The sequence below is a fragment of the Paramormyrops kingsleyae genome, chromosome 17 (genome assembly GCF_048594095.1).
Source record: "Paramormyrops kingsleyae isolate MSU_618 chromosome 17, PKINGS_0.4, whole genome shotgun sequence".
In the NCBI taxonomy this organism is placed as follows: Eukaryota; Metazoa; Chordata; class Actinopteri; order Osteoglossiformes; family Mormyridae; genus Paramormyrops; species Paramormyrops kingsleyae.
In genome coordinates this window covers 8,732,976-8,877,154 of record NC_132813.1, presented here as the reverse complement: position 1 = coordinate 8,877,154, position 144,179 = coordinate 8,732,976, and the positions used below count along the sequence as shown (strand labels likewise).

General features: G+C 43.0%; 7 protein-coding genes, 1 long non-coding RNA gene and 1 other non-coding gene across 17 annotated transcripts; 3 read left to right on the top strand and 6 right to left on the bottom strand.

Annotated features, from left to right (window-relative positions):
• Nucleotides 1-18,923: 18,923 nt before the first annotated feature.
• On the bottom strand, nucleotides 18,924-51,554 carry ppp1r37 (protein phosphatase 1, regulatory subunit 37). The gene is made up of 13 exons (XM_072701094.1): nucleotides 49,377-51,554; nucleotides 34,041-34,138; nucleotides 28,676-28,721; nucleotides 27,993-28,093; nucleotides 27,216-27,335; nucleotides 26,128-26,278; nucleotides 25,616-25,771; nucleotides 25,418-25,530; nucleotides 22,653-22,794; nucleotides 22,360-22,526; nucleotides 20,879-21,857; nucleotides 20,288-20,395; nucleotides 18,924-18,962 (listed from the first exon to the last, which is right to left on the bottom strand). Exons 1-12 carry the CDS (start codon nucleotides 50,044-50,046, stop codon nucleotides 20,307-20,309), a joined length of 2,832 nt encoding a protein of 943 aa, XP_072557195.1. The 5' UTR covers nucleotides 50,047-51,554; the 3' UTR covers nucleotides 18,924-18,962; nucleotides 20,288-20,306.
• A 14,801-nt stretch (nucleotides 51,555-66,355) lies between these two features.
• bmp16 (bone morphogenetic protein 16) lies at nucleotides 66,356-73,609 on the bottom strand. The gene is made up of 3 exons (XM_023813817.2): nucleotides 73,326-73,609; nucleotides 69,716-70,047; nucleotides 66,356-69,245 (listed from the first exon to the last, which is right to left on the bottom strand). Exons 2-3 carry the CDS (start codon nucleotides 70,038-70,040, stop codon nucleotides 68,281-68,283), a joined length of 1,290 nt encoding a protein of 429 aa, XP_023669585.1. The 5' UTR covers nucleotides 70,041-70,047; nucleotides 73,326-73,609; the 3' UTR covers nucleotides 66,356-68,280.
• An 18,057-nt stretch (nucleotides 73,610-91,666) lies between these two features.
• gemin7 (gem (nuclear organelle) associated protein 7) lies at nucleotides 91,667-94,940 on the bottom strand. 4 transcript variants are annotated; one of them, XM_023813814.2, is made up of 2 exons: nucleotides 94,678-94,940; nucleotides 91,667-93,229 (listed from the first exon to the last, which is right to left on the bottom strand). In XM_023813814.2, exon 2 carries the CDS (start codon nucleotides 93,183-93,185, stop codon nucleotides 92,799-92,801), a length of 387 nt encoding a protein of 128 aa, XP_023669582.1. In that variant the 5' UTR covers nucleotides 93,186-93,229; nucleotides 94,678-94,940; the 3' UTR covers nucleotides 91,667-92,798. The 4 variants fall into 4 exon arrangements, with proteins under 4 accessions (XP_023669582.1, XP_023669579.1, XP_023669580.1 ...); XM_023813811.1 differs by lacking the exon at nucleotides 94,678-94,940 and adding an exon at nucleotides 93,436-93,543 and having other exon boundaries at nucleotides 91,667-93,223; XM_023813812.2 differs by lacking the exon at nucleotides 94,678-94,940 and adding an exon at nucleotides 93,436-93,536.
• trnastop-uca (transfer RNA opal suppressor (anticodon UCA)) lies at nucleotides 94,689-94,775 on the top strand. Its single transcript has one exon. It is a non-coding gene; the product is annotated as a tRNA-Sec (tRNA).
• Nucleotides 94,941-95,023: 83 nt separating the features above from the next.
• Nucleotides 95,024-97,755, top strand: mrpl28 (mitochondrial ribosomal protein L28). Its single transcript, XM_023813810.1, has 6 exons — nucleotides 95,024-95,135; nucleotides 95,331-95,641; nucleotides 95,758-95,910; nucleotides 96,255-96,389; nucleotides 97,112-97,198; nucleotides 97,310-97,755. The coding sequence occupies exons 2-6, from the start codon at nucleotides 95,354-95,356 to the stop codon at nucleotides 97,400-97,402; spliced, it is 756 nt and encodes a 251-aa protein (XP_023669578.1). The 5' UTR covers nucleotides 95,024-95,135; nucleotides 95,331-95,353; the 3' UTR covers nucleotides 97,403-97,755.
• A 10,825-nt stretch (nucleotides 97,756-108,580) lies between these two features.
• On the bottom strand, nucleotides 108,581-120,716 carry relb (v-rel avian reticuloendotheliosis viral oncogene homolog B). Of its 6 annotated transcripts, none has more exons than XM_023813719.2 (10): nucleotides 120,696-120,716; nucleotides 118,483-118,640; nucleotides 116,260-116,544; nucleotides 115,339-115,499; nucleotides 115,066-115,157; nucleotides 113,177-113,308; nucleotides 112,527-112,631; nucleotides 112,100-112,315; nucleotides 111,251-111,322; nucleotides 108,581-109,962 (listed from the first exon to the last, which is right to left on the bottom strand). In XM_023813719.2, exons 2-10 carry the CDS (start codon nucleotides 118,606-118,608, stop codon nucleotides 109,394-109,396), a joined length of 1,758 nt encoding a protein of 585 aa, XP_023669487.1. In that variant the 5' UTR covers nucleotides 118,609-118,640; nucleotides 120,696-120,716; the 3' UTR covers nucleotides 108,581-109,393. The 6 variants fall into 6 exon arrangements, with proteins under 6 accessions (XP_023669487.1, XP_023669483.1, XP_023669485.1 ...); XM_023813715.2 differs by lacking the exon at nucleotides 120,696-120,716 and adding an exon at nucleotides 119,786-120,134; XM_023813717.2 differs by lacking the exon at nucleotides 120,696-120,716 and adding an exon at nucleotides 119,889-120,133.
• A 7,027-nt stretch (nucleotides 120,717-127,743) lies between these two features.
• Nucleotides 127,744-130,102, top strand: LOC140578915 (uncharacterized). Its single transcript, XR_011983185.1, has 2 exons — nucleotides 127,744-128,177; nucleotides 128,914-130,102. It is a non-coding gene; the product is annotated as an uncharacterized lncRNA (long non-coding RNA).
• A 3,496-nt stretch (nucleotides 130,103-133,598) lies between these two features.
• LOC111844873 (endonuclease domain-containing 1 protein-like) lies at nucleotides 133,599-136,496 on the bottom strand. Its single transcript, XM_072701000.1, has 4 exons — nucleotides 136,401-136,496; nucleotides 135,920-135,950; nucleotides 134,683-135,009; nucleotides 133,599-134,415 (listed from the first exon to the last, which is right to left on the bottom strand). The coding sequence occupies exons 3-4, from the start codon at nucleotides 134,995-134,997 to the stop codon at nucleotides 133,885-133,887; spliced, it is 846 nt and encodes a 281-aa protein (XP_072557101.1). The 5' UTR covers nucleotides 134,998-135,009; nucleotides 135,920-135,950; nucleotides 136,401-136,496; the 3' UTR covers nucleotides 133,599-133,884.
• Nucleotides 136,497-140,176: 3,680 nt separating this feature from the next.
• On the bottom strand, nucleotides 140,177-143,966 carry LOC140578914 (endonuclease domain-containing 1 protein-like). Its single transcript, XM_072700999.1, has 3 exons — nucleotides 143,843-143,966; nucleotides 141,757-142,083; nucleotides 140,177-140,995 (listed from the first exon to the last, which is right to left on the bottom strand). Exons 2-3 carry the CDS (start codon nucleotides 142,069-142,071, stop codon nucleotides 140,468-140,470), a joined length of 843 nt encoding a protein of 280 aa, XP_072557100.1. The 5' UTR covers nucleotides 142,072-142,083; nucleotides 143,843-143,966; the 3' UTR covers nucleotides 140,177-140,467.
• Between the last annotated feature and the right edge of the window lie 213 nt (nucleotides 143,967-144,179).

Genomic DNA, 144,179 nt, shown 5'->3' with positions numbered 1-144,179 from the left:
CTTTTCCTGTCGCCTATGGCTTACTCACTGGGGGCTTTGGGTGGGGATGCTGTAAAGCGCTTTGGGACAATGTAATGTTGTGATAATGCGCTATACAAAAATAAATTTGTTGTTTGTTGTTGTTGTTGTGAAACGGCAGGACCAACCTGAATCCAATAGTGATTCAGAGTTCTGCAAAAATTTTTGCATAACCGTGGAGCTTTCTTATTCCAGATAAACTCAGAAACCAAGGTGTCAATTTTATAAAAGAAAGACTTGGGAATTCAAGTAGGGATACATTGTATAAGATAAAGAAGTTTGGGAAGGATGTTCATTTTAATTGAGTTTATTCGGCCGGCTATAGATATAGGTAAAAGAGACCAACGTTGAAGATCTTCTCTAATTCTTGTGCAGAGTAAGTCAAAATTGTATTTAAACAGTTTATTAAATTTATCACTGACAGTCACCCCCAGATATTTAAAACCACTGTAAGTCACTTTAAATGGCAGTGAAGACAACGGATTTACTGGGAAGGCTTCACTCTTATTCTTACACCTAGACATTTCCTCAAACTTTCCCAGTATTGTAAGAATGTGTGGGAGGCCGATGTAGTGACACAGGGGTGAGCAAGGTTACCTCACAGCAAGAAGGTCCTCATTGCCTGTGAGGTTTAGAATTGAGTTTAAAATGTTGTTGATTGTTTTTAAAGCACTGAAGGAGTTGGCACCCGAATATCTCACCGAACTGCTACACTTTAATACTCCGGCCAAAGCACTTAGGTCATCTCAACAGCTTCTGCTAAAAGTTCCTAAGACCAGGCTGAAGACCAGAGGCGACCAAGCCTTTGAGGTGGCTGCCCCTAGACTTTGGAATAGCCTACCTTGGCATGTTAGATCTGCCTTGACTCTGGAAGCTTTTAAATCTTCTCTTAAGACAAAGATAAGATCTTTTCTCGATGGCATTTAATTTAGGATGAGTTGGCATAAAATGCTCGGGCTCTGAGAGGATAATTCTCACTTCACCATCAACAGAAATAATAATAAATTGTCTTATTCAGTTTATATAAGGAATAACAAACCAAGCTTATTGTACTGTACAGCCACCTTTCTTCTGAATGACCATCGTGAGCCTGTGTGCTATTGAACCAGTCAAGTTTTTGCTTTGATCCTGTCTTATATTAGATATGTTAGCTATGGTCGCCTAGGTGCGTATCATGGGAAGGGCCACCGTCCTGCATGCGTATCATGGGAAGGGGCACCGTCCTGCACTGTCCACAATGCACTTCTTCCTGTGCCAGTGTTTGAAGAAGGTATCTTCTAGAAATTGGCAGTAGATCTTGTGGTTAATTTTTATACCATCTGGCCAGAGGGATTTTGAGCCATTCCTGCTGTGGCCAGGTCACTGCGTGATGCTGGTGGAGGAAAACGTTTCCTGACGCACTCCTCTAAAATACCCTAAAGTAGCTCAATAAAATTCAGATATGGTTACTGTGTAGGCCATGGGAGATTGTATTAGATTGCCTATTCGTCTGGTTGCTGTGGGTTTGCAAGATTTTGAGTATAAATCCTGGCTTTTTATTCTTTTGTGATTTAATAAATTAGTTACAATTTCATGTTCTGTGGTTTTGGGGTTTTAGTACCTGCCTATAGTGAGGGGGATTCAGTTAGTCCCTTGACATAATTTCCTCATCTTTGTGCAAATCTGCCCAAAATCTAAGACAATGCAAGGGAGCCACAGTTTGCCAGGGGCTGTCAGGAGAAGGGTGAGCAGGCCATGTGCGAGTAGAGGCAACAGCAGCTGAGTAAATGGAGAAGGAGCCCAGTGGCCTGTACTACGAAGTGGGGTCGGATTTAAGGTACCACAGTTTAAATGGACTTCATATTCGTCCACTTACATTTTGCCCAGACCACCTTAAATCCGACAAGTTACCCCGATAAGCCAGTAACCCCGCTTTGTAATACAGGCCCCTGATTGGTCAGCTGAGAAAGTGACAGATGCAGGACGACGAAAAGCATGTGGTGAGGGAGTCGCAGAGGCGACCAGCTGCGATCTGGCACAGCGGGGTTAGTGCCTAGGAAGGCATTCCTAGGACGGGCACAGAGAGCAGACTCCTGAGCCATCATTGGTGTAGTAAGGTCCGATCACTCAGGACCTGACTTGGAGTGTCCAAAGGGTGTGGGGGGGTGGGGGTAGTGATGAAGAGCTACTCAGTACACAAAAAAGTTTAAAGATGCACACATTCAGCTCAAAAGCTCCTGTTTTAAAAACCAGTCTAATACGTCAAGAAGAAAACTCAAGGTACTGTAGATCACTGAATGTGGGTATTGCACTACGTATAAAATTATTAAGATGCCCAAAAACTGCTCTGAATGTCAATCATCTGGGATTTTGGATATTGTAATGTTATAACGTAGCTTAGATTTTCTGCCTTCATGGTCCTAAAGGCGAGATATGTGAGAATTTTTTTTTTACTATTTAATAGTCTGTGGCTAAATGCCTCAGTTTCCTTGGAAATTATATGGGTGATGACGGGGGTGGGAAATAGTGGGCAGGAAGAACTGGTCTGGAATATCAGGAGGGGAAAGCAGCTCCTGGTTCCTACTGATTACAGTGGGGAGGGGGTGCTGTTGACCACCCCTTCCTTCCAAAAAAGAATAAAATAAAATGAAGTATATCTCATTGTATATATTTTTTTATTCATGCAAATGATAAAATCCTCCAACAATGACAACGCTGTCAGGGAATTTCTGGGTATGATCAGATTGTCAAACCAACGTGCAATGTACTTCATTCCTGCAGAATTCCTGTCTCTCTCACATTTCCCGTCATTCCCAACACATTAACATCTTAACGTGTTAGATCATGGACTTCAGGAAGAGAGACATAAGCTCAATCTTTGTCATCACAAATGAAGTGTTGTCTTGCAGGGCTACACCTGGTAGGCTTAAAGATAATGATGCACACCATCTTAAAATGCTAGATAAGCTGCATAGTTATGCGATCACTGTTCATATCAGTGTTTCTGTCATGAAACAGATAAAGCAGATAAGATGAATCAAGAGCGTGTTCCTTATCTTTCCTTATGAATCTGGGCGTTTCTGAAGCCAATTTGCTGTGCATGCAGAGTACGAGGACAAATCTTAAAATATATAATGAAGATTGTAAATCTTTCTTCCATACCATTCTTTCACAATGTGACTATTGCATGTGTGCCTATTGAAATGTTGCGATAAGCATTCCCTCCCTCCCCCCAATATCAAATTCTATCCAGCACCCTGTAATTCTGTGTGTGCCCTGCGGTGTGTTGGCAACTGCCCAGGGTTGGTTCCTGCCTGCGCCCATTGTTCCCAGGTTGGGCAGTTACGTAAGCAGTTACGGTGATGGATGGATGGACTGGATTTAAACAAATCAACAATCTTCAAATATATCCACTAACTAGCTTTGAAAAACAAAGACAATGCTTTCCTCAACAACGGTTTAGGACCAGATGTAAGCCATGCTGACAGTGCACTGGGTAAACCCCTATTATTCAAATCACGGTCCTCGAGGTCCGAGCACTACTGGTTTTCCAGCCTTCCTTTACCTGTCAGTCAGGTGTGAAGCCTCTGGCCAATCAGAATCAGTAATTATTAAACTAACTACCTGGGAGAACTGAAAACAAGGCCTGGATTTGGAATCGAGGTCCAGATTTGAAGAGCCCTGGGATAAATTGTGTGAATATGAGAGGCTCTTATTCACCTGAGGAAACTCCAACATACTGGTACCATACCAGACGCATGTAAGTAGATCCACCCCTTTCCGGTGCTTCTTACCATCTCCAGAGTGGAAAAGTCCATCACAAGCAGGGTCGGTGCTATTGCTGTGTTTGTAAGAATGCAGATTAAATCAACTATTTTGTACTTTTTCACCACCAGGGCAACAGCCAAGAGGGGACAGAGACTGAAATAAATTTTAGAGAAAATGGTAGCAGTGCACACATCAATTGCAAAGATATGTATCTTATGTTCTCTTGGTTTATCATTTGTATATATTCCAGATACAGTCTCTTGTGTTTGCTCTCTGCTCCCTGGTTGTATTATGTTCAGTTTTCCTTGTTTTAGTTTCTTTTGGTGTTTGAACTCGCTGTATCTGTTAATTGATCTCACCTGCTCCTCGTTGTCCCTAGTTCATTATAGCTTAAACCTGCCCCTTGTTAGTCCTTGTTATCAGTGTATTTTTTCTGCTGCTGAGAGCCTGTTTGTTTGGCTAGTTATCTTTTGTTGCGGTCTCTCTCTCTCTGGACTTTAATTCTATGTAAATAAAAACCCTAGATTATTGAACCAGCTTGTTTGGGTCTTTTATGTTGTGGTTTGATTTGGCCGTAACAGTGACTTAATGGTAATGAGTGTTGGGAAATATAATTTCCTGTTCGGGAAACCCTCCACTGATCTGAAACTTTTTCCCACTGCAGCGCTGGGCCCTATCCCACAAGGCTGGTCACAAGGCTACAGTGCTCTGGTTATTTTGAAGACACATCAGATCTCAATGGGGGAAAAAAATCATGCTGGATATCTATACTGATATGGACTGGGTAATATGTTAGGAAGGGAAGGATGCCACATCGTTTGATGGAAATGAAAATTATCAACCTACATAGGGCTGAATTCAAAGACACCCTGAAAATCAAAGTGCAAATTTCATCAAACCATTTAAATAACTCTATGAGTTTTTGTAAAATAAACATTTAAAAAACACCCCCAGAAACCTTGGACGATCTATATTTTTACAGCTTCGTGATACAAGAGTTACTGACTTAAGAGTCTGCGTCTTGAAGCAGCTCTGACCAGCCGCCCACTTGCAAATTGCTGTCATGGATCCAGGTGGGTTTGGAGCGGGGACGACCCACTTGCAGCTCACAAGCAAAAACAGGGTTCATTAAATGAACTGAAAACACTAACAAATAGTGATGGCAAAATCGAAACGTGTTCCGGTACGCACTGAAACCTATGCGGAACATCTGATTCGAAGCATTGTTCCGGGCTCTGTCCCAAGCGCAGGAGGTCACGTGACTGTTCCATATCGGGTTCCATTACGTCACCGACTGTTTTGAATTATCGCGGGCGATTCGCACGGACTGCTTCCCGAATTGAAATGCAGTGAAACGCAACTGAATATGCGGTGGTGGTGTTATCTGTATTCCTAAATGTGTTAATAAACAAAATAGTGTAGTAATTTCAAAATATAAATAAAATTAAAATTAAAAATACAAATGCATTTTTTAATTCATATCTAAATCTTAATCCCCGTGTCTTCACCTGATTGGTGGCTAATTAACCACTGACATCCGTGAAACATTTAAAAGCTCCTCTAAACTGCAGTTTATTTGCGAAGTCTTGCCTCATTTACCTGAGTGTACTGTACCGAGCGTTACGTTGAGCATCATTGAAATGGAAAGCGTCCCAGGTCAGCTGTCTGGGAACACTTTGAGCTTCTTGAAACAAAAAGGGTTAAATGCATGCACTGCATGCAACTACTTGCTTTTTGCAACAATACCACAACAATGTGGAGACATCTAAGGACCAAACAGCCTGATACCTGCATCAGTCCCAGCACAGGACCCCCCAGTGCTGAATCCAGCCAGCCTTCTGTTCATGGTATGTAAAGTAAAGTTATACTTTATTCAGAATCAGAAATCTTGAACTCATGCTATTTTACAACATATGTGAGTGTCTACTATTTATGTGTTTTATAATAATTTTATATATATATATATATATATATATATATATATATATAAAGCAGAAGCTCTCAGACATTCAGGAGCGAATGGGGAAACCTGTAATGAAACTCCTACAGAAGGTGGAAACCAGATGGAACAGCACCTATTTAATGTTTCAGCGTCTGCTGGAGCAACGTGAGGCTGTGGCAGCAGCCTTGGCCTCTCTCAACACAACCTTCACTCATTTCAGCAGTGTTGACCAAGACACAATCAGTGAGTGTCTTCAGCTTCTAGCTGTCTTCAATGAAGCGACTGTTGAACTGTCATCGGAGAAGAGAGTCTCTGCCTCAAAAATAATTCGTCGTCGGGTTGATTTTATCACAAAGCCCATGAAAAAGGTGAGAGGTTGATAAGTTCAACTGCTTCTCATTTACATAGGAACCTACAGAAGAACTTGAGGGAAAGATGTGGAGTAGAGCCTGTGAGGATACTTGCAGTTGCAACTCTACTAGATCCTCGATTTAAAGTTCTGGCTTTTGGATGTTCCAAAAATGCAGCCAAAGCTGTGAAGGCTTTAACATCTGAGTGCTGAGCTGTCATTCGTGCAACTTCACATGCACAAACAAGTGCTTGTGCACCAACATCATCAGCCACTACAGCACCACAGGGCAGTGAACATAATGAAGAGTGTCTCTGGGATGTATTTGACAGCAAAGTAGTTGAAACCAATAGAGGACAGAGTGTCACTGCAGATGCCACTGTTGAGGTTCAATGCTATCTCTCTGCCCCATATCTACCTAGAGCAGAGGACCCTCTACATTACTGGACCCAACATGCCATCATATCTCCTCATCTGTTCTAGCTGGCCAAGACATATCTCTCCATTCCAGCAACATCAGTACCATGTGAGAGAATATTTTCCAAAGCTGGAGAGATACTGAGCAAGAGTAGAAACCGTCTCAGCCCGAGCAGCATTGAACAGATTGTTTTTCTTAATAAAAATACTTAAATGTACAGAAGCACCTCCTTCTGATTCATGCCTATTTGTACAGAAGCACCACATACACATGCTGATAAAAATCAATTCAATTCAGGTTTATTTATATAGCGCCAATACACAACAAATGTCTTTTATGAAAAATACTATGGATTAACACAAATAGTGTGAGGCCACAGAAACGCACAGGAAGACATTGCAGTTTATTGAGTGTGATGTTGTAGGATAAAATTTATTTAGCCACCAGATGTCACTGTTTTAAGTTCTGAACGTTCCAAATGATCGATTCATTTTCTGGAACAATTGTTCCAAATGATTCGATCTCGCAAACGTTCCATTTTTGCCATCACTACTAACAGAACAAAGGACCACGAGGAGTCATAAACAAAAGGGGATAAACAAAGACTAAATTTACAAAGGGGTCAGGCAGGCTACTAACAGAATATCCAAAACTACACTAATAACTAAAACAGGGAAACTAAGAACGAAGCAAGAAACAGGGAAACAGAATGTAACACTGGGGAATTACAGACAGGTAAAAAGCAGGGGCACAAGGAACAAAACCAAATACAAAATCAGACACAAGAACTAGAACAACTCAAATGAAACACTTAGGGAGCAAAATACCAAAACAGAGAAGGCAGGATTCGAACACGGGACAAGGAACACAAACAGCTGCATGCTCAGTACGTTAAGCCATGTGACCAAACAAATAATAGGAGAAAACAAAGACTGGCAACACCTGCTGGCCAAACGGGGAAGGGACAGAGTGGAACAGGAGCTGATCCTGACAATCGCACTATTCACATGATAATAACATGATAATCTGACAGTTGGTATTGGGTAAAGAAATATGTGAATAGGTCCATTGTAGCCATTGTGACTCAAATAAACAAGAGCATGTCTGGGTAGTGTTTACACTGATCGGCTACAACATGGCACACGCATACATCTCTGCCGCTGAAGCTTTGCGCCAGTGTTGCCACTTTCAGCAGCGAATCTCATGCCTGTGTTCATGTCAGTGCTGTTCATTCGCATGCGAATGCGGTTTGAATACGCGGTAATACTTCCGACAATGGACGTTTTGAAAAGAAGACAGATTACGGATTTAGTCAGTGTTTTTTCATGATTCTACAGAAAGATTTCAGCGAGATATAAACTGAAATACACGAGAAAGATACGTGGTCGACGATGCCCTCGTCACCAGAGGGTTAATTACAAGTGAATTATTTTATTTCCGTTAACTCTGCATAGAGTAAGTCTGCATGTTGTTACTTTTCTTGCGTTTCAAACTGCCTTCAAAGTGATGGGTGTGGGGTCAGTGATATTCCAGACTGATGGGCCATTGACAGTATACAAATTACCGTACTACAGGTGTGGGGACATCTATCTCATCAGTATTCATTGTGCAGGCCACTGACTTTGGGGAAAAAAAAAAGAGTCTCACTCCAAAATTCTAACACTTTAGTAATCAAACCACATAAAATTTCAGAATGTCTCACTCACCTATGTGTAGCCAATTCCTGTGTCTATAAGCTTCAGAGCTCAAAAGTCTTGGCTAGAAATGTTTATAATGTGTTTGTTTTGTTTTTTTTTTTGTTTTTTACAATTTCACAGCATGTCTGAAAATAGGTTTTTGAAAAGTATATGTTTAAAGTTGATTTTAAGAAAAAATAGAATAACATTCTAAGTGGTCTCATTATTGGTGCTGAGTTTGTGCTGAATAAAAGCACATGTAACACTTTGGGATAAATGTTTTTTAGATAGGTGAAATATTTTATAATTTCAAGGCATGTCAGACTACCTCAAAAGTGGCTGAGAGACCTCAGACTCCAGAGGGTTAAGGACCTTCTACGGCCCTCTCCAGCTCTCCCTGAGTAACTGTCTGTCTCCTGGAATCTCCTCCATGCCCTGGAGACTGTGCAGGGAGACACAGCAAACCTTCTGGCAATGACACATATTGATGCACCATCCTGGAGGAGTCAGACTACCTGTGCAACCTCTGTAGGGTGTGACACTGACTGTAGCCAAATGCAAAACTAGTGAAGAAACTGTCAGAAAAGATGAGGGGGGGAAATGTCATTGGCCCCCACCTGTTAAAGCATTCCTGTTTTGGGGGTCGTCTCATTATTGCCCCTCTAGTGCACCTGTTGTTAATTTCATTAACACCAAAGCAGCTGAAACTGATTAACAACCCCCTCTGCTACTTAACTGACCAGATCAAAATCCCAGAGGTTTAACTGACTTGATGCTATACTCTGATTAAAAAGTGTTCCTTTAATTTTTTGAGCAGTGTATTTACAGCCATGTTTATAATGATTTATGAATGCATTATTTGTTATGAATATGTTTATAAATGACTAAAAACATGACCTCAAGTAAAGCGTTACCAGAATTACTATAATAGATGGTAAGACAACATTTGGCATTCATTGTCGACGTATTGAATGCAGAAGAGATGAGCAGGGGCACAGACCCAAGTGACTCTGGTAAGGGCCAAATCGTTATGGCCGGAAGACAGGGTCAGAGCGTCTCTGAAATTGCAAGGCCTGTGGGGTTCTCACACTTAGTTGAGTACCTCCTGAGACTAGTACATTGACAATAAAACTACAATCCACCACCAGGGTGTTGGGTAGCCAAGACTCATCGATGCAAAATGTGAATCTTATCTGGTACCAACCAACAAAAGGGCAGCTGTGGCAGAAACCACAAACAAATTTTTAATGACTGTCACGGGAGTGATGTGTCACAACAAGCAGGGCATCAGTCCCTGCAACATATTGGGCTATGTAGATGTAACCCAGTCAAAATGCCCACACAACTGTTCTCTGTTAATAATGCCTACAATGGGCACGCGAGCATTGTAAATGGGCCTTGGACCAACGGGTCCAATGCATCCCATTTTCTGTTACATCATGATGACTGTTATGTTGTCACCAAACGGGTAAGTATAGGGTAATTATGACTCAAAAGAAATAGATGGAGAGCAGAGTCACATTCACATGCTTTACTGCAGAACCAAACAGGAAACCAGCCCCTGTGTGTTCCCTCCTAATGGGTCCCCACTGCAACCTCAATATAACACAATTATATTCTTTACAGAACAATGACTGCTGAGAACATGTTGAGTATCTGTGAGAGACCTAACTTTGGAAAAATGATCTTTGTATCCTGCACCTGGAAACACAATGACAACAACAGTTATGCATATTCCTTGAAAGACGTCTAACGAAAGATGTGATAGCTTATCCTTAGCCTTATTTTTTTTATCGGAAATAATCTATTTTGCTGTGAAAACAGAGTGGAGAAAAATACGGGTGCAACGATACCTGGATGTAGCCTCAAACATCCATGAGTTCCTAGGAACAAAACAACATTTCATTTGGAATGTTGAGCCAAATTAGATCATCAGTAAACATCATGAATGGGCTTGTTTGAGATTTTTGACGATCCAATTAGTTTTGGACTCTTACTGTAAGTTCACCTTTTTCCGATAAAAGCAATCGGTGGCTGGCAGCCGGCCTAAGGGGAAGGGAAATTGAAATACCATTGTTTGGCAAAATATAGCTCTAGCTGTATGCCAATATCCGTTACTTTTTTAATGTTAGATGAGCATCCGGGAAAACACAGCTCTACCTGTGGATATCCTTTTCCTTTTTAACCATTGTTGAACCTTTAGGATTAAATGTGGCCGCAGCATTAATGAAGACCGATGCAGATACTGGGGTGTTGATATCTGGGGTGATTCTAGGATTTGACCTTTTGGGGGGGGGGGGGGGGGGCAAATCTCTAAATGGGGTGAGATGAAACACAGGGTGGCTGAAGCCTGACTCCTACTCCCCCCTCCCCTGATTCAGCCCTGTCTATGGCCGATATTGTTCTCATTCTTACAAGTTAGATTAATTCCTGATATAAGCCAATAATTATAAGCAATCTCCAGGTACACTGAACAAGAGGTTCCAAAAAAAAAAAACAGTAAAACGTACATGACATGATGCTCATCCACGCCGTTGCTTACCCAACGCAAGATTACACAGTCACAAGGACAGCTAACACGTGAGTGAGACAGAGATGCGCGCGTGCGGCACGCGTGAGTGAGACAGTTCTTAGCAGTTCACTCCATGAAAACTCGAGGCATTTTTTCCACAAGGGACATTAAATACTGCTCTGTTTCATGGGATGAAACTGTCAACTAGTGCATTTAAAGTTAAAGGACAGCCTAGAATTTGACTCTGCCATCACCACACAACCAGTTAATAGGATGTCAGACATGCAGTGTTACATACTCTTTCCATGTTATAAAGGAAACTTGTTTTATTTGACTTATATTCTCATTTATAGAGAACTTTCCGATTTTTAACAAGAATAAAAAATCTGCAGGTTATAAAATAAGTGGTAAAAACCTGCGGTGTGCAAAAACGTTTCACTGGTAGTGCCTGTTTTTTAAAGCACACAAATAAAACAAATATGCAAAAGAATCAAGTTTGTTGTTTAGCTGGGCTTTTTGTCTGACTAGCAAACAATGTTTATTCAGATATTTAACAAGATTCCACAAAATGTACACACAAATATTTGTGGTTAAATGAATGCTAGTTCATTTTTAATTAGGGTTGAATGACAAACATTCTTCAACCCCAGTATTCTTAAGGCCATCAAAAGACTCATAGGTATACAGAATACTTGGCTGAAACTTCTATCTAAACACTAAACTATGATTCAAGAAATATTCCAAATTCTTGTTGCCTAAGAATGTGCAAATTGGACTCAGCTGAACATTAGACATAAACAAGGAAAATGCTAACATTCCACCCACCCAATTTCCATGAACCTCATGTGCAGCCTTGTGGGGCTCGTTTTCAAGATTTTCCAAAAAGAAAAACTGCACAAAGAACAACTGCTTGCAATTGTTGTACAATGACAAATTCTGACAACACATTATTAACTGTCAGGATCAATCCATGTCCTGCTCTGGTCGATGTGTCATTTCCCTGTTTAGCCAGCAGGTGTCGTTGGTCATCCCATCGCCTGTTATTTCCCAGGGCTTAACCCTCTGGAGTCAGGTCTCTCAGCCACTTCTGAGGTAGTCTGACACGCTTTGACATTTTAATGGGCTGAGCATGCAGCTCTGAGAGAGGAATCTCTCGACTCATTAATAGCTTATAACTACAGTTATTATAGTTATAACTACTATAACTATAATAGACTCATTAATAGACTTTGCCATGCCCTGCCAAAACAATTAAAACTTCAAAAAAAAAAAAAAAAAAAACAATAATAATTACTTAAATAAACCACCGATTCTTGAAATTTAGGCAAAAACTAAGAAAACTGCTCAATCTGTTGGAAATTTATGACATTTTCACGAATAGAAAGAACCAAGGTTATAATTAGGGGGTCCTTTGCACATATGTAAGGTTTTATTTATAGGCTTATTTTTTATTTTTATTAATTTAACGATTATATGCTGGCCCATTGCCTACAAAATCAGTTGTCCTCAGATAGGAGATAATCATTTCAACTTGATTAAAAAACAAAAAAGTAATAATTGAATTAAATAATATCTTTACCACATGAAAAAGCACATTGCAATATGTATTAAAATTATAAACTGAGTTTTGAAAAATATTTACTATTAAATATTTAATATTTACTATTACTTTGTGGTTGCTCAAAATGTGTCCCACATATTCCTGTAAAATATTAGATTAGATGACACGAATGTATACTTTTTACAAAGAGGTCTGAAGTAGCTAGCAACAGAGGGGAAACAAAATGGCTAATGTGAACAACTCATGCATATCATGTGAAAGAGTAGGTTTTTGTCACCACTGTCAGACGTCACCCACTGTCAGGTTTTCTGTCTGACAGTGGTGACAAAAACCTTCAAATGGTCCTCAATGGAGGCTAGAATATAATTGTTGATCACAATAAACGCCAATATGACCTGCAATGTTTCATTAACCTCGTTTGTATTTTTGATTGATGTAATTCCCCCTATATTTCTTCCATATTGTCCAACCCTAGGGGGTGAGGTGTGCCGTCCCTCTCTCTCTCAGTTCACTATTATGAACAAAAGTGAATATTCAACATTTAATAGCATATATGTGTACTAAGGATGCCAGATAATGATTTTAAAACTCTAAATACATATTAGACCAAATAAATAAAAAAAAAATTTGCTTTTATTGTGTCTGATGGAGTTGACAAAAACAAAGTAATAACTGAAAAAAACCTATTTTATGGGGAAAAAAATACAAAATGAGGAGGTTGCACCGGTACATTGCTGAACAGCCAAGACCTTGGTCTATAATGATATACCTTCAGATTTTGTCATTTAAGTAACTTTTTTTCAGAATTAAAACCTGTTTTATCCAAATTCCCACGAATCAGTGAAACCAATAAAAAAACACAACACCCCCCCAACCCGAGACATTTACCATAAGCTTTTCACTTACATGTCAATGAAATCTTCATTGCAAAAGAAGAACTCAAAGAATTAGAGCCATCATCAATAATCATCATCACCATGTTAGATGAACAATGAGTAAAGACTGATTGAAAGATATTCTAATAATATTAAAAGTCCTGGTGCATACCTGGGCCTGGTTAAGAACTTTGACCTTCTGGTGGGTCAAAATGCTCAACTCCATCAATGATTTCTGTTTCCATTAATAGAGCATCAATGTGGGATAAACATTACTCTGTCTACAGTTTCTGCTAGTTTAGCAAGAACACAGCACAATTCATGACATCATCTATACATAAACACAAAGTAATGTGCCAAAGTAGAATTTTGAATGCTGAGCAAAATATATACACACAAAAATCATACTCTTCCATTCACACACACAATTGGGGCCTCCTCAGTTGGTTAGCAGTTCACCAGGAGGTCTGGAACACATGCACCCCATCCACCTCATGTTCACTTTTCCTTAACACTGAAATATTGCATCCCTGGGAATTTAAATTAGATTAATATAACATTACCTCTGTATCTTGTTTATGCTGGTTATATTATCCAAAGGACATACTTAAGGTCACAGCTGTACAAATTCTTGTGCACACAGCTGCAAGGCACGTACAGTATAGACAAACAGGGAGTAAAAAAAAAAAAAAGCTCTTCATTCAGAAATCGATTCATAAAATCCCAAGATCGATTTTTATTATATGCCTTCTACAGTTTATGGCCTTTTCTTGTGGATGTGAGAAGCTTCAACTCTCGCATTGCCAGCTTCTCGCAACGAGATCTGGCAACAAAAAGAGATCAATTCGGTGGGAGCTGCTCCACTTAAGGTTCCGTCAAGCCTAAAGGCCGATATTTGGATGTATTTCAGATTTCAGATATATGTAGACAGTGAAGAGCCGGACAAAAAGCAAAGCAGTATGTAAAATGTGGAAAATGGAGGCAAAATGCTGTATAAACACCACAGATCTCCAAAACCATTTAATGAGACATCACTCCGATGTGCAACCTGCAAAAACGTATGATACGAAACTTATTGGTCATGTCAAATAAAGTTTATTAATGCAGCTGCTTTGGAGCCAATTCATAATGCACATATTAATATTTTTAATAATGAACCAGTGCATTAGTTCTCAAAATCTCTTTCCTGTCCAAGCAAAATTGGTATCGTAACTGAAATATCACTAATCAAACTGAATATGCAATTAAATCAAATGGGGACCTATTGAATTAGAATTGAATAGACTCAGGAAAGTTGTGGAGATACCCAGCCCTACAGATGAACATACATCTTTATCAAATAACATTCATCGGCCAAGAAAAAATAAACAAATAATAGCTATTACACTACCCTGGCAAAATCCTCTGCAGCAGGTCATTAATTTATCTGTCAGCATCTGAGGTGAGGGACAAGAGCCAGAGACAGAAAGGATCCAAAAGAATAAATGATTAGGCCCTGGATTGTTAGACTGCCTCTTTTACCTCCATGCATGACATGGTGCCAATAGAGCTATTTACCGACACGCATCATCTCAAAATGAACTTTCCCATAACATAACACTGTACTGCAGACAGCCGTTGTGGCGTTTCCTCTTGTGGGCAGGCCAATGTAAACCCACAAATCCGAGACACCCACGTCACTATGCAAAAATGCCAGAAGCCTGGAACAGGGAGACAGAGGCACTCCCGTTAAATTCTCAACATTCCCATCTCAGGAGGGACAGGGAAAAAGCCGGGTGCACGTCCCGCATCTCCTGCCAAGGGTGGCTTCAGGCCGGAAAGGTTGTTTCCAGCAGCAGGAATGTAGAGAGTTCGTCAAACCCACGCCAGAAGCAGCAGAAGCCAGGCCAATAAAAGTTGTATTACTGTTCTACCGCCCTGTCCATATGTTCCCTGCATTACGTCCAGTTTCAGGCCCAGTGTACTGTACCAGATAAGAAGATGGAAGGTGGATGAACCACTGCCGCTAACTGTTCCCCTGAGCTCTCGCATTTTAATGCAGCATAAGCTTGAATACTGCTAAATTATGCAATCAAAACAATTGGTCATACTGCCCCCAAAAAAAGCATGGCTGCATAAGAGATACAAATATTATAAATGAAACCACAAAGAGTGAAACCCCCAAGAAATTAGGAAACCCTTTATTTAAACCAAGATTATACAGTAAATGCATAAATGCAGTAAACACACCTCTTAAATTGTATTTTTTTAATATAATGTCAAGAAACTGCCACCAACCTGGGTAAAGCCAGTTTTCTAATAAACAGTGAAATATATTAAAACGTCTCTCTCGGTGGCTTCTAAAACTTTGTCATTGTTCCCACAGTTGAACTATCCCAAAGAAAACAAGGCAGAGTATTGTCACCCAAAAGACAAAAATCATAAATAAGAGACACATAATGAACATTGGATTAGACATAAAGAAGGCAGTAGTGCTCGACTTTACACGCATGACACAGACTTACAAAGGCACCTTCTAAGACACTCAGACATCAGTTTTAATGGTGCCTTTTGGTGGAAAGTTAACCAGTTCCCATAATGACATGGCCAAATTGCTTCCCATATGATTACGAGTCAGACAAGGGCTAGCTATAACAAATACCAGCAGAAATCATTGCCATAAAATCAAATGAAAAGACTTCCAGGAACAGTTGACCTATTGTGAATAAAAATACAAATTTCTGAAATACCAGTTTGTTCTAAAATTTGCCATCACGTTACATTTTCCATGCACTTAAAGTTCAACTTAAATCCCAATGAATTCTTTTTAACTTGTTTCTCATCTGGAACAGACTTGCATAGCAACAAGTTCAAAGTTTAGTTTCATGGCAGAATCCATTGCTCTTTATATGAAGTTCCTGCAGATACGGGGTAGGAAGTGCAGCAAAGGTCACAAATGGCTATTTTTGTGCCAAATCAGATTCTTTGTCGTCTTGCATCCGTTCAGTTGACTGCCACCCACACAGCCGTGTGATGGGACATTCTCCGGAAGGGTGCCAGGAAAAACCAATCAACAGTGAGCAAATTTCAGCAGGGAAAGAAAACCACAAGTCATAATCCAGTTTCCAGGAAGACCATTGGACATCTGTTCCGTTTCCCATGACTGTTTTGGAGGCTATGCACAGGTACAGCAGGATATGCAGCATATGGCAGGTCAAAGCCAGGCCAGCTTGTCACGTTGGACTGGATTACACGTAGCAATGAGACGGGACAGAAGGTCAGGAAGCCAGAGTTCACTCGCTGCATTGCTTCTCTGTCCATCCTCCTCAGAACAAATGACTGCAAACTCACAGCAGAAGCAGGGGGGCACCAGATGACACTGGTATAAAGCCAAAATGACTCCATTCAGCAATCTCAGATTTGCCTAATCACAAAGTCCACTCATTTATGTATCAAATAGGTCACCCACACCTTCCTGACATCATTGCCTTAAGGTCAGATTCCATACTGCAGATTTCCCTTCACTGTACTGACGGCTTTAGTGCAACTTTGCTGTAATAGAGACAACAGATGCTTTGTGTGCTTTCCAACTTTTTTTTTTTCCCCCAGCAATCAGCACTTAAATCTTAGTTTTTATCTTTCACCGAGCATGAGTATCTCATTTCCACTCCAGCTCTGAACAGAACTTGACACAGGTTTTCAGTAAGTGCCATGTGTGTTAAATATGTGGGCCACAACGGTGCCCTCTTGTGGAAATGGGCTTCAGTACGATTTGCAGATTAACGCCAGCCTTTGACCCTGGAATTCTTCCAGTGCCAGTTCTGCATCTGAAATTGGAAGCTACCCAACAGGCTAGTGACATGAACGCTTTAGTCCAGGAACACAGGAAACCACTGGAAAGCACAGGACAAGTGCCAGCGATGAAAAATGGAATTACATTTTTCTAAGATATCCAGTACTTTGAGCTTGTTTCCTAAGTTTTCTGCTAGAAACGCAGAACCAAACATACAGTCAGCACCAGAGGTGCACATAAAACTATTACTAGGATTTTCTTTGGTTTGGGGGGGGGGGGGGGTTCTGCCTAACGAAGGAGAGGTAAAATCCAACCCTGAATACAGGTATGACCAAGGGCAGCCAATACAAGTGTAGCCACGGCAACCAGATAATCCTGATTAGCAAATGAACAGTGTAAAGAAACAGGGAAAAATGTTATGGGAAATTCAAACTCATGCTGCCCCCTAATGTTCAGTCCTTGTCTCAGCTGGGCCATATGCAGGCTAATAATGCCACATCTTGTAAGACCTGTACCCCCAGCCTACAGAAACTTCTGCCAGGCCAGAACTGATTGTCGGAGTGCCATCTTTGCCAAACATCCTCATCACAAGATCAGACGCCACAGTCGTCCAGCATCGGTTACAGTGGAAGGGGCCTCGCCGACTTTTCCATGAAACCAACCTAACGCGACTCATCTGGGATCTCACAGCAAAATCATGTGATCAACAATGATCAGCTGACACAGATGGCATCTGCTTCGCAATGGTGAGGCAAGAGACACATAGCCCATTGCTGCCGGGAGACCAGCAAAGTCTACAGCCGGCAGGTCAGCTCACAGCACCCGTGAATCCGTGAATGTCACGCACACACACACCTGTAAGGACGGTGCAGAGAGTTACTTGAAACATACCCGATTTGTTTTCTTTATTCTCTTTACAAGCATTTATTGGAGACAGTCTGCCATACATATATTTGCAATTACCAATACATTTGATTAATTTAACATTTAAAAAAAAAAAAAAAAGACATCCAAAACACCTCACAGACAGTGGGCCAACACAGTGCTGTTGATCAGATCAGACAATTGTCAGCACATGATGACCTTGTGACCTCTTGGAGAGCGCTGCCAAAATTTCAATCACAGACTTAAGGCATCGTGGGGTACCATGTGCTGCCAGGGTAGTCATCTTGTCTCAAAACACATTAGTTACATTGCCTGGCTACCAGAGCGAAAAGACGATAGATGAGAAAGACTGGACTCTTACCTGTCTTCTGAACACAAACTTAGTGCAGATGGTGCCCTCAGCTTCTGCTGATGGCAACCGACCACTTCCTGCACGGCACGAATACACGTCATGCAAGGGACAGTCTAATCAAGTCCAGCCTGTATCGTCTTTTCTCTTTCTTCCCTGAAATGTGCTCGCCTCCTCAAAGACGGAAGAAAACCCACCACTGCAGGCAGTCCACAGCACAAAATGTAGTGTCGATCGGTGGACGCTGTCGGCATTTTGCCATGTCCCCTTTGCTACTGTCATGTGACCGATCATGTGATCACATGAACACATGCGACTACCCCACCCACCCTCCCACCAACCAAAAAAACCCAATTTATAATCTCCACATTTCCAGGCAGACGACCCCCCACCAAATCAAATCACCCACCCTTCCCTATTCACAACCCTTTACGGGGGAGAGGGAATAATAATAAAAAAAAAAAAACAAACAAAAAAAAAAAGTCACTCTCTTCCGAAACAAAAGATATACAACAAGAAAAAAAAATTAAAACCGAGAGGAATAATTTCTAATAAAAGTAGAGAGGAAACAATCACACAGTCTCATAAAGCTAAAAAATAATTACAAACAACTGTGATTCCTTAAGCAGCAAAAATGACGAAAGACGGGCACATCTGCAGGCGGCTTCGTCCCTCTCATCACAAGCCGTCAGCGTGTTGGCAATGGCAAGAGGTGGCCTAGTGGTGGAAGACGGGGGGGGGGGGGGGGATTGAGGCGGAAAGAGTCGCAGAGAGCAGCTGGTCACCACTGCGTCCTTAAAGACACCACTGGCCTCCCACCTGTTCTGTGATCATTGTGTTTCAGGTTGACCATCTGAACTGGAAAAAAAAAAAAAAAAAAAAATCTATAATAGGTTATGCTTGGGGGGGCGGGGGAGTTCCTTCTTTGTTGATGGCAATTTCTTGCTTTATGCAGGCATCTGGACCTGTCACGCAGAACATCCTGCAGATATCCTGCACTTCTTCTGAGGGCATCCTAGACGTTTTCATTTTGCCTGTAGAAGATCATGGCCATTCTGTAAAATCTAGGCATAGCTGGGGGGGGCAGCCATTCCACAATTTAGGAATGAGTCAAAACACAGATAATAAATCTTTTAGATAATAAAGGCTTTTAGCCATGGCATTTGCCTTCCCATGCCAGACCTCTGCCTGCAGCAGAGCAACATCACCAGGAATCCACTAGGGGGATGCAGGGGAATCCACTGTGTGTGTCCCAGGCAAGAGCCGAGAGCCCCATGCAGGAAGGCAAAGGACCCACGCTTGCGTGCTTTCTGTGGATCTTTGGTTACAGCGGCCAGACTCCCGGGCAATCCGCCGTGTCGCTCTTAACCTCATAGCGTCCAAATCGCCTTTTACGGAGAAGTGGGCTGTAGTGATAGATCAAGGTGCTGTGTGTTCGCAACATTTCTTCACCGTTTATTTTTTTTTGTGGCTTGACTGTTTTGTTGCGTTTTCCTTTTTAACTATTTCTTGTCATTATTATTATTATTTTTTGAATAAAATCTTTAGCACTTTCAGTTTTTAGAGTAGAACGTGTCGGGGCTTCTGGGGGGACAGAGGAAGAGGAAAAGGAGGCACAACTTGAGCGGTCAAGTCGTGAGGACAACTTTTTATTCCTCAACTGTGAAGGACCCCCCCCCCCCCCCTAGGGAAAGAACAGAGAAGACGGAATGAGGATGTGTACAGCAACTGGCATAATAGGCAGAAAATGACGAGATTGACAACTTCAGCAAAACGCCAGGCTGATACAAGAAGCTTTGCCTAAATAACAGCCTCAGTGAAACAAGGAATCCTTCAGTTAATCAGCTTTAGTTAAGTTCATGAAGTGAGACCCGGAAAGCAGTAATCAAGAGCTCTGGGTGTGTAAAGGCTTCCAAAAGCGATACATTGCTGGTTATTCCCTGCAGCTGCAGACTAGTGTGTAAAAACCAACAGTAAAAATAGGTACAAATAAGTAATAGATAGATTAGACAGATAGACCATTCTCTATACGGGTTTGTCCGACTAGAAAAAAAGTCGTTTAAAGTTTACTTAAATCACGTCAGTAACATGTCATTAATCCAATACAGACACTGAGTATGAGACATTTCGAGGAACTTCGCATACTCATTTGCAGGAATGAAAGAGTTGTGCAGTGTAACTACCTCCATACCCAGCGGGGCATCACGGCGCCTCCCTGCCCATCTCCAGGCTAGCCTCACGCAGCAGCTCCTCCAAGTCATGCCCACTGCTCAGACCGGTGCTGGATCGCACTGCAGAAACAAGAGGGTAGGAAAGCGTGGATAAAATTGCTTTGAGGTGGTGGAGGGCAGGGAAACTCACTGACCCCTTTCGATGAGATAGAGGGGTGGGAAACTCAGACTGACCCCTCCCAATGAGATAGAGCGGTGGGAAGCTCAGACTGACCCCTCCCGATGAGCTAGAGGGACGGGAAACTCAGACTGAACCCTCCCAATGAGATAGAGGGGTAAGAAGCTCAGACTGACCGCTCCCAATGAGACAGAGGGGCGGGAAACTCAGACTGAACCCTCCCAATGAGATAGAGGGGTAAGAAGCTCAGACTGACCGCTCCCAATGAGACAGAGGGGCGGGAAACTCAGACTGACCCCTCCCAATGAGATAGAGGGGCGGGAAACTCAGACTGACCCCTCCCAATGAAATAGAGGGGCGGGAAACTCAGACTGACCCCTCCCAATGAGATAGAGGGGTAAGATGCTCAGACTGACGACACTTACCATGTTCTGCCACACAGCTGCCTGCTTTGGGCTCCTCAGGCTCTGGCAGGCACAGGGCAAACTCGGCTCGGAGGCCATTGGGCAGAGCAGCTCCTGCTGCTTCACCTTTGGAACATACTTCGGCTGCCGCGCCACAATTGCCCAGCAGGTGGCACCCCTGTGCCCGCGCCGCCTCTTGCCACGCTCCTGGGACATCCGGAGTGGGCTCCTGGGTTAGCGTCGGGGGCGACCCTGCACTGCCTTCCTGGGTCCGCTGTGGCTCTGTGTCTTGCTCCGGCATCATAGAGGGCTGCTCCTCAGGAGCTTTCCCTTTGGGCGGGGGCGGGGGCTGCGTCTGCGGTACCCCCACCTGAAGCTGTTGCTGCTGCTGTTCGGGGGGGCTCTCTACACGGGTCACCATGAAAATCTTGTGCCCCCTACCCGGGCTCGACACCGAGAAGCAACGACGGGGTGAAGGAGGGGCCCCCGGCGATGACATGGGGGATTCCGTGATGGTGATGCCCTCTACGGGGGTGGAGGTGGGCGGGGGTGGAGGCACGGGGGTGGGCGGAGTTTCTCCCGGGGTTGAGGAGGCAGCAGTCCTCTGTGCAGCCTGGGCTTCGACGCCCGGCACGGTGTCCTCCTCGTCCGTATCCGAGTCAGAGTCCCCAAAGCCCACGCCTGTTTCTCCTCCCTCGCTCAGCCCCCCCTCACTGTCAGAGGCCACACCCGTCTCCTCCTCCCCCATAACTCCCGCGGCCTCGTCTTCCTCAGAAACACCTTCCTGCTGCTCCGATGGCCCCGGACCGGGCGGCCTGTCCTCCCCTGGCTCGTCCTCTGTGGAGGCGATCTCCGGCATGGAGGCGATCTCCGGCATGGAGGCCGAGTGCAGCATCTGCAGCTCACTCTCCTTCTTCTCTTTGGCCAGGAAGAAGTTATGATTGCAGCCTTTCTGGATCTCAGCCAGCAGGCTGCGCTGGGTCTCAATGAAACTCTTCACCTGCAACGGGATAAAGCGCAAATCTATGCTTCGACTTTGCCCCACATGATAAATGCACACCATCTTTCACCTGATATTATTTACAAAGACAAAGTCAAACTGACAATGTTTCTGACAAAGAGCTGCAAATCTGACAAATTTCATCCTTCCATCCATCCATCACAGACCCATAGCAAGGTGGCAGGGGACACAAGGCAAGAATACCTGGGAAGGGACCCCAGCCCTGCACTCAGAGTCTCACCCTGAGTCACATTGGTCACATACACATTGCGAGTCACACACACTTCGAGTCACACTCGCACCCCGAGTCTCGCCAGTCACATATGAAATAAAAATGAAAAGTATTTACAAAAGAAACGTCAGACTTTAATCAGCAAAAAGCAGCACCAGACCACCAACATCGTTTTACTTTGTTTATCCACAATATCTCCTATTAATCCATAGAAAAATAGTCATTAGTGTATACCCTTCCATAACCCCCCCCCCCATTCCGCATCCTCACCGTTTCCTTCTTGGGCTCGCTGTCCAGGTCGAGACGCAGCAGGGAGGTGTTGACCTTGAGCGCCAGGGAGAGCGCCATCAGGCCTCCCGTCTTGATCTCATTCTGCCGCAGATCCAGCCGCAGGAGCCGGAGACTCTCGGCGATGAACTCGGCCAGGGCCACAGCACCTGGGGAGGGGGGCAAAGTGGCCATATAGTCAGTGCTGGTAGTAACATGTTATAAAGTGAAGCCGTGCCACATCATACATGGGAGCCCCCTAGGCCGGAGGCGGGAGCATCCGATGGGCTACTGACCCTCGCAGGAGAGCTTGGTGGAAACCAGGCACAGGCACAGCACAGAGCGGTTGCCGATCAGCCCATCCTTCAGCTTGTGGATGCCCTCGTTTCCCACAGAGTTGTAGTTGAGGTTGAGTGTCTCCAGGCTCTGTGTGCAGGGCTGAAGGGAGGGAACAAGAACGTGTCACGACACCGTTACCCTAAGCCTCTGCATATTCATCAGCTCTAAATGTAACTGCCAATTTATTAAACTTGACATTTCATCCTTCAACCAAGAACTCAACAACAGAACAAGAAGTTCCACATTCCATGCCACAAAAGTGTCATGTTCCGTGACAGGGGTGACGTCAGATGTTTTCTGCTCATTACCCAGGGCTGTCAATGTCCACTGGAATGTCTGCATTTCCATGCCTCTCTATAATTGCCACCACTGAATACTTCTGAGCCCATGATGCATGTTTTCATTACACCATGTATACAATTATTAGGCAAGTGTGTATTGCACTTGTACCTTCTCTTCCGATCAATAGTTTCAGTCCAGATTAATCTCCAGTTATGAATGGAGTGTTCAAAAATGGAGCTTATTCAGTGTTTGGTCTGAGTACTTTGTAGTAAAATACAAATCTGTAGATAACTACCATGTGTGAAATTGCTAAGCAAATTATTATTACTATTTAAATAGGGACAAAGAGGAACCATACAATTAAACAAAAGAGTTAGGGGGGATACAAAACAATCAAAACTGATACATTTTTAACACATGATCGCCATACAATCAAGTGTTTTGTGGCCGATAGCCAAAGAGACGAATGTAGAGAAAGGTGATGCATATTAACTGCCAAAAACTTCCAGAAACTCTTCAGCAACAAACACCCACATTTTTCAAAACCGCAACCTGAATGGAATTCTCTGAAAGAACTAGGTGCAGCGTGGTGCATGACACTGTTAAGGTCACAAGGTCACTGAAACACGACCTCCACTCAATAAGGCACACAGGCTAAAACATCAAGAATGGGCATGGACACGTCTCAAGACTGATTTTAGAAAGGTTCTGTGGACAGATGAAATTAGAGAGACTCTTGATGGACCAGAGGTTGGACACATTATTCAAGCAACAATAAGGTGGTGGAGGAGAGATGATGTGGGCTGCAACTATCAGTGTCAGATCTTTCTGATTTGCAAACGATGTAAAACCTACAAGATCTGACTATTTCTAGAAGACACCTTCTTCAGACACTGGTATAAGAAGAAGTCAGCAGGTTTCAAAGAGGTTATGATATTCATGCAGGACAATGCCAAGAAAGGCTTGAAAGGTGACTGATAGATATATTAGTGCCCACTACATTAGCGTGAGGTTAAGGTAGATGGACAGAGTAGTACTAGCGACTGCTACAATAGCAAGCATGTGTGTATAAGGTATACGGAGAGAGCAGGGCTAGCGGCCGCTACACTAGAGAGCGTGTGTGTATAAGGTATACGGAGAGAGCAGGGCTAGCGGCCGCTACACTAGAGAGCGTGTGTGTATAAGGTATACGGAGAGAGCAGGGCTAGCGGCCGCTACACTAGAGAGCGTGTGTGTATAAGGTATACGGAGAGAGCAGGGCTAGCGGCCGCTACACTAGAGAGCGTGTGTGTATAAGGTATACGGAGAGAGCAGGGCTAGCGGCCGCTACACTAGAGAGCGTGTGTGTATAAGGAATATGGAGAGAGCAGGGCTAGCGGCCGCTACACTAGCGAGCGTGTGTGTATAAGGTATACGGAGAGAGCAGGGCTAGCGGCCGCTACACTAGCGAGCGTGTGTGTATAAGGTATACGGAGAGAGCAGGGCTAGCGGCCGCTACACTAGAGAGCGTGTGTGTATAAGGTATACGGAGAGAGCAGGGCTAGCGGCCGCTACACTAGAGAGCGTGTGTGTATAAGGTATACGGAGAGAGCAGGGCTAGCGGCCGCTACACTAGAGAGCGTGTGTGTATAAGGTATACGGAGAGAGCAGGGCTAGCGGCCGCTACACTAGAGAGCGTGTGTGTATAAGGTATACGGAGAGAGCAGGGCTAGCGGCCGCTACACTAGAGAGCGTGTGTGTATAAGGAATATGGAGAGAGCAGGGCTAGCGGCCGCTACACTAGAGAGCGTGTGTGTATAAGGTATACGGAGAGAGCAGGGCTAGCGGCCGCTACACTAGAGAGCGTGTGTGTATAAGGTATACGGAGAGAGCAGGGCTAGCGGCCGCTACACTAGAGAGCGTGTGTGTATAAGGAATGGAGAGAGCAGGGCTAGCGGCCGCTACACTAGAGAGCGTGTGTATATAAGGTATACGGAGAGAGCAGGGCTAGCGGCCGCTACACTAGAGAGCGTGTGTGTATAAGGTATACGGAGAGAGCAGGGCTAGCGGCCGCTACACTAGAGAGCGTGTGTGTATAAGGTATACGGAGAGAGCAGGGCTAGCGGCCGCTACACTAGCGAGCGTGTGTGTATAAGGTATACGGAGAGAGCAGGGCTAGCGGCCGCTACACTAGAGAGCGTGTGTGTATAAGGTATACGGAGAGAGCAGGGCTAGCGGCCGCTACACTAGCGAGCGTGTGTGTATAAGGTATACGGAGAGAGCAGGGCTAGCGGCCGCTACACTAGAGAGCGTGTGTGTATAAGGTATACGGAGAGAGCAGGGCTAGCGGCCGCTACACTAGAGAGCGTGTGTGTATAAGGAATATGGAGAGAGCAGGGCTAGCGGCCGCTACATTAGCAAGTGTGTGTCTGTGTAATAGAGTGTGAGGGGCTGCGCTCACCAGGGCGGCCGCCAGGTAGCCCATGCCATTGTGCGTCAGCTGGTTGTTCCACAGCACCAGCGTGACCAGGCCCTTCCTTTGTTCTTTAAGTCCATCGCACAAGTATGCCAGACCTATGCAGGGGAACAAGAAACATGAAAGGGCTGATAAGAGCCAGCGACAGCTTTTCCATGCATGACCAGAGAGACAGAGACAGACCGGAGTCCGTTATGTTGTTGTTGCGCAGGTCTAGCACTTGGATGTTGTAGTTGAACTTGAGCAGGTTGCCCAGCTGAGCGGAGTCCTGCAGGCCATTGAGCTTGTTGTCTGCCAGGTAGAGCTCACGGAGGTTCATGTTCATCTTCAGGGCTGTGGCTGAGGGATGCATGTGGGGTTAAATATCGTCATACTAAACTAAACAGACCACCATTTAAGAAAATGCCACTGCTTGCATTTTTTTATATTTTAAAACAAAAAAGAAATTATAATTAACAGAAATAAACTGAAGCAACAAATGTATCTGGACCGCCATTTTATGCATCGGCAAACTGCTGAGAGCCTGTCAGCACTGACACCAAGCTCATTTACTCTATGTCCAACTCAAAAATCAATATACACTAAGTGACCAGCAGGTGGAGCTCTAAGCATGAATAAAGAATCACACCACTGATGATCACTCAGATCCATGATGTTTACAGTCCATCCCCCTCCCCAGGCCACCAGGGGCTCACCCAGCAGCATGAGAGGCCGCCCGGACAGGCCGGCATTCTCCAGGTGCAGAACCGCCAGGCTGCCGCTGATGCGCAGTGCCCGGGCCACAAATGGTGCCGAATGGTCCAGCAGCGGCATGTCGCGGGCATCCAGGTACTGCAGGGAACTCGTCTAAGGGAAGGACATGCGTGAAAAGAGGGGCGTGTACACAGTTTAAAACTCAACCCACCCATGTGTTCTGACATCACTATTGACAGGGACGCAAGTACTCAAGTACCCATTCACCTTTAAAAGTGAAACATGCAGCAAATGATTGCTCTAACAGTGCAAATGCGTTTATGTGCATTTGCTCTAATATGACAAGAAATTATCATGCATCTTAACCTTCCTAACTCGTATTTCATTCACAGTACAAAGGTTGAAATTCACAGTAATTTCTTGTCAAAGCAGCACAAAGGCATTTGCGCTGTTACAGCAATCGATTGCCGCACGTATCGCTTTTAGCGGTGAATGCGTACTTGCATACCAGTTATGTGCATCCCTGACTATAGATGCACAAATCTCTGTTCTTTCCTCTTCAATACAAATAAAAGCAACCAGGCATGAGCAACAGATTGCGGCATTTTGTATTCAAGTTGCATATATGGTATACCTATACAGAGCAGCTTTAGCAGGAAAATAAAGGAAAATCAGAGGACTGAGCTGACAAATTGATCACCTTTAATAAAGAGCTGGTTTAGTTAGCAGTCTTAAATGTATAGAATTATGCCCAAAATCTGTCTCGTCTGGGCTGAAACAGGGCTTGCTTCATCAGGACAGAAGCCATAGAGGATAACAGGGCATGACGGGTGAACCTTGGAGAGCTGTGCATTTGCCACAGATAAACGGCAAATCAGTAACCGGCCTGAAGGCCCAGCTGCCATTTGGGATTTTTAGTTTCTGTGAACAGAGCTGAATACTGACAAACGACACAAAGATGCTCAGGATTTCATGACTCATTCTACTCAGGATTTGTGTAAAGTGAGAGCTACCAAAGCACGCACACACGCACGCACAAACATTGGGACAGAAGCAGATTTTCACGCCCTGCAGGTCCCCCGAGGCCCACCTTTCTCATCATGTGAGCAGCAGCCTGCCAGCCCCGCGTGCCGATGTGCTTGTTGGAGGAAATGTTGAGGTGGGTGGCCGACTCGTAGTATTCGATCATGTCAAACAGAGCCGAGGCACCCTGGAAAAGGGGGGCGAGCGAGACTCTGTGAGCGACGGCACCAGAGAACATTCCTGTAATTAACACAGCATGGTACTGCAGGGAAACATCCTATAATCCCCTTAACCCCCACAAACAAAATCTTTAAGGGGATGTATGGGCTATGCCATGTCATAAACACAGAAAATGGTCCTGATTAGTCATTTTTCCATGTTCATCTGGAAAAAGGCTCTTTCGCAGCCGTGTCACAAAGGCAGCCTGTCATCTCTTCAGGGACTGAGGTTATGCACATAACTAAACAAATCGCTCCCAGATCACGCAAAACGACGAAGTAGAAACACGCAACCCAATTTGATGATCAATGTGGCCGCAAGAGTGGCCATCCCTTCCTGATACCTACGGCGAAAGCCGTCGATGACAGCACAAAGCTCTCTGACCACTCTCTGTACACAAACCACACATAATTAATAGAAGGATTAAGGTTGATAAACAACAGCTTTGTGGGCAAAATCTCATGACCAGCTCCTATGTCCATATGACGTATGACAGATGAGAAATTAGTATCAGTAAAGCATTAATGCATAAACAAGACATGAAAAACCAAAGCGTTTCGGATCTGACAAGTTGGCGCAGTACTACAGGCCTCCCAGTAGGTGTCTGAGAAGACGAAGCACTCACATCTTCATCCAGGTTGGTCTGCTGTAGGACCACTAGCTTGAACTGCACCCTCTTGAAAATCTCCTCCAGGGACTCACAAGCCTTGTAGTCCAGCTTCTCACCTAGATGGGATGAGTCAGTGCTCATAAGCATCACATGGCAAACTTAGAAAATCAATACAGTATAAACCTTTCTTTATAATGACATTACTAAAAGTGCTTCTTAACAAAAAAAAAAGGCAGTTTATATAATTTCTTGTTACCTGGGTGCACTCAAAGTGAAATATATAGACAATGAAACAGAATTAATAAAGGGTACAGATATGCACAGAAATGCGCATTTTTACATTTAATTTTTGGTAACACTTTACTCGAGGGGCACAAAAAATGTACAATTTTACTTAAGGTGTTAATTAACCAGACACTAACTGAGCTTATGTTCTTTCGTCATTAATCACAAAAGTTCATGTATTTCATGCAGTTACTATGTGCACAATTTGTACTTGAGTAGTAACCGAGTTACTAAATAATTTGTGGCCCCACAAGTAAAGTTACCTTATTTTTTAATTAAAAGTTCCTCCTAAAACTGGCCTGTTATGCTTGCAAGTGCATAGCTGCAACTAACTCTAAACCCCAGAAACCACACATGATCTGTACTATCTGCCTCTGATTCACCAGATAAACAAAAGTAAAATGTAATCTCACCTTTGAGGTCCAAGCAGTCATTCCTCTGAGTCAAATCTTTGAGCTCCTAAAACATAACGGAAAAGTGTCACTTTGAAACTGCTGTGGGAAACCATGTATTCTGCACAAGAGACAGACAGTGGCTCGAGATACACAACGCCTCACTTCTGAGAACTGTAATGTGGGCATGTGGCTTGTTGGTGTTTTAACGTCACACATTTAGGCAGAGCTTCTACAACCTCAGATTTCCCAGCTTTGCCAGCTTTGTCTGTTTTTAAAGATCATCTTCGGTCACCTGCAGAGGTAAACTCTATAAAACTGACTGACTGCTAGAATAACAAACAAACCAAGCTGCTTCAAATCCTCAGACCTCAGGGATTTGTCTTTACATGAAAGTGGTGGTAAACGTCATGCATACGCAGGCAATAAACGCAGCAAAACAAGGGCAGATTATAAAAGAAAAATACTAACAAACCACTGGGTAAAAAACATAATACACATGAAGTCAAGCACGACTCAATTAACCAAACACAGAAATGTGTTTGATCCAACACCAGAAGTCAACTGAGACTGGCAAATACGAAGCTAAGAGAGGTTCAGAAGGGCTGCCAGAAGCCAGAAATTACTGCAGGTCAGAGTTCACTGGTTACTTTGCAGACCATCACAGAGACTCGCTTTTCTGAGGCAGACCACACAGACGAAGTGGGACATTAGACCCCTTTACGGCTCCAGATCAAACAAGAGAGCCTCAAAATTTGCCCTGGGGGCAGGACTCGCTGAGAGAGGAGTAGGTGGATGGCTGATACCAACAGGGGGAAAAAAACAGATTATATCCAACAATATGCCCACACAGAGAAGCATGTGGGCTCGATCGCAGTTCCCCCACCCCCAGCGTGTGTGTGTGTGTGTGTGTGTGTGTGTGTGTGTGTGTGCACGCGACTTGGGGGGAGCATACAAAAGTACTAGCTGAAATGATTTATTTCAGGGTAATTAACCAGATGCGAAGGGATTAAACTGCACGGTACCAGCAGGTGGCAGGTAGCCTCAGGAAAAAGTGGCGAGAACCAGCAAGTGAATGACGCAGGCCGCTGTGCCAGGAACAGCGGAGGAGCAATTACTGGGTGTGAACAGGTATTATGACGACGAACATGCCAGCACTGGTAGCTGGATTAGGTAGTTAATATAAATGTAAAATACTTCATTTTCTCATACAATGCCTATCTTTCGCTGGAAGAAAACATTACCCAATGGGGATGAAAATGATCATGGCTAGGATCAAATTCAAATGCTGTGGGCTAGTATTCTATGTAGCAGCAGAACTTTGTCAGCATTACATAATGCTTTGAAAATACTTGTATGACTCTTAGCTAAGAGAGGGTGACATCTGCATCCCACCTAAACCGTCATCGAGCTCACACAGGTGCTGCACAGAGCCCAAGTACATCCCCGAGAGCAGCAAACTGATGACAGCTTCCTTTACCCTACAGTGTTGCTCCGCTATGTGCGCTGCCATCTAGGGGCAACTGTATATGACTCTCCCTGCCGGCCCCTGGAGGATGGGCTCCCCCTCTGAGTCTGGTTAGGGTTAGGACTCCCTCTGCTGCCCCCTGGAGGATGGGCTCCCCCTTTGAGTCTGGTCCCTCCCAAGGTTTCTTCCTTCTCGGGAGTTTTTCCTTGCCACTGTCGCCTATGGCTTACTCACTGGGGGCTTTGGGTGGGGATGCTGTAAAGCGCTTTGGGACAATGTAATGTTGTGATAATGCGCTATACAAAAATAAATTTGTTGTTGTTGTTGTAGTAGGTACTAAAAAGGCTTTTCTGTAATTCTTTTGCAGAGGCTGATGGGAGTTTGAGTACAAATTTCCTGAATAGTGATATTTTTTTGTTTGTTTTTAACCCTCAAAAGGCCCGGATTTGTGACAGCTAGAGCATGAAAAGCTCCACAAAATGGCTGACGTGTACACGTTCCCTAACAAAGGCATTGCAGGCAGCCTACAAGGGCTGCTCATTCTTTTACAATCCTGGTTTGGATGCAAAACAGAGACAGTGGGCGTGTCTGGAATTGCAGACCTGTTTGCTATGTAGTAGGAGAAATAGTATGCAATGTGAGCAATACATCCGAATTCTCAGGATGGATGAGACAGTAGGCAAAAGGTAGCTGGCTGACGTACTACAGTGTGCAAACAATGGATGTTATGCTATTCCACAAGGCCACCGGAGCAGCAAAGATAGCAGAGGTAGTGTTGTCTATGTACAATTTTACACAGAAAACAAACCCAGTTACACAAGATGATTTCATGTACTTTTTCACTGATAGTTTTTAAGTTTCACAGGGGTCAAGCTACCTCATTGGTAAACATCCGGGTCAGTTAATACACAAGGGGGTAACTGCAGTGTGTCCGAGTGCATGCATATTGTTCTCAAGCATACATATAGTACACACTGCATTAACGGTCGAGTAGTAGGCTTTTGATGAAATTCAGTATGTACTGTGTAAGTGTGCGATTTCGGATACACCCAATGACTGAAAGACTGGACATCGCTGCCCCTGACCAGTCAGCTGCTGTATGTGTGTGCATTGAAACAGCTTCTGAGTGCCAGTTTGAAGCCTACAAATGTGACGTCGTGCCGCTAAATACGCAGGTTTGCCGCGACCGCAATTCGTTCGTCTCTCTCTCACATTCAACACACATCTGTGGAAAAGCGTCATGCCTCGCAAGCCGTTCAGACAGCTACATAAAAGACTAAAGGCAAAAGGCAATCAGACATCTAAGGGAAACAGAGCTGTTCCATAATCATTTTTTTTTACCTCTAACTCAAAATGCAAAATTGCATCATAAGTAATTAGCAGTGAGTTCTAATGCTATAGATTTAATGAAATCTATTTGTGGCAGCGTGTGGCTCAGTGGGCTAAGCCTGTGTACCTGTAATCACAAGGTCGCCGGTTCAAAACCCAGCCTCAGCATGTCTGTGCCCCCCAGCTCCCTAGGCGCCCCAACAATTTCCCCATGGGGATCAATAAAGTATGTATGTATGTATGTATGTATGTATGTATGTATGTATGTATCTATCCTTATTATTATTATTATTATTATTATTAAAGGACCGAAACAAAGCGCCTTTATGGGTGACAGCCCATATGAGCTTACCAGACACTACAAGACTTCGTAACTGAGGGCTTTAATTTTGACTTCTTTCTTTGCATGTTAAGGCTGCACCTTAAGTATAGTCTCAGAAGTGAAGCCGCTCACCTGTGGTTATTACGCATCACTTGACAAGTCTCACTGTAAGGCAGTTTCTCTAAGCGTGACTCAGTGAAAACCACACAGTGGGAAAGTCCTGCTCACTGCAGTCAGCTAATCCTGGTGGAAATGTACTCCTCTCTGGTCCTAGTAGCACAAATAGGGTAGAGGTCCAACGAATCTTTCCACACAGACGTGTTGGATTTTTGCTTCCCGTTACCAGAGATAGCTGCAGCTTCCTCGGGGCACTTTTGCATTAGAAGATGCAGTCAGTTGATGTCTGTAGTAACCCCCTGGTGTCCCGTGTCCACAAAGAGTGGGGGGGGGGGGGGGGGGGGGGCATTGTTACACTAGAAATCTGCTTGTCCTTCATGCACATGGCAAACAAACATTTCTCTACATTGGCTCCCAGTCATTCAGCATGCAGGGAAACCTGCTTTTATGGGTGACGTATGAGTGCTGCGTAACTAAAATATGCAGATTCTCTGTGCTGTCTTGCCGAGGGGGGAGTAGGGACACTTCTGTCTACTACTGGAAAGATTCCCTGACTCACCTCAGTGGCACTAAACCAGACGTAAACAAGACAGCTGTCCCACTTAGCTACTAGTCACTTGTTACAGAAAAATCAATGCACCTTATCACATACGTTTTATCAAAATCAAAAGTTAAAGTATCTTTCACGGTAAGCTTCAGACACATGATGATGCATGGGGTCATATGCAAAGGAGAAATATCTCCTCTTGATAGTCATATTGCAAACGAGAAACTAATAAAATATAAACAGACACAAATAAACAATATAAATATGTCATTTAAAGACATGGACATTAAGATCCAGACAATGAAATACAACTAATCACATAATCGGTGAGGAAAGATTGTGCAAATTGGCATGGAAATTACGTGCAATAATGAATAGGTGTAGTTTCAGAGTAATGAGTCTAGAGTTATTAGACCTTTTCAGAAAGACGGTCCTTTTGACATTGAGCATTCTGGCTAAGCTTGCAAGCACACAAATGTGTTGAAAGGGCAAGTATGGGTGTGTATCTGAGTGCTACAGTAGACTAGATTTGGAGGCTCAGACAGCTAAATGACAGGCATATCACCACACCTTCAAAACTCCTTTAACCTGAAGACTCCTCCTGCACTCAGGCCTCAGAAGCAATATTTTTAGATGAGCAGCTAAAGCGAAACAAAAGCATTGTGTTTCCCAGCCAAGCCTTACAGAGCCCGAGCAGAGCAGTGTGTGCAGGTAATGAGGATGTGCGCTGACAGGAGCAATGGCCCTAGGGCCCAGGGGACAGAAGCCGTCCATGGTGTCCATGGTAACTACAGTGAAAAGGACCTCTTAGGGATACTGTTCTGGGGATCAGGCTCCGAACCAGACAGCCACAACAGGAGCTGGTCAGGCACCAGCAGGTCCCCTGAAACTCGCCAACAGGTCCTGCCATTCCTTTGAGAAGCCGAAGTGGCTATCCGGCTGGCCCAGGATGAGCCCTCAGTGTCCGTCTCTCTAAGAGCTCTGATATGGCTTCCAAGAGCTCTGTGTGTTTTTAATTCAACAATCAGGCAACCTCAGGCAACGTGCAAGCACACACTCACAAACAAGCATAAGTGCGCACGCGCATATACACACACACACACACACACACACACACACACACAGTCGTGTAATCATATCTTTTTGAGGACCCCTCATTCATTTGTATGGGAGAAATGCTAATGCTAACTATGACTACCTTAACCCCTACCGAGCCCTAACCATAGCCATAAGTAACCAAACAAAATACAAGTGTTTTCGCATTTTTAGTTTTTTCATTGCAGTCACAGTTTTTTATAAAACAGAGTTTCCCATAAGGTAAAAAAATGGGTATTCATCACATTGTGAGGACATCTGGTCCCCATAAGGTAAGGTATACCTGGACCACACAGACACACACAAGGAACAGGAAAAAGAAGAAGAAAAAACACCCAGACTATGAGTCTTAACTGTGATCTTGCATGAGCCCTGAAGTAATAATCACACTAAAAGAGGTTAGGATGCATAAGTGTGCATCTTCACACACATGTGTACGAGCTCACACACCTCACCAGCCTTAACATGCACATTTCTCCTTTACAATGAGGCAGGAATGCAGGTTTACCTGTATCTGTTTGAGCACCGTAGGGATGGGCTTACAGTTCAGCTTCTGACAGGCCTGTCTATAGGCAGAGATGATCTCATCCACCGTCACATTCTGGGCTGCGGGAGAAAGAGACACAGGGAATCACAGGGGGGCCGATGAAGAAAACACGTTATTCTCTCAGCGGCGCCTGTGTTTATGCCAGCAGTGTGCTGCACATACACCAACACTCAGAGTTAGAATGATGTCCCAAACGATCGCATAACCAAGCAATGGCACGGCAATGGCGACAGGCACTGTGAAATCGCGGCAGGCCTACAAAGACAGCACAGGCACATCAAGCAAATCAGTTTGCACAGCTTGCGACATGTGACTCATCGGTTAGTGAATGGAGGGATAATATCTGGGACCCACAATAACAGTAGAGATGCTCTCAGGGCACCGGGAGCCAGAGGGCAGGCAACACTGAGGAGCAGAGTGATAAGCCTCCCACCCCCCACCAGTGAACATGCCCCAGCTCTTAGGCGGATCTTAAGCTCTCCCTCAATGGCCAGATTGTTCCCAGGCTCTCCGCACGCAAACCCATATCCATTGCTACCCTTTCTACAGCTGAGGTCCATCAGCTGATGGGTTGGCGACCCTTCCCGTTATGACCATGTGACCCAGAGCCATTTATAAGCGACAGCCTCGAGGGTCCATGATGCATATCAGCCCCTAAGGGCTGTGCATTTATTTAATAATCATGACATTATTGAAAACTCTCTTGAAAAGCCACTCACACAACATGAATGTATGAAGTAGGAACTGATTACACTGGTAGCATTCACTAACATTCACTGTGCTACCTGCTGCCTCCACAATAGGGCAGTCAGTAGCTGGGCAGCTGGAACCCGGACAGACAGACAGTAAAACTGTCATTAGTAGATTAAAGAAATGTGTATTACTGCAGGCAGGTTATACTACTACAGCATTTTTATTATTTTTAAGAACCAAGGTAGCAGAAGACTGACCATATACAGTACTAAGCAAAGGTCTTAGGCAGCCAAGGGAAATGTCTGAAGCTTTTTTTTTTGGATAGTAACTGAATTTTCTTGAGAACAAAACACACAATTTAACAAGAGAACAAAAGCAAATTAAGAATAACACAACAAGAATTTCTTGTTCGCCAAAAATGTACTGATAACTTGTTGGATGGCTTGAAGAACACCGATTTGGTTCCCATGTATTCGTTACATTTCACCACCTGCTCACTTAGTTATAAAATGTCAATTAGCCATACGAGGTGGGGTCAAGAGGGTCCCCCCATTCAGTCTCAACTACTGCGACTGGCATTCTTCTCCCACAAACGTTCCCCAGAAACCTGACACCTCTCAATAAAGCCAAAGCGCTCCTTCCAGTTAGCATTAGCCGCCAACAAAGTTGCGTAATGGCATAGCCCCCCGTTCGGAAGGGGCCGGCTTGCAGTGACACGGGACCAAGGCAGCACACTTTCTGTCCGTCTGCGGAACAAGTGTTCGGGGTTTTTTGACATGCCGTGCTGGAACATGACCTCTACCAGTCAGTACTGAAATAGATCGCGTGACCAGGGAGCTGACCCATGGCTAATCATGGCTGTTAAGCACTTCACTCACAGTGGTGGACGATGCCTATTGCATTTCCCAGCTTCATCGGGCTCCTCAGCTGAAGTAATACTTACACAACCGACTGTCTGCAGGAGCGATAAAATTGGAACGTTCTGCCGAATGAATCTTGGCATCAGGCCAATGTGCAATAGTATAAGTTCAGGGCTTGAGGGCCGCTGCTGGGGCAGTTTGTCGAAAGCAGAAGTGTGACCTTGTCACCCTGGTCACGAGTGGATCAGAAACCAGCCCCACAATTAAAAGACTGTGCTGTTTAAAAGGGAGCACAGAATAAGCTAGTGAAACCAGCACACTTCTGCTTGGATTAAAAATACACAAGCCTGCAAATAAATCATATGACATAATATGGAATCAGTTCACAGCTAGATGGGTACAGCGATTCAGAGCTTGGAGTAGATATTTCTCCATCTTTGTCAATCTAACAAATTGGAAATCAATCATTCCAATTCATTTACAGCCTCCTCCACGCAAATGTATAGCATTGACATTTCTTACCATTTGGGCACAATTCAAGCTGCATCCTTCTGCTCAAGAGGTTTCCCAGTGAAATGAGGTTTGACTAAACCTGTTTATATTTCAGATAAGTTAATCCCAAACGACGTTTCCCATTCTCCGTCTATTTTTTCATTTCGGCATCGCTGAGCAAGCCAAAAATACAACACTAGTTTGCTGACCAGAGAGCATCTTTATTAATTCATTTCTGTATGTTTTGCACCTCCAGATAACATGCCGACCCCAGATAACTCATTAGGATGGTGAAAGGCACCTCTGCCACCATACCGTGCACGGAAGTCGATAGCTGTGAGCCAAATACCATTTTGACTCTCACGGGAGACACTACGATGGGGTGAAATCTTTCATGAAAATGGATACTGGGTGACTTAGACAGCTCCCATTATGGCTGACAGTGATTTACAGAGGGAGGAATTCTATTAAATACTTGGCAGGACACCCAGGTCAGCAGCTATCCTGGAGCAGCCGTGAAGCCAGCACATCAACCCTAGCATTCTGCCCGCTCACTCTGATTAATAGCTCTCCACAACTCACAGGGAGAGCGGAGGACCTGGAGAATTAAAGAGGGAACGTCTCCTGATGTTCACGAACACAACACGTGAGCTGGTGGCTCACTCCTATCCGGGGAAGGCTCAGCTCCAGTTTACAGGATTGATGGGGAAACTCCAGTCCTCCAGAAACGGCCTTCATTTGAACACACCAGTGCATCTTGTGTCCCACTATGACAACTTATACAGGGTCCATCACGGAGGCCAAAAGTGAACATTAACAACACATCCATCTGAATGTGTGTAAAAGACATGCTTTATCACTTGAAAAATAATAAGTTAATAAATTCAAATTAACCACTTGTTACACAGCAATTATGTGCCTGTCTGCATTAGGGCTAAACATCAGTAATACACATTTCTTTAATCTAGGTCACAATAAAAAAATAAACTTTCACTTTTCCTTGTAGTTTCACATCTGAAGAATGCTATGGAATACAATCATAAACACCCAGTAACACAGAAGCACAGACTTTCCTCCGTAACCCAAATGAAGCAGCTCATATCACAACCAAACTGAATCTCTGCCTTTACATGCATTAGCAACTTTGCTAATCAAGACAGTCAGGATCTTCCAAGACAAGATGCAGACTAAGTCACTTTCATTAGATTTCCTTTCTCCCTTTCCATTTGTGACACTTTTCAGTAGGCATATGAGAAAACAGAACAATTCAGCAAAGGTTTTACCAGGTTTGCCTACTCTGGGGGTGGGGGAATTAGCTGACCTTTAAAACAAGGACTATACACATCAACGCTGAAGCTTAACTCAAAGGTTACATAATGCATTCAAAACACTGTACTTCTAACAGAATAAACATGTCATTCGGGTTCTGACTCAGCTTGTCTATGGCGAAATAGCTTAAAAATATGCCAAAACAGTTACTTTGTTTCATTTTTAATTCTGAATTATCAGGCTAAATTAACGAGATATAACAGGTCACAAGCAAGTGTGTTGTATTGCGGGGGTTACCATTAGGTAGTCAAGTTTCCAGCCTCATTCCAGACTCTCAGGCTAATTGGCGCGAACATGTGTGTAATGTGTGTGCCCTGCAGAGAACTGGCATCCCATCCAGGGTATCCCTATGTTTCCTGCGTACACTCCCAGCTCACCATAACCCAAGTTGTTATACCCATTTTGGGTATGCTGCTGTATTTTGAAATCTCTGCAATCTCTGCAATTAGAGGGTGGGGGTGCCCACAAAAAAAATTGCTGTTCAACAAAATTTATCATGGGGGCCAAATTTTATCACCGAGATTCTAAAATAGCAGACAGAATTGCTTTTGAATGCATACCACGGTATTATGTCTAGACAGTATGACAGCATGAAGAACTGGATACCACCCAAGCCAATGACAACCACATAAAGAAAAGTCAGTATACTGCCACTAAAGAGACAGAAGCCATGTCCATGTCACTTATTACAGGTGCCCTGTGAAGCCCCTTCCTACCGCTAACACTCTGCTATGATGAATGTACAGTGAATGTGCTGTTCTTGACAGCTCACTGTGAATTGCAAAAACACCACCTGGTGCCTGGATAAGTTTACAGGTTAACTGTTCTGTGTGTCTGACGATGCTGCTGGGCTAATTCACAGCCTGTTATGGTACGAACATTACCGCCTGAGTACAAGCAGATCTGCATTAACGCAATACCAACGCAGCCTTGAGCCACTTCATGTCTCACTTCATATTCCATTCAGGCTTGAAAGGTCAGTTAGAAAACATCTGCTTGGCTAATTATCAGTCCTCGACCTGTCCAGCAGGAGGACATGAAAACAATGCTGACAAGGCAGAGAGGCGCAACATTACCTCATAAATACTCAATAGGAAAAGCAGCTGCTGTCCGACTTAAAGTCACCACGTTCTTATCCATAAGTGGACAATGACTCACTCCTCTTTCCACAGACACAGGCACTATGGTTAGAATTCAATGCCTATCCTACCTGGGTCTTGCTGCTACAGCCTTCATACCAAGACACAGCACGGCAGGTCAGCATTTAACACCAAACTTTTACTATGTAAATTGCATGTACACCACTTATTAATGTTTCTATATTTGCTTATTTCATGTACAATATTGTTTGCTCTATATTTACCATCTTTACACTGATTTATCATGATGCTATGATGCTGCGAGCACTTTAAGTGCGTCGCTGCTATATGCAAACGTTTTCTTCCGTGGGTTCAATAACGTATATCTTATCTTTCAAAGGACCCTTTGCCAAAGACCACTGAACAAGACCATCTTCTGCAGTGTGACCCACTTCATAAACAAAGACAATGAACCCCATCAGTGACATAACCCACAGTCTGTCACCTCATATTACCAAATGGTCCCCTGCGCTCTGGACTCTGGCTTTATTTACTTAGGAGAGATTTGGACTGTTACAAAACAGCCACATGCAAACTCACAGCCCACTCCTGCTAAGCAAATAAAAAAATAAGTGTTGGGGGGGGGGATGATTTTTATAACCGATAATGATAACTGCCAAACCCAGCACCACATGTCAGGCTGTGATACCAGCTTAGAATGATCCTGCTTATGCAGACCATTATACCCATTAATGTTGAAATTCATTAATCTTAAAGTTTTTTATTAACGACGGAGGTCCAGAAGGTTTAACAATTCTAGTGATTAGTGAGGCGTGATAAACAGGAATTCTTCGAACACGCCTGAGCGCTCCAAGTCTTGCCAAACCTCAGCCAGCATCCGTTTCCTCTGCCTCCCGTTTATTCTACCCTGTGAATGAAAGGTCCTTGAAAAAAGGGAAAAAGGCAGCACGGCACCTGCAGCTGCTGTAGTGCCACGCCATTAGTAAACACTGGAAGGAGGAAATGCAGTTCACCAGAGGGGAGCGGTCCAGCTTGAGAGGGTATGCAGGGGTGGCTCAACATTTATGCCACGTGACAGCGTGTTGTGGCCATTCTCGTTTAAGTCCGCCGCTCAGGAACAATAAACGTTTATGCATTTGTGGGACGAGGGGGCCAGAGCTCCGCCCTCACGGTGAGGCGAAGTGCAATAAGAGGCCAGAGGTGCTCAACTGGGAGTTTGGACTCCATTTAACCTCCCATATTAATATCATGGCAAGCCGCATTTTGGTCCCCCATTTTCAAATGTAAAAAAACAACACTGTGTAAACAGCGGAAACAGATGGGACAGCGGCCGATATGTGAACTGAACGGACATTCTCGTTTGCTGATTGTCAGACCGCATAGATGATAAAAAAAAGTCTTAACACTGTCCAGACTGAGCAAAACACAAGTCAGACATACAATTCCATGTATGAGAAAAAAATACAGGCTAAACAAGCATGACAGTTTAAATAACAACTGTAAACAAGACGCGATGGGTTTTCCTAAAAAGCCCTGACAGAGAGCACTGTCTGGGAAGTGATGGGTGATGCTTTTAAACCCGAGACTCTGGGCTGACGAGAGGCGTACACGTTTTATCCTTTTTAAAACTTTTTTCAGTCATGTGACCACAGCGAGGCAGCCAAATGAGGACAGGGTCGAAAAAACGAGTGAGCGAGTCAGCTGAGAAAGGAGTGAAGGGACGTCTGGGTAGATTGTGGGGGAGGGGAGTACTTAATAAGTACTTTAATGCCCCACTACAGTATCCAATGAGTACAAATGTCACTCACTTTTCACAGGCATCTGTAAAGCGAGTAGTGAGGTTTAAAAAGCCTGCAAGTCAAACAGCTGATCAATATCCATTAGTTCCTCCTTTCATGTCATATCACTGCATGAAAATTATTTTCACTTCCCTGCCATTTCTGCCACAAACTTACTCATTTCACCTCCCTGGTGTCTCACCATCCACCCCACCAATGGGATTCCAATACCAATAAAACCTCTGTGCACCAGGACCAGGACCAGGCCCAGTACTCCTTGTATCTACATGCAGTACTTGTGACAGAGTGCCACCACAGCCAGTCCTAAAGTTGACATAAGCAAGGGAGTAAGCCCAGAGCAAACATACAGGGCTGGATGGAAAAGCCACATCGCTGGCTTTTGTGGAGATCCATTAATAGCACATGATGACTGGGCTGGGTGAACAGACTCCTGTCCCTGTAAGTCAAAGCTGTGCAAACACAGATGAGGCAAAAGCTGTGCAAAAAAAAAAAAAAACATAACACAACAAAATAACCTTAGACATTGCTGTACCAAACATCCACAACCTTAAGTACACAACAAATTTAAGAATTACTTTTCGGAGACAAGCCTGTTAACAAATGGAGGAAATCAAACCAATCTGACCATTTATCATGATGTAACATTAACCATGGCAAACATCTCCAGCTGTTACTGGACATTTTCATCCAGGCGTCTGTACTGAAGCTCCCATGGTGAGCGTTACTCCACTAGACAGGCTGTTCTTTATCCTTTCACAGCACTAAGGACTCATGGGAAATTCAGATTGAAAACCAGGGGGAAAAAAAAAAAAAAAAAAAAACAGAAATGACAGTTCAGGTTTCGGACAATCAGAGAAACAACAATCAGTAATCCCAGGAGAGCCAGCGCTAACAGCAAGTCATCCCCACAGACCGACGCACTGGCCTATATTTGCACAGGGATTATTCATCCCCTACAGTGCCCAGTGGGTCTCTTGGACAAATACATACTAATGAATGCTTTACCCGGAGCAGTCATTCATAGCAGAACATCCAACACAGCTGTCTGTGTGCACAGCGTGCCGCTCACAGACTGACTGGAGTCCATTTGAAGCACTGCTCACAAAATCAGGGTTTGCAAATCTGCACCTTGCACCTCAAAAACGGGGAGTGAGTTTCCTTACTAAACCAGTCAAGTCTTTATTGTTAATAAATGGCGGTGTTGCAATAGGAGATACTGACACTGGCGGAAATTGACAAAAAGCATCCCATTGTTGTGTGTGTGGGGATATAGGGCCAGCCAGGAAGTGAAGCGTCTTCTTCAGCCACACCTAAGACCACCCACTGCCATCAGCTCAAAAAAACAACAAATCCAGGACCACTGTTGCTCTTCTTCCCTGCCCCCCACAAATTACTCTAAATTATTTATTTGAACAAGCTGCTTTCACGTTCTGAGTGACCCATGACAAAAAGGACCCAAGGGGTCTGCAACGCCAGGAAGAGTTTAAGACGCAATAATTTTACCTCGATTCCCTGAGTCAGTGACAGCTTTGGCAGCATGATGTTATGTTTTGGAAACCATCTAATTTTTATAAAATGAGGTTGGCCAAAAAAGAAAAAAAAAAACAGGACGTCTTTGGCGCACGCAAGCATGCATGTCTACATCAATAAAGACGCGTCTCTGAAGGAGCGTGAGCTTGGATAAACAAATGTGGCGGCGGGGCTAATCTCCCTGAAGCACAGGGTGCAGGAACACCCGGAAGGAAAGCAGTTTGCGGGGGCAGCTATGTTCTGCTAGAGGGAGATCTGGGAGGGGGGAGCAAGGGAAGCCTGACAGGGGGAGGAACACATCCAGACAGAGGGCCCTGCAGCTGGCCTTGGGGGGAGGCTTGAGATACCAGGTATGAGACACACCAGAACAAACGATTGGAGAGAGAATGGCATTGTCAGGAGAGAAGCAGATGTGTACCAGCAGACAGCCGTCTCCCCAAAGGGCCACATCTCCTTTTGATGTGAAGGTAATACATCGATTACAAAACATGTCATTTACAACCTGGACTGACACACAGTTTACGCGAAGAGGAGGAAATCGACCTAAAATAAACTGCATTAACCAAATCACCTAGCAGTGTCAATCTGACAATCAATTACCCTTCTGGGCCGGCATACAAAATCCAACCTGCCACTCCTAATTCCCCAATTTAATTATTCCTACTACTCATCTGAGGTTTATCTCCAAGGCTACCATTAATTACCACACAACTCAGATCTTCAAGAGTCCAAGCATACCAATAAACAAGCCAAACCATATAGAGCACTGTCTGTGTTTTACGTCAAATCTATTATCCCTTTAGCTATGCACCAGCTGTAAGCTGGGCACAAAGGAAGTTTGAATAAACTACTCAGAAACACTTCCCAGGTTGAGTCAATGTCTGTATTTTTACACAGGTAAGTGCAAAATCTCCAAAGGAATACCCCTCACAGTCATTTGTGCACCACACAAGACACAGAATCCAACTGCACAGTGCTTACAGCTTTGCCCTTTTCTGCTATAGCTGCCCAAATCTGCACCTACCCCATCCAGTTCAAGTCACACTTTGGTGTCAGAGTCCTGCTAGACTGACACACCACCATGGCACTTTGCATCATCCTGGATAACACATAACATTTTGGTAACCTTATGTGACATATTTATAAGCATCCAGAGTCACAAGACTCTCAGCTAACCATTCTACTGGGGGGGGGGGGGGGCAGCCAGACCCATAAAAAAAAAGAGGTCAAATGGGATCTGTAAGCTGCAGGGTCTGCACTTGATCCCAGGAAGGTGGCCTGATAATTAACAACTGAGCCACAGGGTCTGAAATAGCCTGACTGCTTTCGCACAGCAACACTACAGGAGGCAGCACTGTCCAAAATGCCTGGGGGCGCCTGGAATCGCCACGTCACCAGCGGTATGGGGATTAACACAACATGTGACATACAACTTGGATGTTCCAGGTCTGGAACAAGGACACAACATGGTCCAAAAACTCCACAAAAGATGCGTCCACGTTGACAGGTGTTCCTACCATTAGTTTGCACACATGCAGGCAAATGCATACACTACAAAGTATTTCTCTACTTTGTGAGAAGGTTGGCTTTTTGATCCGGAGACAATAAGGTCTGGAAGCATTAAATAAGTCAGGGGTGTTAAACTGAACAATTTGTGCATGCGTATCCCACACCCACTGTTGCATTTGTGACATCACTTGACCTCACCAGACAGATGGAAATTACTGGCACAGAAATGGGCGGCAGGTTATTTTTATATACGGAACCTGTAGGAGTCACGATGACAGAAAAAGCCCACAACCTTACAGCCTAGGGTCAACAGAAAAAAAATCTGTAGATCTGTTGTTGCACACAGTGGGCCCATTTCCCTAAAATGCATGCCTGCTCCCTGGTTCACCAGCAGGCCTATCATTGTAACACTGTCCTCTACCCTGCTGAGTGCGATTATAAACCCTTTAGATTAATCTATGACCAGCTCTCTAGTCAATGTTTAACTCTGTGTGCAGGAAAAAGACTCCTGGAGGTTGTTGCTCTAATTGCCTGCTGATCACAGAACCAGCCCACTACCTGAAACATGAACCGGTTACAGAAAAAGCACTTCCAGGGATTTAATGATCATGTAGAAACAAGGGCTTATGCAGGATAAGCCCCAACACTCACTAAGCTTAGGAACATTTTAATCACAAATGAAGGGGGGGGGGGGAGAGAGAAAAATGCACTCATTAATATAGCTCCAGAGAAAGAAAGAAAATAACCTAATTCCTAATGGTAGCAGCCTGAGACATACTCACTAACAAATTATAACCAGTAACCTACCACTCACATTTAGACAGTTCATTTTAAAAAGTGTAGTTTACAAGACACACTAAGCAGAACAGTAAATTATTAGTGAACTGATGACTTTGTATCTTTAGGGTGAACTTCAAGGTTAAACAGTACTTGTATAAAGCAAAAGGCAAACCACAGGCTACTAAAATGTATAAATTAACAAGCCAAATCATTTTATCAGTTGCCAGATGTCAAGAGAAATTTACACAGCTTTGCTTGTGGGCCTTCAGCATGTTCAGAGACTACGTGCTGCACTACTTGTTTAAGTTGTAGCTATCAGACACTGTAGAAGCTTACACAATGTACTTTGGATTACCAAGTCTGATAATCAGAAATATGCACACTACAAGTAATAAGACTTGTCAAATACTTCGTTTTTTTGTTTAAATACTGGTAAATAGCAAAACAGTACCAAAGAGAAAACAGGTAGCTCCACCAAAGCCTTTGTTTATCTGTCAATCTATCAAACAGCAGTAGTTAGCGACTTTAATATCACAGTGCATATATTAAGCAAATAAATCTACAACTACCAATCTGTGAAACTTAATACGATATAATTACCCTACTGAAAATGTTTATATAACAGGTAGTTAACCTAGTAATAAAAGGTTATAAATAAAAGCTAAAAATACTGCAACTTGAAACACTGCATGTCCATGCCTGTAGGAGGCTTGACAATTAAGAGGGCAGCCAGAGAATTACTGTGATGAATGTCTGCTATTACAATTATACACAACCTTATAATAATATTATTTATAAAGGCTTAATTTTTAATGCATCTGTAGTCCATGGTTCACCAGACAAAAAAACCGAAGCGCCTCAGCAAGAGAAAAACCATTACTAAGAAAGCAGAAAATATTACTGTTCATGGAAGTACTGTCTTTAGACCTTAACCTGTTAACTCAGATGGTAAATTAATAACACAAACAACCACCCATTAAATAACCCCTAGGGACATAAGCCTGTAGTAAGTATTATTTAAACAAACGTCTTAGTAATGCTGTAGGAGTACATGGTACATTGAATAGCATCTCTATATATATATATATATATATATAATTTATTTAAAGGAAAAGGACCTCTAAATAACAGATAGATGATCAGACTTGTTATAGGTAATAAGCTGTTTAATTACCCCATATTTCATCAAAAAAATTTCCAAATGATTTTGTAAATTTAATTTTGACTGACAATTCTAACAGCTTATAGTTGCCTGTAAGATGGTACTTTATTGTATTACCAAACTTAATGATACACAGACCATGTAGACTATCATCTGGAAATATAACAAAACCTTTGTGCAAAAACATGTCCCCACACTTTAGGTTTAAAATTAATTTAATCTTAATTAGGGTAGAGAAAATTCAACACTATTTCTCAGGTTTAATATCAAAAAGACATTTTCTTACTAGACTGTGCAGGTGTCAGATTTATACAGGATTATGCAAGTTCATCCAGGTTGTGCAGTCAAGAAACCAAAGCAATTTTTACATGCTAATGAGAAATCACCAGATCTTGCCATGAAGGTTACTGGTTGAGCCACCTTATATGACTAATAGGATCCAGAACTTCAACAAATTCCAAAATATCAGTAGCAGAGACTGCCATACATTCCACCAAGAAGTTATTATACAGTTTCCCAACCTCAGATTATGACAGGTGGTACTTGTTAGAGGAAGCATTACATTGTGCCTTCGGAGGGACAAGAATCTCACAAACTATACAAATCTAATCCTTTATAAAAGCTGAGTGCTTACAAACAAAAATGAATATTCGTAATTATTTGTCATAAAGCACATGTAAAAAATCGTTTATGAGATATAAACGATATAAAGCACATGCCAGAAAAATGAAGTATTTTTAGAATAAATGGCCAAAGGATTGGAAAAGGTCACTGAACATGATCTCAGATTAAAACATCTCCCAACCCCACCTACATCAGATCACAAACGTTAAACCTCTATATTAACAGGGGGCTGTTTTACAAGGTATGACGGGGATTATCCTAGACATGCTTGCGTCACTCCATGACGAAGGGAATCGCGCCATGTCAGCGGCGTTTGGGAGAACGTGACTGGACTGGCACCCGCAATAAAGCCAGCACAATTACAAGTGCAAGAATGCTACAAGAAGCACGAGCCAGGACTACCCCCTGGGGGGAGACACTCCCGAAAAGGGAGTGAGATGCGCAATCACAACAGCCCAATGCTCACAACAGGGCAGGCCAGCAATGGCAAAAAGGCAGGTGCGCTCAGCCATGCTAGACCAAGCCTTTTGACATCCAGCATGTCGTCCTCCTAATTGCAGAAAAGGTTCTGGGACGCCAAGTCACTCAGGGAATAATGCCAATAAAAGACAAATCTGGAGGACTGCATGTAGTGCAAAAGCAGTCTAGTGTGAGAAAGACCCCTTCACCAACTCTTCACCAACTCTTCACCAACTCTTCACCAACTCTTCACCAACTCATGCGTTGGCTCAGAGCTGCTTTCCTGGCAAGATGTGGCCTGATTCAGAAGCAAGGACCAGAGCCCTCCATGGGGAATTGCTGTTACCCACCACAAAGAAAAAAGAAATTTAATGTTAAATGGGAAGGGGGAGAGTGAAGCAGAGCGCTTTAAATGAGAGACTAACCTTGCACTTACATCGCATATAATACCTTATGGAGGGGGAGGAAAAATATACCATCACACTAAGGAGCGTACTCTGAATTTTGGCAGCCCCAGAGGAAAACACGCTTAGGACTTCATTATCACTAAAAACAGCCTGGACAAATTCAAAAATAGAAAACTCTCCGTAAGGTCTGCCAGAGCAAAAGCATCAACGACACAAAGCAGCATGACTAATATCCGTCCCCAGCCCCCAAAATCCACTGTGAATACCATACAGCAGACCAAGCCATGGCAGCAAAGCAGCTCTGGAAAACTGTGGCTGGTGAACCGGGCACTCCCATTCCTTCACCAGCACACTGACCATGCCTAAAGAGGGTGCTTGCCTGTATGAGGTCATGTGACCAACGTAAGCAAGCAGAAAGGAAGATGAGAGAGCTGGCTGACAGCAAAAGGGATTTTAGGCACAAACTAGACAAACATAAACAGTAACAGAGAGAATGGCACTCAAAAAACTGGACCTATTTGGTGGAATCTCATGCATTCATCTGTGTGTTACATGCAGCCATACCTGTTACAAGCTACACATCACATGGTCGGTTCGCACAAAACTTTGGCTCATGGGCAGTTCCTGCATGAGAATACTCTTGATATTCTCAGAACTTCACACCATCCAAACACCATCCATCTAAATAGGGCAAAGAGCTGACAAAACCATAAGACACAGAAGCCTGCTGACTAAAGGTGTATGAGATAAGCTGAACTAATAAATGGGCAGGCCATGACAACTAAGTTAATAATAGATATTACTATAAATAAACACCTTAATGGCCTAAAAGGAATAGGCATGACCTCTTGCACTACACTGCATTTTCAGTTTTGTCTGCAACAGTTGCACCTGTCCTCTCTGAAGCTGCAGTCCTAGCAAGTTACAATTTAGAATGGGTTTTAATGCCTTGGCAGTAATTCCAGGGCATTTACCTACTATTACTGTAAACCTATCCATAATTTTGACTATATTTTTACAAATATATGAACTGTACACCTTACCTTTGGTATTGTGCTAATCCAGTGAAAGTCCGTCACCCATGGTATTTAAAGTACTACAATGATAAGATCAAACTGGAAAAATAAGCGAGTATGTTCTTGTAAACAACTCCCCGGGTCAAACTTGATATTGCAGTCAATGGCAATTCTGTTGGGAAGTACTGTTGCCTCACACCTCCAGGGTTGGAAGTTCCAGTCCTGCCTTCATGCTATATGTGTGTGTATATGTGCATGTGGAGTTTACATCTTCTCCTAAAATAATGTGGGTATTCACCAAAAATTGGACTGCAAGAGGAAAGTGAAAAGACCTGCAAGCAGGCTAACTGGTGTCTCTAGATTGCCCATAGTGTGTGCACTATGGACTCACACCCTATCTAGGGTGTACCATTACGCTACTGCCTATGTTGCAGGAGATCCAGGCCTCTCCATGGTCTTGTAAAGGATAACTTGTTGGAAGATGGACAAATCAGATATTTCTAGAAGGATCTTAAAAGCACAATCAAAATAGAGACAAATCTACATTAATTGTGAGGGCCCAGGTGAATGGTATTTGGTGCAGTTTCTGTATATTGCACTATTAATAACATACTTCAAATTTAATACACATTGCAGCCTGTTCCTTTCATCCTTTTGAATTTCCCATCTTCCCTCAATAACACGTTAAATAAAAGCTTAATATTGTTGCCAATTGTCAGGATGTTATGTATTCATTGAGTTTCAATATTCACTTAACTAACCAGGGTCACAACGTTCCTGAGTAAATCTGAGCAAAATCTCAAAGCTGTTTCATACTTTGCACTCTAAAATGTCAGAAGCATCTGAGCTGTGAAAACTGTGCTAAAATAACTACTGTATACATTACAGAACATAAATATGATGATTAAAAAAAAATCTGCATCATTCCAGAAGTTTAGCTGTATTTATTTTTATTTGGCAGCTACCACAAGCATGATAAACACCAAAAATATAGGGACACCTAATGTTCAAAGTGTCACAACTTTTAACAGCCTAAACAGTCAAGAATGAGGTAGGTAGAAACTGGCAGGTTAAAGCTGTTCCAGGAAGACAGATCCATTTTCCAGGAAGACCTGCTGGTTTGGTGGCTGGTACATATAAACATTGTATGGACGACCGGTGTCAGCATAATGAGCAATCTGAGTAGGTTTTTCTTCTTTATATACATATTACCCCTGTCCTTTAACAGTCTGCAGTCAGCAGATTTTACTTTCACCAGCACACATTTCCTTTCACCACCCATATGTGAGAAAACACCACAGGTATTAACTTTGTTTTATAATGTCAATTTCACAAGACAAGGAAACGCAAATAAAATAAAATAAATAATAATAATAAATCAGGTGTGAGTGAAATCAGGGAAGTCAGAGAATCTGCTGGAGCACAGGCCTTCAATAGTGGAGTTATGTAGTCCTCATCTAGAAAACCTACTGTAACAAACATCAGTCCAACCCAAATAGACCCTGTAATAAAAGATTGGGATTAGTGGAATCCTTACCATGTCTCCAAGGGTCTTTTGGCTCCACAGCTCCAGAAACAATGTCTTCATCTGAAGGGAAAGTCACCCTTTTGCCCCCATGCTTGTGTCTCTCATTGTCTTCTGCCGTTGAGAGTGCAGGGGTTGTCTCTACTGCAAGGGGTTCAGAAGGCAAACGGCCTCCCTCTTTATCCAGGGCCCTCCTGGGTTCTTTTGCAGCAGTGCACATATCCACAGGCTTAGCAGCTAGAACGGATACATCCTGGATACCTTCCTGAACCACCAGCTCACCTTCCTGGCAAGGAGACTCTGGCTCCAGCACGCCGCTTTCATTAAGAGTTAAATCCACACCAATGTCCATATCTCCAAAATCAGCATTTGGATCAGCTACTATAGAATCACATCTGCTTGCTTCTTGGCATGGATCAGAGATATCCAAGTAGGAGACGTAAGACACACTGGGAATGGTACTTTTCCCATTCCCTGTTACCTCTTCTGTCCTTTGGTCTTTCTCACAACCAAGGTGACCGTCATTCAACCCACATGGCCCTGCGCTGTCCACAGCCGCGGTCCCAATTCCTTGGTTTGACACCTCTTCTTCCATGACTTGAATGTCCTTCCAGGTTATAATGTCTTCTATTTCACTTGATTTGGCACTGCAAAAATCTAGGACTTCTTGGCTGTTCATCATTTCTAGCTCAAAAAGAGCAGACAAGGGTGTTCTTGCCTTGTCTTCCACTTCGGTAGTTACTATATATTCCTATTCAAACTAATGAATCTAACTGTCAATATCTGGGGAAAGTGGACGTGGTTTTACCCTTTCTTTCAATGGAAGTCCCGATAAATGTGGCTGCCAATCCAATTATAATAACCCCGTTTACACGCGGAGGCATTTAAAGCTATTTGAGTGCTTTGCTAGTATTCTGATATCAACGACTCGAAACTTTTGTAAACACTGGCCTTCAGGGGTACCGTTGGAAATTTACATAGCAATCGCCAAGCCAGTTTCACATTTATATGACTCTATAACCGAAGACAGACCTCAATGGCGGTCGTTACTACGCCAACCATGGCTTGCAAAACATCTTAAAGCGTATAAATCCCAATATACATGAGAGGGAGACCGAAACACCGGGGAAAATTTCCTGTCAAATCGCGATTTGGCTGCAAGTCGGCGAAAGGCGAGGCTGTCCGAGCAAACGTTCAACCCGACCGGCCAAGTAATTCTTGTTAACGTTAATAAACGGATTTGATTTACCTGCGTGACCAATCGGTTAAAATAAAACTATACTGAACAATTAATCACAGTCGATGTGCAGAGGGACGGCCTCAGGCAGGTATCATGTTTTTTTGTATGTGCTTTCTCTCTCGAAGCTATTAGCGAGGCAGTTTGTCGCCCGGCAGGTAATTCGCGTTCCTCGAGGGTCCTCCTGAAAAAGTCAGTGCCCGGCTCTTCATACTCTGCTTCCCCTCATCTTCCTTTTATTTTAACTTATATGAGCGAAATCCGTTTCTTTCTAATTCGTGTCCTTCTCCAGAAAATGTGTGATGAGCCTCGGGTCCCACGAACCGCCGCTTACATGACACCTACCCAGTTAGGCCATTCATCCTCGTTTTACGGGCTAAACGGGCTCTTTTGGTCGGTACCCACATTCTGTCTACAGAGCAAGAGGCGATTCAAAAGGTACACGTCCCCCCCCCCCTTCTCCGCCGATCAGTTAAAACGTGTCGCATCGCATCTTTCGGCTAGGCAGGGAAAAACGCAGGCGTCATTGGCATCACGGCATCGTTTCCTATCCTGCTAAAAGCTAGAGGCTGACAAGAGTATTCCTTACAAATGGCTTTAAACACTCAGGCGTAAATGGCTCCCCCCCAATTAAAACAGATTTATTTTTAAACGTAACTGGATATAAACGAAATTCGTCGCATAGTACAGTCGGCGCCGCGAAGGATACCTGTAAGGCGTACAAAACCTGAATTTCTCTCTCTTTCGCTGCCTTTACTCAAACTACTGTTTGTTGTCCCCACGAGCGCACGTCATCAGAGCCGTAGCGGGAAAATCTCGCCGGTTTGGGAGCAGCACTTTCGTCGCGCGCGCGCGCGCTCGAGGAGTTTCAGTTAAACGTGTCACAGGTCGTTTGAATCGCTCGTTTAAAATAAATGGTAATTTAATACAGTGGAATTTCACTATTAATGACATCGGCGTTGCGCGCGTGCTTCTCCTAGTGCGGATGTTCGTGGTGCGTGCCGCACTTATTCTGAAGTTGGATGTCGGCCCATCTCTCGTACAGTATCAGGTTTCGTATAATAAACCGTGACATTTTTTAACATCTGTTTATTGGTATTTTAGTTAACAAACTGCGCGTGCAATATACGAGTTTTATTATATTAAGTGTTACAAAATACAGAATTTGCACACACAAACGCAGAATAACAACAGAACAATACAAATGCGGTGCAACGAAGATCACTTTGGACGGACGTATATACGACCAGTCAGTATGTATGTATGTTTATTTAGTTGAAATTTCAGGCAAATGACAAAATAATGGCAGTATGAGTATGTGTGTACACGAGTTATGTAGGCCATGAAATGTTAGTGCGGTGACACCCTTGTTTTTTTTTTTTAGTTGGATTGAAACGTTCAAATACCGTCAGATACCGTCATTTTTATATTCCAGAAATATAGGCTACCAAGTTTGTAATTACTAGTGGTTGTGTATGTCTAAATATTTTAAAATAATGCAAACAGCGAATAAATTAGCAGAAAAAAACTAAATAATAGGTAATTCACTCTTAAGATTAATTTATATAAAAATCCCACGTCTTCAAAGTATCCCATCTGGCATCAGTTTAAACATTTACGAAAAATAAACGGTTAATTGTGATCTAAACCGATTTTTTCATAAAGCATATGCCTATACATAAATAATACTTAATGTGATTCATTTTATTTATTTATTTTTTAAAAAACGACAGAAAATCCGGAAGTCAAAAGGAATGTGCTCGTCAATTTACTAGGAAAATCGAAACACAAATGAAAAAAGATGCAAAAACTACAATTTCCAGCAGAGGGCAATGTTTTCAAACCCTCAACACCTGACTGTCAGATTGACGTTTTCATTCCTCCCAAGATACCGTTCCTTATTTAGTTGCTTTTCAAATTGTTCACGCACAAAGTAATTTATTTCAACCTTAAAATGTCCCCTCACTGAATTATATATTTAAACGCATTACCATCTGCTCCATTTCGTTGCTTTGACAACAAATACCAATACAGAAATAACACAACTGTAAACCTTTTCTGTTAACTAACAAAATAATGCCTTGAACAATTAGCTCGTTTAGAAATTTTAGTCTCCTTTTGGGAATGCCATCTTCATTGACAATTAGCCTACACAAATTAAACAAAACCAAAAATACCATGTATATTAAACATTAAAACACTCATATCACTCGAAAACATGACATGGTGTGTGATTGAGAGCAGTTAACATTGGATCCAATTACCTACAAAACTATAAAGTTTATTCTTAAAGATAAGGTTTCTTTTCATGTTATATTTACATTTATTTAATTTGCAGACACTTCATCCATGCTTTATATGCTACCATAATTGAAGTACCTGCATACATTGTCTGTCATGTAATTATTTCTGAATTACAGTAAATTCCCCTTAAAGGCAGATTCTATGTAATTATGTAATTACAAGTATATGTTGTTCATAGCCTCATATATCCAAAAGAGGATTAAATTTAGTTTTCTGGGGGAAAAAAATCTGTTACAAGAAGGGATTTCTGTTTCAGAACTATATGGAAAGTGAAATATATACACAAAGTACTAGCATTAACAAAACATATTTCTTCTATCTGTCAGTCACTATTATACAAGAATAATCCTTGCTTTATAATCACCACATTCAAAATCTCATCTGGTTTATGCTACTCAATTTCCCATGAGCCTTTGCAGGGATGGGAACAAGTCACTCGTAGGCGAGTCCGAGTAAAGTCTTAAGAATAAAAACATTGCAAGTCCGAGCCATGTCTCAAGTCATTTGCACTCAAGTGCAGGTCAAGTCCAAGTCTTTCAATCAGTTTTGCTGAGTCGAGTCACAAGTCATCAAATTTGTGACTTGAGTCTGAGTCAAGTTGCGAGTCAGTGACCCTAGATGGTGCTTTGGGCAGTACTGGTCGAAGTGAATGTACAGAATGGAAATTCTATATACTGATGATGATTCATGCACAAAAATAATTCGTTAGAGCTAGCAAAACATTAAAAGTGAAAGCGCTTTATTTTATATTGTTTCTTTGAATTTATTGGATAATAGCGTGAGAAGTGAAAATTATTCAGGAATTTCAAATAAGAATCTTTGCATTTTTCTCTGAGGGGACTTTGGAGACCCATTGCCCTCACTTTAATGTAGTTATTGATTTCTCTCCTACAAAAAAGGTAAATGAATGAAATCAAGTTAGAAAGAATAGTCAAAGCAAAGAGTTAAAAAATGCTGACCTATAAAAACATGTGATGCTGTTATGTAAAGTGTTTTTGTTTGTTTCTGTAATATATAAAGTCAAATTGTAAGAATCACATTTTATAGACAAAAATTTTGCCTGCATTTGTCAACCATGGCAGCTGGTACTAACACAGTACAAAATATGAGCTCCAGCAGGAAAAAAATGCAGACATTTCTAAAACATAAATATGCCTTGGAAAGAAAACAGGATTTAAAATGTCAGTCAGTGACTAAGGTTAGCCAAAAGCAAAATAATGCATATAAACAAGAACAAACCAAAATCCATGTTGGGAAAATGTCTTAAGTTGCTGGATTTTTAAAACCCTTGCTCACTCTAAATCATGCATCTTTCCACCTTCTACATGCCAATTATTACATAAACATGCAATTTACAAACTATGCTTATGTGTGTCTAAATCCACAGTAGCAATTTGCTTTATCCAATGTGACCTTTCACATTAATAAATAAAAATGACAAGTTTAGTAAACTGTTTCTGAATTTAATATTTGAAGGTGATGAAGACCACCAAACGACAGAGCAAGTTGGCAGTCGGCTTCTGTACAACTTGCTTTGGCTGGGAAGACCAAAAGAATCACGTGACATGGGAGCGCGAGAAGGGAATAGGAACTTTATTTGAGTATGGGAGATGGGTTTAACAGAAATGGTGGGGAGGAATGAAATCCAAAGCAAGAGCATCTCCTTTGTAGCTGGTCCAATCGTCAATCTCTTGCACCAAGTGTCACAATGACCAGACATGGCACTGGATGTGACGGTAGAAACCAATTTTTTATTTGAGCCAACCATGAAACCCAACCTGCACCTGTTTTTCATGGCTATTTTCGGGCTATTTTGTTTTGCTTCAGTTGAAGTAATAACCCAAAACAACATTATATATCACCTCCCCACCACTGTCAGTTAGCACGAGAGGAGCTGATACTCTCATGCTAACTGACAGTGGTGGGGAGGTGATATATAATGTTGTGGAGTTTTCAAACCCACTGCACCTATTTCAGACAACAGATGGAGCTTGCATTGTACCTTTGACGTCGATCCATTAAACAATACCCATGCCTCCTGACTAAACTCAATCCCTCATGCCTGTTGAGTAACATGTGTTGGGCCTGACAAGCCAAGCTGGCCTAATACAAATCTCACCCAGCCAGCCTTGAAGGACGTCCCCAATCCCTTCAATCACTAATCCATGGATGAACGGACATTGAGTACCATTCTTCGATGTTAATTTACTTTTTTGCTTTAAGGTAATGTGAGGCATGGACTGGATGGAAATTGCACAAGGTAAGGAAATCATATCTTAAATAAACAACATCCAAGACTCAATCGCTGATTCGTTTCACACACAAAAGGAAATGCTACGAGCGGAAAGGGACCTTTCCTCCTGCTCTTTCCCTCTCCAAATTTAACTGTCATTACTTTTCCGTTCAGCCGTCTGGAACTTGTCTCTGTAAACAGTTTTGGGAAATGGGAAGAGTGTGAATTCATATATTCTTGTAGGAAAAGCTCAGCTGCCTGAACTATACCACAAAAGACTAAATAAAGGTAACTTCCAACAGTGGATCGTTTCCTCTGATTTCTCATTTTCCATCAGGCTGTCAAAGCATTTTCCCAGAAGGCTAGAATCCACACTAGCAGTATAGTTTGGTTGTACAGCATCCTACTCAAAGTCACAGGAAGACCTGCTAGTAATAAAATTTCAGGGAATTTCAAGGACTTCAAGTCGAATTTGTAGACTAGTTGGAAAAATAATAATACACTACATAATAATGATAATAATTATGCAGAAATAGTAAAAGTAACTTCATATGGTACTGCACTGAACCCCGATTTGATGAACCACTGAAGCCATGCAATATTTGCATGAGCACTGCAAAATAGTGTGAGTGTTCATTATTATGGAACATTATATTTAATACAAATGTTTAACATAATAAGCTTTATGGGGGCCCATAAGTACGAGTTGTCCGTAAAGTCGGACATTCTTCACCCAGCGACTGCCTGTATTAACATTGTAGAGTAGAATGGAACAAATAAGCTGTCAGACAAAAGCACTGGAGGAAAAATGCTGGGCAAACACACCAATCATTTCTTGGAATAAAGGCATGTCGTTTTCATCTTTACACATGTCCCATAATAGGATTTATGATTAAACATCAGAATATGCCATTATTTACTTGGCTTAGCAAATATGCTTGTGTATCTATATACAAGTAGTAATTTATGTATCCAGGAGTGTATTGAAGGTGTTCAATTTAAGCATTTGCATTAGCATACAGAGAACTCTGCTGAACAGCAATTCCAAGTTGTCTTTGTGTACTTCATTTTCTCTCATGCTGTTTTCATGTATTAATGAGACAATCGAATACAGTACTAATGAAAATCTGGACACACCTACTGAAAACGGCTTGATTTTCAACAAGATATTGACCCTAAGCACACCTTGAGGTTATGTAGTAAGTATTATCTTCTGAACAAGGAAAAAGATGGAGTGCTGTGACAGATGACCTGGCGCCCACTATGAGTTGGATCAAGAGCCCAGTAGCCAACTTGTGCCCAGAACTTGTGGAAACTCCATCAGGACTGTTGGAGAAGCATTCCAGGTGGCTACATACTGTATGGAATCTGATTGAGAGATGCTGCCAAAAGTCTGCAAAGCTGTCTCCGAAGCAACAGGGGGCAATTTTGAAGAGTCTAAAATGAACACTTCTCTTGGTCGTTGCATATTTTATATGTATTACTTCATTACATCAAGACATTTAGCCCTAACGCTGGAATAGAGCCAAATGCATTAAAAGCAGATGTGTTGACTTTTGACTGGAACCGTATAGAAGCTCATAAGAATTAAGTTTGTATCTATCTCCAATATCCTTTATCCAGTACAGGGTCTTGATGATCCTGGAGTTTATCAAAGTAGGCACAGGAAGACACCCTGAATGAGACATAACATGTTTTTATGAACAAAGTCTTTGTAATTTCTGTATTACAAATGACAGCAAGTCATTCCTTCCATCTTGGTCATTTGAATGCCTGATTATTTTCAGTGGCACGATCTTGTCTGTCACTGAATGCTGTTCCTGCAGTCCAGTACTAAGCAGCTCGTGCCTACTCCCACACACCCATGCTCAACCGAGATTTACAATCACCAAGAACGAGAAGCAGCTGAGCTATTTAAGATGTCCTGAGATACTTGGAGTGAAAACAAAATGAGTCTCATTTAAGGTCCAGCTGAGATCTATTTTTTTAGATTCGACTGACCCTTTTATTGAATTATATTGAGTCCATGCATAAAATGTTTTAGAAATGGGTCAGAAAAGCAAGATTTCTTTTGGTGTTGTAGTCATTTTGTTTCAATCCAGGATAAGTGGCTTATTAAAACAGATATCTTAGCATATTATTTTGCTTCCAACTACAAGACCTCAAAAAGTTCAACAGCCATCTGTAATGCATAACTTTAAAAATGCTAAAATATCATTTTTCATTTTATTATTCTGTTATCAGGTATCAAAATTGTATCCTTATGACATATACATGTTATCCATGACCAGTCAGTGATTCAAAATGGATATTTAAACTAATCAGTACATGAAAACCCCACAACCCTGTGATATATGGTTAAAAGGTGGTTGGGTGGCTATACGTTCAAAGTCTAATGTTTCTACATTTCAATTCAAATTCTTTTTATATAGCGCCTTTCACAACAGAGTTGCCCCAAGGAGTTTCACATGGCTATGTTGTGATACATTACAACATCGTTAAGACAGAATAATACAAAAACAGGGAAAAGGGAAGACAAAGAAATTAAATAAAGCAAGCCATATGACAACAGAGGAGAGGAACCAAAAATTCCCAAGTAAGGAGAAAATAAACTTCTGGCGGTCCAAGATCGACTGGATATTAAAGAATATCCATGAGGAAGACTTTATGATGTGAATTTACTAGGTGACGGTGCTCTAGTTGCCATTTACACAAGTATATGAGAATGCTTTTTGCATATCTTGTTTTTTCCTTCTATGATGCATGTATATATATATATATCTATAGTTGAGAGCAAGGCTTGTGGTTTAAGCAACGGGTCAGCCGTTCCTCCAACACCCCTTAAGGGCCTTTCACAGCCATTCGGATGATTATGTCAAGCATGGGATTTGAATTAGGTACCTCTGAATCACACCCACAGAAGCCTAACCCGCTGAGCTGCACATGGAAGAGAGGGTTGGCTTTCATAGTAACATGTACAAATGTCACGGATCAATGTTGTTTTGGGATGTCATGGCTATGTAGGCATTGAAAGAATATTCATGCATGGAACTGCACACAGTCAAACCCACTTCACAGCCATCATTGAAAGTTGTGCTACTTTTACAGCATATTTATTTAATTAATTAATTATTCATTGTCATTTGTGTTGTACGTGCAAAGCCATTTTTAAAGTCTCAGACAAACGTTATTTCGTTTCATTGTATAATTGCACTGCAATAGGTTGGCGCCTGATCCTGGGTAATTCCTTGCCATGCACCCATAGCTTCTTGGATAGGCTCCAGGCACCCATGATCTTGCACAGGACAAGTGTGTATAGAAGATGGATGGATGGATGGATGGATGGATAGATGGATGCCTGCCACTTTTGAAATGAAACCATTACATTCACAAAAAAAAATCACATACACATGCACAGTAGTACAGATGACATAAATCCATGTTTCATTTTTTTATTTTTCTAGTCAAGGCCTTTGAGAGCTACACCAAGTTAAACAAGATGTGATCAGGGGTTAAAACAAACCAGGACTATTCTGACGTTTCACTCTCTCATGAGAGCCGGGCTGGTTTAAAGCCAGAGGGGAAAAGACTGACACCGCAGCCGATGAAGCTCTAACCAGGTTTGATCTCTACCATATGTGCTCATGGTTTTCACATTAAATTGTTTTTTATATCATTATTAGGAAAAAAAACACAGAGGGAAGCAGGGGATGTATAAAATAGGAGAAGGATTTGATCTGTCATTGAACACCTGTGTTCTGGGATTGATGTGGTATGGGATAACAATTTTATTTCTCAACCACGTCATTAAAGGACGGGCTTGTATCCTTCTGAATTTCCCCACCTGCGTTCTGCCTCCCCCTCCCCCAAATCCGTTTCTCTCCTTCTTACTCTCTCCATCACTGTCACCCCTGTCTTTCTCACTTCCTCCGTCTCCATCGGCCACTTCCTGTCACCTCCCCCCTGACACAAATGGTAGCGGCAGCATTAGGTAGGTCTGCCCCTGCTCTGTGGCTGCCCCACCTCTTGGCGCCCTCCTTCAAGTATTTATATCCGTCTGCGATGTGATTTAAAGGGCTTCCTGTTGTCGGCTCGCTCACTTCCCGGAGAACCTCTGGGTCTTCGGGAGGCCGGCTACCGTGCTGGCGTCTAGACCATGCCTGAGAGCGGTGAGGCCCAGATGTAGCTGAACCTCACCGGCCCCCACCCTGCACTGCTTCCAGACCATATTCCGGTGGCTCATTGGGTGATATTCACTGGATCCAGTTGTTATCCGGTTTCACAGCTGGAACAGGCACCTATACTGCTGCCCAGCTCACAGAGAAAGTTCCCAGAAAACACTGGGAAATGCTTCAGTCGGATCCCCAGTATAACACCATAGTAATTTTCATTATGTTATCCTAACATTGTCAGGACATTCTTTTGTGCCTAGAACATCGCTGGAAGATTTGAGATAATCCAAGTAATCTTTCATCAAAATGGCTTTAGAAAACAATCTTTTGTTTGCATTTATCTGGGTAAGGATAGTGAAACGAATCCACTTCATTTATCTTGGGTGACTGTTCTATTCACTTTTTTTTCTTGATTGTTTTATCTCAAGTTTCTTTGCCAGATGCCTCCATCCAACACGTTCATTGATGGAAGTCCAGCACACGCTATCTCCACAGCATTTTTTTTACCAGGATGATCCATCCATCTGTCTTCCATAAGCACTTAGCCAGTACAGGGTCAGGAGAAGCCTGGAGTCCATCCCAGGATACTCTGGGCAGGTGGAAACCCTGGATGAGATTACTAGGGCCATCATTCTTTAATGCTAAAAAAATGCAGCAAAACACAGATTCCAAAATTTCCAGAGTGTGTCGTCTTAATCTCAATTACCCTGGTAAGTAAAATAAAGATGAATCGTGTATGTACCTAGAACATTATTTCAGACTTGATTTTCTCTGCATGGGTACATCCTTAATTCCTTGGGCAAAAAAATATCTTCCAACTTCCTACTGAAAGACATGCAAGTCTGTCCTAGAAGGAAGATGGATAGATCTATGCTGTGAGTTAGGATTAGGGTGTACATTTCTTCAGCACATTGTGCTTTTGCATCTTGTTGAGCCTCAGGGAACTGTATAATTCTGTCTACAATTGCAACCCAAGTTCTAGGTTCATAGGGCACACCTGTGCTGCAGTTTCACACAGTAGGCAATCTAGTCTTGTGCATCCATGTTCAATGGCCACTTATCTAGCCAGCATAATAATAATAATAATAATTAAATTAATTTAACCTTAATTTAAGCATGGAGCCTATCCCAGAAGCACAGGGCAGGAAGATTCCCTGGATGGGATGCCAGTCAATGTAGAAGGAGCAGTTTACCTAAACCAGAGGTCTTTGAACTCTGGGATAAGGCTTGACTAGTTGGAGGAAACTTGCGTGAATGTGGAGAATATGTAAGCATCATGAAAATGGAGGCAGAGCCAGGAATTAAGCTTACAGCCCCAAGGGTGTAAGTCTGTGGCATTCTCTACTGAGTCACTGTTCCAGAAATAAATCAATCATGAGAAATTACAATCTTCTTTTTCAAGGGTTTGCCTATGTACTGGCATACAGTATTGAAAATCATTTATTTTTCAACAAGAAAACAACCCTAAACACACCTCGAGGTTATGTGGTAAGTATTATCTTGTGAACAAAGAAAGAGATGGAGCGCTGTGACAGATGACGTGGCCCCCACAATCCCCACATGTAAACCCTATTGAACTGGTTTGGGATGAGTTGGATCAAAAGACTAGTAGCAATGCAGCCAACTTGTGCCAGGAGAAAACTCCTTCAGGACTGTTGGGGAAGCATTCCAGGTGGCTACATCTGGAAGCTGGTTGAAAGAATGCCAAGAGTCTGCAATGCAGTCATATTGAAACATTCATTCATTCATTCTTTTTCTATACCTCTTGTCTTTTGCAAGGTTGTAGAGGTGAGGACCCTATCCCAAAAATAATGGGCAGAAGGTAGGGAATAACCCAGGAGGGGATGCCAACCCATGGCAGGGCACAATCACCCCTATAGGAATAATTATTCATGCATCTGCATGTTTTGGCAATTTGGCTTTAAAATAACTTTCCTTTAAACTTGGTGCATAAACTTTTATTTTGGTGGTGATAGGGGGCACTTCTACCTCACTTTTGAGTGTTTGGCCAATGTGCTCTTTGCATGTTCTCCATATGTTCCCCTGGCTTTCCCCATGGTCTAACAGAACTTGGCATACATCGTGTTCCACCCATGATCTGCCTCATATGCCTGGTGCTGCCTGTGATGTGATCTCAGACTTGATTGGATGAAAGGTCGTATTTGCACTGCCTATACCAATTGTCAGGTTCTGGGTAGCAGATCCTCGCTCACAAGATATGGAGATATGCCTGCAGTTGCTTCCCAAGTGTTCGGTCATCCGGCTAAAGCCTTGGATCTGTTCCCTCTACCTCACCCCCAGCAAAATTCCCCCAGCTCAACACTTCAGCTTCTGCATTAGTGATTAAGCTAAGCAGCCCACCTCAGGAGATGATTTTATCAGCCTCTCCACAATTTTGTCTTCACGCCGTTTCCACCTGGTTTCCATGTCGAGCCAGAGCTCGCGGGATCCGCTGGTTTGGGTGTAATTACGTATGTGGCTTACCACAAATCAGTTCCACTGGGCTCCTCTGAAGGAACAAGCATCATTTTCACACCTCCTTAACCCAGCAAAAGGGTTTCAACCACGGTAAAGCATTTTAACGTACCTTCGCACTCCGTAACATCTTTACTTTAGTAGAAGCTAGTGTTGACATTGGAACACCCAGACGTCGCAGTATATTTTACACAGTCTCTCCTCTGGTTCTGTGATTCGGAGAGACGAGGAGAGAGAGGAACCAGAGAACCGGGACTCGGAGGAATTGGAGGTAGGTCAAGCATCTGCTGAGAAGTTGCCACTCGGGCTGGATAAATTCACATATGTTTTAAACGCTAATCTAATTTCAACTACAGGGTTTTTTTTTACCCCCTTTTTTCCTGTGCTGGAGGGGATGAAACATGTTTTAATGTTTCTCTGGAGCACGGTGTGGTCTGCACAGCGATGGCCAGCCGTTACTCACGGTCCTGTTATCGGCCGTGTTTTCGAGGACGGACACATGTGCAAATGTAATGATTTCTTTCTGCAGGAGGAACAGGGTGAAGAAAAGAGAGAGAGACAAAAAACAGGAGCGGTGGAGCATTCTTTAAATGTTTCCCCTGGTGACCATTCATCACGATCAATGAACTCATTTTTTCATGAAGTAATTTTATTTATTGTGGTCTTGCATATTTCTCTTGTATCCTTTCTCAGACAATCACATTAAAAGAACAAGGGGGGTCGAGTTTCCTACTTTTGGGGCTAAAAAAAAAGCCAGTATATTTTTAAAGCATAATTCAGTCTGAGTTTGACAGAAAACTTTCTATCTTTGACACGCACACAGAAAGGGAGGGTGGTCTTTGTAATAGAGTAGACACTCTGAAATATTGTGACAGCCCCTTCATTGGCATATTTATGCACGAGAGTAATTACCTGCACCTACAAGAAAAACAAAAACAAATCTTGTGATTTAACCCTTTGCTATATTTACCCAAAACCAAGGGAATAGGTTTGGTTTCAACGTTGGTAGGGACCAAATCAGCCCCGAAACTCCCCCCACCTGCTCCCCTAAAAACAAACAGTGCTACCACAGTATTGATATGGATGTCTCCCTACCTCTCAAATCTACACCCTTGCCCAAAACATAAAAAAAAAATGGTGAATGGAAATTAGAACTACAAGCTCTTTTAAACCCAGAGTCCCTGGACCTCATTGTGATTGGTAACTAGGTTATGATATAGTCTATAACCACTTGTGCTTCAACAATGATAAGTAAAATGAACTTTGCTAAAACGCTTATGTGATTATCAAGGCACATGCCTGACACAAACAAAAGATTATAAAGATACTTGACACCAGCATGACGTTGGGTTTATTCTACCTTTGGTTTGTTTACTGAAGTTAAGTACTTTCTTGGAATTGGGACTCACTCCACGTCCCCGCCCCACGTTTAACAGAAGGCTAATAAAACATGGCCCCATCCATTCCATCCTGGTGGCCGGTGCCCTCTGCTGTCGCTCTCTGGCTTCTAAGCCATCTGGGCATCTGGAAGAGCAGACAGCCAATCAGCTCGATGCAACTTCAAGACTCCCCCCCCCCTTCTCAGTCAAGTTTCGTTTTGTCACTTGTTTGTTCTCTACTTCCCAGGGGTAACGGAGAAGCATGGATTACCTGGCAGATTCAGGGGGCCCAGAACATCTCATAACTCGGGCGGCAGGCCCCAAGGTGACATTTTGTCCAGGGGGCACTGCATTTCCACATATGCCCCCTGCTACTTCCTACCAGGTCCAAAGGTCCAGCAGATATGACATAACTACCTGGTATAGGAAAGGAAGAACATCTGGGTTTTTAAGGTGTAACTGGTGACACCTCATCAAAAATAATCATACCACAGGGCTGCATTGGGGTCTGCACATCAGGGCAGGGAATATTTTCACACTGTCCACCTCCCTGCCATCTCAATCTATCCCATACCTCATTGGCGCACACTGAAGGCATCATTGCCTCATTGACATCTCTTAATTGTCCAAATCAGCAAGTGATTTTGTAAATAAGATGAAAAATGGGGAAATAAGTATCCCAGGGAAGAAAAAAAGAGAGAATGCGATTACCAGCCAGGCAACGACGGCGCCCACGTCATGGGATGCACCTGAAAAAACATCATTTTTCATCTTGGGACTGTGCAGACTGGCGTCTAGACGCGGGAGGTTTGTGCCGGGAGCGTTAAGTCTTTATCCAGTCTCTCTCTTCCACACATTACCCAAGGCGCGCCCAGGAAGCAAAAGGGACAGCAGGCAACAGCTATCTAAAACCCAAACACAATCTCTGCCATAATTCCCCCATCCAGAGAAACTATTTTCAACGATCATTGTCAATTGCCACATTTACAGTACAAAGGTCTGCATTTTCCGCGTGACTATCTTTGCTGGAATTGGCTCGTGTTTGTTAAACAAACTCGCTGTCACAATCATCAGTGTAAGCCCCACATTTATGACTTGTTGATTTATGACTGGATCAGATATACAATCTGCTTTTAGAATAGTTACACCTCAATTTTCATTGAGTCTCTGTTTGTGGGACAGTGCCTTTTCCCCAGAAGTTCTTGATATACTGCACTATCAATCTTCTCAATGTGTACACATCTTAGCTCAGTTGTTTAATGGCATAATCATTTTGATCAAGTTCCTCTGTAAGGCTGCTGCATTCCCAAACACATTGCATGAATGTATATGCTAAAAGCCCAGCTAGTTCAATTATCTTAATAGCATCATCATTAGTCAACAATTATGCACTGTCTCCTGAGATAAGGGCGATTATATCTAAGGTTTTGACCCAAGTTCCAGTCAAAGGAGACGTGCTTTTTCAAGAGCTCCCTTGGGATAGAACTGACATGACATTTTTTTTTCTTTTAACCCTTCACTTTTTTTCCTACTGACGATTTTGAAAAACGGCAGAATGACCGATGACGGAGGATGTGGATAGGTGGGGTTTGTCCTGTTTTCAACCTGTCAGACAGCTAATTAAAGTTATTGAGTAGGTCCCACAACTGATTGAGATAATAACTGAAGAGCATATTTCCAAAACTCACTATGTCCATTTTTTGTTGTTTTTGAGATGAGACCGCCGGTGACCTAACGTCAGGCTTCCTCATCGTATGTCACAATAACGAGAACCGAAACTCGCTTATATAATCCAATGATGAACTTTCATCAAATTTCCTAAACTCACAAAGTCCACAGCAATTTTCCCAAACATGTATCTTGTGGACTGAGTTATGAAAATTTGCACACATACATTTTGGCATGATGAGGGTTAAAGACAGATTATTTCGTCTACGCAGCCTGGGATTTACCAGGCTTACATAATATCACTGGTTCACAGAAAGACCCATTATTTACTGCCTTAAGCATGTTACACTGTGTAGCCTGAAACACCCCGCTGTCCAAATGTAACCTATATCTCCATGGAAATTGTTGAGTACCACCTCAATATGCATGGTGATTCTACAGATTCTACAGTATTCTACAGTAACTGACACAAATAAAAGTAGAAAAATAGCTTTTTTTTTTACTGTTCATCCATATGTGTAGTGTGTAAGTCAGTGAAAGTGTTTTATTCAAAACCAACTATAGTTGAACTATGATATTTTGTCGAGATGAAATGGAGCCTAAGAAACCCGATTTTACTCAAATTTGAACACCTATGCAGTTAACGCTGCTATGCCTGCATACGGCAGAGTACTCGGTTATTCTTGCCGTTGTTCCAAGATCAAGGTCACTTGTATCGAAGACACACTTTACTCTATTTACCTGGCAAGATGGCTATGCTATCTAAATTCCCAATCCGCCCAGCTGAGCGTAGCAGTGCAACATGCTGTCATAATCCTGCATCTGCACAGTGGCCGAAAGACAGAGAGGCAAAGGTCATTTTCCGGCTGGTCCGTGACTCATGCGGAATGCATTTCACCAGCTTATTTGTTCCTCTCGGGCCTGCAGTGCACGTCACGGGAAAAACATAGGCCCACACGCGTGCCCACACTCAGAACGGCCCGGGGCCTTCGGCCCGTGACAGCTGTAGTGGATCGAGCCGTGGCCAGAGTCTCCCCGAAAGCAGTAGGCTTGGCCATCGACCTCCGGAAGGGGCTCCTCAGGATAGAGCTGGGTGGTCCGGGGAGGAGGTGAAGGGGTGGTGAGGCGTTTCGTCCCTCCCCACCTCTCATCTCAGCCTCTTAACCTCTCAGCTCACCCACAAGAATCCCCCCAGGCAGACGGCAGTGAGGAAGAATTTCCAAACCAGACTGCGGAAGACTGCAGATTGTGAAAGCACCTCAAGTAGGGGGTCCATTTAAGTAACAGTTGCAAAATTGCACCGCAGATTAACTCCATATTGACTGCTGGTTTATTTTCCTACCTGAGGCAATTGTCTCGGGAGTTGGAACGTCTTTCCTTATTTAGATATGGGCAGTATCAGTGTGTGTAAACTGCATTGTAATGGACAAACATCCTGGTAAGGGAAGAGTACGTGTTCTCTCTCTCCCTCATCGATGGCCTTGCCTTGAGCAGCACAAAGTATTTCAGATATGAGACATACAAAAAGGGAAAAGATTATATTTCATAAATGATTAGATATTTCCTTTTTAATACATACATCAGGCCATCCTCTGGCAATGTCACACATTGTACTACTGTTAACAGACGCTGTTTTCTTAGACATGGCATGTCCAACGAACAGTTAACTGAAAGCTAGCAAATTTCTCTGGGAATGTCTTGCAAATATCATGTCACGGAGACACTGAGCGGCTTTTTCCTTGCAAGTAAGACAGTAGGACTCTGGGCAGTCCTGCAAAAACCACGTCTCGACATTCACAAACGTATCCGTCACAGGACCTGCAAGATGACATGTGAGAATGGACACGGAAATTCCTGAGACGTGTGCTGTTCATAGTGACTTCACCTGCACTATCTGTACATATAAAATTACACATTACAGACACACGCACACACATGCACACACCCAGCTACACAAAACGCAGACAAAAGCCACCATCAGTGAATGGTTCGTCATTTTGGTTTTTGAGCTATATGAAGAGGAGAAACATACAATATGCTTCAGCATTAAATATTCCATAAGTGACTGCTATGTAAATACATAAATGTGTTATTTTAAGTTAGAAGGAGTATTATTAAGGAATTTTGTTCAGTTTTAAGAAAAGAATATAAATTTCTCTTTAAATAATAAGACATTCAAACAATATGATACTTAATATTATTACTGTTTTAAATATCCTGTGAACTATATACAATTTGTGAGGTTCATTTTTCATCTGTGAATGTGCTTGGTCTCCATCACAGTCTATAGTAATGGCAGTGGCATAAAAATGAGCAAACGAGTGGTTTCAGCTTGTGCAACACAAGAGGGTGTATTCAAAATCACATACTTGTTTACTTGTTTAAATATAGTATGCAAAGTGAGCAGTATGGATGAGACAGTATGCAAACGGTACCCAAATGACATATAAATCTGCAAAATTCTGAAGGTGCAACTGATGGATGCTACACAAGGCCACTGGAGACGCAACCAGAGACGAAGGACGTCACTGCCTCGGAAATTTGTGTCAAGGTGGTGGAGGAAGTGCAGCCTCTGTACAAATTTAAGTAGAAAAGTAGTTATATAAGCTGATTCAAACATGTATTTTTTGTTGAGAGTTTTTAACTTTCATGGGGGTACAGCTACCCCATTGGTAAACATCCAGGTCAGGTGATACACAAGATGATGACTGCAGTGTGCCGGAGTGCATGCATACTGTTCTTATGCATACATACAGTGCACACTACAGTTGAGGAGTAGGCTTCTAATGAAATTCAGTATGTACTGTGTAAGTATGTGATTTCAGACACACCCAAAGATTCTCACTGGGTTAACAGGGAGTTGGAAACATCCATTAACAGTGGGGATTCCTGGGTCACAATCAGATTAGAGTAAGGAAATTCCACATGTGACAGTATTCTACATCAAAAGAAAACATCAAAGTACAATAACTGGAAAATAACAGACAGACACATACAAACAACTGAATGGTTACTATCCGTTAGTTCGGGGGCCAGATAATGAAGAATCGCCTTCCATTTTTACATAGCACTGTACTCTGCTGGGAGAGAAGGTCCATTCGGTATATTATTTCACCAGTTTTTTTTCTTGAGCAATGTGTAACATTGAGGATAGCTTTTACCGAAATGTCTGTTTTCAATAGAATAAATAGTCCGATAAGAACAGTAATAAGGTTAGCATGAGGGGTGCAGTAGGGGCACGGATACCCCGAGCGAACCAGAGGGTCTAGCACTTCACAAGGGCCCTTGAATGCGTAAAATTATAGAATTATATAATGGGGGAAGCCCAAGGTGACATTTTGTCGGGGTTCCCAGAATTTTTAGCTACGTCCCCCCCACCCCCCGCCACGCCACGCCTCCCACAATCATCCTGGAATTCTCCCACCGTTCCCCTCCACCCTCGTCAACGCTACCGGCAGCCGCAGCCTTCCACCACCATCTCTTCGTAGTTCTTGAGCACCACATGGTCCTGCTGGTCCAGGTAGAGCATGGCGATGGGGCTGAGGGACGTGGGCACGCAGCACGGCCGCGGCACGTCCCTGTTCACCGAGTTCACCAGCGTCTGCACCATGGCGTGGCTGGACGAGTTCATGTGGTCGGCCAGGGGGAAGCGACACTCGCCCAGGCAGAAGTAGGCATGGTAGCCACTGGGCGCCACGATCCACTTGTTCCAGCCCACATCACTGAAGTCTACGTAGAGCGGGTAACGCCGGCAGAGGTTCCGGGAAAGCTGCTGCAGCCTCGCCCCCTTTCCGCCATTTCGCTTCACCCTCTGCTCCCTCCGGCCCTGTCGCCTGCCTCTCCCCCAGTCCCCATTCCCATCCCGTCCCTTCCTGTGCCTCCTCTTTAGCTTCTTTCCCCCCTCTTGGCGGCCCGCAGAGCGAGCCAGGGTCTGGCCGCGCCCGTCATGACTGTAGGTCACCAATAGGGGTCTCTCCTGTGCCCAGCTGGGCTCGTTCTGTCCGGCCGCCCTACGCACCCTAAGTCGCTCACGCCTGAGCTCTTGTCCGGATGTTAGAGACCCGTTTAAGGGCGTCACCTCTATGACGAACTCCAGCAGTCCCGTCCGGTCAGAGGCGCTCTCAATCAGGTCTGAGTTGAGGGTGAAGCTCTCCCAGGAACTGCTCTCGCTGTTGCCGCTCTGGATGAGGCACCGTGATTCCAGCAGCGTGGTTCCCAAATCTGAGTGGTCCCCAGAGAGGAACAGGCTGACCCTGTGGTTACCAGCACTCCTCTTACCCACCCCGTGCAAAAGTCGGAGTTCCGCAGAGGTGACACGCTCATCCACCGGGATGGAGGAGATGTTGAACCTTATCCGGATGACGTCTGACGCCTGTGTCACATTCAGAGTGAGAGGCAAGGCATCGCTGGACTCTAACAGACAAGAAAATGACAAAACCCATTGTTGATCACCATGATGTCAGCTATACCATAATAATAATTTAACTGAAGATTCAGCACTAAGAACATTCCACAGCTATTATCAAACTCCTGGCAAAATATCTGTCATTCGGTTTCATTCTTTTAGTTTTGAGTTTTTCAAAAGCATAAGCTTTCTTTCGTAACACTCATACTATCTCTGAGACTTCATGGAGCCAAAACAGTATATAAATGCATATACACATTAACGCTTAATCAACAGCCATTCCGATTGTGTGGCCTTCCCACTCTATCTTCTGCGTGGTCATTGCCTTGGAAGCCAGATTAATAAAAAAAAAAAGCACGCAGTACCCAGCTGAAAAATCTGAGCTGGCTAAGAATTTCTATGGCGCCCAGTGATTGGATGTGTCTGGTGAGGTGCATTATGGGAAGTAATGGTTTGACTATGTCCCAAGTGGTCTCACCCATGTGGTGGAAGCTTCGCACTGTGTTAGCCCCCTGCACGTGCTGCACGGGGAAGCTAAAGTGAGGGTCCTCCACCAAGTGGTACTGCTGCTTGTGGAAGCGGTACAGATCCAGCAGGTACCGGGGAACGGGTGCTCCAGGCCGGGGAGTCGGGCGGGACCGCAGCCCCAGTCGAGTCAGCAAGAGGTTCTGAATGGATTGGGCCAGACTGGCCTCTCGCGGAGGCAGTGGGTCGCCGCCAGGGCTGATGGCGCCTCCCTGATGACCCGACAGGACCTGAGGTAGCAGCAGGACCATCAGTACCACAAGGTTAGCAGGGGACATTGTGGATCTGGTGAAAGAAGGTGGGAAAACAGACAAAGGTTAAGGTCAGGCTTTGAAGTTCCGAAACCACAGATGCACGCTTTTTGGTAATCTTCAGGACTTTATCGTATTTAGTGCATGCTCCTATAACGATATAAAGATGTGGTCAGTACTAAAACTAGCTACACCAACCATATGCCAAAACAATGTGACACAAAAGAGCTAAATTATTAAGTCCAAGCATTTATTATCATTGGTAAATAAAGCTTAAAGCAGTGTACTCGGTTGCATGTCATTTTGCACAAAGACTGTCACACAGTTTTGACCCTGAGATAAGTCCTTTAATTCTCAAAGTCCCTCCTTAGAAACAGGAATAAAATTTCTGTCAACCCCACATTATTTCACATGTAATCCTCCACAAGGGGCAAGAACTATTCCTGGTCTGTGGTTTTCTGTTTGTTTGAAAGATACACTTGAAGACTACAGCCTGGCTGGGAAAACAGCCCATGTCCTCACGTCAATATTCTGGCAAAGAAGCTAAGACGAAAATTAGGATTCAGATCTGAGATTTTAAAGTTAATATTACCCCTCTTCAGACCATAACCTGGATCCCAATAAGTCATCCCTATTAGTAACATTATTATTACTGCGAAAGAAATCTTCAATGACACCTCCGCTGGGAAGTTGGTTGTGAGTTCGGACAGCTTTTAACACCTAAAAGGGAGCGTGGAACCCAAAAATAAAGCACGCATATGTATGTTCGCGCAACAAAGGCTGTCTTCGTTTCGTTATAATACTGTTGCGACAGCATTATTAAAAAAAAACAAAAAACAGCAATTTCACTGCATCCAGATGCTGCATGGAAAGATCCCGAGAGAACCAGAAAGAAACATTGTATGACGTATCTCAACTTCGAGTGTGATACCAGGAGAAGGATAAAGCAGACAGGACCGACCAGCTATCCCTCAAAGTACGAAGAGCGAACCGAATAAAGCACCCCTGACTTTAGGTGGAGTCCACACGGGGATAAAGAGAGGACACCTCAACCCGCTTTAGGTTCAGCTCTTCACCCCCGCACTCTTACCACCGCCTACCTTAACAATCCAGGAGGGAAAAAAACACTCTAAAGTTAATTTGGCATCTTCAGGCAGAGAATTCCAACACCCCCCCCCCCCAACCCCCCGCCCTCCCACATCCTGTGAGCCATTCGTCTTGCTCTGCGTCATCCCTGTGATTGCTTTTCCTCCAAGTCCTCCCTCTGCCCCAGGAGGTGCACTAATCAAGAGTGCACAAGGCTGCCATCACCTCCACCGGAGTGCCACCCAGCCTCTCGTTAATGCACCTTGGTTGACTCTCCCAGAACTATGACACCAAGACAACAACACCCCCCCCCCCCCACCTCAAGGCCATACGCAACCTGTTGGGCAGTGACGGGGACCATGGGTCCATCATCACTGCCCGTGGGCTCTTATCTCATTCGCCAGGCCTGTGTTTTTTCTTCTGTCTGGAACTCACTTCTCCTGGGGTTCAAAGGCATTTCATGTGTGTTTTTCAGACCCGAAATGGATGGTGTTTTTGCGGAAGACCACCACAGGGCACGTGGCAGAGAGGCAGCCGGAGGGTCACGCCAGTCAGGCTGATTTACCCGACGCCGCTCCCTTTGTGCCACACGTTCCTTTCCTGTTGTGTCCCTCACCTTCCTTTGGCCTCCCTCTCCCTCTCGAGCTGGATCTCCCCCGATGGTGCCCCGAAACTCCATCTGCACCTCTACTCCCTCATACACGTCTGTCCGTCTGCGTGGGCCCGTCTGCCAGCCGGATGCAGCCGCTCCCCTCCCACCGTCTCACTTTCCCGACAGTGTGATTAACTGGAGTGCCTTTTGCTTTTTGCCTCACCGGTGCTATAACGCGATACGCATATATAACGCCATCCCTCTTTGTGTTGGCAGGCGCATTTATGAATGGGAGCAGGACTTCTGTATGCTGGGCCCAGGAGTATGAACAATATTAATCACATGTCAATGAATGGAAGACAGCATGGAACCTGGATTAGATAGATAGATAGATAGATGGATGGATGGATGGATGGATGGATGGATGGATGGATGGATGGATGGATGGATGTAAGTCACTTCTTGCAGCATGTGATGGATGAAATCATGGCAAGGTAGCCTGAACTAGCCTAAGTAGCCCTGAACTCTGGTTTCATTAAAGCATATTAGCATTGTGCTGTACTTGACCTCAGCCTCAGTGATTAAGATGCTAATGCTAACGGCAGTGAGGCCAAGACTACATGCCGCCCCCCCCCACCTATGCCTGACGATGATTGTCATCCCAGAATGGAAACCAGGGGCAAGCGGCTGCCCATGTGGCTTTGGGTAACTGTGTGCCCTCACCCCCCCACCCCCCCCTCTGGGGACGACTCCCTAACAAACAGAGAAGTGAATCCCGAGCCCCAACACCAAGGTAAGGTGTTGCCATCGAGAAACAACCCCCCCCCCCAATTATAGCAGCTAATATATACACAGCCTCACACAGCACTGTGGGGTTCACCTTCCCAGCTCATCATCTGGCACACGCTCGTCACTACACCCTCAGCCGGTGGGTTTCACACGTGCTGTAACACCACCATATATGCAAACAAAGCTTTTTGTTCTGTTTTAAACATGTATTTCTAATTTATATATCAATGCCATTCATTTGCTTAGCAGATTATTTCACCTGAAGGGACTCACACTACTATCATTGTAACTCAAATAACTCAGATTAAGCATGTTGCTTACAGGCCTGGATGTGGTGGTTACTGCTCTGATCACATACAAATTCACTGGTTTTACCTTAAACATTTCCCATTCCTATAAACTGTACTATCTATGCACACACGGGCTGTCGACGCAGTTAATTTTATGTGCTACAGCTTTTATGAGCTGTAACAAGAGGGAAGTCCCAGGACTTCAGAGAATATTGTGAAATGTGTCAGGTGACTCCAAAGCACACCTGATTCCTACTGAATAGAGAGCAAATGTTCACCAAGCACAACGCTGATGAAAAAATCTCATTGTACAGAACGCAATTTACATCAATGCACGTCTGCATGGTTCCCACATTCCAGCACCTTTTCACCCTGCAATCACAGTGCAATAGGTAAATGTGATTGTGTGTGTGTGAGGACTTACTGTGGGCAGCTAATAGCTTGCATGGCACAGCTACAGCACTCGGGTTAAATGCCGTGTGTGCATGTGTGTATGTGTGTGTGTGTGTGTGTGGGTGTGAGAGAGAGAGAGAGAGAGATGTGTCCAGTACTCACATCCAGGAACAGTAGGAAGCTCGTAGAGTCCATGGCTTGTCCTTGCACTCCAGCGTTACAGACCACGCTCCTACAGACCACACTCCTACAGACACCCTCCTCTCTCTCCTGCCCCTTGTAGGTGTTGCAGAAAACAGCCACACTCTCTCCCGCTCAGTCGCTCTCTCCCTCTCTTTCTTTCTTCCTGCTTTTCGCCGTCCTGCTGAAAGCCCAGTGAGGATGAAGACACCCTTCCTCTCATCCCTGTCGCAGTGTCCCAGCTCCAGGCCACCCAGCTCAACCCCTCATCCTGTTACCACAGCCCATAAAAAGCAGCTTCCCTTCGCTGACCTCTGCGGCCTCTCTGCCGCCCACACTCCTGCCTGCCAAACTACAGAACAAAGAAAGGATAAGTGAGAGCAAAGCTAAAACAAGCTTCTTTAAGCAAGCAAAACTTGCAGCTGAATACTTCTATCACTCCCTCTCTCTTTCTTGCTTATTTCTTGCCTCTCTCTCTCTTCCTCCTCCCCCTTTTTCCTCTCTCTCTCTCGCTCTCTCTCTCTCTCTCTTTCTCACTCTGCCTCCCTCCTTCTCTCTCTCTCTCTTATGCTGAGTTGGAGACCCAGCTGGTAAACTCAGCTTAACTCTAATTGACTTTCCTGCCTGTCTGGATCCTCCCTGATAGTGATGTCACTGTGGCAAACCCATGCACTCGCACACACGCGCGCACACACACACACGCACGCACACTCACACACATGCTTCTCGAGATAAGGCCGGGCCGGGGCAGGCCTGAGGGGACGTCCACCCCTGTCGTGGTTCCTCTCGCTCTTGGTCATTCTTGAGCTGTATTGGAACAGGTGCTAGGACAGAAATCAGATGACAAAACAAAGTTAGTCCATTTTGAAACTACATAAAATTTATATGTCTTCCTGAGACCCAAGGAAAAAAGTGTCCTTCAATTATAGGTTATTTGTCTTTGGAGGAAATCAGACATCTTACAATTTAGATTTTTTCAAATTTATTTTTATTTTTAATTTCACAGCATGTCCTCTTTAGTGTACAACAGGAATAAATATGTTTCTTCAAATAAGTGAAAAGATAGATGCAAAAACAACACGTCCACTACAATGGACATAAATGAATGGGTGGGGTCTCAGGAGGTTACAAAAGGAATAAAGTATCATTTCTAAAGGTCATTTCTAAACCTCTCCCAAAGTCACTCCAGTATTTGCAAGCACAATGCAATACACCCACGTATTTCTTCACTCGACCACTGGCACATCTCATATGGCTAATCAATACTTCAATTACTTTTTTCATTCATTAAAATAATTAATTAAGTGAGCTGAATGTGAAATGTAACAAGCACATGGGATGGCTGAGGTGCCCCTGAGGAGAGGTTTGGGAACTGAAGCGGTGTAGCCATCCAACAAGATATCTGCAACTTCTTGGAGAATGAAGGAAATTCTTGTTAGTTTTTATTGTGTTACTTTTAATTTGCACATCTTCTAATGTTAAATTGTGTTTTTTGTTCTGAGCACATATATACTGCCCAGATAAATAGCCTTAAACATTTCCTTTGATTGCCTAAGACTTTGGCAGAGTACTGCATATATATTTTTACACACTGTATTGAACTCTCATTATTCTTTTACTATATAGATGTACAATACATACACCATTTCAGTTTCACACCATGCATGTATAGCACAATGCTTCTTCCACTTGTTTTGTCCCAAATTAGATGCCAAACTGCATTCATCGACTGAGTATTTGTACTTTGTTTGACAACAATAAAATTGAAACTAATCTGAATGTAATCTGATTATTGCTTGACAACCCCCCCCCCCCAAAAAAAAAACTTTCACCCTTTTAACATAGCTCCCCCCCACACCCCCACCCGGGAATGGGATAAGCAATCTGCTATCCCCCTCCCCTCCATGGCACACCCTTTGGATGCACAGTGGTCGTAGCTCTGTACTTGGGAGGCACCCCCCCACACACACACATATTCAAAAAGCTTTGTGTTTTGCTTTGAGAAGTGCCTTCAAAAGAGCACCGGTGTCTACTGTGCCGCTGCTCATCCTCCGTGAACTTCTGATCCTGCTCTGACAGCGTGGAACAGTGAGACCTCAGTAAGCGTCAACACCTTCAAAAGGAGTCCAGATGTACGGAAAGGGACAGATGTAAGATCTCCAAGTCTGGGTCAAGGATGCTGGCTAATCGAAAGCACAAGTGAGCGATCATCCTACAGGGCCTTGATGAACGGGCTGCAGACACTGCCTGACCTGACACAGGGAACTAATGTGCGAGAGTTTTGTTTACAACAGAGCTTCTCTGTGCCGTGTGTTTCAGTAGGGTTTTCATTAAATTCTTACCAACCTCAACAACGGAAACGTAACAAGGCCAGAACCAAGCTTTATCAATCTGAAACCTGTTTGCGACCTGATACCCAATTAAAACAATTCAATCTTGACAATGTTCATAACATAGCGTAACGTAATGTAAAGTAACGTAACATAAACGAACGTAAATTGGCTTTATGTGAGGTCATCCTTCAGTTTTCCAAAACAGGTGATTCAGTGCAAAGTTGTGCAGAGCATGAAACTGAACCCGTGATGCTGTGGGTAATGGGTAGGGGACAGTATTAAGAAAGTCATCATTTCAGCAGAAACTCAAGGTTTTCATTGGTTTTTAAGCATGCAAACTCTTTAATATTCTTTCTCATCATTCCAGCCTTGCATTCTCAAGTGAGAAGCAAAGTTTTTTTTTAATAACATATTTATAGCACTGTGCTTATAGTGTTCCTGTGAAAACCTGCTTCCAAGTCGACCCAATGGGCTTATTAAAAATATTAGCTTGACCCAGATCCAACGGGTCCTGATGAGTTTAGGTCATTTATCAAAGCTCCGCCTTTGAGCCGTGACGGCCTGTATTGTTCCAGTAATGCGATGGCTGTGCACTGTTGCCACGTTTCGGGTCTCCGAGGGGGCGGCGAGGAGGTCACTTTCACTCCCAAACATTTCTTAGAGTCAGACCTCATGGAGTAAAAAACAGATTCTCACTGACTTGTTTTCCACTCGACGGAAAAGATGGCCTCTGCATCTGGTCCAAATACACCTACGGCCAGATGGGCCCGGGGGATTACGGAGCGAAAGGTTGCCTGTTCTCAGCTTCGCTCTCACCTCCTTCTCGCTTTGCCATTTCTTGGAGCTCGCAGAGTGTAAAAATCGCAGTCAGCCACCAAGAGAGGAGGAAAGGAGGTGAGGATGGGGATCCCAAATGCAGGGAGGGACTCTGCACTCACAGCTGGACGGTGCACACAATATGTGTACAACTGTGGGAAGCGTATTTATGATTAGAGCTTTCACCTTTTAGGGGTTTGAACCCATAAGCAGGTGGTCTGCAAACAGCTGTGCTACTCATTGCCTCCGATGGGGCCTCTGAATATATTTTAATACAACCCAGGGTCCTATTAAAGCAAAATTCAGATCCCACACACAAATAACAAACTTGCCACCGATTTTCACTGGCACTCAAAAAAAGTGGCAATTAATTTAAGTTATTTTACTGTGGTTTTCTAGCTATAAAACACGAATGGAAGACACTAAAGCTTCTTGGATTTCAGCATTTGTCAACCTGGTTAATGAACAAACATTTGTTACGCAACAAAGACACTTAACATTTGATCACATCACTGTCGGATGAACTTGCGTTGGCAACCATTAGCATTAGAGGCAAGAATATACGCAGTGATTCTCCAGAAGCAGGGCATGAATTCTGGCACCGCCTGGTCATTAGAAGAACAGCAAGAGGTGGAAAGGCACTTTTCTGCTAAGTAATACAAATATAAAATACACACAAAATATCCACTTACATTCCCAAAAACCAACTATAATCTCTCCCTGTTGAAAGCTTAGACCTCTCTGAGTGATATGTACTGGGCATTCTTTTTATGGCACCAAGAAATACATTTTTGCTCGTTTGTATACATCTGCTGTATCAGATGGAAATTCTTTTTTGGGAGGTAGGGACTTTGTTAAAAAGGTTGTTGCTAAAATGTATTTTTTTTCTGTGTAAGTCATTCATTTCTGTTTCAAATCGTGCAGCCTTTTTTGGTGACATCTCTAACTCATGGGAGGTCCTCCTGCAGGCGAAGGGAAACTGTGAAGAAGATCATCCTATTTAAGTCACGTCTGTCTGCTCTTTGGTCCACAGCGGGAACGGGGTCCTGTGTAGGGTGGGGGCAACGGCAGCGGGGGAAGGAATTCAGTAATATTGCGCACACACACACACACACTCACAGGCAAGCTCAACAGTAACAGGAATTCCAAAGTGCATTTTTGCAGAGATAAGATTCCTTTCCCCTGAGTTCACTGGTTGGGAGACGGAGCTTGTGGGGCGGAAATGGTTGTGGAGAGGCTGGTAGGAGTTTTACCCATTCCTCTCATTTGGACATCTGCGGCAAACCCGACCCCCCCCCCCCCCCCCACTTCAGCCTAAGTACCCCTGCTGTACACGCAATGTATTGCTTGAAAATGCAGTGTTTGCTGAAGAACTTCCAGCGTAAACTCTGCAAACATTTGCCGCACTCTCCTCTCCAGTGTCCACATGGTGAAGCTCCGCCCCCTAGGTCATACCTTCTCAGCTTGTGGCAGTGATGTAATCACCACAAACATTGGGAACAAGGTTGCCACGGTGAAGTGGGCTGAGAGGGGAGGGGCTATTGTTTTTGTCCTTGATATCAAGTTTTAATAACATAATATGTGGAAGGGATGCAGGTGACGTGGTGCATTTATTTCCTGGAAGTCACATGTGTGGAATAACAAATAGCTAAGAAGATTCACTGAGTCGATCGGCGGTCCTGGGGATCCATAACTATTTGATTCCATTTGTTGAACTATTGTAATGAACGTTATTCGTTTTTTTCTCTAGAGAATATCAGAACAATACAACCAATCCTCATTTAGTAACAGTACAGTACAGATGCTCCCTGGGTTAGGATGTTCCGTGTTACGTCAGCTTTACGATGGGTATTCTAATTCCATTCCGTTTTTTTTTTACTTTCAGTACATTATTGAATAAATTACATGAGATATTCAACATTTTATTATAAAATAGGCTTTGTGTTATTGACTTTGCCCAACTGTATGCTAATCTAAGCATGTTTAAGGTAGGGTACTACCTTAATACTAATATTTCATTTACTTTTTTAATTAATTAACTTAATTGATTTAGTGAGCTGGTGGTGAAATGTAACAAATACATAGAATGGCTGTGGTTTTCCTGAGGAGAAAATTTCTGTCCAATACATGCATTTACACCCAAACTGTCATACGCCAGTCAACGTCACACGCTGGAGTGAGAGAGATCTTTGAAGTAAAATGTACAAAATGTTGTTTAAAAAAATGTCCAGCCATGAAGAAAAAGAGAAACTGAGAATGGAAGGCTGTAGTGAATTTGCACGTACAGTCGCGGTCACGCCTGGGCTACCGTGATTTTCACTTAGCGACCATTTTACTAGTCGTCGGAACGGAACTCGGTCACTAAATGAGGAGAGGATGCATATAGGCAGATGGGAAGCCAAAGTGATTAAACATAAAGACCTATCATGTATCATGTGACATTTTCTACATAAATTCCATTTAGGAGTATCTTGAGATAGGGGAGCGAAAAAGCTAAGGTTTATGGTGACTTAATAAGCATTCTGGGCTTTACTTTTTTCATGAAGTGCTGTTTACTTTGTCTCCAAAAGCTGCAGCCTTTGTATCGTAAGCCTCTGGCAGCTCGACAGCTGATCCAGATGGACAGCAGCCCTCAAGTCTCTTTGCGGCTGCTGTTGCTGACAAGGAGCTGAGCTATAAGAGGTACCCCCTCCCCCAGCAGCCCCCATGCTGCTCTTATGAACAGCATGAGTGCAGTGCCGTTGTCCAATGAGATGGCAGAACTCTGAAAAGGACCGGCAATAAAAGCCTGACAAACAGTAATAACATTTAGGTCACCTGGTCTAACTCCCACAAAACCTCGTATAGTTTTTATCTAGTAGTAAATATTGCATAATGTAGCTACCTTAATAACTGCAGGTAAAAATCATATAATCGTGTCCCTGCAGATATACTTTCAATTTGTGTCTAATCTTAAATCTTAACGAGGGTTTGAGAATTCATGATGAGCAGTTTAATAAAAGGTCAGTTTTGTGCTCGTGTTTTTTCATCAGCATTAATGTTCATTTTTATTAGCAGTTGTGGCCACACATTCATTTCTTGACTGGAGGAGATATTCCTACATGACACTGTGATTTCTGTTCTGTGTTTTTGTATTTTAACTTACTCCACGAATAACTTGATATTTTAATAAATATTCACAGGGACATTAAAGCAAGAAAATTACTTGCAGTGATAAGCAATTTTATGCAAGTCTCATTTACATGTCATGCATCAAAACATTCAAGTAGTATTTAACCATGTGATATGTACAATATACCCATATCGAATAAAAATAACTATTTGATCAGACTTTTTTGGTTTATTTTGTATTGCTTTAAAGTGGTACTGCATCTTTACATCTTTATGACTGTGATCATAAATACATATGATAACTAATAAACTAATATACAGAGCGGCTAGTACAGGACCCCACACACACACACACACACACACACACATATATACACTATGTGCCTGCCAGAGCTCCCCTTCCTCTCTGAATCTGGTTTAACTCCTGTTCCCCTCCCCTGGTCACAAATTACATCACCTAACATCAGAACCAGAACGGATCCTTAAAAATACCTGAGATGTGCCCCCCCCCCATGCTTACTCATGTGCCCTTTTTACAGTAATTTCAAGGGTTTGACTTGCTCCCCCAGGCACCAAAATGAGGGTGATTAAACCCCTTGTGAATTTCTAACCTCACCTTCTCGCATCGGCCGCTCTCTTCCTGACAGAGATAGCACTGTGCTATCAACACGCTCCTTTCCGGAAAGCTCTGTGTCACACAACTGACTCGAGTCCTTAGATGAACGTGTCTGCTCTCCTTCAACAAGCATGTCCCCTAACAGCAGGGGCCCAGTTAGACAAAACGACGACTCCCAAACTCACTCAGTCCATTTTTTACTGTTCGTGAGATTAAGACCTCTAAAAACCAAAAGTCAGGCGCCTCATCATATAGTACAGTACTGGGAACCAAATAATCCAATGCAGAACTTTTGTTAAATTTCCAAAACTCATTAAGTCCACAGAATTTTTCTCGGAAACTTATCCACTGGACTGAGTGAGTTTTGCAAATTTGCTCGACAATTGGATACACAGTTTTATATAATGCTGGAATAACGGACAGATCCTTAATTCACAGGCAGCAGCAGTTAAAGTGTCTGTCTCTCTCGCTGTAGAGTTTATGGAACGTTAGAATACAGGCATTCCCTGAGTCACGAACGGACTGTCGTAAAGTCTATTACATTAAAAATTCACTACTTGGTGATGCTCATGCAAACATCCATCTATCTATAACCGCTTAGCAAAATCAGGATGCTGGAGTCGGCATAGGACACAAGGCTGGAGAGCACCCTGGACAAGATGCCAGTATATTGCAGTGCTTACATTCACAACAAGCAATTCAGGGACATCCATTCACCTAACTGCATGTCTTTTACTGCCAATAACCAGAATACCCAGAGGCAATGTTTTTGATATTATTTACTACTGCTACAATGACATTTCTCTGCAGTACAATGTTTTTCAAGGATTTCTGTTCTTCTCTGGGCCCTTTTCCAACTCCATGTGCCATAAAGCCAGGACTAAATGGGGATATTTGTTCCATGATATATCACAGGAGCACCAAACGCATATCCTCCATCCAAAATTTTAGCCCAAAGCCGCCCATCTTTTATCCACTTATCGGGTCAGGGTTGCAGGGGGGGCCTGGAGCCAATCCCAGGCAGCACAGGACACAAGGATGGGGAACAGTCTGGATGGGATGCCAGTTTGTCACAGGGCATTTACATGCACACATTAAAGGCACTACGTCGCTTCACTGCATGTCTTTGGACTCCAGGAAGAAACCAACGCAAACAAACATAGAGCACACCATCACACCCACAATGACAGGTAGTCCGCCCCACCAGTAGACCACAGGAAACAGGTAAGCACTGGGACTGCTGACAGCCAATTGAGGTGTGCAAGGAAGGAAATTCAGATGCGGAGAACTAGAGGAACAGGAATGGGAAACAGGACACAGGGACTTGAAAATGGGACTGATATATGAGAAGGCAAAACCAGAGCACTACAAACCTGATCTGGGCAAATCCGTACCACTGCCAGCTTATCAAGACCCAGAGACAAGATACTGGCAGCCAGAAGACAGAGACAAAACTCTCACAAACAAAAACAGTCCCACATACAAGATTGAGGACCAGAGGTAGATAGTTCAGGTCCAGAAAGTAAAAATCCAGACTGTGATTTTGTTTTAAGCAACCAGTTGAGTACTCTGATGACTGTAACTCTTTCTGCTCAACTGATTGGTTGGTCTGGATTTTTACTTTCTGGACCAAGACTTTCCACCTCTGCTGAGGACAGAGCTGGACTGAGATTGAGTGACAAGAAAGCTCACCACTCAATCTAAGTAGAACTTGGAACGTCCTAACAGTTCAGAGCAAGGTCACACTAACCTTGTTGAATCCCATAATCACCAAAGCAGCAATGGAAGTGTAACAAATATTATTGAACTCATAGTTTCTTTTCTGTCTCTCCTCTAACAAAACAAGAGCAGCTAAAGTTTTTATTAGAATTAGGGCAATTACCATAGTAGCACAACAGTCCAGAGACAATGTGTGTGTGTGTGTGTACTGATAACATGTATCTTCTTTTATCACTGCCAGCTGAATCAAGTAAATAAAGATTCATCAGGCGTTTCAGCTCTTCTGGCTTTCATTGGGCAGCTTACCATCTTTTTTTTCAAGCTAACGGAGGTGAAACTCAAGGACCTTGAGCGTGTCCCTTTTCTGTCATCGTGTGTGACTTGCAGTGGTGGACTCCAACCCCATGTCACCGTGAAACCAGCATGCTTAGTCTCCACAATCAATGGGCAATGATCAGCTCCGCAATTAACTTAATCTCACCGGCTGTTTATCTATGGAATGAGCAGCGTGTACACAAACCGTAAAAGAGCCGTCCTATTCCAATGACTGGAGGCATAGAGGGGACTTTTCACTCGGGGGGGGGGGGGGGGGGTAGGAATAACAGGAAGCAACCCCCCCCCCTGTTGATATAAACCTGGCTGGCCCTACGAAATAGATAAATAAGTGAGAAACCCAAAGCAGTAGAATCTAAAAACCAAGGACTCCTCAATCCAAACAGGAACACCTGCAGCCCCCCTGGACCGGCTCCGTTGTCATGACGCTGGCTTGCGTTGTGTGTAAACAGTTTATAGTGGAGCTGGTGGGTCAGGGGGGAAAGGAGAAGGGAAGGACAGAGGTCCAAGGAAGACTCAACTCATAGAGCCTAGAGAGTTGGGCAGAGAGAACCTTGAGAAGACATAAGTCGTTTTTCCAGCCAGTGCTGGGTGAACAGACGGGAACCCCCTCACAGGATACCGTACGGCTTGCCAAATTCGGCATGACCCGCAGAGGATGTGGTGTAGCCTTCTGCTCAACTATGACCGGCCTAGACATAGCAGAAACCGTGCATAAACTTAACAGCCCACAGTTAACAGATTTTGTGCTTCTGAGCAGCCCGAGATGGTTTTAAGGTTTAGTTCAAAGCACTTCCGCCTGTAGCGTGACCGTATTTCGGAAAATTAACTTGAAAAGCCATCTGTACGGTCATTTTGTCTTTAAGCCAATAAGCTGAAAAATCAATTGCCCCTCCCCCCCACACTAAAGAGTTACAACTGAGGAAGTGAATTAATGTATATTGTCGACATATAAATTGCATTTAAAAAATTTATAGACAGACCTCAGGTAGGTTTGCATACGCAGAGTTTTCAGAATTTGCTAGGCATAGTGTACGAATGAATGAATGAATGAATGAAAGTTGCATTAATACAGCACTAAAATACCAGCAATCTGTACATTAATCTGTTATGTATTTGGAATTCCAACAAAGCGGGTTCATGTTGCACGGCAGTGATGCCCTCAGATATCCCCGTATGGCAAAGGCGATACCCAGCATGGTGCCAGACAAGGATAGGCCAGACTAGCGGAAGAGGCAGAGGGCACAGAAGTCAGAGTGGGAATGCATGTGTGTGCGTGTGTGTATGGGGGGGGGGGGGGTCGACAAACTATGTACATTATCTCAGTCATGTGTTTACCCAGACTCAGATTCCTGGATATGATCAGTAAATAAGCGGCTGGAGAGAGACGTGCCCTGGGACCAAGCCAGAGAGCAACCCTTGCCTCCCCCCCCCACCAGCAACAGGACTTAAAATGGCAGAAGTTGAGGCAAGGGTTTAGCCAGGGAAAGGGAGCTCCCCCCCCCACCACCACCACCACCACAGACTAGACCATTCGTGCCAAGTAAGGGCTGCCAGCCAGGGTTGATGGCCAGTGGGAGGGAAAGGACTCGGTGAAAAGGACGCGATCAACATACTCAAGACTGTTATTTGGTCGCTCTACAGCTATACTGTACTGTACTATAATACACTGTATACTATACTGTACTGTACCATAATACACTGTATACTATACTGTACTGTAGTATAATACACTGTATACTATACTGTACTGTACTATAATACACTGTATACTATAATGTACTGTAGTATAGTACACTGTATACTATACTGTACTGTACCATAATACACTGTATACTATAATGTACTGTACTATAATACACTGTATACTATACTGTACTGTAGTATAATACACTGTATACTATAATGTACTGCCCAGTAGGGGCGCAGTGGGGGTGCTGGCAGCCTGACCGATTCATGGGACACATTTTACAGGGGGCCTTGGACATGTAAAATTATTAATTTTATTGGGTAGGGGGCTCAAGGTGACATTTTGTCAGGGGGGCGAGAATTTCTATCCCCGTCCCTGCTGCCCTGGCATCCATGCTGGGTCGTCATGGAGATTTTGGGCTGGGCAAACGTACCAAACGCATTCTGTGGACATTGGTGTGGCACAGATGGTGGCTTTTATGCAGAAGGTGAGGGTGAGTCACTCTGGAAGGAAGGAAGGAGAGCAAGCAGGTGGACTCGCGTCTGTCAGACACGGGGGAAGTGGACTGATGTCCTTATCCTGACATAAGAGTGTGTGAGGGGGGGGGGAGGTGATGCAGGGGGACCATCATGAGGGAGAACTTTTGGGGGGGGGGGGGTAGTGACTTTAATTACCCACAATTACTTTGTCCCCTGTCCCACCCCGAAAGGTCACCCTGGGAACATTCTCTTGATGATGCAGAAGAACAGAAACAAGATAAATGCAGGAAGGAGAGGAGTGAAAAAATTGAGTTTCACTGTGACTGTGGGGGCAGGAGGGTGCTGCTGGTGGTGAAGGGGCCGGGGGGGGGGGGGGAGTTAGTGCTGGGAACCATTTCTCCTCCAGCTTATGCAGGACACATTTTAAAATCATTGCCCTACATAAGTCACAGAGGGAAAGTTAATGATGAGAGAGAATCCTTCAAATATCTTCCCTTTCAAGCTGAAGTAATTCTGCAGCAGTCTTTGTCAGTGTCTCCAGTATCCCATTGTAGAGATGGTAACTACTGAAGGCCAATTTACCACACATACACACAATCCAAGGCAGTGCCACAGGCTTCACAATACTAGAAAAGCACAGTTATTCGTACCATTACTCGTAGAGTACAGAATACATGTAATGGAGTCATCCATGAAGTGATGCTTCACTTCCTGCTTCCCAGGCCAAAGAATTTGAAGCACCTGTTGAGTCTTCGCACTTCAGAACGAAGCTCTTCGGCGCTACCTCTAGTTTGGGAGAGCGCATGTTGCAATAGACAGGGGAAATGAGGAACAGGCAGCCTTAATGGCTAACAGGAAGCTAGCTCTCCCAAGTCCTGTCACTGAATGGTGGGAATATAACTTTTTCAGTCCAAGAAAGTCCAAACTTAGTACTTGGCAGAGTTTGATGGTGTTTTGGCCCCAGGAAACAAACAGACTGCGCTCCAGCAGGAAGCCACATTTTAGACACCGCTTTCTTTCCCATCATTCAGTCTTTTTTCATCATTATGAAATTATTATTACAGCAAAGTCTTACCTAACTGCTTTTGTTGTTGGTTCAAGCCTAGCCAGTGCTCATAAATCACGATCCCCTCGGAGGCCCCTTTCAAAAGGAGGAAGAGAGAGACGGAAGGACTGGGATGCACGTTTCATCTGAATGCTTACAATACATCACTTCTGATACATTTTACTTTGTCAAATTCTGCTTCACATCCCTCTATTTACACCTCACTCATCCGTCCATCCATCTATCCATTCTTTACCACTTATTCTGGTCAGAATCGCAGGGGGCCTGGACCCCATCCCAGGCAACACCAGGTGCAAGGCTGGGGTACATCCTGGATGGGGTGCCAGTCCATCAGAGGGGTAGACCTCACCCATTAATACAAAATATATGGAACATGAAATGTTTCCCAATAAAGAAAATTTTTAAATGAGAGAGTGGGCTGCAGGGGTGCTTCCAAATGCTGGTGGAGAAATCATCCAAATGCGGGTATAGGTGGGTGATGATACACTGGGCAACTTTTTGACTAATGTTGCCGGGCAATGTTGCTGACCAGTGTTATTTGGGCACTATCCCATTGATGCTTGGCAAGAAAATTCTATCTGAAAAATTCTAATCAACAGTGGGAAACGTTCTGCGATCATTCATATCCAGATGCGGTGCCCTCTGTCTCGCCTGGTTGCCAATTGCCTGGCAAGATTGCTCAAAATGTTGCCCTGTGTAGCTTGTCGATTGTCTTCACCTACATCTTCTAATAGTTTCTCTCAGCTAGAGGTGAGGACCTCAAAGTAAAAATCCTAAAAAACAATATTTTGTTTCAACCAACCAGTTGAGCATAAAGGAACACAGTCACAGAGTACTCAACTGGTTGAGTGTTCTCCTGTTCATCATTTTCATTACTTCCATACCATTTTGTTAAGCCCGCCTCATCCTCCTCACCTGACTCCCATCCTCTCAACCTATTCGCCATCCTCCATGTATGTCAACCTAGCTTCTGTGATGGGTGACAGGAAGAAACCAATATTGGGGGGGGGGGGGGGGGATAGCAACTTGCCAAGTCAAAACACCCCTTTAGAAGATGCCACCTTAGGCAATTGCTCATCTTGCCCTTGCCACGTTCCTCCTCTGTGTGTGTGTGTGTGTGTCAGACATGCGTATATTATTATACCTTGTGGGGACATTTTTTCCCCTCAATTTTATAAAAATCTGTGAATGCAATCCAAAACCTAAAACAGCCAAAAGTCTTCTGTTTTGTCTGGTTACTTATGGTTAAGGTTAGGGCTGGGTTAGGGGTTAAGGGTGTCGTTATTGGGATTAGGGTTTTTCCCATAGAAATGAATGGACAGACTCCAGAAAGATATGAATGCAAACATATGTGTGTGTGTGTGTGTGTGTGTGTGCGTGTGTGCGTGCGCGTGTGTGTGTGTGTGTGTCCCATCCAAGGTGTCCCTGCCTTGTACTCTGTGCTACCTGGGATCGGGTCCAGGCTCATTATGACTCTGTACTGGATGAGTGGTTAGAAAATGGATGGATGAACAGGGGTTATTTTTTCCATGGAGAACATCACAAATGTTCCGGTCCAAATCTCGCCATGCAATTTTAGGTCCACATACGGAAACAGCTCATGAAAATAAACTTTTGGCCACTGAGTGGTAGTTCTTAACCCAAGTCCTGCTCAGTCTATGCAGGACTTTGGGAGAAGTCATACTGGTAATCAGTAGGTTAATGACAACCAGACAGCTACACACATTATGACCACCAGGACTGTGATTCAGAAGTTCCTTGGAATTAAATTGTCAGCTGCCACAATAGAAGTGATTTGGGGCAAGTTATACCTTACACAGCTAAAGGAGATTCTTAAGCAGATGTGCTGGTCTGGTAGATGGTTCCCCAGATCCAGTCCTGGAGATCCAGAACCCAGCATAGCTGCTCAAACACATCTTCATCATTTAATTACCAGGTTTAGTAGGTGCGTTCGAACAAGTAAATGTGCAAACTGTGTTGGATTCTGGCTCTCCAGGAATTGGGGAACCATGATTGGGTACAAAGTACAGGGCCAGTATTAACGCTATGGAAAGGCAGCAAACTTGTACTTCATCTCCAGAAAACATAGATGTGAAAGGCTGAGAGTAGAGTGTCCGCTGAAACATATGTAGCCTTTACCACCAAGAGGATGACAGAAGACAGTGTGCGAGTATTGGGCTGGGCTTTCTAGTTTCAAGGTTGGTTGATTACAGGAATGTTCTAGACAACTCTGGGCTCGCAGTTTTCCCCCGTGTCACGGGCGAGGTTCGGACCACGAGGACTTCTGCTTGAGGGCGGTATCTCCGACTCTCATTAGTTAGATCCCCTCCTGTGTTTAGTCTGGGGAGGGCCCCTGGGCTTTCATGTAGATGAAAGCATCCTGATACATCTCTCAGTAATTAGAGCCCATATATCACCGCTTCCTGTCTAGACTAAACCAGTGCCACACACCCAACCACCTTGCGAAGGATGCCCAACTCTTCATGGTGTCCCCAGACTCTCATTGTCATTTCCTTATTCGTCCCTGTAAGCCATGCTCGTTGACACATTCAGCTAAAGCTGTCCGTGTATCACACATAAGGGAACAACATCACACATTTCCATTGTCCAGTCGTTCACCAGACAGGACTTTGAGCATCTGGCGATATGTACTGTAATACTCACATTTCATTTTATTACATACATGTCAACCTACCTGCAATGAAAACAGTGAGATGGTTGATTAATAAAAAAAAGTAATATGTAGCGATCGTGAGCGTAAAGATTTCATACAATGTTTAACAACATAGTGTACAGTTTTTTCCCCAAACATGCATTTATTTACTTTTCAGTTACCAATATTTAGTTAGTTACAGTAATTATTTGTTTACTTAGAAGTTAAGCAACAGTAGTTATTTGTTTACTTATTCATATCATATTCATATTCGACTTACAATATTTACCGCTAACGATGGATTCATCGGAACGTAACCCCATCGTAAGTCGAGAAGCACCAGTAATGAAATCCTCCTGTTTTCTGTCAGCAAGTTACATCTTCAGATTGTTCTTTCTTCCTTCCAGACACAAAATTTTAATTCTAAAATAATTCTACACTAAAAACATAAATTAAATACATTCCCATTAGAAGTTGCATTCATTGGCAATAAAAATGAAAAACAAGGAAAGTTATAAACTATATTCTAATGGTCTGCTGAAAGAAGGTGGCATCTTACATTCCTGGATTTAAGTTATGAAATCTGCAGAGTTAAACGGTAAATAACAGTCCATATTTTTCATAGATAACCCTTTAGTGTTATCATTCCCGAACGCAGGCCTACTTTCTCTAAAATGTTGGATCACCCATTCGTAATGACTTCATGCCAAAGCACATGGACCTATGGGTAGATCTAGTCCCTTGGTTGAGCTTTCCAAACACATGCACCTACTACCTCAAACTTGCTGCTGAATATTTTCCCATAATTCCTGAGCGACACAGAATGAACTCTGCCATCTGATAGGACAGCACATTCTGGTGAAAACAAATAGACAATCATCCAACAGATACAAGGCTTATAAAAGAGGGAAGTGTGACAGGTTGGCTCAGGAGTGTTTCCAAGCCGTTGTCTCGACGTCTCGATTTAAACAGGAAGAGGGATGTCGGACACCAGAACATTCTGCCTTTTATCTCATTTTTGTCTTGCCAGGTTCCTGGGCAAGCATTTCTCCTCGCAGAACCAAATGGGTCCGTTATCTATAGCATAGGAACAGGTTCCTTACTTATCATCAGCGACACTCAGCGAGAAGAAATGCATGGTATTGCCCCATTCCACAAGGGCCACAAACACTCCTGCACCATTACAATCCCTGGAGTGACTCCAACATTCCCCAGTGGACAAAACAAATATGGAAGTGGCCAGTGACTCAGTCCCCGCTCTGCTGACACCACAATGGGCACCGTCCAGTAAACACTCCCCAGCCTGGACCCCCCTTTCCCCCGTAGAAACAAAACAGAGCCGCGGGTCAGGCAGGGAACCAAGTGTTCAGGCCAGGTCCGAGACAGCCCAACACTAATGGGCCTATATGTAAAGAAAATAAACATGGATTCTTTAACTTTAAATGCCTCACGCTAGTGACAATTTGGAGATCCCTGGGCGAAAACGGACACTTAGTAACGAAACTTCTGCTGGGGTCCCATGAAAATGAATAATTCCTCAGTGTTGATTCGTCTGTTGGAAATGAAATTCATGACTTACATTCCCAAAATTCGGCCTCCTGTTTAGGTTGGTCCCCAGAAAGATATATTAGTGGCTAGAGCTCATTCCGGGAACAACAAAATTTGATCCGCAGTGGTTCTTAAACCAAGGTGACAATGAGCATTATCCTACATGCGAATTCACGTGGAGCAGGCAATATGTTTGTGACATATGCTGGGTTCTTCACTCAGAGGTGCCGAATTCTGTATGCAGCAACATGATTACAACTTACGTTCAGGTAGAGAGAGACGATTACAGATGAAAGAGGACAGATGAAAGAAGGTTCAAGTGAAAAGCATGAGATTCTCTCCCAACAGAGAACATCAATCTTGTCTATGCTGCAGTCTGTCATTGTGCCTTAAGTAAAGGAAGGATTTTAGGGCTGTTTGTTTTAGTTGCATTTCAAAATACGCAGAAATGTCTATTAGATCAGAGGGCAGCATTCCGCATCCTCTCTGTTCCACATGTGTCAGGGTAACTGAGCTAAACAAGTTTAACTATTTGATTTTCCTTCAACATAATTAGACTTGGAGGAGGACACACCCGCGATGCATTAACCACCCTTAATTTCCCCGATTTAATTAGAGACGCTTGATGATAAACCTGGTCTTTCACTCTATAATCACTTTCCCTCTGAAAGCATGCTGTACAGAAAAATAGCAAAGTGTTGCCATGGTAGCCAAACACCTGGAGAACTTCTAACTTGGTATGACCTAGAATTGCAAGAGTAGAGTACTGAAGTTAATGACAACTAAGCCAGACGTCCATCTGATTCCATCTGAAGAGTCAGCAATGAGCAATTTTGGGTAATACGGGTTTGCCGACCGCACAGCGAAATTCATACCCGCTCGCATGACGGCAAACGTTTCACCAAGAAGCACCGTCATCATGCACTGAAGGTGAGGATGTGTGGAAACATGGCGATTCGGGTCCCAGGAGGTGCCAGCATTGAAAGATTAAAAAGCAATACAGCAGAGGAACACAGAGGAGTTCCTCTGTAACGTATAGCTCACCACTGAAAAGCCTGTCTGCAGCTGATCCCTCACACCTCCAACCAGCACAGCGGTCAGCGATGGACAGTGGTGATGGATACACTGATCAGCCATAAGCTTTCACCTTTGAGGAACATAAATTTCATTCAACAGCAGAGCTGTGCGCCATTTAGCGGCACGTGATACATCTTGAACAGGCGTCCAAAGCCAGAGACTGCAACACTCTTTCGCATTCAGTTTATTTTTATATATCACAGAAAAATTATTTAGTTCCATAAAAGAAAAAAAATGCTTTATTAAACATTTAAGCACAACTAAGAGTAAGCCCAAGAAGAAACACCTTCACAAAAAATGTACATTGAGATAGACCTGTCTATATATATATATATTTGCAGGCCATCACAGACATTTTTCCCAGCACTTGACAGGAAGCAAGAGGTCCGCAAACAGGAAGGTGAGGAATGTGCTTCCTTTCAGCTGATAGTGCACAGGCCAGAACTCCTGTACCAGTGTGGCGAAACAGCCTCAATTCCAGCCATATATATATATATATATATATATATATATATATATATATACTTCCAAAAGAAATTAAGGGAAAACAAACACTGAAGGGAAGATACAGGAATCCTTCCACAGAAGTTCCCACCAAAACCATCTGATCCATTACCGCAGCTTAAATGTGTCACATACTTTGTATGGGTGTTGATTCAAGGGATTGACTCATCAGGCTTAAAATACAGCTGAAGCCACATCAGTGGTGCCCTTGTTACAATCAAACACTTCATTATGCATGAGCAAGCCATTAGAAATTAGTGATTTAAAGTCATCAATTAAAACTGGTAACAGTGGAACCTTTAATTATTTGCACAGAGGGATCTACACCTATGATTTCACTTCATCTATTGCTACCCACTAGTAAATCAATGCCAGTACTGAAGTTAAATATATTTTATTTTATTGTCCAAGAGCTTTGAATAAGGTAACCATCAATCAAAATGCTTTACAATGTCCATCTTTGGATAGACCTATAAATGAGCCTTTATACAGAGAAAGAGATCCCAAACGTCTCGCAAACCTTCTTCAGCAGATTTCCATCAACACCACCATCACGCTTAAGAACTTAAGCATACCGTGAGCCCCCAGGAAATTGACTTACAAGGTCTGCTTCAAAAGGAGATCCTATTTTACAACATGGCCAATTTCTGTCTTTCGAGAATTCTGTATAAAATTACAAACTCATAATTCTGGAAGAGCTGAGTTTCAATAGGCTTAATATAAGCCAAAAAAAAAAAAAACTTACCGTAGAACCCGAAAATATGTCAGATGAAATGACACTAATCATTATTGCAATAGGATATTTACCATGATAAACATGCTGGATTTCAAAGCAAACCTTGTACAAAAACTTAAGTAAAGGCCATTTACCATCAATCACAAGAACACCTCAGATACCAGTCGATGAGCTCACATTACCAAGGATTTATTTTAAAATAAATACACTACATATTTGAACAAGTCCATAAATCATATACTAATATGTTTGCAATGTTAATACATATTCTCATAGCACCTCAAACCCCCAAAGATATCAGAACATACTGAAGAGTCTAAGTGACAGAATTGGAAATGAAAATGTAATGGCAATTTCCTTATAGTAGCAGAATAAAAAAAGTTTTCCAGACAATTATATATGAAATCCACCTGTAGTCATTTCCTCTATTTCCAGAAGAATCACTAGAGATTGAAGTGTTCTGTTCTGTTAAGTCTTCTCCCATACACTTTAATCTGCGAGACACATCGTCAACATCGCCCTCTGGTGACATTCAGTAGAAATTGGAAAAATGGCGCACAGCACAGCAAAGTTGGACTGACAGTGCTAGATTTTAAAGATCTTCAGGTAGCAATTTCACTCAACGATTCAGAACTGATGCTTCTCATTAAAGAGACAATGTATCACTTAATATTACATTTTATTTATATATTGAAAATGTTTTAAGTGTGTTTAGAAAAACCGCTAACATTCACAATCCGTTAATCAACAGCAGGTTAGTTCACCAGCACTAACTCAGATTTCAAAGTTGTACGTAATGATATCTGGGCAACGTAGCAATGCTTCTTTTTGTACTCCGATCGGAGTCTGCAAATCCGAAACTTGGAAGTTGAGCACGTCGATATCCGAGGCACCAAATTTGGCCTCTACCTGAACCTTCTCGTACATGCTGAAGCGCACCGGCCTGCCGCACATGGCCAGGAGGCTCCGCAGGAAGCGCTCCCTCAGGAGCGACCGGGCGCGCTGCTCGTCCCGCAGCGCGACACCGTGCGCGTCCGCCGCAGAGGAGGCAGACACGGTGGTGGGACACAGGGCCAGGAACCGAGCAGAATTCGGATCGAAGCCGCGACTGTTGGGATCCGGCCCCCGCGGCAAACGCAAAACAGACACTGGCGTTTTCATGCTTGCATACGGGGAGTGATTAAATCTATTATGCACACCTGTAACTGAGAGAAAGAAACAGTAGTAAACTTGTGAATTTCACACCAGAATCAATAATCGCTTGAGATCTTCCTAGTGAAATACCCATTCACCTTAACACCTAGACAGTTGCTAGCGAGCTGAAATCAAAAGCCCTGCAGTGAATATCGTTTCAGTTAAAGGCAAATAACGTATGTAAGCAAATAAGAAGCAAACGCCTAACCAATTTTACCTCTTTCAAGTTCCGTTTCATGCTTTACAAACTCATCTATTCCCACGCTTCTGTTCGGTCTTTTTTAGTGTAAAGACAGAGGAAATGTGTTTACTGCCACCTAGCGTCCTGGCATATAAATTTACAGCAAAACGTGGTTGGGGCATCAGAGGTATTTTCATATTCATCAGAAAATTCATGTCACTGTGATCCCAACCAAAATGCAAGAAAGACGTCGGTCCAAACCAGTTAAACAGACTGTTTCCATTGGAGAAGCTAGCAAACACGTGCTTATGCTCTATTCTAAAATTTGAGACAATGGCAGATCAAGTGACTATCACCTATTTCTCTGACAGACTGTGTAAATCCAAACTGTCAGGTAATTAGTGTTATTTAGCAGCCTCCAAATTGTACATCCAAAATGGTGTATGATTTGGAAAGCAGGGTCACCCAGTCCCTGGAGCAACTGGAGTTAAGGGCCTTGCTACAAGAACCACTGCCCATCACTGGCAGAATTCTAAACTGCAAACTCACACAACACCCCAGTTATTGAATACCAGTCTTTTCATTAATCCTTTTCTTAGAATTCCAATTATTGATTGTGATAACAAACGTCTCACCTTCATAGCGGTTTTTAAACTATGATAAATAAAAGCAAAAATAAAATCAATGCATTTTAATTATCATATATAGCATTTTCAGTTATTGTACTTTGATTACTTTTGTCTTGGCTTACAGGATTGTTTACTGTGGCAAAATGATCATATAGTGAAAGAATAGCAATTCTGTAACGTGTTTAATGTACTGTTTATACTCTTTTATTTTGTATTATGCATGCTTCAAGCTTTAAATGTGCATTTAAATGGAAATATGTTGTCTGTACCTGGCTGGAGGTCTCGGTTTCTTAAGCCTACATGCGCTAAACTGGAATTGGTCTGTCCGTCTTTTTAAGCGCGATCAGCACGGTATGCGGAGTCCCCACGTTATGTTAATTGTTCCGTAGGTTCCACCCCGTGAAAGGCAGAAACAGCCAATAGCAGCCTGTGTGCTTTGCATTCTTTCGCAAAGCATTACATCCAGAAACATTTTTTTTTTTACCTAAATGTGGAAATAGTCGAAAATTTTCGGGACAATTATAACAAGGCCGATATCATTATCGCTGTATTATTGTAATATTACGACTATGTGTTTTAATCAGCAAGGTTATCAACCGTGAAGGGAAAAAGTTCTTACATATAGACCTATATATGTGCGAGGAGTTACCTTCTGATAATGCCCGGATGATCCTCGGTGGTCCGGGGTGCAGGCTTCAAACCTGTAGCTGCCTAGCGGCAGAGTGGTTCAATTCCACCTTTCGGGCGAGTTTGTCTTCAATAAATGGTGTGTATATATATGAATGGCAGGTTAATTATCTATCCGTGTGCTACAACTAAAGCAGGCCTATTAAATACGAATTTTTTATGACAGGTATACGCTGCTACACTCATTAAACCTTTACAGTATTTGCATAATATAGTGCTGCACAATAATATTAAAAAATTCATGATTGACAGCGTGAGTAACCAATACCAGCACTCACCGCGGAAACAGCGGCGTACAGGCTGATCACGTGAGCGCTTCTGCCGTCGCGGAAGTATGACCGCGTGCCCTTGGCTGAGAGGCTACGTCACCGGAAGTTGTCTTGTGTCGTTTTATTTAATCGACTTTCCCATGTGCCGTTGGTAAGTTTCTTTATATTTATTTAAAATGGATGAGTTGAAATTTTAAAGCCATGTAGCTAGTTTGCACAATGCCCTAACGGGGTTCGGTCAGCTATGTTGACGCATCAGGCTATGCAAACACTAAATAATGCTACCCTGCATTACATCTAATCGTGTGAGATCCGGCCTAATTCGGTGTATTGTTTTATTTTCCAGTGAACCTCGTTGCCTTTCTAAGGATGCCCCTACACAAGTACGCACCTCGGCTATGGGAAACGTTAAAACTTAAGAAGGGGATATATGCACGCTTACCCGAACACTACCTGCGCTCACTGCAGGAGACACGGCCTCCTACGCCAGTTCACTGGAAACCTCTAGGGGTTAAATACAGATTGAATCCCAAAACTGGTCTCCGAGAACGTGTGCAAGATGTACCAATAGAGGTCTACTACCCCCCCGAGTCACAGAATGGTCTGTGGGGAGGAGAAGGGTGGGTGTCGGGGTACAAGTATGCCAACAACGATAAGGTGGGTCTTCTCAATCTGGCGATCTGTCCTCCACACATAGATGATAACATGAGCTGAGTGGTGCTGTTTAAAAGTGGCATATGTTTATCCGATGGTATATTGTGTTTATTTGACAGCTCTCCACTAGACTGAAGAAATGCTGGAGGCCTCAGTTGTTTGACAGAAACCTATACAGCGAAATTTTGGACCACAAGTTTCGAATCACAGCTACTATGCGCACCCTGGACCTTATTGACGCAGCCTATGGCTTTGACTTCTATATTCTCAAGGTGGCGGTTTCCCAGAAATGTAACTCACTGCATGATATGGGCCTTATTTAATAGGATGCTGCACGTGTTTCATTTCTATGCACATTGTTATATGTATTTTATCTAGTGTTTCTTGCAGTAATATACCGTACTGGCCTCGGTCTTGTTCATCTGTTGACTCTCTGTATTAGTATAGAACGGTGTTTCCTTGGGGACCCCAGACAGTCCATGTTTTTGCTCCACATTAATGGGAGCCGGGAGGGAGCAAAAACATGGACTGACTGGGGTTCCCAGTGGACGGGGTTGGTAAACACTGGTATAGAACGTCCAGTGGTTTACTCCTCTCCCCGATGTTTTGTGCTCAGACCCCAAAAGTTGACCTGAACTCCAAGCTTGGCATGGACCTGAAGAGGGCAATGCTACTCCGCTTGGCCCGTAAAGACACAGAGCTGTACCCTGAAGATCTTGTTCGCAGAGAGAGGATCTATGACAAGTACAAGGTGGGCTGCTGTTACTGTAACTTTAAGATGAGTGTGTAGTATTTTCATAACCTACCATTTAGCTAGGGGACTTGTTGGTCTGATTCGAAGAAGTGTTGGTCGCACGTTAATGTTAAGGGAGCAGTTTATTATATGGCAGTGGTGATCAGATGTTCTCCTGGCAATACATTATGCTTGTTGGCTTTTATTCATTTGAGTATCTGATTGATCAATAGTTTGACCAAGCTGTTCATTGACGGTTATTTAGAACCAATTTAAACTTTTAGTTTATTTGTTTGTTTTTTTTTTAATTGGTGAACATTGCATACAGTCGGGAATTGATTAGATCATACTTACTAGTATCTTTTTTTGAATTACACATAAAATTTTCCCTTTATTTGGCCATATGATAGATTTTATATTTACCAAAATGAAACAAATAGTAAATTTTATATTCATCCTTCAAGCAAAATGCAGGGAAGATCATGCCAGTATAATCTGTCTTAAAAATGAAAAATTAACAGCTCAAACAAGCAGAATTAAGACCCCTAACCAGAACAAAAATGGCATTCAAAGTGTTTTACCACTGAAGAGCATCGCTTTCAAGGGTGTTATGATATGGATGGAACAGTTTACACTGTTCAGGAATCCCGTGTCATGGGTGTGGTGTTCATCATGTTGTACTGGCAGAATTTGCATTCAAGCCTATGAAATTTCTGATATCTCGCCCTCAACGCAAGTAGCAGTTCGTGATCCCTGAGGAGGAGGCTGAGTGGGTCGGTCTGAGTTTGGAGGAGGCCATGGAGAAGCAGAGGCTTCTGGAGCACAAGGTAATGGATAGAGGAATGAAGCAGCTAGGAACAGGTTCCGTTTTAAGTGCTACCTCCACCTGCACACTGTGACGCAGTGACTGCATCGTATGTTTCCATATCTCCTCACAGGAACCAACGCCGCTGTTCCTCAAGTGTGTGGATGATCTTGTGCATGAATTTGCTGTTCAGAAGCTCTCTGAACCTAAAGTAGTTGAGAAGTAATAAAGGCCTGGGACAGTGTGGCTAGGTCATGTGGCTAGGTCATGTGGCTAGGTCATGTGGCTAGGTCATCATCCAGCAAGACATCTTTATTTCTTCTTTTGGTCCAACATTTACAGCTGAATTTACTGGCACCTGCCATTGAACATTTCTTCAGTGGATCTTTTATTTATTTAAAATAAACAAACTGCTTCTCATTCTGTTAGTGGCTAAGCGCCAAATGCTTTGTGATGCTGAAACCATCTTGGGGTGTGGTGATTCAAAATCATCAAGCCTGTTGCCACACTGACCACTTTTAAAGTTGTATTTTTTTATTTAATTAAATGAACACCATGTGCGAAGGTTATGAGTGCTGACTGTTGTGTCTATTTTTTTCGTGCCATTCTGATACCGATGTTCTGTTCCTCACCACCTGTAAATTTGGTCTGGGTTTGGTTTAAACCAGTTCATTCAAAAGTTTGACCCTAAACCGATCCATGAAGTATATTGTTACAATGAAATTGTTCAAATAATTCTAAATAAAAAAGTGTAGTTGTACATTGTAGATTTTTATGTAATTTTAATCCTTACTGCACAAAGAAAGTAAATTTGAGAGAAATTTCACCTGTTTCTCCAGTAACCTTCATTGGTTTCAAGTGGGTGCTCAGGATTTGCTAATTAAAAAATTTCAAACTCAGGACTGCCAAACATAATTGGACCTGGCACAAGGTCTGTCAGATGTTTACCAGATTGATCAATCTAGTGGACTAACCATTAATTATTTGTAATATTCACTGACTCATCTTCAGCCATGACTTCTACCTAAATATAATTTCACAGTTTGTGTTGTTCTTATTTGAAAGTTATCCAAATGAAGCCTGGGGCCTCACATGTGGCAAGAAAGGGACATTTAATTTAGGCGGACGTGTGTGATGTTTGATTGTGGCACTTTGCACAAGTCTGAAGACAGGAGGAGGCTGGAGTGACGATACAGTGATGATGAGAGGCACGATGAAATGTGCCACACATATTTGGGTTATAGATCATGGTAATTATGATTCCAGGTGGGAGGGCAGGAAGTAGAAAGGGGCTTTATTTTTGGTGTAGGGGTAAAAACATCTACAAAAACAATAGCCATTAAAATATCACGGAATCCATAACGTGTAAGCTAACCGCCTACACGCAGTTCATTGTCTCATACTACAAAGGAAGTCTGGGTCATTCATATGTTGCTTGCTGTGATATAAATGTATGTCTCAAAATTCATGCTAGGAGGAAGTTAACCTCATCAAGTGGTACGTTATTTTTAAAATGAGCCTTTCCATCAAAAACAAAATCTTCAGTATCAGTTTTAGAGGGACAGCAAACATTATTGTATCATGCCCACCTTCAATCCCATTCTTATCATGGGGGAGAAAAAGAAAGAAAAAAGAAAAGAAACCTAGAAATAGCAAATATGCAAATGTTTTTGCTTTTTATTTTGACCTGTGGAAGCGTGTTTTGCTTTCTCTCTTTGGCCTTTGTTCTGTGGATTGTGGTCACCTCTGCCATGCTGGGAACTCCCTAAGGTATATTGAAGATACAAAGCACCTGATTGGCTCTCAAACTGCAGGGGAATACCAGCCCAGGGCATGAGTAAGTATCTCTGGCCCAGGACCCTGTGCAACTCTTGGAATTACCCTAATTATTATTGTCGTAACACGGTGCATGAAACATGTCCAACTGCCATAAAGAAGAGACATAATATTTCATAAACCTTCCTGGAAACCATCTAATTTCAAGTCATGCTCAGAGATATTCATCTTTGTTTGTGAGCTTTTGTGGTCAGGTTTTTTCACAGATAAACGTCATATTATTTTGATTCAGCTAAGACGTTATCAGTAATGTTAGGGCGTATGAAGACTTTCACATTTTTATTATGTAATAGCTACACTGCCTGGCCTAAAAAAAATAAAAGTCACCGTTTGAATTTAAATCAGCAATTATTTAGGAGGTAATGATTGGATCATTATTACAGCTTAGCAGCAGTATGCAGCACTAAAGTGAAGTCAGCTGAGTACCTGAATCTAGTGAATGGGCAGGTTATCCCATCAATGGAATTTTTTCTTTCCTAATGTCATGGGTATATTCCAGGATGATAATGCCAAGATTCACTGAGCTCAAACTGGCCACCATGGAGTTTTAACCCCACTGAAAGTCTTTGAGATATGCTGGAGAAGACTTTACGGAGTGGTTCAGCTCTCCTATCATCAATGCAAGATCTCGATGAGAAATGAATGAGAATGAGAAATGATGAGAAAATCTGGATGTAAAAAAAAAAAAATGCTGAGATGTTGCATAAGGAAGTGGAAACAATGCATTGGTGAACGTGCACCATAATCAAAGCTGTTACTCCCATTGTTAGCTGCTTCACATATATCAGCCTCAGTATAGTTAGCTTCAGTTCTATCTCTGTAGAGGAAATGCAGTTTGAAGGCTGCCCTCAAGATAAGAGTTTCCATTTGTGAATAAGAGAAGAACGTTAGAGATGCCACTGAATTCTTTTCACTTCCATATTATGTACTACATTTATGGCCGATAAGAACACTCAATCCTGCCAGGCGTGGGGGTTATATTTATGGAACATAGGTGAAGCTGCAAATAAATATTGATAGTTCCTGTCCGGTTGTAGCTGAGTTCCTGGTGTCTGAAGCTGTCTCACGGGGACAATAAACTTGTTCTTATTAATATCCTTATTAAAGCACAAAGTTCAAGGATTTCTAATTCTAAATATCAGAGCAGGCAGCTGTAGGACTTTTTTTGGGGAATCCCTCTCCCCCCAGAGCAAATTCTTCAGTTCAGCTTTTTTATTGTTGTCATTGCACACGGCAATGAGACAGAACTTGTGGGAATTCCTTCAAGACCGTGGGAGAAGCATTCCAGGTGGCTACATCTGGGAGCGGGTTGAAAGAATGCCAAGAGTCCGCAATGCTGCCACAAAAGCAAATGGGGGCTATTTCTAAGAGTCTGAAACCTAGAGAAAGTTTTGAGATGTTTAACACTTCTGTTGGTCGTTACAATATTTCATATGTATTACTTCATTGCTTCATGACCATTTACTATACGATGAATAACAACTAAAATACAAACGAATGCATTAATAGCGGGTGTATCCAGATTTTTGACTGGTGCTTTTTTTGGAGCATAGAGGTTATTTGTGGGGGTTCTTCAGTGCCCAGATCAGCCTGATTATGGTATTGGGGTAAAAATTGTTCTAGAGTCTGGTAGTGTGGTCTTCAACTGTCCTGAACCTTCTGACCTTCTGCCTGTTGGCAGCTAGAGGTGCTGTAAAGGGCAGGGGGGGGGTGAATGATTCCAAGAGCCAATGAGTGACACGGACCCTAAAAAATTTGGAACATAATTAGATTGGCCTGGATTGGGGTCCAATATAATATACTTTCATGGGGCTCTCCCGATGGCCATAGTACAAACTAATGGTGTTCAGGGTACGATGCGTCACCATCGTGTCTGTTATGGATCCAATAGTATTGCAGCTCAACTTAAAGAATATGGCATTTTCATGAAAGTTTTTATGATGAGAGTTTTAAGGTAAATGCAGGTGATCTCAGGATCTTGTAGCAATAATAGCTGGGAGAACAACTAATTGAACATGGAAGCGTGTTTTCAGACAGAAAGTCCCTACAATAAGTAGTGTGATGTTTGGTAAATGTGTTTATTTACATGCGGTAAAGATGACCTATGATACGAAACCACACATTATGTATCTGCAGCATATATACAGCTCCATTCCCTTACCAGAACTCAGCTTGTTTTATTGCTTTGGTTGTTTTTTTTTATACCACAAATTGGAGCACGTGCCCTGTTTCTTAGAACTCACCTCAGATCTGTTCAAAGCAACGTTCATGAAACAGAAACCACCTGATTTCCAGGAAAAGATGCTGCCAGGTGCACTGGTCAGCCCTCATGCCCAGTTGTCCTTCCCAGCATTTTGACTGGTCACTTTGACTGGTCATCAGAGTGGAGCAGTAAGCCGTTTTTGTTACATAAAGTCATTCTACTGTTTATTTACAGAGGGTAGACTGAGGGTAAATCCATACTTCCCAATTTGCACTTATTAACATGTCATTGTACGTCAAGGTCCTTAGTAACTATGAGTCAGCCCACGAGTATGTTTCTCATTTGGCAAATGTAGAAAATAATGTGCATAATTACAGAATGTAGAACATAACAAGATTATTGTATGCATGAAAATATGAAGAATAATGCATATTTTTGCATTCAATTTATGTTTTACTGTAATTTCTAAATGTTTTATAAGCTTTCAGAAATACTGATAGTCTACTCAAAGTTGTGGCATGACCTATAAGACTTCTATATCATGAAAAGTAAAAAAAAATCTTTAAATGTTGCTGATGTATGCAGTGGGACTGGAATCTGGCCCATATATGAAAAAGAAGGAAACGGTTCCATTCACTCTTTCATGCCCTGTGAACTCATTTCACTCTGCCATAACTCAGCCATTAACTTCCCTTATTGGCCTTATGTCATGCAGTTGGAATTCACCCCCTGTACACAATGTGGATTTAATTATGGTGTATTTGCCTGGTTGACACCTCCGGATTTGGGGGATTGAACGCTCCGGGACACTGATTCCTTCCCACAGACTAAAGACATTAGCTGAAATGGAATTTCTAAATTGCTTTGCCCTGTATGCTGTCTGGGTATTAGCTAGAGGACACCTCACCGTGTACTAAACAAGTGGTTGAGAAATATATGGTCAGTTGCCATTTTATTGTCCTAAAAACTTATAAGAACTCAAGCCATCATGATATCCATCACACTTAAAGGCCATTTTTCACTAGTCTATTCTCATTCACTCATTGTGGTAATTTTACGCAATCTTCAGGTATAAATAATACCTTGTCCAAAGTGACATACAAGTGAAGCAAATAGCGCATCCCAAACATCAACAATGAACACTCAGGTACAAGTGTATCTGACACCTAGTGCAGAGACTGTTTTGAGACATTTTGACAGCAAGGCAAATTATAATTACAGTTCCATTTAGCCGCTAAGCTAATCGCAATTAGCCTGTTATTTGTGTCTTCAGGCGGTTCCTCACTTCAGTCCTCTAATATTGCAGTACGGGCTTGGAAAGTGATGCAAATTCAGAAACGCGGCCTGGATTCCTTGTGTATTCCGAAGCAGCCACTAGACGGCACTCGAGAGGCACACTCTCGCACTGAAACTGCTTTATCATGCTAGGCCTCAGCCTTTTGATCGTACCAAATATTTGTTTAATTTGTTGATTTTGTAAGAAACGGCATTAATATAATTACGCTGCCGTTGTATCAAATGCGAATCGTAATATAAAAGGTCAGGTGTGGACTACTCCATTGTCTTAGCCAACAGGAAGCAATTCCACAGCTTTGCTGCAAGCCAGGAGGAGAACAGGAAGAACAGAGGAACTCGATTATGAAGTAAAATGGCAGCCAAAAACTAAATAAAAGATCACAGTTGGAGATAACTTCATCCAATAATATAGTTTCCTGGAACGCTCCAAACCATTTAACATGCCGTTAGTTTTACGACTGAATAAAATTTAAATTTTTTAAGTGTTTTTTTTCCCCAGTTTCTCCCATACTGGTATTCTGGTCTTTTATACAGAAGGGCTGTGAAGTGGTTTTTCCTGTTTTGTAGGTAATCAAACTTTGGTCAGGCTATGTTATGGTTTCATGTAAGTTCTCTTTATCAGGTATGATCTGAAAAATTATCCAAACGTTAGGTTTTTTGAAGGCACGATCAGAAGTAGCAATGACATGCATATCAGAAACATATTGGAGATTTTCTTATGGGATAATACACAGTTTTCATAGGTTTCATTTTATTTAAGTAAATAGATATATAAATCATTGACAGACGCTATTCATGGGAGTTACATGTTATAGTTGCTGTACCTGAAGTAGCTAAATTAAAGAGGTATTCTTGCGTTTGGTGCCATGCTCAAAAAGTATTACTGCCCAACAGTCATGTCCGTCCTTGAACTGAAAAAAAACCAAAACGGCAACAGCTGGGTATTAACACAGAAGTGAAGAGTAAAAAGTGGATTCTAGCACCCAACCTTACACTATAGTCACTTGTGAAAATGTGTGGCTGGATTTCAAACTTTTTAACCTTTTTAACAAACGATAATCAGCCAGTTTTGACTGACTTGTGACAGCTTACAAAATATGTTTCTCTTTTGATTTTAATTAAAATGAGACCTGTTGTAGTACCAAAGAAATTTCATCCATGTATAACATTGAAAACTATTATCACATTTTAGTAACTTAACACCTTATACCATGTATCAATAACTGTACAGAAGATTGTTGTCACAATTAAATGATGAAAATAAATTATTTTTTTTGGAATGAGTCTGTAATTCTGAAGTATATGTGGTTTTTTTATCCACTAAGCTGGGGCCTGACATGTAGATTTCCACACATCTCATTGTTCACTGGTGAATCATGAATGATGAGAATGCAAGGATTCTGTGGCTTTTGGGGAAGGTATGTTACACGCAGGGTGAGATCGGGCTGCAGGGTTTGTGAAGTGACCTTAGCCAATGCCCTTTAAGCCTATAAGGATTGTGGCCAACCTCATATTGCTCTTCCTCTTATGTAGTAACACATTTTATGGCTTCTGTGAGGATGAAATCAAGCTGGGGGAACTGGCATGTAAATTACTCATAGTGTGTAGGTGCCTTGCAATGGACTGGTAATATCCAGAGTGTCCTATGGCTCATACCCCGTGATATTTGTGATGGGATTTAGGCTCCTGATAGTCGTGTACTGGATGAATGGATGGATGGATAAATGATTGGAGGATGGATGGATGGATGGAGGGATGGATGGATAAATGGTTGAAGGATGGATGGATGGATAAATGGTTGGTGGATGGATAAATGGTTGAAAGATGGATGATGGATGGATGGATGGATGGATAAATGGTTGGATGATGGATGGATGGATAAATGGATGATGGATGGATGGAGGGATGGATAAATGGTTGGATGATGGATAGATGGATAAATGGTTGGAGGATGGATGGATGCAGGCTGAGCACAAGGCATAAGCAAACTAAGCAGCTGTTTCTGGCCCAGCGGCCACCAGCCCCCCCCCCCACCCCCCCTGTCTGATCAGCCTGTCAGAATGGGTGAGGAGATGATGAGACGTTGGGCCAGCCCTGGACGGATGAATGACACCTGGGTATAATGTTGGCAGGTCAGTAGGCAGCATTATGCCATTATTATGCATCTAGCTGTCTGGTTCTTTCCATCTTGTGATGAACTGGCATCCTGTCTAGTGGAACCCGGTGTTTCTGGCAATAAGGTTCCAAGCTCGCTACAACCCTGCATCAGGTTAGAGGAAGACTGAATTACCGCTGTATTACACAAGACAGGTAGAAGCTTCTTGAAATAAGACAAGGTATGGCACCTTTATTTATATAGCACAATTCAGGCACAAAGCGATTCAAAATGCTCTGGGTGTTCTGCAGGATACATTAAAATAAAACATTTTAAAATCGCATTTAAAAGATGAAAAAAAGCATAAAAGGCAAACAAACAAATAAATAGTTAACTGAAAAGAAGTTACATTGTAGTGACAGTGTATGACTAAACTGATTTAATTTATTGAAGTAGGCAGTCTCAGTATTAACTATCAATCATCAAGAATAATTAAATTAAACATTGGGTAACTGGGCAATTTCTTTTGCAGTATATCTGCAAAAGTGGCATTCACCCTTAACGTTGGCAACATAATATCCATTAGATGGAGTAACTGATTCGAGTGCAATAAAAATAAGTACAGTACTTGACATTCATAATTTTGCTGACAGCAATATTCAGTAAAACTTCAGTTACAATAAAACAACAACAACAAAAGACACACATACATCATCTCCAGTACATTATATATGATCATTTCAATCCAGCCCAGTGGGATTGCTTTGGAAACTTCGCTGTCTTTCTTATGCCATTTGAATTAATGTCTTACCCCGAAACCAAAATAATATATGTCAAATCTTTCATGTTTTCTTCTGATCTGCTTTTTTCTCATGCCAGCACATAACCAACGTCACTCCATCTCACCAAAACAGACCGGGCCAGTCGGGCAGCTCTGAACGCCGTCGGCAGCATGAGGAAGCCACAATTATAGAATGCGGGCTTCCTTTCAACAATACCTGGCTGGCACTATCTTTTCAGAGGCCTTTTGTTTTTTTGTGGCACAAATTCCAAATGGTTGTCTGACGCATCTGATGACATTTTATGAGAAACATAATGCGTTTGATAGTACTTCCCTATTCCAGTGGAGGTGATGTGGACAAGGCTCCTTCCCACACACCAATTGTCATAGTTCCAAGAACAGATGAATCTGACAGCCAAACGTGCCGGGTAAAAAAAAAAGAAAAGTCGCTTTATTTTTTTGATGAACTCACGTTCTTATGACTTCCGCAAAACGGTGACGTCAGCTGCCATTTGCTTTTCCGCGGCCCGCCGGCCCTCGCCTCCCAGTCTCGGTTTCTCGGGTCTCACGCCTGCGCTCGTGTTGATGTCACACCCGTACGTGCCCAGGCATCCGAAAGCTATTTTTGGGAGTTATCCAGTGGCTGAGGTCCTGTTGTGGATTTCCCCTGCAACTGGTTTTCCAGTATTGGCTAAGAATGGAGCAAGTATTCGGTGGGATACAGAGCCCCATACACTTTCCTGACATTTATTTACCAGCGAGCAGATGTCCTCATGCCAATGTAGCACACAGAAAAAGCATCCTGCCATTGAGCTCAGGTCCTCAGCCTTATTTACATACATATTGGCACAGAATGGCAGGTCACTGAGAAAACAGCTGTGTGTGAACTTTAAAAGGCTTCATAAATTTAAAATTAAATCTGCAGAGTTGGTGGTCATCAGTCAATGTTATCAGATCATCCCTGCGTGATGATTAACTTGTGCGTGATGACTGTCGACGCACTGAAGACGGTACCTTGACAGCATAAGAATGGATCCTTTGTTGAGGCTGCGGAGTTCAAAAACTCCAGAGTGAATTAACTTTATTGTGGTGAATCTTTAACATGTGACTGGCCATGTCTGACTACCCTGAACGCGAAATGAGGAACTTCAGCAGGGTTTTGCCCACCCTCATTCAACCAATGCAGCTTCGGGAAGCTTGTTTGAATTGATTTCTCAGCCAGAGAATAGCGAGCTACTGATTTGTCTTTATTCAAGAATTTTCTCTCTCAGTTTCTAAGGGAAAAAAATGATTTACTACTTTGGGAAGCAGCCAACATTGTGGCCAATTATTTTTTTATAGCGGCACTCTACACATTGGACACATAAGAAAAGGCCGGTATTCTGATCCTGCTGGCCTGGCCGTGTGGGAGGTGAAGAGAGACAGAGCCTCGCTTTGACTGGCTCCGCGTTTGGGGTCTGGAATTCGTGTGGGCGGACTGCTTTCTGACTGGCAAACCCGGCGAGCTAAAAATAGACAAGATTATAAGCAGCACAGCCCAGGCGCAAAGGCAGCAGATAGCAGAGCTCTCTCTCCGGCTGACGGTCCCCACCATTCGCTTCCCAAAATGAGTGGACTGCTGTTGTTTATATATGTGTCCTGTACATGCAGAGCCATTTATTAGGATGTTTTTGTTAGTTACGACTTATTACTACATGAGTGTTACAGTGTATTTAAACTACACACAACCTGAGATATATAGTGCTCACTAAGACCTATGATGTGTAATTTAAAATAAATATGCAGCATACGGGGGTGCTTCAGTAGCCATGGTTACGGTTAGGGTTAGGGCTGTGGTTATGGTTAGGGTTTTTATTAAACCTTGTTTAGTAAAAATTTAACCTCCCCCCCCTTACCCCTGTTAAAGACTTTTACTGTTGTCACTGAGGTCTATAACTTTTGCTGTCGCCGACCCCCCTCCCCCACTTGATAGACCTCCACACCGTCGTAGAAGATCGCAGGGGAAGCTCTGGGCATGTTACTGTGCTTCTGACTCTGTGTAACTGATAAAAAAAAATGGACATGTAGAAGAAATATTGCTTCCTGTATAGTTGTGTGTTGAACTAAGACGAGGGGGGGGCACAGTGGGGGGGCTGATGGCATAGCAAGCTGGGAAGACCTGCTTCTGGACCTGCTTCTCCCCATTTCCTGTCAGCCAAGCGAAGGTTCATCTGCCCCCGCAGACTGTGCCAGCGGGCTTCTCCTCGCCGAGCTCCTCTCCAGGAAGCCGACTCCACGTCCTGCTACAAATCAGAGTGAAATTCGAGCTGCAGCTGCGGTTTGGCTGGGTGGGGTGCGGGTTCAAATGTTTTTATTAAGACCCCTGTCTTTAATTTCAAGACGATGATGGTCATCCAATCTGGCACGCCAAGAATGTCCGTATGAAAACTGCAATTACACGTGAGCTACGGCAGTCGTGAGAAAGACACTAGCAAAAGGCAACTCTGTAGCTACAATGTCACGATTCAGTCATCTTTCAATTCAAATCCACCCGTCAATATACCTATCAAACATAACTGCTTATCCGGTACTAGGCTCTGGGGACTCTGGATAATATCCCGAAAGATACAAGGCTGGTAAAATACACCATAGATAAAATACACCAATTTACCTAATCACATGTTTTTAGATTGTGAAAGGAAACCCACACTAATTTGGTAGAACATGCCAATCATTACATCAAGTTGTTGGTTGCCCCTTATAACCCTGTATTGCTAAATAATGATAATGCTGCCAATCCGAGTCACACGAGTTCACTATTGCACTTTAATTTGTCTTTCTTCCATCCATTTTCTGTGCCCACTTGTTATATGCGGGGTTGTAAGGGTCTGGAGCCTATCTCCGGAAATGACGGGTGTATGGCTGAGAGAAAGCCAGGATGGGTTGCCAATCTATCACTTGATATTCATCTATATTCTATTTTGTACCTTTGGTGGATGCATATAGAGCTCAGTTGCAAATGTAGAGTGACACACTTCTTCTGTTAAGTGATTTCAAACCATAATGTGATACAAAATATCTGAATAACAAAAAAAGGAGAAGCCCAAATGATTTATTTTACACAGCCCTGCTCTAAAGATCTAAGTAGCAAATCGAACGTCACTGATAACTGTTCACAGGCACAGACTATAAGCACGCAACAAGAAAGACAACATTGTTATTGACATATTTATTTAATTACAGAAAATGAACAGGACATAGCCAACTGTCACCAGGGAAAAGCTGGGCAGCGGACCACGAAAATACATCACAGATCACACTTAATACATATATTAACAACCTTTACAAATACCTATACATGAAGTGCAATGCAAAACTAGTGCCTAATTGCTAAAGCTGAAGACAAAGCATGTAAGGTTACTATCGGTCACATACATATTAGCGAGTCGTCAGTTTCTCGTTTGTTGCGCTCTACCAATAACGTTTTGATAGGCTGCTTTCACATTACACGCCTCACTGCCCAATTCCAATTTTTCACTCAGATCGGATCTTGAGGTTTCACATTAATAATTATAAGGTGACCTGTATCTAACTGTAATGCGAACGCAACTGTCCTACCAAATGGCCATCTGGGTCCCCAACGACAAGAAAACGCATGAAGTCTGCCACTTAGCTCAGCAATGTCTGTCCCGTTGATTGGGTCCCTTGTTTTTTCCTGGACATTAATTGCGTCCTCAGTGAACCAGGAAAGATCTCTGACAGAGTCACATCAAAGCAAAAGGCCTGGACCTGAATGGCCTGATGTAGACAAGGTGGGATGATAGGGATGATTCGCGTGTGGAAATGCTCCTTCGCCACCAGCCCCCCTCCATGAGTTCTCAGTAGAACTAAACCATTTTCCTATCAGTATTATTATGTTTTAACCTTCTTGCTAATATTTTAAGCATTAGAAATAACTGGAATGATGCAAGCAATGTTGAAATCCTATACAATCGGTCACAGCCTGAAGGTGCTGGCTTCATATCCTTCACAGGTCAGTATGTGTCTCCGCTTTGACATGGTTAAGGCCATCATTGTCAAATGTACAGAGGGCCTGCGAGTTGGACCCGACCAGGTCCGGCAGGAAGGCCTGCTGACTCCGGCCCTGATTGTACACGTACACGTCATTGTAGTAATCTGGGTCCAGCTGGTTCTCCATGAAAGTCTGGTCCATGTTCAGCAAGTTCATGTTCTCCAGGTCCAGTGGCATGGGCTCGGCGTGGTGGCCCACGTCGGGGAACATGCGCTGCTGCTGCTGCTGCTGCTGCAGCTGCTGCAGTTGCTGGGACTCGCAGTCGAGGGCCATGGTCACCGAGGGCATCACGATTCCGCTATCATCCATACTCGAGATCATCCTTAAGATATTCTGAAAATCTTCCGCGCTAATATCCTCCCGTTTTGAGTCCAGGGAGGGACTGTAATGGATATCTTTCAAATCTGGCGACGATTGACTGGTAGATGCCCCCGTAAGGTCTGCTACTGAGTAGCTGGGCTCAGCGGTAAGGAAAGAGTAGTCAAACTGGTGGTTGGTTGGTTCAGGTATTGCCTGGTGTTGAGCTAGAGACAGATAATGTAGAGCACAGACAAGGCAATATTAGTGTGATTTAGAAATAAAAAACGGCATTTATATTATGTACACATTATATACAGTAATAGTCCATTTTATTACAAGGCTCTCTGGAATGCTTGATTCTGATTGGTCAGTTGAGACATTTGCAGGTTCGTTCTTTTCAAATAATAACCGCTCCAAAGTAATAACGCATAGCTGGTACTACTTATATGTTTAAAATCCCTCTGCGGCAACAAAGATTACCATTTAAAAATGTTAATTGAAAACAAATATGGCAATAAAATGTTTCAAATTCATATTCATGTCCAGTTTTTTTCCTTATGTGGCAAGTAGCCGTGTAATAAGCGGGATAATGTACAGGCAGCCGGTAGCCTCTAGCTTCGCGTCGGGTCCTGATCACACTGTCGGGGCTTATTTCTGCGATAACTACCGGCTGCCTGTACATTATCCCTTACATATACAATACTAGTCAAAAGTCTGGACACCTAACTTTAATGCATGTCGTCATTATTTTAGCTATGTTATTCACCTAATAGTATAAGACCTTGAGGCAGTGAAATATTGCATCAACCACAACGTCTCAAAATTTTCTCCGTTTAGACTCCTCAAAACAGCCCCCTTTCGCTTCGACGAACTGCAGTACAGCAGACTCTTGGCATTCTTTCAACCAGCTTCCAGATGTAGCCACTCATCCCAAAACAGTTCAATAGGGTTTACATGTGGGGATTGTGGGGGCCACGTCATCTGTGACAGCGCTCCATCTCTTTCTTTGTTCACAAGATAATTACTACATAACAATCCTAAGTACACTTAGGTTATCTTGTTGAAAAACAAACAATTTTCAGTGGGTATGTCTAGACTTTTGACTAGTAGTGTACATTGAACTATACTATGCTTTTAGTATCTCGAATTTGAGTATACCCCCAGGCGAAACCCAAACATTAAGCGCTGGCCCATATGTTTGTTTGCCCAGGTGAGAAACACCCTAATCCAGTGTTTCTCAAACCCGGTCCACAGGGACCCCCGGACAGTCACATGTTTTTGCTCCCTCCCAGCTCCTGGCAGACAGACCTGGGAGGGAGCAAAAACGTGGACTGTCTGGGGGTCCCCAGGACCGGGTTCAAGAAACACTGCTCTAACCATCTGCTTAAGAACTGAACAGTAGTACTTAAAGAGGCAGCAGAAATCCCATAACACACATTCATACAGCAAAAACTAGATACTAAAAGACAGTAAATTAACACCAAACATTTCATGAAAAACCCCAATCCTTACTTGTAACACGGCAGCCATCCTTAAAACTGATATCTGGTTTTATTTTCCTCTTCCGGTTCACTTCATACGGGTCTGCAGAGAGAGTTCCACACATTTAGACAATGTTAAAACTACGTTTCACCATAGCACAGTGCCTTGGAACTAAACTGTGGCCACACTGAAGCAGCTTTTCTGCGACAGAAGGCAGAAGGATGTCAGTTTCATTGAACATTGATTATGAGTGACTTCATTGCTGACCCAAGCTTGGGTCACCCGGTATTAATGACTGGTTACAGTTTTAAAACCATCAAAATAAGCAAGATGGGCTGAAACTTCTCCAAAGTAACAATAATTTCCTTTATGAAACTTTTGCTTTCGGTTAAATCTTCTCCGTGCGAACACCAAGACACATTTATTCACAGACAGATGCCTCAGTTCAGGAACGACCGTTAACATTTGAGGTGTCGGCTGTTTCACAACAATGCGTATGAGTCATAGGGAATTTTGAAGGTTTTGATATGAATATAGCCTTGTTTGTCCAGCAATGTTTTCGATACTAACAAAGCTGAAAAGGCAAAAACCATTTGGCAATTTTATTACATGAAATTCTACCTAATGTATCTAATGGGGTATGTTTAGTAGATATGTGTAAAATAAGCCTTACAAACATGGTAAATATACCATTACAGCGAAAGCGTTTATTGCATAGTTCTTATAATTTGATAGTGTGTAATAAATGAAATAAACCATGAAAGAAAATACTGATTTATGCATGTGTGAACTGAAACCACATCAGTTCAAGCTTTTTTCCTGGGGGATGACAGGAACTACTTTCTGAGTTGCATGTGCAGGAAGGCAGGATGACCTCACCTGGGTTGTGGGGAAGGTAGGTGAACTTGACAGGCTCACTGCTCATGTGGTCAGACAGCCGACGCAAGCAGACATCCACTTCCACCTCTTCTGTGATGTCACGTTCTTGATAGGGCGGAGACTTGAAGACGATGGCAATCTGCCGGTGGACGTCCGTCTGGGCAAACTCTGCCTTGGCCTCCCACTTGTCCCGACTAAAGATGATCTCAATGTCATCTGTGTGAAGTGCAATCAAGGTTAGCTCAGCATCAGAGTGCCGAATCAGCAGACTAGCTTGCCCATATTCGGTGACACTTTAATACATGCTGTGATGCTTTTGTAAATTAATAGTAACGCGACATCTAAACAAATCACCATATCAACAAATAGGCCCTAACATGTTTCTACAAAGACGTCCACAGAGACTTGCAGGCACATGAAACTTCACCTTTCTGCACCTTGTCGCACAACAGGTATATCTCCGTCTTGCCGGTGCAAGGCCCTTGTAGCACGTTCAGACGGTTGATCTTCAGCTCCGATGTGGTGGTTGCTTCTGCGATGGAGAGTAAAGCACGACAGCATAAACACCGACACCTGCTTCGAGGCCAACAAGGAAGCGTGTTCTCAGGCCAACAGCATCGACATGCTGTTCGTTTCCTCAAATGAGCCACGCGGCGGAATTCGGGAAGAATGTGCCGTTGTGAAAATTGATAACCGAGTTCTTATGATACTCAGACTGTCTGAGTCAAAAGAGAATAGTGAGCAGTTACTTTTAGCTCAGCTTGTTCTAAGCTTAGGTTTGGGTTCTTGTGGTATGTTTTTCATTTGAAAAAGAAAACAACTCAATGAAAAAAAAAAAGTGTGAAACATGTCATACAGTTGTGCTGATGCTGGCAGCTAGTTACAAGATTAAAGATATTCACACTTGCACTTTGATGGGGCTTCAGTTACACATTGCTGAAGAGAAGATAACAGTGTTCCCATAGCAGTGCTGTTGAGCAATTCTTACACTCCACACCACTGTTGGCAGCATGCTTTCAAGTAGACGGGGGCTTCAGGGGGGAGGGGTGCACGCACAAATGGAGCCTCGACGCTTACTCTTGTCGTAGATGGGGTTGGACACCACAGGACTGAGCTGAACCTTCTCGCCATCCTCCTTCTCCAGCTCGCACTGGAAGCAGAGCCTCACCACATTCATGTCGATGTCTTCTATGCTCTTTGAGTGGTCAGCTGGGGTCGAGTAGAGACCGAAACCACATCAGTATGAAACCTCACTAGCACTTATCACAGGAACAACACCTCCCAATGCTGCCTGTATATACATTTGCTTTTTCGACCTGGTTTGTCCACAGTCCTTGCTGTCTATTTTCAAGTTCTAGTTTAAAGTTTGACTCACAATGAAACCAACAATCAGAATAAAGCTTCAAAGCGTCAAGTAATATCTGTATTGTCTAAACTGTTTTTATTGAATGTTACACTTCAGTTGCATCCTTGACTTATGTTTCTGTAAGAATAAAATTTTAAATCTGACTCCTGAAATTACTGCTTCTGTAAACATGAAATGTAAGTATAATTTAGGCAGAAATGAAACTATGTTTAATATCAGAAAACTGCCTGTGTGGCCGTATGTGATGGAAAGGATGACATACGGAGAGCAATTTGGGAGTGGCTTTGATTAGGCGTGCGTCAGACTCCGTAGCCAAGCATTCATCTTCTTAGAACCCGTTTTTCAGGCTGTGCCTAATCCCTGCTACTGAGAGTGATTGGTGTGCCAAATCAGCCTTAATGTAACATCGCTTAAGACACGTATCAGCAATAGAACAGAGTGATGCAACATGCTAATCGATACTAGCACCTAGGCACACAAAAACACAAAAAGTATGATCACCTTCATTTTGCAGACACGTTTCCAGGGAGTCACCAAGCAACTGAATTAGCTTATAGTTACTGTCCTTTGTTTACTCCCGTGTATTCACTGTGCTAAGATGACATACAAATTACATTGTCTAGATCAGAGGTGGCCAATTCTATCTGCACAGGGCTGATGTGTATGCAGGTTTCTGGGGTAACCTTTAGGTCAGCTGTTCAAACCCCAGTGCGAAGACTCTTCAGCCAATCCGTCCTCTAGTTAGTGACCTAATCAGGGTGTTGCAGTGAAAACCCACACACACCGGGCCTTATCGGATAAGATCGTCCACCCCTGGTCTAGTCTATATTTACACACTGTACATAGCATTGTTATTTATCAGTTCATCTACTGTAAACTGTACATGTAATGTAGTGTTTGTGATAGCATCTGAGGCAGAAATTCCCATCACACAGTGTTGCTGAATACTATACCAGGCATGAACCAGTTTCCATACAATGTTCATACTGCTATAATCCAACAAAATCACAGTAGAGACCTACAGAAAATGGTAGTGAGCACAACTTCCCAGTTTGACTTCTACTATTCGGTTATTTAGTAACTATTGCCCTACCAGTATCACCAATTAGCAGCACTTGAATCCAGTGAGCGATTAAGAGCTGTTTTCTGTCACATAGAGAATCTGTTTCATGAGGGCATGTAACTGCTAGCGTGACCTTAAATCTGCTCGTATTAACTCAGCATTTCAGCTCGTTTGAGCTGAAATGCTCAACAAAAATGCTCAACCGCTGAAGTTTGAAAAAAAAAATAAAAGCTTGCTTTCAGTTCAATAACTTGGCTGATATTCTTCAGACATATTTCACATTGAAGCTGATGATAAAATTGAGGAAGAATTTAAAGCAGTTCCTTCTATCCAGCTGTGCACTCTGACTTTGACAGCCAAACCGGGACACACATTATCAGAAAAACCCTGATACTTTATGGGCTGCACCCCAATGTTGCGTGCAACTGAACTGTGTGTACATTTTTTTTTTCCCATGAGTACATACTGTACAAGCCCCTCCCTGCACTCTGGTCAACATCACGCATCTTATGTGTTTATAAATGGCGGTTCACTGACTATTAAATGGGTCAATCTTCTGTTTCCTTCGTCTCTCCAGGGCAGCATCCAGTTCCTTCCGCCTCACACACTGGATCCCCAAATTGGCAAAGCTGGACGAGTCATACAAGGAATAAGACACAACATTAATGACAACAGTCCTGCATCATCCATGATCTAAAGAGAAAAAGGACATGGAAATATCTGAATATCTGTAGGGGTGAGCTATACAGTGAATTTCGGAAGGGTTAAATGTGTTACAGAAGATATGAAGTCATAGGGAGGGTGGCACACCTGTGCTTTGGCTGGGTGCGAAGGTTGAGGTTGACGACGCAGATGCCATCGTTGCAGTCTTTACCCACGAGACTATGGGGATGTGGCCGGTGAGGGATGTCTTTAGTCACCAGGGACACGGTGATCTTCACCTTCTTCACTTGCCTCAAGTTTCCCCGGATCTGGTACAATAAAGGAGCAGAGAAAGAGGCAGAGATGCTTGGTCATCCCTTTCTTCCAGTTGCCATGAGGGAGAACAGAAGGTGTGTCTGATTATGCTATAGCATGCAAGCTTCATAGACACACTGTTTTGGCATTGCTCTATACTTATGATGCTGGGAGTTTCCTAGAAACTGGAAAGCAGTGACTAAATGAGTGCTCTATACATGGTAATGGCAGTGAGAAGCCTTGAGGCATGCTTCATTATATTTGTAATACGGGAGTTGCGCTCAGGGGGTAATCCCCAGTCTCTGGCAAGGATCTGTCCTTGAGGGACTTTCTATAGCAGTTGCACACACATTTTCCATGCGCACTTGTTTAGAATGAATAAGGCACTGCTTCACAAGTGTCAACCCAAACCACACGGGGAACCCCCCTTTGCAGTGGGATCGATGGTACATTCCAATTTGCCCCAAACCCCTGCAGCCCCAATTCCAAACAAGCTTCTAAACAGAAACCTCCTGTTCAGCCTAATGACGCTAACATTGTAAATCCTTCAGTTAAATCTCCCGCTTTCTCTGCCCCTCCCACCCGAGTGATTCCATTGAGTAATAGCACAAAATATTTGCAAAACAATGCAAACGGTCTGGAAAAAAGCTCATTTTAAACATCTATAGAAGAATGCAAATCATAATAGATTTTAGATGTGTGTTACGCAGGCGAGATGCAGCATTCTAGATTTGAGTGAAATACTATTAATAATGAATCATTCTACGTTCTGACCTCAATCGCTGGGAGGGACTTGTTAGCTTCCGTGCTACCCGCCCCCAGGATGCTGCCAGCCGACCTCCCTTCACACTCGTAGCGGAACCGCATGCCCCGCTCTTTGGGCTGCTCCACAATGGAACACTTCGGTATCTCCAGGAACTTCTCCAGAAGATCGGTGCCTCCGTGGACAGTCCCCATCCTGTTGGGCACTGACGCCTGGATCGCAGAGGACATGCTTCCATGTTTGGAAATGGGAGAGGCCATGGCATCTGGACTGGACTGGCAGATTGGAAACATCAACTGCGAAGGAACAGATGTAAACAATTTACAGAATGGGGGCTATTACAAGCCATGTCAGCTCACACTTACAAGGAATCTGTGTGGCATGATGCTTACAGTGACATATGACAACCGACAGTGAAGAGTAAAGAGAACAAGGTCACTGTAATCAATAACCATCAATGTGCTGAATCCACTGAGAACAACCACAATTCTGCATATACTGAAATCAAACTATAGTAAAAAGTAGTGTACAAGCATACAATACATTTACTAATACTTTTCTTATTTTTGATTTCCATTCAGTAAAACCAAGGACTATATAGGGAATCCATATGCTAACATATCCAACAGAAAGTAATATACTTGAAATATTTCTACAAATTACATTTATATGTCAACTCATACTCACACGAAAACACACAAAGTACATTAAAAGCAGGAACCAAATTGTGAAACAGTTTCTACATCTACAAAAGCTAAATGCAATGTAATTTCTAAAGTTAGCAAAGTAAGTTAGCTTACTGGAAGCATTCACAAAGAAAAAAAAAAAAAAAAAAAAAAACTACATTCGTATTTCTACAGATTTTACGGAACACCGGGGGAGAAAGCTGAGTATTTCCTTAAACAGGCAATAGTCGTGTATTTTTCTTACGTATCTCTATAGATTCACGTGTCCTTGTTTGACCCAAATGCATCTCACCTCGACCTGCCCTAACACTATGCTGCGTATCAGACTTCCTTCCTGTAGTCATACGCGGACCTCACCATGCTTCCGTCCCCTGCCAGTTTCATCTCTGCCTTTGTCTGCTGTGAAATTCTGGATAAGGCGCCGTCACGGAGCACGCCGCGCTAAAAGTTTGCTTCCTCGCGCTGAAAGCAAGCCAAACATACCCTCCCACTCGATTCGGGCTGATCACATACCTTATTACTTGCAACCCGACAGCAGCCAGCTACAAAAGCCCAAACAACCGGAAGATGCCTTTTTCAAAACAAAGAGGGAAGGGAAAAAAAAAAAAACGTAGCAGTCTACATCTAACAAAACAAAAAAGGTTTCTCTTTACTTCTTCCTCCCGAACTCTGGCAATACTTGCAGCTTTTCCAAATATTCTACCATTAAGTTGCCATGAAAAGGGTAAACAGACTCCGGTCCTACTTGAGTTAAAGAACAAGGATATACATGGTCGTTCACCGCGGGGTTTACGTCTGTGTTTGTGTATGCGAAATTGCGAATGTGTGTTTGTGTCCGAGCATGCCCGGGAGCAAGCGGAAGGCATCGACACAAAGGCAGGCTGAGGCAGCCAATAGGAGTATGACTTAAGACAAGGAAGTTGACTCACTTCCGAGATATCCAACCAATCATGGGCCTTGTTGTGGAGCTGGGGGAGTGACCCTGAGTATGCAGTACGTTTTCTCATGACGGCCGAAATCAGTTATAGAATACCGTTAAGAAAAAAGTGAAAGTAGGAATCAAATTACAAACCGTCACACCACCTCTATGACCAACCCCCACCCAGCAGAAACTACTGCCATTAAAAGTACTTCGAGTCAGGCTCTTTTGCTCACACTTTATATCTATTGCCAAAAACTCGAAGGGCTGAATTATGCATGTGGTTGTCCACCATACTACGATCAATACTGATCTAATGCATGCTAAAGTTCTCAAATCCATACTCCATTTACAAAAAGTGCCACCAATACTGTCACCATGCAGTAATAACCATCCTCAAACAAGCAGATTCTCACAAACTAAGAAAAGACTAACTGCCTATCTTTTCAATTTGTAACTGACTTCTCATTAATGATTAAGCCACTGCATAGTGCGACCTATCAGCAGGCAAATGGAATCCAGACCGCTGCTACCTGCCCAGACTGAAAGCTACAGCCATTAAACCATGAACAGCATAATAGGAACACAGTCTGCTGCTTGGGGGGGGGGGGGGGGGGGCGGGTACTCACTTGGGGACCCGTTCCTCTGGCCACCAGTACTGGCTGGGCACGCCGTGCCCGTGATGGAGCTGCTGAGTTCAGCCTGGAGGTCTGAGGAACCTGAGGCGATCTAGGTAGCACCGGGGTGGCTGACATTTTTTCTTCCAACAAATATTCATCAATTAGATCTGCAAGGAATAAAGCCACATTTCATTTATTTGTATTATTAAATATACAAGGTAACATTCAATGATGATTTAAACATTAATAGAGAATAAGATAACCTGCAAAGACCTCATAAATTACATTTCTCCCCTTCACACTGAAAATAAAAGTACCTTTTTGGAGTTTCTTAACATAGACATGGCTTACATTTTCACTCTATAACGGAATATGTAGCATTGTTGGTAAATGTGTTGCCTAGGTAACTTCTATACTAGGAGACTTGTAACTGAAATAAATTTATTGTTTAGGTACTTCACTGCAAAAGTATTTTTCAGAAGTAATTTAAATCGACTGGCCATTTAATACTTTGGACATGCATACATAAAGTTTCCTCGACTATGCTACATACTGCTTAAATGTAATATATAAAAAGAATACTGAAAGCACATATTTAGTGCATTAATAAAGAACTCAGATCTTGGTTATATGCAGGAAAATGGAAATGTAACTAACAAAAACAGCAAATAAACTGGCTGCATATGACACTATTATACAATCCAATAACACCAACGTAATAGATCTCAGAACTCACGCGACGCATGTGTCTGAGGATTTAGCCAAATTTCACTGTATTTTGACCCTGTTCCTCAACCAAACGCGAGCAGCTTCAGCACAGTAACTCAGCCCTTCGCCAAGGGGACCAGCCAAACAATGACGGCATTATATCAAAGCACGCTGTTGTCAACCTAAGTTAAATAGGAAAATGACGGACTCTGACCTACAGGCGCTCACGCATCGAGCGCGTGCCAGCTTAAGGGCACATCCCGACGCGGCACCTCTGCCTTTAACTGCGGCACTGCTCCGTCTCGCTCCAGGCGAGGAGGGAGTGCGCATGCTCGACTGCGCAGCTCCTCGCCGACTTTCAACTTTTAGATAAGGCGATGTCTCAACCCGTCGTGAGGTAGGCCGTGTCCCGCTTTACAGTTTAAGCTAAACTAAATACTGTACACATGTGCAGACAAATATTGATGCCACTGCTTTCAGTTCCAAACCACAAATGAACATATTTAATACATTTAAAAAAGCATTATTATATAGCAGTGTTAATACTGCGACATCACTTGCTTTACAGTTCAAGTTGATACCGTGGCTAAAAAAGAAAACGTACCTAGGTATTCGTGCGATGCGTCCGTGGAGCCCATTTCTCATCGTTTATTAAGAAGCCCCTTTTCAAATATTCAATTTCATTTTATTGCTTTACAGATATTTACCGATTCTTGGTAGTTTGAGATGCTGTTGCGACGCACTTTTATGTCTGGATTTGCATTATACAAATGAATCCAAAACAAATGTCGGCGTTGTTGGAATTAACTTAAACTTGTTTCACTATTCCTCCACAGCTAATTTTAACGTAGGTTTTTGCAGCTAGCTAGTTGTCGTTCCTGGTCCCAGATGATGTCGCACCGCTAAGCGCTGAGCTGAAGTAAATGTGAAGTGCGCCTCTAGCACTGCGGATTTTCGTTTGTTTAAAGTGCACTCCCACTATCATTGTAAGCTATAGATCTCCGCTGAATATTGGTGTAGAAATGTGGAAATCCCCTTACGTCAGTGTTTGGGAAACCCCCAGTACGCGTCTTCATAGCAACCCAGCCCTAAACAGAATACGACACACTTCGTGCATACAAATGTACTAAGCATTGTGGGAAGCATATACTTAATATGCTTAATATAGTAAATATGGGTCTTGTGGGAAAGTAAAATCGAAGTTTGGTAAGTAGTAATAAATCACATTTGCTTTTTTCTGGTACCTAAGGTGACGTCACAACTGGAAAAGCGAGTTGTAAAACCAGGATGTAAGTTTTATTACATAACTTACACTATCAGCTAACCTAACACCTAATTCTGTAGCGCTGTAAGGTGCAATAGAATTTGTAAAGTAGTTAGGTTCTAATTCTAAATGTCTACTTTTTATGCCTGCTCAGCGATTTGTCCTTCCGGAATCCAGTTTAACATCTCTGGATGTTGTTAGTGTTTCATGTTGTGAATGGGCACAATTTTTAAGATTAAGAAAATCTTACCGCTTCTTGTTCAAAGGCAGGCAAGACAAACATGAGTTTCCATGTGTTGCATCACCCTAAGGTGCAATACTACATTACATTCATAGAGGGCACTATTGGCTGTACAATCTACATTAAGTCCAACCATCTGCTAACCGCTATTCCTGGTCAAGGTACTGGGACTTACTAACTCTTAACGTAGTTCAATTATATTTGGTCGTAGTAATTATGAAATAGTAAAGAAAAGAATAGAAAAAAAAAAGAATGGAGATTGAATAAAACTTGAAATAAAAATGTCAAATTTAAAGTAAATGGTCAATGGTAGGCGTCGTTTGTATAATAACTGAACGAAAATGACATATTTTATTGGTCATATATATCGATTACAGAATGTGCTTTTATTAAATGTATTTTTAATCTAAAGTGCAACACGTGGAAATAACACGTAATAACACTGCCATCTACTGGTCGATAATATCCCGACGATGATCGCTTACCAAAAGACACGTGATTAAGTGGCAGTATTTACAGGCCATAGCTGGACAATAAACCGGAAACGCCACTTGAAAAGGGAACCTGACTTTAAATTACAATTTCAATTTAAGTTTTATATTTTTTTCAGCGTTTTATACATCGCAATCCTTCATTTGTTTTTGTTGTTGAATATAGCATATAATACTCATAACTTTGCATATTATTATAACCAGATGGGAGTAGTAGCACTGTAGCCTGACACACAAGGCTTAGAGGTGCGTTTCTTTCGTTTTCCTGTAAGAGCATCAGCAGCATGATGCGGAGACTGTTTTTGGTCGCTCTTCTGCAGTCAGCTGTGCGGCTCTACACCGCCTGGCCGGCGAGCTAAACACGGGTCCAGTAACTGCTCAGCACACTGACGCGTCTCTGATAGCGTTTACTTGAAAACCCCATAAACTGCATATATAAGACTGCAAATACAAACAAAGATGTGCTTCAATTAACATACCTATTGTACTGTGCATACATGTAAACTGCACACATTTTAATACAGATAAACAATCGCTTCAGTAATTTGTCATTAGGCTACTTCTTCAACAGATAAACAAAGATATGGCACGCGGCTGCTACGTGCATTCAGTGCTAGTCACTCCTTAATAGCTATAACTTAACCGTCTAAATATTTATATAAGATGACAAACGCATCCAAAGGAAAGCTATTAGAGTTAGAGAACTGAGGTACCACTGTATTCATAATAAAGTACAGTGGTACCTAAGTACTCGAACTCATTAGAACTTAAATTTCTTAAAAGTTGAACCAACCAGTTCGAAAAAAAATTACCTAGAACTCGATCTGAATCTCAGAAGTCGAACCCTGAACGCAGACCTAAGATAACTTGTACGCACGGGGAAATGAGTCACGTGGCACGTCTCTCAGCGGAAACAAAGTGTAAAGCTTCAGTCTCAGCTTCGCATTGGCTGTGATAGCATCGTGCATGTTTACACTAGCTGAATACATATATTTAGACAGTAAAAATACATTTAGACAATGATAGACAGTAACTAATTATTATAATAAAATACATAAAAAAAATAAGATTTCTTATTATTCTAATATCATTAATAATAAACCATTAATACATTTAAGGTAATACATTTAATTATAATAATATTGTGGTTCCGAGCGGGTCGGAACTGAGACAAAGACGCAGACTTCGGGGAATACGGGGTTTAGTTACAGGTAAGGCAGGCAAAACGCAGACGGACAATAGAATGACCGGACTGGGGAAACAAACTGAAACGCTGACTAAATACAGAGGACTAATGACAACAACGAGAAACAGCTGATCACATGGGTATTCCATACAAGGTTAACGAGAGGGCGTGGCACACGGAAGGAGCGGACAATCATGGCGTTTATTACAAACCACACACTTGCACGGCCCACCATGCTCGTCGCCCCGTTTATTCCTCATACACATGGTGGGCGCACGCACACATAGGCCTACATGCACACTACGTACCAGGGTTGGGGCCATTCCGGAATGCATTGATCAAATCCAGTCCAAATCAGTAAATGGAACTGGAGTTGGGATTGGAAAAAAAAACTATGCGGAACAGAATTGGAGTTGAATTTGAATTTCAGGGAGATTTAAGTTCCAACTCCAATTCCATTTCCTGATTTGGACTGGAATTGATCAATGCATTCCGGAATGGCACCAACCCTGCTACGTACAACAATAAACATTAACCACTATACATAATATAACACACAGCACATTTATAATGACACAAGCGATTACCGAGAACTATTTACAAGCTGGCATCAGTCCAACATGCGTCGCTGCCCGCCGGTACCTCCGCACCATAGTATTTATTTGCTTATAAACTTTGCCCAAATTCTGTCCTAAGTTTTAACTAATTAATAAAAAAATCCCAAAAACACTTAAAGGTATTGAAAATGAATTTAGCTTTAGCAATTTGATGATGCATCCACCTTAATTATTAAAAAGTATCCATATCGGTATCGTATCGGCGATACTTGCCCTGTATTTACTTGGTATCGGATCGATACCAAATCTTGTAGTATCGAACACCACTACAAGGGCGTAACATAGGCGAGCAGGTGGATACGTTTTCACCGTTTTCACTCTCTGAAAGCTCCAACAACAACGAATACCCGTAATTACGCGTGCCTAAAGTCGATGCACGACTCTGCCACTAGGGGGCAATGTCTACCACAACTGGGGCACCACTGTAATCCCAAGCTGCCTGGGAGAGAGTTCAGGTTCCCCGTGACCATCTACTCATCATGGAACTACGGAGACCATGCGGGTACATGTCTGGGTGACTTTTGAAATGCAGTGATGATGCAGCGATCATGAACAAAAATCACCTACAAATAATTTAAACTAATTGGGAAAGCTTAAAGCCATGGGCGAAGTTTTGGGGGAGGCAGAGGGTCGAGTCAGAACTGCAAAACATTGGCAAGACCAGCATTGCACATGCTCTGTGCTGGCATTTTGTTTGCATAAGCAGTCTGCTGGTTAGGTTGCAGGTTGACAAATAATGGTTTATGTGTACATCAGATACGTGCATTAACACATAAGGTAAGCCAGATGCGGATTCCGCCCCCCCAAGCGCAGGCATCAAACTCCGCTTATGCTCAAAGTATCCATTATATGCATGCTTTTTAAAACAAAAGTTTACACCTGAGTTTTTCAAGCGGTCGTGGCTTTATGGCCCCCTATTTCACATGTATTTGGTGGTCTGTGTACTGAGTACAGGCTAGGAAGGATATGTCAGCTTTTCTGAGACAAATGGAAAGTAGATTTGCATAATGGTACATTGTTCAAAAGAACCTTGCCAAGTCCATCTGAGTCTCTAGCCTAGTGGCTACTGCCAGATCAAAATGGCGCCAGATGCCCAACCTAAGACCGCGTTCACCATCGGTTGCAGTCTATGGCACTTCTGGTCGTGCCATTTCAGCTTTGCAGTGCTCCAGTTACCTTCGAGAACTTGATTGGGCGAGTGCCGGCCCACGTCCCCCTTACCCAGTGCGTCACCTACCTTGATGACCTGCTCACCCACACTACCGATTTTGACGGTGCGCTAAATAACCTGCGCACCACCTTCACTGCAATCTGGAAGGCTCGCCTACCCCTCCCTCCTAGGTCACGTAGTGAGCGGTGAGGGCATGGCAGCGGACCCAGGGAAGATCGCTGTGGTCAGAGACTGGTCCATCCCACGCAGTGTTGTGGAGCTCTGCAGCCTACTGGGTCTCACCTAGTACTACCGGAGGTTTGTATGGGACTTTGCCAGTGTCACCAACCCGCTCACTGAGAAGGGGCTGTCCTTCGAGTGGACTGGAGATTTCGGCGCCACCTTTAACCACCTGAGGACTGCACTTACAGAAGCCCCAGTGCTGACGTCCCCTGATCCTACGCTGCCCTTTGTCCTCGACACCGACGCCTACAACGAGGGAGCAGAATTACTACGTGACCCTGGAGATTGTGCAGGCCTGTCGACAATTCTGTCCGTATCTTTGTGGATGGCGCTTCCAGCTGCACGCCGATCACATGTCCCTCGCCTGGTTACTGAGCTTCCGTAACCCTGAAGGACAGCGGGTACGAAGTAAATGGACAACTGGACATGAATATGGGTGTCTGCGAGATCTGCTGTAGCAAAGTTAAATACTGTGGCAAAAGCACTAACATTCGTGTGCATCTTTCCCGACCACAAACACCTACGCAACCTTCCCTTGACTTTAAAGATCCTACCAAGCAATAGTGACAAAGACGAGCAGATAACCAATGACAATGACATTCTGCAAACAATTCCACTTAAGTTTAGTATTTTTCAAACTAAGGCATTGTTTTTTTTCAGTTCACAGTCTCAGTTGTCAGTTTTAATTTTGATTCCTTGCTTGTTCTCAGTAGCAAACACACTGAATACTGTAAAGGTGGCCATTACCACCCCTATTGCCACCTCACATCAAAATAATTAAAACAAAATATGGGTTATTCTACCATCTAAGCAGAAACATAGAAGCCACACAGGGGGGTCATCCCCATAAATATAACTGGCCCCTGATCGCCACCCCAATCAAAATGTTCTGCAGGCATCACTGCACATGAGCGAAAGCTGCTAAGTGGAATTCGAACACGTCACTGTGTAATAGCCCATCTGTGGTTTTCTTGTAATCTTATGGAATAACTGGGAGAGCTGCACACAGAATGGCCGGCAGGCAGTATGAGGGCAATCAAAATGAGACGCAGTTACAGGGACAGAAAGTGGCTGTTCATGAGCCACACTGGCTGATGACATCATCAGTGTACAGGCCAAGGGTCAAAATCCAAAGGGCAATTAGAGAGGCGGAAGTAAAGGGGCAATGGTGGTTCAAAAAATTCTCCCACGATACTTTATTCATCGCCATGCAAATGTATGTGTGGAAAACCTATTTTTAAATATAGTGCGTGAACAAGTTTTCCAGTCAGCTCTGAATAAGTGCATTAACATGTTTGTAGCCTTTTGTATTAACTTGCAAATAGCTTGTAGGGTTTGCAAACTACCCAAAGCCTTTGATGTAACTAAATTTCGGTTTATAATTGAAAGTGTGCGTGTTACGTCAGATGCGTGAGAGTTGGTAACCCTGGGATAAAAAAAGGTTTTTCTTAAAATACTGATATAAAGGTGTCGCTGTCTTCTTACTCGTTTTATTAAAAAAAAAAACCTGAATATTTGCAGTTCTTCAGCCCCATATCACTGTTTGGTTTTCAGACCAGCCGCTGACCCCACAAACCAGAAGCTAGGTGTCGGTATAATGTCTAACAGAAATATATCACAGACATTGTGCACATAGAGCCTATTACACCTCTGTCACTATCCATCCTGATCTATCCTTCCATCTGCCAAACACTTATCCTGGGCAAGGTTCAGGGGCTGGTAAATTCATTATTATTCTGTAGCAAACAAGCAGAATCACAACTGGAAGCATAATAAAACACCACACAGTTTTGCTTTAGCTTTATTTGGCAATAAAGTTATATAGAGAGTATATGATTGCTTTTTAGCAGAGGTCTGATTGGAGAATAACTAGCTTAACTAGTGACACGCGGCAGATTACCACCCAGGGTGATCCCACGCTGCCTGGGACAGGCTGAAGGCCCCCCATGACCGTCTGTCTGCTGGGTTAGTGCTGGGGAGGTTACATAAGCTTTTTCAGGAATCTGGCGAGCAAAAACAGGGATTGGTGGAGGATTCAAATGCTCTTTCATTGATCAGCACTGATGTGTTTCTGAATCAGCAGCGGTTTCGAAACACAGAAAAAGGAGTGTTATAATGGTTCTGGTCACTCAGTGTTTGGTCCAGTTGTGCCACAGTAATGTTTGGAATGTCACGTTGATTATTGTTAGGCGTGATGAAACCCCCAGAGTAAGTTGGCTTCATTAATGTTTTATCTAGACAACAGTAGGCACTCCAGAAAAAAGATGGTATAATCACCCTATTATTTAACTTTCCTGTTCCTGGCACGACCCCTGTAACAACATAAGCAAATCCAGAAAAGCAGTGGGCATCTAAGAATGTTTTTGTTGCTCTCTCAACTTGCGTACGCCACTTGCCACTATTCAGAGATCCATTTTGGGGGGCCGCGCGGGTTGGTCAGAGTGAACGTGGCATTTTTTGTGCAGTTCTTAGAAGTGTGAAAGACGGGGTACAGGTGGCCTTTCTCATACTCTGTTTGGTTCTTGTAGTCAGTGTTCAGGGCTTGGTGTTCCCCCGCTCCATTCACACCTCTCTTAGGGCCCATGTTTGGAGAACCATTAGGGTCATCAAGCTAGATATATAAAAGTCACATGTTGGAATTCACCAGAGAAACCTGACTTGTATAATTTAACTTTAATGCAATCTAACAATTCACTGTATAAACTCTTTGAAATTTGATCGGATTCAACACTAAATGCAAATAATTTTGTATTTTAACATCAAAATCTTGCTTATTGTTTTGGGGTGTAACATGATAACTATGCAATAATTGTGGGCAACTAGTAAATTAACTTCAAGCCTTGTTTATTGTTTTGAAGTATAACATAAACAGACTTACCTGAGGTTCTATGTACCAAGTTTTTTTACCGCTGCATGTTTCGTTTCCTCGGTACAGATAAGCAGAATACACAGGAATTCTGGCATCTGTGTTGTACTTCTGTATTGTTGTATTTCTGACAAATCTGCTTATATTGATTTTGCTTGAAGATTGTTGGGAAAGTGACAATTCCTCCTGGTTTAGCAAAGAATTCATTACAGTTGACAAAGGGTGTGATGACTTCAGGCAGGACCAGGGCAGGAAGGAGCACAATGAAGCTGACTAGGCAAGTGAGCTCCATGATCAAATCTCACTGTGGAGAAAAGGGAGGAAACCATCTGAAATTATGAAGGCAAAACAAATACAACATGAAATGACTGACAGCTCCAGCAGTAGAATTCATCCATATATTTTCTTTAAATGCTTATCCTCTGCAGAGTCTTGGGGGTCCAGAGCTTATCCTGAAACCCACAGGCGCAAGGCGGGGAATAACCCAGGAGGGGGCGCTCACACACCATCCACACACACCAACGGGCAATTTGGAATCTCCAGTTCACCTTAGCATGTTTTTTGGACTGTGGGTGAAACCAGAGCAGCCAAAGGGAACCCCATGATGACACGGGGAGAACATGCACACTCCACACACACGGAGCCGTGGCAGAGACTCGAACCCACTGCACCACCGTAGGAAAGGCACAGGCTGTAAGATGAATGTGAGGCCCCTTGATGCAATAATCTCCAAAAATCTCATCACTTTACCCTTCAGGGTGTGCACCCTAAGTTAGACCATTCTCAATACCTCATACTTATGTTTAACTTGGCTTTTACAGGGATTTTAATCTCAGAACATTAGACTGCATACAGATGTTCATCCATCTATCACCATAAATACTTAATCAATTAGCCACAGGGAGGACCGGAGCCTATCCTGGGAACAACGGGCGCAGGTAGGAACCAATCCCGGGCAGTCACCAACACACCACAGGGTCGCCAATCACTTAGAGTCGCCAATCAACCTACTGCACACACTTTTGGACTGTGGGAGGAAATTCCCCAGCAGAAGCCCACGAGAACACTGCACAGAAAGGTCCTACGCCTGAGCATACAGCTGTCATGGTGAAATGGTGAAATTAGTGCTGGTTCTCTGGAACAATAAAGAAACCCCCCCCCCCGCAAAGATGTTACTCCATTTTATGTCATTTATGGAAGTCATGACTTCCTTGTAAAATAGAAAATACAAGTTTAATCAGCACATATCACTGTTGCAATAATATCTGCATGAACATTATATCTGTAATATCTGCATAAACATTATATCTGTATCATATACGCACTATTTACATCACACAATGTTCAAGCAGATGTAAATAGGCTGTATGCTGACTAACATTAATATTAACATTTATAGATAATGTTTCAAATCTATTAAAATTTTATACAGCTTCCGATAAATATACTTTTTGATTAATGTAAAGCAACATAAAAATTATATTACTTACAGATGGTTTTGCATAGAAAGAAAATATTCCAACCATAGACTATAGGTCCAGAACCCTCACTGTACTGAATTCTGTTTTTCGGAAACTGACACTAGACTTCCCGTTACACTAAAACCAACCACTGGACATACTTAAAAGCCACATTATTTAAATAGTCATAAGGCGTTATGTGCTTCCTTTTAAGGAAGATCAGCTCTCTCATATGCATAACTCCCCAAGTGTGAATACTGCAAGCAGCGTGGGTTTGACAGCTGAGTAGCGACACTGATTGAGGACTTTTCTGGATGGACATTTGGACATCGTCACTGCCTGGGATGAGGAGTCCCGCCGCATTGACTGTGTCCTCATCAGCTGGCGTTCAGAGCAGAAGATTAGAAGCAGAGCAGAAGATTCAAGAAATGGTGCAGTGAAACCTTCGGACAGGCCATAGGCTGTACCAGCAGTCCTAGTCTGGGACATGAATGGGTCATGGTGTTTTAGTATGGACTTCTGGCGTCTGAACGCTGTGACCCGGAAGGACTCACATCCGCTGCCCCGGATCGATGAGATACAGGGCGACGACACCGAGTCCATGTGCTTTAGCTCCTTTGACCTCCAAAGTGGCTACTGCCTGATCAGACTGGCAACAGATGCCCAACCTAAGACCACGGTCACCATCGGTTGCAGTCTATGGCACTTTGGCTCGGTGCCATTTGAGCTTTGCAACACCCCAGTTACCTTCGAGAACTTGATGGGGCAAGTACTGGTCCACAGACAGCTGGCGCATTCACTGGAGGCCCCCCCAGGGGTACGACTTTGAGGTCCAGCACCAGCTGGATGATTGCCGTCACTGTCACTGTGCGGAGCAGGCGAGCGACCCAGTGCTGCCCTGAGTGAGGGACTGGCTACAGGCAGGGAGGTGGCCTGAGGGGGGGAGGTCTCCGCACTGGACCCACAGACTAAGGCCCTCTACTCCAAAGGCTGCTGCAGCTGTTAGTTCCCCAGAGCCTTCAAACCATGGTCCTGGGGGCGGTGCATGGCAGGACAGGAGCCGGCACCTTGGGGCGGTAAAAACACTTGGGAAATTGTGGAGCAGCTTCTACTGGCCCGGCTGCAGCCAGGACACCACGCTGTTCATTCATTGTTGGGAATCACTATGTTCTCATGATTATGTTATTTTACTAAGTTATCCTCGTGTAAATAATGTCCATGATGTGTAGTTATGTCAGTGAATGTAAGTGTGTCGCGTTCTCATGAAGTGTTTGCCCTACTGTGGTGTGTTTCTGACCCCCCCGATGATGTTCAGTGTGTGTACTGGTGACTTACCCTGTCCGTGCCGCTGGCAGTTCTCTGGCAGTCGTGTGAAAATAAATGTGTTTAACTGTCATCTGCAAGTCAAGTCAAAGTGAACTTTGTCATCTCAGCTACATACATGCATATACAGAGATGAGGCTTTGTGGCTCCAGATTTTACAGTTAACAATAATCACACATAAAAAAAGAGAGAAAAACATATATAACTGTAATATAGACAATAACTTTAAAAATGTGCAATTAAGTACGGACGATATTTTTAACATCCAGAAGTTGTACAAATTATTAGCAGCCAAAGTGGAGACAAAGAGACCCATAATGGAATGTAATTATGTGTACAGTGTTTGTGCATATGGTCAGTAGCCGCTCAGAATAAATATTCATGCAACATTGGTGTGTTTTGTGCACGTAGCAGCATATAAGACTAATGTATGAAGTGCAAAGACGAGGTCAGTTCACAGATCAGGTGCGTGTGGGGGGGGAGTGGGGGGGCAGGCAGTGTGTTTGGCAGTCTGATGGCTTGTGGGAAATAGCTGTCACACAGTCTGGCCAATCAGGCTTTAATGCTGCGACAGCGTCTGCCCGATGGGAGCAGCGTGCAGATTCCATGCGAGGAGTGTGAGTCGTGCACAATGTATTTCCGCATATTTGCTAAAGCATGTCTCTCCACATATTTGCTAAAGCGTGTCTCTCCGCACTGACTCTACAATAATATGGTGGCCCAAATACCAGACACGGTTTCGGCGCAGTAACAGTGAGACACAGACCAGCGCAGGAAAAACAAAAACATGGCTTTTAGTGACATATGCCAACTGCTCTGAGAAGTCACACACACTGTCCACCATGTTAGCCACCCCGACTACTTACACGCTGCATGGTGGGCTCACGCACACACATTATTCACGACAAATAGCATTAAACACGACATATGGCATTACCAACGACACAATAACATAATACATGCTAAAAATACATTTGTCCAGTTGCACGCTGCCTGATTTCGTCATGGCTCTGATATGCAGGAGTCTGGCACGATGCTATGTGTGTGCATGCAGAGACCTTTTCAGTACTGTCTCAATTTAAATAGGAAATGGTTACAAAGGAAATGGACAGCTAGACATGAATATGGCTGTCTGCAAGATTTGCTGTAGCAAAGTTAAATACTGTAGCAATTGCGCTAATGTTTAATTCATGTGCATCTTTCCTGACATTCGCCCCCTTAACTGGACGACCACAAACACCTACGCAACCTTCCCTTGACACAACTTTAAAGATCCTACCAAGCAATAGTGACAAAGACGAGCAGATAACCAATGACAATTACATTCTGCAAACAATTCCACTTAAGTTTAGTTTATTTTTCAAAAATAAGGCATTGTTTTTTTTCTGTTCAAAGTCTCAGTTGTCGGTTTTTTGTCGGTGTTTCGTCAGATGCGTGAGAGTTGGAATGTAGTGCGTGAACAAGTTTTCCAGTCAGCTCTGAATAAGTGCATTAAATCCGTCCCCATTGGTTCCCTTTTGATAACCTCTCCTGACACGTAAAACTTTTCCTGTACGCTTCATTTTTGTTTTCTCGCTTAAACCTCAGACACTTAAATAATGTTTTTTTATTAGCAAAACTATTTTAAAATACTTTATTGTGCATTTTTTACTAAGGATAATCAGCGTCGCCACCTTTTGTCAACTGGTTGGCGTGAGATTTTCAATTTGAGACAAGTCTGCACTCGCATTAACATGTATGTAGCCTTTTGTATTAACTTGCAAATAGCTTGTAGGGTTTGCAAACTACCCAAAGCCTTTGATGTAACTAAATTTCGGTTTATAATTGAAAGTGTGCGTGTTACGTCAGATGCGTGAGAGTTGGTAACCCTGGGATAAAAAAAGGTTTTTCTTAAAATACTGATATAAAGGTGTCGCTGACTTCTTACTCGTTTTATTAAAAAAAAAACCTGAATATTATTAGCTTCCGTAACCCTGAAGGACAGCGGGTACGAAGTAAATGGACAACTGGACATGAATATGGGTGTCTGCGAGATCTGCTGTAGCAAAGTTAAATACTGTGGCAAAAGCACTAACATTCGTGTGCATCTTTCCCGACCACAAACACCTACGCAACCTTCCCTTGACTTTAAAGATCCTACCAAGCAATAGTGACAAAGACGAGCAGATAACCAGTGACAATGACATTCTGCAAACAATTCCACTTAAATTTAGTATTTTTCAAAACTAAGGCATTGTTTTTTTTCAGTTCACAGTCTCAGTTGTCAGTTTTAATTTTGATTCCTTGCTTGTTCTCAGTAGCAAACACACTGAACACTGTAAAGGTGGCCATTACCACCCCTATTGCCACCTCACATCAAAATAATTAAAACAAAATATGGGTTATTCTACCATCTAAGCAGAAACATAGAAGCCACACAGGGGGGTCATCCCCATAAATATAACTGGCCCCTGATCGCCACCCCAATCAAAATGTTCTGCAGGCATCACTGCACATGAGCGAAAGCTGCTAAGTGGAATTCGAACACGTCACTGTGTAATAGCCCATCTGTGGTTTTCTTGTAATCTTATGGAATAACTGGGAGAGCTGCACACAGAATGGCCGGCAGGCAGTATGAGGGCAATCAAAATCAGACGCAGTTACAGGGACTGAAAGTGGCTGTTCATGAGCCACACTGGCCGATGACATCATCAGTGTACAGGCCAAGGGTCAAAATCCAAAGGGCAAATAATTCTCCGACGATACTTTATTCATCGCCATGCAAATGTATGTGTGGAAAACCTATTTTGAAATATAGTGCGTGAACACGTTTTCCAGTCAGCTCTGAATAAGTGCATTAAATCCGTCCCTATTGCCTCCCTTTTAATAACCTCTAATGACACGTAAAACTTTTCCTGAACGCTTCATTTTTTTCTCGGTTAAACATTTAAATAATGCTTTTTTATTAGCAAAACTATTTAAAAATACTTTATTGTGCATTTTTTACTAAGGATAATCAGCGTCACCACCTTTTGTCAGCTGGCTGGTGTGAGATTTTCAATTTGAGACAAGTCTGCACTCGCATTAACATGTTTGTAGCCTTTTGTATTAACTTGCAAATAGCTTGTAGGGTTTGCAAACTACCCAAAGCCTTTGATGCAATAAATTTCGGTTTATAATTGAAAGTGTGCGTGTTACGTCAGATGCGTGAGAGTTGGTAACCCTGGGATAAAAAAAGGTTTTTCTTAAAATACTGATATAAAGGTGTCGCTGTCTTCTTACTCGTTTTATTAAAAAAAAAAAAACCTGAATATTTGCAGCTCTTCAGCCCCATATCACTGTTTGGTTTTCAGACCAGCCGCTGACCCCACAAACCGGAAGCTAGGTGCCGGTATAATGTCTAACAGAAATATATCACAGACATTGTGCACATAGAGCCTATTACACCTCTGTCACTATCCATCCTGATCTATCCTTCCATCTGCCAAACACTTATCCTGGGCAAGGTTCAGGGGCTGGTAAATTCATTATTATTCTGTAGCAAACAAGCAGAATCACAACTGGAAGCATAATAAAACACCACACAGATTTGCTTTAGCTTTATTTGGCAAGAAGGTTATACATAGAGTATATGATTGCTTTTTAGCAGAGGTCTGATTGGAGAATAACTAGCTTAACTAGTGACACGCGGCAGGCTACTCAAAGGCTGCCCAGGGTGATCCCACACTGCCTGGGTCAGGCTGAAGGCCCCCCATGACCGTCTGTCTGCTGGGTAAGTGCTGGGGAGGTTACATAAGCTTTTTCAGGAAACTGGCAAGCAAAAACAGGGATTGGTGGAGGATTCAAATGCTCTTTCATTGATCAGCACTGATGTGTTTCTGAATCAGCAGCGGTTTCGAAACACAGAAAAAGTAGTGTTATAATGGTTCTGGTCACTCAGTGTTTGGTCCAGTTGTGCCACAGTAATTTTTGGAATGTCACGTTGATTATTGTTAGGCGTGATGAAACCCCCAGAGTAAGTTGGCTTCATTGATGTTTTATCTAGACAACAGTAGGCACTCCAGAAAAAAGATGGTATAATCACCCTATTCTTTAACTTTTTAATTCCTGGCACGACCCCTGTAACAACATAAGCAAATCCAGAAAAGCAGTGGGCATCTAAGAATGTTTTTGTTGCTCCCTCAACTTGCACACGCCACTTGCCACGATTCAGAGATCGATCTTGGGGGGCCGCGTTGGTTAGAGTGTATGTGGCATTTACTGTACACTGCTGAAAAGTGTGGAAGACGGGGTACAGGTGGCCTCTCTCATACTCTGTTTGGTTCTTGTAGTCAGTGTTCAGGGCTTGGTGTTCCCCCGCTCCATTCACACCTCTCTTAGGGCGCATGTTTGGAGAACCATTAGGATCATCAAGCTAGATATATAAAGGTCACATGTTGGAATTCACCAGAGAAACCTGACTTGTATAATTTAACTTTAATGCAATCTAACAATTCACTGTATAAACTCTTTGAAATTTGATCGGATTCAACACTAAATGCAAATAATTTTGTATTTTAACATCAAAATCTTGCTTATTGTTTTGGGGTGTAACATGATAACTATGCAATAATTGTGGGCAACTAATAAATTAACTTCAAGCCTTGTTTATTGTTTTGAAGTATAACATAAACAGACTTACCTGAGGTTCTATGTACCAGGTATTTTTACGATCGCATACTTCGTTTCCTCGGTACAGATAAGCAGAGTACACAGGAATCTTGTCATCTGTGTTGTACAAGGTTGCAAATTCATACATATTGTTGTATTTCTGACAAATCTGCTTATATTGATTTTGGTTGAAGATTGTTGGGAAAGTGACAATTCCTCCTGGTTTAGCAAAGAATTCATTACAGTTGACAAAGGGTGTGTGGGCAGCAATCTGAGGTGGGATGACTTCAGGCAGGACCAGGGCAGGAAGGAGCACAATGAAGCTGAGTAGGCAAGTGAGCTGCATGATCAAATCTCACTGTGGAGAAAAGGGAGGAAACCATCTGAAATTATGAAGGCAAAACAAATACAATATGAAATGACTGACAGCTCCAGCAGTAGAATTCATCCATATATTTTCTTTAAATGCTTATCCTCTGCAGAGTCTTGGGGGTCCAGAGCTTATCCTGAAAATCACAGGTGTGAGGCTGGGAATAACCCAGGAGGGGGCGCTCACACACCATCCACACACACCAACGGGCAATTTGGAATCTCCAGTTCACCTTAGCATGTTTTTTGGACTGTGGGTGAAACCAGAGCAGCCAAAGGGAACCCCATGATGACACGGGGAGAACATGCACACTCCACACACACGGAGCCGTGGCAGAGACTCGAACCCACTGCACCACCGTAGGAAAGGCACAGGCTGTAAGATGAATGTGAGGCCCCTTGATGCAATAATCTCCAAAAATCTCATCACTTTACCCGTCAGGGTGTGCACCCTAAGTTAGACCATTCTCAATACCTCATACTTATGTTTAACTTGGCTTTTACAGGGATTTGAATCTGAGAACATTAGACTGCATACAGAGGTCATGGCATATATATAAACTGTTTGTATCTGGGTGTGGCTAATATATACATACACACACACACACACATGTCGGTTAAACATATCTTTATGGGGGCCGCTCATTCATTTCAGGAAACTGGTCCATAAGGTAAAAAAAATGTGTATTCATCACATTGTGGGGCCATTTGGTCCCCATAAGGTAACGCATACCCGCTCACACACACCCACACACACTCATACACACACATGCCCTGGTACGACATGTTTGCCCAGCAGACTTGGAAACATCAATTCCTTGACACCAGAAAACTGAGCAGAGCGCTATAACTAATCACCAAATGCACGAAATAATATGTTAATGAAGAGATGATCATACCTCAAGCAAATCAGAAATTAATGCTGGTTCTCTGGAACAATAAAGAAAAATGTTTTCTGTAGATTAAACCCTGAGAAATACTGCTGTCTCATAAAGCGGCGATCAGAGCTTACATAGGCCTGCAATGCTGTGCTTTCAGTGCATCTCTAGTAATGCAAAGTTAACACCCCCCCCCCCGCAAACATATTACTCCTTTTGATCTCATTTACGGAAGTCATGACTTCCTTGCAAAATAAAAAATACAAGTTTAATCAGCACATATCACTGTTGCAATAGTACCTGCATAAACATTATATCTGTATTACATATGCACTATTTACATCGCACACTGATCAGGCAGATGTAAATAGGCTGTATGCGGACTAACATTAATATTAACATTTATAGATAAGAATGTTTCAAATCTATTAAAATTTTACACAGCTACCGATAAATATACTTTTTGATTAATGTAAAGCAACATAAAAATGATACTACTTACAGACCGTTCTGCATATGAAGAAAATATTCCAACCATAGACTATAGGTCCAGAACCCAAACTGTACTGAATTGTGTTTTTCGCAAACTGACACTAGACTTCCCGTTACACTAAAACCAACCACTGGACGTACATAAAAGCCACATTTTTTAAATAGTCATAAGGCGTTATGTGCTTCCTTTTAAGGAAGATCAGCTCTCTCATATGCATAACCCCCCAAGTGTAAATACTGTAAGCAGCGTGGGTTTGACAGCTGAGTAGCGACACTGATTGAGGACTTTTCTGAATGGACATTTGGACATCGTCACTGCCTGGGATGAGGAGTCAGAGCAGAAGATTAGAAGCAGAGCAGAAGATTCAAGAAATGGTGCAGTGAAACCTTCGGACAGACCATAGGCTGTACCAGCAGTCCTAGTCTGGGACATGAATGGGTCATGGTGTTTTAGTGTGGACTTCTGGCGTCTGAACGCTGTGACCCAGAAGGACTCACATCCGCTGCCCCTGATCGATGACGTACTGGGCGACGATGCCGAGTCCATGTGCTTTAGCTCCTTTGACCTCCAAAGTGGCTACTGCCTGATCAGACTGGCACCAGATGCCCAGCCTAAGACCACGGTCACCATCGGTTGCAGTCTATGGCACTTTGGCTCGGTGCCATTTGAGCTTTGCAACGCCCCAGTTACCTTCGAGAACTTGATGGGGCAAGTACTGGTCCACAGACAGCTGGCGCATTCACTGGAGGCCCCCCCAGGGGTACGACTTTGAGGTCCAGCACCAGCTGGATGATTGCCGTCACTGTCACTGTGCGGAGCAGGCGAGCGACCCAGTGCTGCCCCGAGTGAGGGACTGGCTGCAGGCAGGGATGTGGCCTGAGGGGGGGGAGGTCTCCGCACTGGACCCACAGACTAAGGCCCTCTACTCCAAAGGCTGCTGCAGCTGTTAGTTCCCCAGAGTCTTCAACCCATGGTCCTGGGGGCGGTGCATGGCGGGACAGGAGCCGGCACCTTGGGGCGGTAAAGACACTTGGGAAATTGTGGAGCAGCTTCTACTGGCCCGGCTGCAGCCAGGACACCACGCTGTTCATCCATTGTTGGGAATCACTATGTTCTCATGATTATGTTATTTTACTAAGTTATCCTCGTGTAAATAATGTCCATGATGTGTAGTTATGTCAGTGAATGTAAGTGTATCACGTTCTCATGAAGTGTTTCCCCTACTGTGGTGTGTTTCTGACCCCCCCGATGATGTTCAGTGTGTGTACTGGTGACTTCCCCAGTCCGTGCCGCTGGCAGTTCTCTGGCAGTCGTGTGAAAATAAATGTGTTTAACTGTCATCTGCAAGTCAAGTCAAAGTGAACTTTGTCATCTCAGCTACATACATGCATATACAGAGATGAGGCGTTGTGGCTCCAGATTTTACAGTTAACAATAATCACACATAAAAAAAGAGAGAAAAACATATATAACTGTAATATAGACAATAACTTTAAAAATGTGCAATTAAGTACGGACGATATTTTTAACATCCAGAAGTTGTACAAATTATTAGCAGCCAAAGTGGAGACAAAGAGACCCATAATGGAATGTAATTATGTGTACAGTGTTTGTGCATATGGTCAGTAGCAGCTCAGAATAAATATTCATGCAACATTGGTGTGTTTTGTGCACGTAGCAGCATATAAGACTAATGTATGAAGTGCAATGACGAGGTCAGTTCACAGATCAGGTGTGTGTGGGGGGGAGTGGGGGGGCAGGCAGTGTGTTTGGCAGTCTGATGGCTTGTGGGAAATAGCTGTCACACAGTCTGGCCAATCAGGCTTTAATGCTGCGATAGCGTCTGCCCGATGGGAGCAGCGTGCAGATTCCATGCGAGGAGTGTGAGTCGTGCACAATGTTTTTCCGCATATTTTCTAAAGCATGTCTCTCCACATATTTTCTAAAGCATGTCTCTCCACATATTTGCTAACGCGTGTCTCTCCGCACTGACTCTGCAATAATATGGTGGCCCAAATACCAGACACGGTTTCGGCGCAGTAACAGTGAGACACAGACCAGCGCAGGAAAAACAAAAACATGGCTTTTAGTGACATATGCCAACTGCTCTGAGAAGTCACACACACTGTCCACCATGTTAGCCACCCCGACTACTTACACGCTGCATGGTGGGCTCACGCACACACATTATTCACGACAAATAGCATTAAACACGACATATGGCATTACCAACGACACAATAACATAATACATGCTAAAAATACATTTGTCCAGTTGCACGCTGCCTAATTTCGTCATGGCTCTGATATGCACGAGTCTGGCACGATGCTATGTGTGTGCATGCAGAGACCTTTTCAGTACTGTCTCAATTTAAATATGAATTGGTTACAAAGGAAATGGACAGCTAGACATAAATATGGCTGTCTGCAAGATTTGCTGTAGCAAAGTTAAATACTGTAGCAATTGCACTAATGTTTAATTCATGTGCATCTTTCCTGACATTCGCCCCCTTAACTGGACGACCACAAACACCTACGCAACCTTCCCTTGACACAACTTTAAAGATCCTACCAAGCAATAGTGACGAGCAGATAACCAATGACAATGACATTCTGCAAACAATTCCACTTAAGTTTAGTTTATTTTTCAAAAATAAGGCATTGTTTTTTTTCTGTTCAAAAGTCTCAGTTGTCGGTTTTTTGTCGGTGTTACGTCAGATGCGTGAGAGATGGAATATAGTGCGTGAACAAGTTTTCCTGTCAGCTCTGAATAAGTGCATTAAATCCGTCCCCATTCATTGGTTCCCTTTTGATAACCTCTCCTGACACGTAAAACTTTTCCTGTACGCTTCATTTTTGTTTTCTCGGTTAAACCTCATGCAGTCACTTAAATAATGTTTTTTTATTAGCAAAACTATTTTAAAATACTTTATTGTGCATTCTTTACTAAGGATAATCAGCGTCACCACCTTTTGTCAGCTGGCTGGCGTGAGATTTTCAATTTGAGACAAGTCTGCACTCGCATTAACATGTTTGTAGCCTTTTGTATTAACTTGCAAATAGCTTGTAGGGTTTGCAAACTACCCAAAGCCTTTGATGTAACTAAATTTCGGTTTATAATTGAAAGCGTGCGTGTTACGTCAGATGCGTGAGAGTTGGTAACCCTGGGATAAAAAAAGGTTTTTCTTAAAATACTGATATAAAGGTGTCGCTGTCTTCTTACTCGTTTTATTAAAAAAAAAACCTGAATATTTGCAGCTCTTCTGTCATATCCCGCTCCGTCCGATCCTAATGTGTGCCACGCCCCCTCGTTAACCTCATGTGGAATCCCAGTGTTTTTCAGCTGTTTCGGATTGTTGTCATTAGTTCATTGTATTTAGTCCGCGTTTCCGTTTGTATCCCCAGTCCGGTCATTGACGTTGTTTTGTTGTGTGCCTTGTGTTTGTTGCATTAAAACCCGTATTCCTCGATACCTGACGTCCGTTCGCCTGATTCCCCGCCCCGAGCGGCACGCACCGTGACATCTTCAGCCCCATATCACTGTTTGGTTTTCAGACCAGCCGCTGACCCCACAAACCGGAAGCTAGGTGTCGGTATAATGTCTAACAGAAATATATCACAGACATTGCGCACATAGAGCCTATTACACCTCTGTCACTATCCATCCTGATCTATCCTTCCATCTGCCAAACACTTATCCTGGGCAAGGTTCAGGGGCTGGTAAATTCATTATTATTCTGTAGCAAACAAGCAGAATCACAACTGGAAGCATAATAAAACACCACACAGTTTTGCTTTAGCTTTATTTGGCAAGAAAGTTATATAGAGAGTATATGATTGCTTTTTAGCAGAGGTCTGATTGGAGAATAACTAGCTTAACTAGTGACACGCGGCAGACTACCACCCAGGGTGATCCCACGCTGCCTGGGACAGGCTGAAGGCCCCCCATGACCGTCTGTCTGCTGGGTTAGTGCTGGGGAGGTTACATAAGCTTTTTCAGGAATCTGGCGAGCAAAAACAGGGATTGGTGGAGGATTCAAATGCTCTTTCATTGACCAGCACTGATGTGTTTCTGAATCAGCAGCGGTTTCGAAACACAGAAAAAGGAGTGTTATAATGGTTCTGGTCACTCAGTGTTTGGTCCAGTTGTGCCACAGTAATGTTTGGAATGTCACGTTGATTATTGTTAGGCGTGATGAAACCCCCAGAGTAAGTTGGCATCATTGATGTTTTATCTAGACAACAGTAGGCACTCCAGAAAAAAGATGGTATAATCACCCTATTATTTAACTTTCCTGTTCCTGGCACGACCCCTGTAACAACATAAGCAAATCCAGAAAAGCAGTGGGCATCTAAGAATGTTTTTGTTGCTTTCTCAACTTGCGTACGCCACTTGCCACTATTCAGAGATGGATCTTGGGGGGCCGCATTGGTCAGAGTGAACGTGGCATCTGCTGTACACTGCTGAAAAGTGTGGAAGACGGGGTACAGGTGGCCTTTGTCATACTTTTGGTTTATATAATCTTCGTTCAGGGCTTGGTGTTCCCCCGCTCCATTCACACCTCTCTTAGGGCCTATGTTTGGAGAACCATTAGGGTCATCAAGCTAGAAATATAAAAGACACATGTTGAAATTCACCAGAGAAACCTGACTTGTGTAATTTAACCCTGATGCAATCTTGTCAGCATTGGTCCCTGTCCTTGCCTGGTCCATGTGTCAACTATGTTGGACTGTTTATTAGTTTTGTTTTCCCCTTGCTAATATGTTCCTGTATTGTTAGTATAGGTCCTTGTTTTGTATCCGTTTCTCTCGTTATCCCTGCCTGTGTTTAGCTTGTAGTTATGTCCTATACCCATGTTTCTAGTCTTTCCCAGTGTTCATGTCTGCAGTGATTCTTGATTGTGCTCACTTGTGTCTTGTTAGTCGTAGTCCTTTGTGGTCTGTAATACCCCACACCTGTCCCTTGATGAAGCCCTCATTATGTGTATATATGTCCCTGCTCTCGCCCTGTTTCCTCAGGTGGTCATTGTGTGTTTGCTGCTGTCCTGCTAGAGTCGTTCCTGTGTTGCTCCCCTTGTGGTGTTTTGTTTTGTTTTTTGTACTCTTCCTTAAATAATTAAAGTTCCTTTTTGTGAGCCTAAAAGTGCATCACCTGTCCTTCACAATCTAGTAGTTCACTGAATAAAATCTTTCAAATTTGATAGGATTCAATGCAGGCATGCACTTAATGCAAATAATTAAGTATTTTAACATCAAAACCTTGCCTAGTGTTTTAGTGTATAACATAACTATGCAATACATGCAGGTAACAGAGCAGTAAATTAACATGAAACCTTGTTGACTATTTTGGGGTGTAACAGACTTACCTGAGGTTCTATGTTCCAGGTATTTTTACGATCGCATACTACGTTTCCTTGGTACAGATAAGCAGAGTACACAGGAATTCTGGCATCTGTGTTGTACAAGGTTGCAAATTCATACATATTGTTGTATTTCTGACAAATCTGCTTATATTGATTTTGATTGAAGATTGTTGGGAAAGTGACATTTCCTCCTGGTTTAGCAAAGAAATCAGTACACTTGACAAAGGGTGTGTGGGCAGCAATCTGAGGTGGGATGACTTCAGGCAGGACCAGGGCAGGAAGGAGCAGAATGAAGCTGACTAGGCAAGTGAGCTGCATGATCAAATCTCACTGTGGAGAAAAGGGAGGAAACCATCTGAAATTATGAAGACAAAACAAATACAACATGAAATGACTGACAGCTCCAGCAGTAGAATTCATCCATATATTTTCTTTAAATGCTTATCCTCTGCAGAGTCTTGGGGGTCCAGAGCTTATCCTGAAACCCACAGGCGCAAGGCGGGGAATAACCCAGGAGGGGGCGCTCACACACCATCCACACACACCAACGGGCAATTTGGAATCTCCAGTTCACCTTAGCATGTTTTTTGGACTGTGGGTGAAACCAGAGCAGCCAAAGGGAACCTCATGATGACACGGGGAGAACATGCACACTCCACACACACGGAGCCGTGGCAGAGACTCGAACCCACTGCACCACCGTAGGAAAGGCACAGGCTGTAAGATGAATGTGAGGCCCCTTGATGCAATAATCTCCAAAAATCTCATCACTTTACCCATCAGGGTGTGCACCCTAAGTTAGACCATTCTCAATACCTCATACTTATGTTTAACTTGGCTTTTACAGGGATGCACATCTCAGAACATTGGACTGCACTGACATTTCTTCTTATATACTGTAGCACTGGAGGTACCCTGGACAGCGTGGCATGTTGGACTGGTGCCAAACCTGTAAATAATGTAAATAGTTCCCTGTATGTGTCATATATTACGCAACAAAGTCGCTAACTTGGCAACACTGCAACTACCAGCTAATCGGGAAATTGCATTTGTTGTTTCCGGGTAAATTCCAAAATAAGTTACGTGTGATCCCGCTGCAAGCACGTTATTACATGGATGCGCACACACACGGAGAGCAGACGAAGTCATTAATTATTATTTATCGTCAGGATTGGACCTGCACTTATAATAGCGGTATCTGCATTACCAACTTTGAATCAAATCAAAATTGGAAGGAAAAGTAAAATCAGTGGTATCGCCTCTTAGGGTTTGTGCTGTAAACCCAATGAATGTTTTTTCCCTATTGAAAAAACTGGCCAGATATGTAAAAACTGACATCCTATTGGTCGTTGGTTATTTAACGCCTCCGAAAACTGAGGAAATCGAGCTCTCCAAAGGGAAAAAGACAGATCACGACAACGCAAATTTGTCGGACTTGGTATAAAATCCTTCATGTAATGCCTATTAATGTCAATAGCAGTTATAAATAGTTAGAGTTCAGCCTTTAGTAGGTGGGAGGGGGGAGGTGGGGAAACATACAGGATGTTATAATTGTTCCGTGCTGTCAATTAACGTTTTGTCTTGAATCAAAAATGAATCTGTCCGTTTTGTTTTTCGAAAGATGAAGGAAGGGTTTACAGAGGGGTGCATTAATTGTCATAAAAGCAATACAAATTACATTTTTAAAAAAAGAAAAGAAAATATTTCATTGAAAAATATTGTTTGTATACTTCAACTTTCGGTTCTCTGTGTTTTTTTTATATTTTTTATATCGTTAACACGTAATGGTAGGCCTATTTCATCATATATATTCTGGGTTTCGGTCCCAGGCAGAAGACAAATGTCCATGTTTGGGTCCCCAGGTGAAAATGTTTGGGAACCTCTGCGATCGAGAACACGTACATGCATAAACAGTATTTCTCTATTATGTATACACTAGCCTATGTACAGATCGTAGGTGTAAAAAGACGCTATGCCGACTAAAATTAACATACATAAATAGTATTGTCTAAACCAATTAAAATGATGCCTGTATTCCAATAAATACACTTTTTCATTAATGTAAAACAACAAAAATGATGTTACTTACAGACACTTCTCCGTATGAAAAAAATATTCCAGCTATAGATTAAAGGTTCAGAACCCTAACTATACTGAATTCTCTGTTTCACGGACTGGCACTATCCAGCCGGTGTTCTGTCATAAAAGCCTACCTATCCAGACGTGCTATCGAGCTTTCTGCGCATGTGCAGTTCCACCGTTTTGGGATTAGGGTGAGGTTTTAGGGGTTAGGGTTAGGGTTAAGGTAAGGGTTTTAGGGGGTTTTGGGGGGTTAGGGTTAGGGCTATCGATTAGCACTACGGTAGCATTTTTCGACAAGGCAGCGACAGAACACCGGAATTTCGACGTTTATTTATCGGTAAATC

What these genes read in the sequence shown, in the direction of transcription:
- bmp16 (XM_023813817.2), bottom strand. Translation starts at nt 70,040, where the DNA reads ATGTCCCCTGCTAACCTTGTGGTACTGATGGTCCTGCTGCTACCTCAG. An exon ending in GCGAAGCTTCCACCACATGG is followed by an intron (nt 69,246 to 69,715) that starts GTGAGACCACTT and finishes CTTGTCTGTTAG; the next exon opens with AGTCCAGCGATGCCTTGCCT.
- LOC140578914 (XM_072700999.1), bottom strand. Translation starts at nt 142,071, where the DNA reads ATGCAGCTCACTTGCCTAGTCAGCTTCATTCTGCTCCTTCCTGCCCTG. An exon ending in CCTGGAACATAGAACCTCAG is followed by an intron (nt 140,996 to 141,756) that starts GTAAGTCTGTTA and finishes TTATATTTCTAG; the next exon opens with CTTGATGACCCTAATGGTTC.
- relb (XM_023813715.2), bottom strand. Translation starts at nt 119,819, where the DNA reads ATGGGCTCCACGGACGCATCGCACGAATACCTAG. An exon ending in CGCATCGCACGAATACCTAG is followed by an intron (nt 118,641 to 119,785) that starts GTACGTTTTCTT and finishes TATTCCTTGCAG; the next exon opens with ATCTAATTGATGAATATTTG. An exon ending in AGTCCCTCCCAGCGATTGAG is followed by an intron (nt 115,500 to 116,259) that starts GTCAGAACGTAG and finishes TTATTGTACCAG; the next exon opens with ATCCGGGGAAACTTGAGGCA.
- mrpl28 (XM_023813810.1), top strand. Translation starts at nt 95,354, where the DNA reads ATGCCCCTACACAAGTACGCACCTCGGCTATGGGAAACGTTAAAACTT. An exon ending in AGTATGCCAACAACGATAAG is followed by an intron (nt 95,642 to 95,757) that starts GTGGGTCTTCTC and finishes TTTATTTGACAG; the next exon opens with CTCTCCACTAGACTGAAGAA. An exon ending in AGAGGCTTCTGGAGCACAAG is followed by an intron (nt 97,199 to 97,309) that starts GTAATGGATAGA and finishes ATCTCCTCACAG; the next exon opens with GAACCAACGCCGCTGTTCCT.
- ppp1r37 (XM_072701094.1), bottom strand. Translation starts at nt 50,046, where the DNA reads ATGATGAACAGCCAAGAAGTCCTAGATTTTTGCAGTGCCAAATCAAGT. An exon ending in CTGCTCACATGATGAGAAAG is followed by an intron (nt 26,279 to 27,215) that starts GTGGGCCTCGGG and finishes TCCTTCCCTTAG; the next exon opens with ACGAGTTCCCTGCAGTACCT. An exon ending in CAGCTGTGTGGCAGAACATG is followed by an intron (nt 20,396 to 20,878) that starts GTAAGTGTCGTC and finishes TTGTTTCTGCAG; the next exon opens with TGCGATCCAGCACCGGTCTG.
- gemin7 (XM_023813814.2), bottom strand. Translation starts at nt 93,185, where the DNA reads ATGAAAACGCCAGTGTCTGTTTTGCGTTTGCCGCGGGGGCCGGATCCC.
- LOC111844873 (XM_072701000.1), bottom strand. Translation starts at nt 134,997, where the DNA reads ATGCAGCTCACTTGCCTACTCAGCTTCATTGTGCTCCTTCCTGCCCTG. An exon ending in CCTGGTACATAGAACCTCAG is followed by an intron (nt 134,416 to 134,682) that starts GTAAGTCTGTTT and finishes TTATATATCTAG; the next exon opens with CTTGATGATCCTAATGGTTC.